Source organism: Phocoena sinus, chromosome 5, assembly GCF_008692025.1.
Source record: "Phocoena sinus isolate mPhoSin1 chromosome 5, mPhoSin1.pri, whole genome shotgun sequence".
NCBI lineage: Eukaryota > Metazoa > Chordata > Mammalia > Artiodactyla > Phocoenidae > Phocoena > Phocoena sinus.
Window position 1 is genome coordinate 62,007,280 of NC_045767.1, and position 144,179 is coordinate 62,151,458.

At 36.7% G+C, this 144,179-nt stretch overlaps 1 pseudogene; it reads left to right on the top strand.

Annotated features, from left to right (window-relative positions):
• The first annotated feature begins 41,458 nt into the window (after window positions 1–41,458).
• LOC116753943 lies at window positions 41,459–99,491 on the top strand (annotated as a pseudogene).
• Window positions 99,492–144,179: the final 44,688 nt, after the last annotated feature.

The following is a 144,179-nucleotide window of genomic DNA, read 5'->3' on the forward strand; positions in this document are numbered from 1 at the left end:
CATCCACCTCACTACAAATAACTCAATTTCATTTATTTCTTGGCTGTGTTTGGTCTTTGTTGCTGCACCTGGGCTTTCTCTAGTTGTGGCAAGCAGGCTTCTCATTGCAGTGGCTTCTCTTGTTGCGGAGCATGGCCCCAGGCACACAGGTTTCACTAGTTGTGGCTCACGGGCTCAGTAGTTGTGGTGCATGGGCTTAGTTGCTCCTCAGCATGTGGGATCTTCCCAGACCAGGGATCGAACCCATGTACCCTGAACTGGCAGGCGGATTCTTTTTTTTTTTTTTCCTTTTTTTAAAAATAAATGGCACACAGGCTTCAGTAGTTGTGGCTCACGGGCTCAGTTTTTAACATAAAAACTCAAGATTTTCCTTGTGTGGAATGGCATGAAAGTAATTTTTTGTGTGTTTCTTTGGTTGAGTATCATAGCTGTTTTTTGATGTTTATGAAAATTAGCACTAGGATAGTTTAGATACATTTAGATAATTTTCTTAATGGTTTTCCCATAGGCTTCCAACTAAGTAGTGAAACACCCTTTAATAAAGGTACAGAAGGGACTTCCCTGGTGGCACAGTCGTTAAGAATCTGACTGCTGGGACTTCCCTGGTGATGCAGTGGTTGGGAATTTGCCTGCCAATGCAGGGGACACGGGTTCAATCCCTGGTCCGGGAAGATCCCACGTGCCATGGAGCAACTAAGCCCATGTATGATTGTTTTTAATGTAATAACATATACTTATTAAATATATTTATGAATTATTGCACACCTTAAAAATGAACCAAGGATAAACCTTCTTCTCTTTCACCTACTTCTTTAATCCTCTATTCTTTTTTATACTAAAACTCTTCCTATTCTATTCTTTCCATTCTTTCTTGAACCTACACTAATCAAGATTTTTAACTCCAACTTCTAGAATTGCTGTTTCCAGGCTCACTGATGACATCCCCAATGGCTAAATCCAACAGTCAATTTTTTACCCACTTCTCCCTTAATCTAGCATCAATGTTTAATCATTCCAATATTTTTTAAATGCTTTTTTTGCCATCTGAGTCTAATCTTCCATCATGTTTTATTTATCTCACTGGCTGCTGCTTCTTATTTTCCTTTCCTGTACCCTCATCACTATTCTTATTTTAAATATTAGTTTAGGAATTAGTCTTTAGACATCTTCTCTATCTACACTAGATTCTTAGGTGATCTGATTTAGTCCTGTGACTAAATCACCAATTCGATACTTAGAAATACTCAAATTTATGTCCCCAAATAAGATCTGTCTCCAGAACTTTTGCTTCCTGTTCAACATTTTCTCTTTAATATATAATATGAATATAAATTTTGTTATATTATAATGATATAAATCTCATTATAAATCTCAAGTTTATCATATATGCACAATACAATTCAATCTTTGCTACAATCTATGCCTCCTTCAGGCTTCCCCTTCCCAGTATATGGCAACTTTTTGTATCATGTTGTCAAATTCTTCTCTTTTTGTCACATCCAATCTCCATGATACCAGAAAATTTTATTAGCTTTGCCTTAAGGTAAATTCAAAACAGAATACTTCTCACCACCACCACTGCTACCACCCAAGACAGCATCATCTTTCCCCCGGTGTGTCGCCTCCTTTATACCACAAATAATACTGTCAAAACATAAATCAGATCATGTTCTTTCCTTGCTTACAACTCTCTAGGGCTTCCCAACTCATAGTAAAAGCTTAATTTCTTAAAAGCTCTGTGTGATCAAGCCCTCATTACCACTATGACTTTGTTGCCTACCTCACTCCTCCTCAACAATTTAACTCTAGTCTTTGGTGTTATTGCCATTCCTCCAACATACTTAGGCACACTGCCATGCCTGGGACTTTACAATCCCTGTGTTTTCCTCCTAGAATGCCTTTCCCAGGATATTTATGTGGCTCACTCCCCAATTTCCTACAAGTGTTGATAAAGAGCCAGCTCTCAAAGATACTTCCCGTGACCATTCTATAAAAAGAATCCTCTTCACTTGCTTTCACTTTGTCCTTCTTTGCTTTTCTTTAAATAACACTATTGCCACATAACATTCATTTCTTTCATTTTTATTCTTCCCACACTACTTTATAAGACTCATGTCAGCAAGGACTCTGAAAACTCTCTTCATTCTTGTAATTTTCAACCCTTCGAACAATGTCTTACACAGAGGAGATTCGAAATAAATATCTATCTATCGACTGAATTAACAATCCTCCAAACACTTTATGACCACATTAGAAATAGTATTAATAAACATGAGTGGAGAGTACTGAATTTATCAATGGAGCTTTGTCAAAATTCATCCAAATTGTTATCTTTCTCCAGCGACACTTGAATATTATATCAGATCCTTTGAGTGGAGGAAAATTCTGACAAAACTCTCTTGATTATTCTCATTTAAAAATCTCTCCCCCAGATTTTTGACACTCTTGGGCTTCCACTAGCTCCAAATGGCATAATTGTCTTCATGGAGCTTCACAGCCACCCAAGAACTATTTTTGACGATTAGTAAGACAGGATGAGTTATGAGATCACAGTTAGTGTGACAGTTCAGAGTAAATGCTTGACGCGTTGTAACTCATCTGGGAGCATGTAGCTAAATGATGGATGGACTCCAAATGCCTAAGAAACTACTTCACAGTGAACTACTGAAAACAGAAAGGTCACAACCAGCCCTCAGCATCCCTGAAGCTCCAATGTAAACCAAGAAGTAAGGTTTGCGAAGGTGGATCTATGTAAGCATACTTACAACAGCAGTTATAATTCTACATTAAGATACTCAGGTGAACAATAAGTATAATTTCATTTTTATCTTTGAATTTAACTTCAATGTGAAGCCCCCTTTTACCACTTGGCAGAAATTAATCTCATTCTTTTTTTTTTTGATGTTCTGTATTCTCTTCCTTGAAACTGATTCTGAAATCTGGAGTCTTTATATAATGGCAAGGTATGGGATGGAGATGGAATTCAAGTTATCAATTGAATTTATTACATTTATTCAATGTAATTTGCTACTGAGGGCATTGACTAAGAGTTAGATCTTCCTGTATGGCCACCTCTCAGTTTTCTATCAATTGCAGCTTTTTAGGTCTTGCAGTTCTTTAATAAATCTGGTAACCAGGTAACATTTTTCTGCTTTAGTAAAAATTTTAGAGGGTTGTTTACAGTTCGTTTCCACACCCACTTCCCTGCTGTCCTTAAACAAATGGAGTTTATTTGCCAAGTACAGAACATTTTACACTGTGGTTTACTCAGATGCACTGTGTTTCACAACATTCTTGGCACTCTTGTGTGCAGACTTATTTTGCTGTTTCTATACTTTTCTGAGAATTCCTTGAAGCTGTCTAAAATCCTGTCTCCTTAAGTATATTACAAAATCATATATTCTTTGGGACCATACTCTCTGCTCTTACATCCAAAAATCCTTTAGGATTTACAAAATTCTCCTTGTTTCACCTACAACTCTTTCCCAACTCCTAAACCAGAAACTTTTACAAATCTCAGGAACTCCAAGTCTTGCTTGAAAGTCATCATTTTTATAAGGTTTCCCCCAATATATGTTGTATTTGCCTGGAATCCTTTCTATTTCTCCCCATTCTTTCCACTTTCACCCTTTTCTAAAAAGTTCCATGCTTTTCTTCCTTGAAACAGTAAGTACTATCATAAAATGGTCAAAGAGAGCAGATTGGAGAAGGTGGCAAATGGCAAAAGAAAATACAAGGAACAAAAGCAAGGAATAGAAATAATGATTTTAAAACTTACAGTAGTCAAAACCATAGAGACAGAAAGTAGAATGGTGGTGGCCGGGGCTGAGGGGAAAGGGAAATGAGAAGTTAATGTTTAATGGGTACAGAATTTTAGTTTTACAAGATGAAAAATTTTGTGGAGATGGATGGTGGTGATGGTTGCACATTATGGATGTATTTAATACCACTGAACTGTACACTTAAAATGGTTAAGATGTGTGTGTTTGGGTATTTAAATTTGAATAAAAATGTTAGCAAGAGGTGGATCTGAAAAAAGCAAGGATGTCAAAAATACATTAGCAGGAACAATTGGAACTTAAAACTGTATAATGCAAAATATTTCACTGTGATCCCCAGGTTAACACTCACTGTCCCTTCTACGTAGTCTTGGAGCTTTGTCACTTTACTCCCAGGATCCCTCCCTTCCATAAAACCATGCCTCTGATTTTTAGTCACACTTAGTCTGCCAATGGCATTGAAACCTAAGGAGTTATCCTTCCTTAGAGGTTGGCACAACTTGGGACAAGGTCCAAAAGTAAAGGTAAGAAGTTGGTAACCATGGACATGCCAGAAGTTGGGAAGGTGAGGGAAGCTTGAGGATCTGAGGCTGCCCTTTTTCTCTTTCCCCATGGATTACATTATAGTCCTTAAGCCTGCTTGTTAAGTTAGGTATGGGGACACACTAAGACAGAAGTGCAATAAGAACAATGTCAAGATGGTAAATTTTACATGTATTTTATCATAATAAAAAAAATGGGAAAAATGCATTATTTTGTCACATAGAGGAGTATGCAACATTTGCCAGTGATACATGGTTTCTTGATACCCCAGACTCTCCCTAAATATTAGCTGCTCATATAATCAGTGCCCTCCTTGCCACCCCACCCCATCCACACACCTAGTTAGGAATCTCCATGGTACTGAATTCTTTTTAAAACAATGTCATACTAATGTGAAAATGGATATCAATAGCCTACTTTTCCTCAGGAAAGAAATAAACAATTTATATAATAAGAGGATCATATAGGAAGGATAAAATATTATGCAAGAGTGGTAGACAGGTCTTACGTGGCTGCAGATTGTAGTATGCAGGCCTGAACATGAGACTGAATCAGCTATGTGAACACAAAGTGAATGAGCTTATATTAGCCAGTATGAGTAACACCAGCTACTATGACCCAAAATTCTCAAATCTTAATGACGACACAATGAAAGTCATTTCTTATGTAATCAAAATAAAATGTGGGTGTTTCTGATTGGGCAGTTTTCCTGGTGGCTTGTTTCCCAACAGTCACTCAACTTCAGGGATCTGGGATGCTCTCATCTTGGAAGCCACCTACCATCCTCAATACTCAGGCTACAATGTCACTGCATAGCACAAGGATATTTATTGTCCTTAATCTGCAAGTGGCAATCTTTCTTGCACCCTAACGCCATTGGATCCAATTCCTTATGTGGCTCACCTAGATTAAGGGGCTGAAACATGTAGTCTTCTTGTGTTGAAATTCTTTGGTGAAAGCATAGATTTATCACTACTCCATGACTTTTATGAGCAACTGTTTGTAGGACAGAAAGGGGAGGATAGAGACTTTAATAAAAATAAGCTTTCCTAATAGCAGCTGTAACATCAAACTAAAAGCTAGTTTGCCAATGAATGAAACATTAAAATGTCTGGTGGTCAGGCATTTGCCTTGCCTGCCTTTCCCACCCTTCTCTGATAACAATGTCTTGGAATTTGAGAGTATAATGGACAGCAGTATGTCTATAACTATTAAATGTCAAAAGAATAAAAATCAGATAAAAATGAAAACTTCTGAACAGTAGTCTAGGTTTAAGTTCTAAGCCCTCAACAAATTTGACAGGAAGGCCATATATTCAGTTACTCATTAAACCTATTTTCATATGAGAGGATCTCCATGTTTTATGAACTCTCCCACCATACCACCACCACACAACCACACACACACACACACACACACACACACACACACACACGCAGAAAAAAAGACACTAGAAGAAAGAATTTGAGCTTTGTGGAAAATAGAAAAAGCAGAAAAAATTTTGAAAAGGAAACAGAGAAGAAATAGGAGTTCTGGTTGATCTCTAATATTAGTGAATATCAGGAAAATGTTTAAGCAAAAAAGAAGAGGTGTGGGATTTTTCAGTTAACTCTTTGAAATGGAAAAAAATAGCAATGAATTTAAAAAAAAACACGAGGTGGATGATTGTTCTGATTTTCACGCTACAATTTATTTATTTATTTATTTATTTATTTATTTTTTTTTTTAAACATCTTTATTGGGGTATAATTGCTTTACAATGGTGTGTTAGTTTCTGCTTTACAACAAAGTGAATCAGCTATACATATACATATGTTCCCATATGTCTTCACTCTTGCGTCTCCCTCCCTCCCACTCTCCCCATCCCACCCTTCCAGGCTGTCACAAAGCACCGAGCTAATATCCCTGTGCCTTGCGGCTGCTTCCCCCCAGCTATCTACCTTACTACGTTTGTTAGTGTGTATATGTCCATGACTCTCTCTCGCCCTGTCAAAACTCACCCTTCCCCCTCCCCATATCCTTAAGTCCGTTCTCCAGTAGGTCTGCGTCTCTATTCCTATCTTACCCCTAGGTTCTTCATGACATTTTTTTCCCTTAAATTCCATATATATGTGTTAGCATACGGTATTTGTCTTTTTCTTTCTGACTTACTTCACTCTGTATGACAGATTCTAGGTCTATCCATCTCATTACAAATAGCTCAATTTCATTTCTTTTTAAGGCTGAGTAATATTCCATTGTGTATATGTGCCACATCTTCTTTATCCATTCATCCGATGATGGGCGCTTAGGTTGTTTCCATGTCCTGGCTATTGTAAATAGAGCTGCAATGAACATTTTGGTACATGACTCTCTTTGAATTTTGGTTTTCTCAGGGTATATTCCAAGTAGTGGGATTGCTGGGTCATATGGTAATTCTATTTGTAGTTTTTTAAGGAACCTCCATACTGTTCTCCACAGTGGCTGAACCAATTCACATTCCCACCAGCAGTGCAAGAGTGTCCCCTTTTCTCCACACCCTCTCCAGCATTTATTGTTTCTAGATTTTTTGATGATGGCCATTCTGACTGGTGTGAGATGATATCTCATTGTAGTTTTGATTTGCATTTCTCTAATGATTAATGATGTTGAGCATTCTTTCATGTGTTTGTTGGCAGTCTGTATATCTTCTTTGGAGAAATGTCTATTTAGGTCTTCTGCCCATTTTTGGATGGGGTTGTTTGTTTTTTTGTTATTGAGCTGCATGAGCTGCTTGTAAATTTTGGAGATTAATCCTTTGTCAGTTGCTTCATTTGCAAATGTTTTCTCCCATTCTGAGGGTTGTCTTTTGGTCTTGGTTATGGTTTCCTTTGCTGTGCACAAGCTTTGAAGTTTCATTAGGTCCCATTTGTTTATTTTTGTTTTTATTTCCATTACTCTAGGAGGTGGGTCAGAAAGGATCTTGCTGTGATTTATGTCATAGAGTGTTCTTCCTATGTTTTCTTCTAAGAGTTTGATAGTTTCTGGCCTTACATTTAGGTCTTTAATCCATTTTGAGCTTATTTTTGTGTATGGTGTTAGGGAGTGATCTAATCTCATACTTTTACATGTACCTGTCCAGTTTTCCCAGCACCATTTATTGAAGAGGCTGTCCTTTCTCCACTGTACATTCCTGCCTCCTTTATCAAAGATAAGGTGTCCATATGTGCGTGGGTTTATCTCTGGGCTTTCTATCCTGTTCCACTGATCTATCTTTCTGTTTTTGTGCCAGTACCATACTGTCTTGATTACTGTTGCTTTGTAATATAGTCTGAAGTCAGGGAGCCTTATTCCTCCAGCTCCTTTTTTCGTTCTAAAGATTGCTTTGGCTATTCGGGGTCTTTTGTGTTTCCATACAAATTGCGAAATTTTTTGTTCTAGTTCTGTGAAAAATGCCAGTGGTAGTTTGATAGGGATTGCATTGAATCTGTAGATTGCTTTGGGTAGTAGAGTCATTTTCACAATGTTGATTCTTCCCATCCAAGAACATGGTATATCTCTCCATCTATTTGTATCATCTTTAATTTCTTTCATCAGTGTCTTATAATTTTCTGCATACAGGTCTTTCGTATCCTTAGGTAGGTTTATTCCTAGATATTTTATTCTTTTTGTTGCAATGGTAAATGGGAGTGTTTTCTTGATTTCACTTTCAGATTTTTCATCATTAGTATATAGGAATGCCAGAGATTTCTGTGCATTAATTTTGTATCCTGCTACTTTACCAAATTCATTGATTAGCTCTAGTAGTTTTCTGGTAGCATCTTTAGGATTCTCTATGTATAGTATCATATCATCTGCAAACAGTGACAGCTTTACTTCTTCTTTTCCGATTTGGATTCCTTTTATTGCCTTTTCTTCTCTGATTGCTGTGGCTAAAACTTCCAAAACTATGTTGAATAAGAGTGGTGAGAGTGGGCAACCTTGTCTTGTTCCTGATCTTAGTGGAAATGCTTTCAGTTTTTCACCATTGAGGATGATGTTTGCTGTGGGCTTGTCATATATGGCTTTTATTATGTTTAGGAAAGTTCCCTCTATACCTACTTTCTGGAGGGTTTTTATCATAAATGGGTGTTGAATTTTGTCGAAAGCTTTCTCTGCATCTATTGAGATGATCATATGGTTTTTCTCCTTCAATTTGTTAATATGGTTTATCACATTGATAGATTTGCGTATATTGAAGAATCCTTGCATTCCTGGAATAAACCCCACTTGATCATGGTGTATGATCCTTTTAATGTGCTGTTGGATTCTGTTTGCTAGTATTTTGTTGAGGATTTTTGCATCTATGTTCATCAGTGATATTGGCCTGTAGTTTTCTTTCTTTGTGACATCCTTGTCTGGTTTTGGTATCAAGGTGATGGTGGCTTCGTAGAAGGAATTTGGGAGTGTTCCTCCCTCTGCTATATTTTGGAAGAGTTTGAGAAGGATAGGTGTTAGCTCTTCTCTAAACGTTTGATAGAATTCACCTGTGAAGCCATCTGGTCCTGGGCTTTTGTTTGTTGGAAGGTTTTTAATCACAGTTTCAATTTCAGTGCTTGTGATTGGTCTGTTCATATTTTCTATTTCTTCCTGATTCAGTCTTGGCGGGTTGTGCATTTCTAAGAATTTGTCCATTTCTTCCAGATTGTCCATTTTATTGGCATAGAGTTGCTTGTAGTAATCTCTCATGATTTTTTTTATTTCTGCAGTGTCAGTTGTTACTTCTCCTTTTTCATTTCTAATTCTATTGATTTGAGTCTTCTCCCTTTTTTTCTTGATGAGTCTGGCTAGTGGTTTATCTATTTTGTTTATCTTCTCAAAGAACCAGCTTTTAGTTTTATTGATCTTTGCTATTGTTTCCTTCATTTCTTTTTCATTTATTTCTGATCTGATTTTTATGATTTCTTTCCTTCTGCTAGCTTTGGGGTTTTTTTGTTCTTCTTTCTCTAATTGCTTGAGGTGCAAGGTTAGGTTGTTTATTCGAGATGTTTCCTGCTTCTTAAGGTGGGCTTGTATTGCTATAAACTTCCCCCTTAGAACTGCTTTTGCTGCATCCCATAGGTTTTGGGTCGTTGTGTCTCCATTGTCATTTGTTTCTAGGTATTTTTTTATTTCCTCTTTGATTTCTTCAGTGATCACTTCATTATTAAGTAGTGTATTGTTTAGCCTCCATGTGTTTGTATTTTTTACAGATCTTTTCCTGTAATTGATATCTAGTCTCATGGCGTTGTGGTCGGAAAAGATACTTGATACAATTTCAGTTTTCTTAAATTTACCAAGGCTTGATTTGTGACCCAAGATATGATCTATCCTGGAGAATGTTCCATGAGCACTTGAGAAAAATGTGTATTCTGTTGTTTTTGGATGGAGTGTCCTATAAATATCAATTAAGTCCATCTTGTTTAATGTATCATTTAAAGCTTGTGTTTCCTTATTTATTTTCATTTTGGATGATCTGTCCATGGGTGAAAGTGGGGTGTTAAAGTCCCCTACTATGAATGTGTTACTGTTGATCTCCCCTTTTATAGGTTGTTAGTATTTGCCTTATGTATTGAGGTGCTCCTATGTTGGGTGCATAAATATTTACAATTGTTATATCTTCTTCTTGGATCGATCCCTTGATCATTATGTAGTGTCCTTCTTTGTCCCTTTTAATAGTCCTTATTTTAAAGTCTATTTTGTCTGATATGAGAATTGCTACTCCAGCTTTCTTTTGGTTTCCATTTGCATGGAATATCTTTTTCCATCCCCTTACTTTCAGTCTGTATGTGTCTCTAGGTCTGAAGTGGGTCTCTTGTAGACAGCATATATAAGGGTCTTGTTTTTGTATCCATTCAGCCAATCTGTGTCTTTTGGTGGGAGCATTTAGTCCATTTACATTTAAGGTAATTATTGATATGTATGTTCCTATTTCCATTTTATATATTGTTTTGGGTTCGCTACTATAGGTCATTTCCTACTCTTGTGTTTCGTGTCTAGAGAAGTTCCTTTAGCATTTGTTGTAAAGCTGGTTTGGTGGTGCTGAACTCTCTCAGCTTTTGCTTGTCTGTAAAGGTTTTAATTTCTCCATCAAATGTGAATGAGATCCTTGCTGGGTAGAGTAGTCTTGGTTTCAGGCTATTCTCCTTCATCACTTTCAGTATGTCCTGCCACTCCCTTCTGGCTTGTAGGGTTTCTGCTGAGAGATCAGCTGTTAACCTTATGGGGATTCCCTTGTGTGTTATTTGTTGTTTTTCCCTTGCTGCTTTTAATATGCTTTCTTTGTATTTAATTTTTGACAGTTTGATTAATATGTGTCTTGGCGTGTTTCTCCTTGTATTTATCCTGTATGGGACCCTCTGTGCTTCCTGGACTTGATTAACTATTTCCTTTCCCATATTAGGGAAGTTTTCAACTATAATCTCTTCAAATATTTTCTCAGTCCCTTTCTTTCTTTCTTCTTCTTCTGGAACCCCTATAATTCGAATGTTGGTGCGTTTCATGTTGTCCCAGAGGTCTCTGAGACTGTCCTCAGTTCTTTTCATTCTTTTTTCTTTATTCTGCTCTGCAGTAGTTATTTCCACTACTTTATCTTCCAGGTCACTTATCCGTTCTTCTGCCTCAGTTATTCTGCTATTGATCCTATCTAGAGTGATTTTAATTTCATTTATTGCATTGTTCATCGTTGCTTGTTTCATCTTTAGTTCTTGTAGGTCCTTGTTAACTGTTTCTTGCATTTTGTCCATTCTACTTCCAAGATTTTGGATCATCCTTACTATCATTATTCTGAATTCTTTTTCAGGTAGATTGCCTATTTCCTCTTCATTTGTTAGGTCTGGTGGGTTTTTATCTTGCTCCTTCATCTGCTGTGTGTTTTTCTGTCTTCTCATTTTGCTTATCTTACTGTGTTTGGGGTCTCCTTTTTGCAGGCTGCACTTTCGTAGTTCCCGTTGTTTTTGATGTCTGTCTCCAGTGGCTAAGGTTGTTTCAGTGGGTTGTGTAGGCTTCCTGGTGGAGGGGACTAGTGCCTGTGTTGTGCTGGATGCGGCTGGATCTTGTCTCTCTAGTGGGCAGGTTCACGTCTGGTGGTGTGTTTTGGGGTGTCTGTGGCCTTATTATGATTTTAGGCAGCCTCTCTGCTAATGGGTGGGGTTGTGTTCCTGTTTTGCTAGTTGTTTGGCATAGGTTGTCCAGCACTATGGCTTGCTGGTCGTTGAGTGAAGCTGGGTGCTGGTGTTAAGATGGAGGTCTCTGGGATATTTCCACCGTTTAATATTATGTGGAGCTGGGAGGTCTCTTGTTGACCAGTGTCCTGAAGTTGGCTCTCCTACCTCAGAGGCAGAGCCCTGACTCCTGGCTGGAGCACCAAGAGCCTTTCATCCACACAGCTCAGAATAAAAGGGAGAAAAAGTAGGGAGAATTAGTAGAAGTATGAGTAAAGAAAGAGGGAAAGGAGGAAAGGAAGGAAGGAAGAAAGAAGCAAAGAAGGAAAGAAAGGAGGGAGGGAGGGAGGGAGGGAGGAAGGAAGGAAGGAGGGAAAGAAGGAAAAAAAGACAGAAAGATGATACAGTAAAAATAAAATAAAGTATAATATAGTTATTGAATTAAAAAATATTTAGAAAAAAAAAAAAGGGACGGATAGAACCTTAGGACAAATGTTGGAAGCAAAGCTATACAGAGAAAATCTTACACAGAAGCATACACATACACCTTCACAAAAAGAGGTAAAGGGGGAAAAATCATAAATCCTGCTCCCTGAGACCACCTCCTCAATTTGGGGTGATTCGTTGTCTAAAGGAGGGAGGGAAGGAAGGAAAGAAAGAAAGAACGAAGGTAAAGTATAATAAAGTTATTACAATTAAACTTAATTATTAAGAAAAAGAATTTTTAAAAAAAAGTCATGGACGGATATAGCCCTAGGACAAATGGTGGAAGCTAGAGTATACAGACTAGATGTCACACAGAAGCATACACGTACACATTCACAAAAAGAGGAAAAGGGAAAAAAATCATAGATCTCGCTCCTAAATTCCACCTCTTCAATTTGGGATCATTCCTTGTCTATTCAGGTATTCCACAGATGCAGGGTATATCAAGTTGATTGTGGAGCTTTAATCCGCTGCTTCTGTGGCTGCTGGGAGAGATTTCCCTTTCTCTTCTTTGTTCTCACAGCTCACAGGAGCTCAGCTTTGGATTTGGCCCTGCCTCTTGCGTGTAGGTCGCTGGAGGGCGTCTGTTTTTTCGCTCAGACAGGACGGGGTTAAAGGAGCCGCTGATTCGGGGCCTCCGGCTCACTCAGGCCGGGGGTTGGGGGATGGGGGAAGGAGGGGCACTGCGTGCGGGGCCGGCCTGCGGTGGCAGAGGCAGCGTGACGTTGCGGCAGAGGCCGGCGTGACGTTGCACCAGCCTGAGGCCCGCCGTGCGCTGTCCCGGGGAAGTTGTCCCTGGATCCCGGGAACCTGGCAGTGGCGGGCTGCACAGGCTCCGCGGAAGAGGGGTGTGGAGAGTGACCTGTGCTCGCACACAGGCCCCTTGGTGGCGGCAGCAGCAGCCTTAGCGTCTCCCGCCCGTCTCTGGGGTCCGCGGTTGTAGCCGCGGCTCGCGCCCGTCTCTGGGGTTTGCGCTTTCAGCCGCGGCTCGCGCCCGTCTCGGGGGCTCGCGCCCTCAGCCGCGGCTCGCGCCCGTCTCTGGGGTTCGCGCTTTTAGCCGCGGCTCGCGCCCGTCTCTGGAGTTCCTTTAAGCAGCGCTCTTAAACCCCTCTCCTCGCGCACCAGGAAACAAAGAGGGAAGAAAAAGTCTCTTGCCTCTTCGGCCGGTGCAGGCTTTTCCCCGAACTCCCTCCCGGCTAGTCGTGGTGCACTAACCCCTTCAGGCTATGTTCAAGCCGCCAACCCCAGTCCTCTCCCTGAGCTCCGTCCAAAACCAAAACCCGAGCCTCAGCTCGCAGCCCCGCCCGCCCCGGTGGGTGAGCAGCAAGCCTCTTGGGTTGGTGAGTGCTGGTCGGCACCGATCGTCTGTGCAGGAATCTCCCTGCTTTGCCCTCCGCACCCGTCGCTGTGCACCACTCCGCGGTCCCGAAACTCCCCCCTCTGCCTCCCGCAGTCTCCGCCCGCGGAGGGGCTTCCTAGTGTGTGGAAACTTTTCCTCCTTCACAGCTCCCTCCCACTGGTGCAGGTGCCGTCCTTATTCTTTTGTCTCTGTTTTTTCTTTTGCCCTACCCAGTTACGTGGGGAGTTTCTTGCCTTTTGGGAGGTCTGAGGTCTTCTGCCAGCCTTCAGTAGGAGTTCTGTAGGAGTTGTTCCACGTGTGGATGTATTTCTGGTGTATCCGTGGGGAGGAAGGCGATCTCCGCGTCTTACTCTTCCGCCATCTTCAAGGTCCCCCCCTGATTCCCTCACGCTACAATTTAAATTTAGCTTTTAAAATTGTCTGCTCTAACAGTTTTGAGATTTAAAAAAATAAAGAACTTTTACAAAGTAAAAGATATTTCCTGTTGCATTTAAGGCACTCTATGTTCAGAAAATGTCATAATGTCATTAAGTCGCCTTCACAGACATACAATTTTATCCTCTTACTGCAAGTTCTTAATGCAGTGAGTGCTTCAGGGAGTACAAGGTAGAGCCTGGGGACCTGACAAAAAGTTTTCAAATCCTTACAGTTGGGCTTGAATTTTAATATTGTGTCATTAAGAAAATGACTCTCAATTAGTGTGGTATTTACTCTCTCTTATTTTGTTTTTACAAGGCCCATCTTTCAAAAATTCCCATCTGTAAAATGTATTCTTTCAGTTATAAAAGTGTTTGAAAATTAATACCTGAAAAATAGCAGGTTATCATATTGCTTTCAATGTATGGCATAACCAAATGTGTTGCTAGGCAACTAGCTATGGCTTTTGGAAAACTGCATACTTTATAATAGATTACTTTAGAGGCACTTTTTCAAAACAAATAGAATAGAGTTATCTAAAAGCATCTTCTGAAATTCTATGTAGAAAATGTTTTTTTTTTTTTTAATCAACATCTCCAAAAGTGAGGAGGAGATGCTCTTGTCATATAGGTATCAAGTTTTCATTTTGCAGAGAGATAGATAAAGACAGAGGGAGAAAGGCGGGGTGGGGGGGCTTAAATCTGTTTATAAGCATTTAAACTGCTAATGGAAATGTTAATTATGAATTATTCATTATATTCGATTTTTATTCAAATATTTCTTTGGTTAAAAAACAATCATTTGGAAAAACTGAACTAAAAAAAGAATAATTTTAAATAAATAAATATAAAATAAATTTCTAGAGCCCTGGTTCTTTCTACTGATTTCTCAACTGCTCTCATATACAGAAATGCTTATCAGACTTTAAAGAAACTATTTTTGGTGACTGGCACCAGTCAGTAATGATTTTAGTATGGAAAGGATTACTGCATTGAGTAGAAGTTCAGAATACTTAATATCTAAAATCTATTCCAAATTTAAGTTTTTATGACTCTATAAAGTGTTATATTTTATTCTTTAACAGAATATCTTAAATGATAAAGTGATATATGTTAGCAATAGAAATTCTAGAAATATAGAAGCACATAAAAGAATAAAGATTTATCATTCCTAATATTAAAACCTAAAAAAGAAAACCATTAATATTTTAGCATAAATCTTATTATTTTTCTTCTATACGTATTGTTTTCATTTCAAATATTCATTTTTGTTTTTACTTTCTATTATAAAATTGATATTCTATATATCATATATATTGTATACATATACTACATACATGTATACAACATAGCTCATATATACATGTTTACAGTTTACCTTTTCCAGTTAATGTTATATAGTGAACATTTTTTCATGCATAGCTGCTTTGAAATACATTATTGCATGAGTGAGTGACACCCACAATATGGCTGTAACACAATTTATTTAGTTATTTTACTATAACTGAGATTTTTCACCAATTTTTCACTATTATAAATAATACTACATTGAATACCCTCATCCATAAATCATGATTCATATCTCTGTTGATTTCCCTAGGGTAGGTTGCTGGAAGTGAATTTACTGAGTCAAAGGGTAAACATTACTTTAAGACTGTAGATACATATTTCTTGTTATTTTTCAGTACGCAAAAAAAGACAGTCTACCTTGTTAAAAAAAACACAGCAATAGATAAGAATGGATAATACAACCAAATTGACACTGGATATTAGTAGCTTAAACATTATGTTAGTTTGAAGGAGGAGTCATTGCCTGTTGTGGTTTTAGTGAAATTGAATGTAATTTTTCTTATGTTCCATTTTTATTTCTTTTCTTGTAAATTTGGGTCCTTTGCTCATTTTTCAGTTAAAGTATTCATGCTCTTCTTTTTTAAGTTTTCAAGATTTTAGTCTACGTTTATTGGGGTGACACCTTTCAGAGAGCTAGGATTAATTTAGACTCTTTTAAGTGTAATCAGATGGAGTTTCAGGATGTTGAAAAAGACAAGAGTCCAGACTAAGAGTTTTATATCTTATAGCAGGGACATCTAGCTATTGGAGATAATCTAGCCAAGAATTATGTTTTAGGAATTATGTTTTAAGGCAGCGATCCCCAACTTATTTGGCATCAGACAATTTTTCCACGGGAGGGGGGTTACGGAATTATGGTTCAGGCGGTAAGGCAAGCAATGGGGAGCGATGCTGTGTGGCGTGGTTCTTAACAGGCCACGGACAATCATGGGTCAGCAGGGGTTGGGGACCCCTGTTTTAAGGAATTATGCATCTTTACTTCTAATTGATGTTTTTAGTGCGTCTAGTGTACATAGATGTGTATACATATATGTGGTTACATGCCAGATACATGAAAAAAAATACTGGGGTGAGGGTTTTTTTTGGTAACTTATTTATTTTTAACATCTTTATTAGAGTATAATTGTTTTACAATGGTGTGTTCGTTTCCGCTCCATAACAAAGTGAATCAGCCACACATACATATGTCCCCATATCTCTTCCCACTTGCATCTCCATCCCTCCCACCCTCCCTATCCTACCCCTCCAGGTGGTCACAAAGCACCGAGCTGATCTCGCTGTGCCATGCGGCTATCTCCCACCAGCTATCTACTTTACGTTTGGTAGTGTATATATGTACATGCCACTCTCTCACTTTGTCCCAACTTACCCTTCCCCCTCCCCATATCCTCAAGTCCACTCTCTACTAGGTCTGCAACTTTATTCCCATCTTGCCCCTAGGTTCTTCTGACCATTTTTTTTTCTCTTTTTTAGATTCCATATATATGTGTTAGCATACGGTATTTGTTTTTCTCTTTCTGACTTACTTCACTCTGTATGACAGTCTCTAAGTCCATCCACTTCACTACAAATAACTCAGTTTCATAACTTTTTATGGCTGAGTAATATTCCATTGCATATATGTGACACATCTTCTTTATACATTCATCTGTTGATGGACACTTAGGTTGCTTCCATGTCCTGCCTATCGTAAATAGAGCTGCAATGAACATTTTGGTACATGACTCTTTATGAATTATGGTTTTCTCAGGGTATATGCCCACTAGTGGGATTGCTGGGTCATATGGTAGTCCTATTTTCAGTTTTTTAAGGAACCTCCATACTGTTCTCCATAGTGGCTGTATCAATTTACATTCCTACGAACAGTACAAGAGTGTTCCCTTTTCTCCACACCCTCTCCAGCATTTATTGTTTCTAGATTTTTTGATGATGGCCATTCTGCCTGGTGTGAGATGATATCTCATTGTAGTTTTGATTTGCATTTCTCTAATGATTAATGAAGTTGAGCATTCTTTCATGTATTTGTTGGCAATCTGGATATCTTCTTTGGAGAAATGTCTATTTAGGTCTTTTGCCCATTTTTGGATTGGGTTGTTTTTTTTTTGATATTGAGCTGCATGAGTTGCTTGTATGTTTTGGAGATTAATCCTTTGTCCGTTGCTTCACTTGCAAATATTTTCTCCCATTCTGTGGGTTGGCTTTTCATCTTGTTTATGGTTTCCTTTGCTGTGCAAAAGCTTTTAAGTTTCATTAGGTCCCATTTGTTTATTTTTGTTTTTATTTCCATTTCTCTAGGAGGTGGGTCAAAAAGGATCTGGCTGCGATTTATGTCACAAAGTGTTCTGCCTATGTTTTCCTCTAAGAGCTTGATAGTGTCTGGCCTTAAATTTAGGTCTTTAATCCATTTGGAGTTTATTTTTGTGTATGGTGTTAGGGAGTGTTCTAATTTCATACTTTTACATGTAGCTGTCCAGTTTTCCCAGCACCACTTATTGAAGAGGCTGTCTTTTCTCCACTGTATATTCTTGCCTCCTTTATCAAAGATAATGTGACCATATGTGCATGGGTTTATCTCTGGGCTTTCTAACCTGTTCCATTGATCTATATTTCTGTTTTTGTGCCAGTACCATGTTGTCTTGATTACTGTACCTTTGTAGTGTAGTGTGAAGTCAGGGAGCCTGATTCCTCCAGCTCCGTTTTTCATTCTCAAGATTGATTTGGCTATTCGAGGTCTTTTGTGATTCCATACAAATTGTGAAATTTTTTGTTCTAGTTCTCTGAAAAATGCCAGTGGTAGTTTGATAGGGTTTTCATTGAATCTGTAGATTGCTTTGGGTAGTACAGTCATTCTCATAATGTTGATTCTTCCAATCCAAGAACATGGTGTATCTCTCCATCTATTTGTATGGTCTTTAATTTCTTTCATCAGTGTCTTATAATTTTCTGCATACAGGTCTTTGGTCTCCTTAGGTAGGTTTATTTCTAGATATTTTATTCTTTTTGTTGCAATGGTAAATGGGAGTGTTTCCTCTAACTTCACTTTCACATTTTTCATCATTAGTGTATAGGAATGCAAGAGATTTCTGTGCATTAATTTTGCATCCTGCTACTTTACCAAATTCATTGATTAGCTCTAGTAGTTTTCTGGTAGCATCTTTAGGATTCTCTATGTATAGTATCATGTCATCTGCAAACAGTGACAGCTTTACTTCTTTTCTGATTTGGATTCCTTTTATTGCTTTTTCTTCTCTGATTGCTGTGGCTAAAACTTCCAAAACTGTGTTGAATAACAGTGGTGAGAGTGGGCAACCTTGTCTTGTTCCTTATCTTAGTGGAAATGATTTCAGTTTTTCACCATTGAGGATGATGTTGGCTGTGGGTTTGTCATATATGGCCTTTGTTATGTTAAGGAAAGTTCCCTCTATGCCTACTTTCTGGAGGGTTTTTATCATAAATTGGTGTTGAATTTTGTTGAAAGCTTTCTCTGCATCTATTGAGAGGATCATATGGTTTTTCTCCTTCAATTTGTAAATATGGTGTATCATGTTGCTTGATTTGCATATATTGAAGAATCCTTGCATTCCTGGGGTAAACCCCACTTGATCATAATGTATGATCCTTTAATGTGCTGTTGGATTCTGTTTGCTAGTATTTTGTTGAGGATTCTTTCATCTATGTTCATCAATGATATTGGCCTGTAGTTTTCTTTGTGACATCTTTGTCTGGTTTTGGTATCAGAGTGATGGTGGCCTCGTAGAATGAGTTTGGGAATGTTCCTCCCTCTGCTATATTTTGGAAGACTTTGAGATGGATAGGTGTTAGCTATTCTCTAAATGTTTGATAGAATTCGCATGTGAAGCCATCTGGTCCTGGGCTTTTGTTTGTTGGAAGATTTTAAATCACAGTTTCAATTTCAGTGCTTGTGATTGGTCTGTTCATATTTTCTATTTCTTCCTGGTTCAGTCTTTGAAGGCTGTGCACTTCTAAGAATTTGTCCATTTCTTCCAGATTGCCCATATTATTGGCATAGAGTTGCTTGTAGTAAGCTCTCATGATCCTTTGTATTTCTGCGGTGTCAGTTGTTATTCTCCTTTATCATTTCTAATTTCATTGATTTGAGTCTTCTCCCTTTTTTTTCTTGATAACTCTGGCTAATGGTTTATCAATTTTGTTTACCTTATCAAAGAGCCAGCTTTTAGTCTATTGATCTTTGCTATCATTTCCTTCATTTATTTTTCATTTATTTCTGATCTGATCTTTATGATTTCTTTCCGGCTGCTAACTTTGGGGTCATTTTGTTCTTTCTCTAATTCCTTTAGGTATAAGGTTAGGTTGTTTATTTGAGATGTTTCTTGTTTCTTAAGGTAGGCTTGTATAGCTACAAATTTCCCTCTTAAAACTGCTTTTGCTGCATCCCATAGGTTTTGGGTAGTTGTGTTTTCATTGGCATTTGTTTCGAGGTATTTTTTGATTTCCTCTTTGATTTCTTCAGTTATCTCTTGGTTACTAAGTAGTGTGTTGTTTAGACTCCATGTGTTTGTATTACTTACAGAATTTTTCCTGTAATTGATATGTAGTCTCATAGCGTTGTGGTCGGAAAAGATACTTGATATGATTTTAATTGTCTTAAATTTACCAAGGCTTAATTTGTGACCCAGGATATGATCTATTCTGGAGAATGTTCCATGAGCACTTGAGAAGAATGTGTATTCTGTTGTTTTTGGATGGAATGTCCTATAAATACCAATTAAGTCCATCTTGTTTAATGTATCATTTAAAGCTTGTGTCTCCTTATTTATTTTCATTTTGGATGATCTGTCCATAGGTGAAAGTGGGGTGTTTAAGTCCCCTACTATGACTGTGTTACTGTCCATTTCCCCTTTTATCGCTGTTAGTATTTGCCTTATGTGATGAGGTGCTCCTATGTTGGGTGCATAAATATTTACAATTGTTATATCTTCTTGGATTGATCCCTTGATCATTATGTAGTGTCCTTCTCTGTCTCTTGTAATAGTCTTTGGTTTAAAGTCTATTTTGTCTGATGTGAGAATTGCTACTCCAGCTTTCTTTTGATTTTCATTTGCATGAAATATCTTTTTCCGTCCCCTCACTTTCAGTCTGTATGTGTCCCTAGGTCTGAAGTCAGTCTCTTGTAGATAGCATATATACAGGTCTTGTTTTTGTATCCATTCAGCCAGTCTATGTCTTTTGGTTGGAACATTTAATCCATTTACACTTAAGGTAATTATCAATATGTATGTTCCTATTACCATTTTCTTAATTGTTTTGGGTTTATTATTGTGGGTCTTTTTCTTCTCTTGTGTTTCCCACTTAGAGAAGTTCCTTTAGCATTTGTTGTAAAGCTGGTTTGGTGCTGTTGAATTCTCTTAGCTTTTGCTTATCCGTAAAACTTTTAATTTCTCCATCAAATCTGAATGTGATTCTTGCTGGGTAGAGTAATCTTGGTTGTAGGTTTTTCTCCTTAATCACTTTAAATATGTGCTGCCACTCCCTTCTGGCTTGCAGAGTTTCTGCTGAAACTTCAGCTGTTAACCTTATGGGGATTCCCTTATGTGTTATTTGTTGTTTTTCCCTTGCTGCTTTTAATATTTGTTCTTTGTATTTAATTTTTGGTACTTTGATTAATATGTGTCTTTGTGTGTTTCTCCTTGGATTTATGTTTTATGCGACTCTCTGTGCTTGTTGGACTTGATTAACTATTTCCGTTCCCGTAACAGGGAAGTTTTCAACTATAATCTCTTCAAATATTTTCTCAGTCCCTTTCTTTTTCTCTTCTTCTTCTGGGACCCCTATAATTCGAATGTTGGTGCATTTAAAATTGTCCCAGAGGTCTCTGAGACTGTCCTCAATTCTTTTCATTCTTTTTTCTTCATTCTTCTCTGCAGTAGTTATTTCCACTATTTTATCTTCCAGGTCACTTATCCATTCTTCTGCCTCAGTTATTCTGCTACTGATCCCTTCTAGAGAATTTTTAATTTCATTTATTATGTGGTTCATCACTGTTTGTTTGCTCTTTAGTTCTTCTAGGTCGTTGTTAAACGTTTCTTGTATTTTCTCCATTCTATTTCCAAGATATTGGATCAACTGTACTATCATTATTCTGAATTCTTTTTCAGGTAGACTGCCTATTTCCTCTTCATTTGTTAGGTCTGGTGGGTTTTTGCCTTGCTCCTTCATCTGCTGTGTGTTTCTCTGTCTTCTCATTTTGTTTAACTTACTGTGTTTGGGATCTCCTTTTTGCAGGCTGCAGGTTCGTAGTTTTCGTTGTTTTTGGTGTCTGTTCCCAGTGGCTAACGTTAGTTCAGTGGGTTGTGTACCCCTCCTGGTGGAGGGGACTGGTGCCTGTGTTCTGGTGTGTGAGACTGGATCTTGTCTTTCTGGTGGGCAGGTCCACGTCTGGTGGTGTGTTTTGGGGGGTCTGTGGTCTTATGATTTTAGGCAGCCTCTGTGCTAATGGATGGGGCTGTGCTCCTGTCTTGCTAGTTGTTTGGCATGGGGCATCCTGCACTGTAGCTTGCTGGTTGTTGAGTGGAGCTGGAGATGGAGATCTCTGGGAGATTTTCGCTGTTTGATATTACGTGGAGCTGGGAAGTCTCTTGTGGACCAGTGTCCTGAACTTGGCTCTGCCACCTCAGTGGCACAGCCCTGATGCCTGGCTGGAGCACCAAGAGCCTCTCATCCACATGGCTCAGAATAAAAGGGAGAAAAGAAAGAAAGAAAGAAAGGGAGGGAGGGAGGAAGGAAGGAGAAAGAAAGAAGATAAAATAAAATAAAGGAAAATAAAATAATTAAAATAAAAAATAATTATTAAAAAAAATTTAAGTAAAAAAAAAAAAAAATACTGACAGAGAGCACCCTAGGTCAAATGGTAAAAACAAAGCTATACAGACAAAATCACACACAGAAGCATACATTTACACACTCACAAAAAGAGAAAAAGGGAAACGATATATATATATATCGTTGCTCCCAAAGTCCACCTCCTCAATTTGGGATGATTCGTTGTCTATTGAGGTATTCCACAGATGCAGGGTACATCAAATTGACTGAGGAGATTTAATCCGCTGCTCCTGAGGCTGCTGGGAGAGATTTTCCTTTCTCTTCTTTGTTCGCACAGCTCCCCGGGTTCAGCTTTGGATTTGGCCCCGCCTCTGCATGTAGGTCGCCTGAGGGCATCTGTTCTTCGCTCAGACAGGACAGGGTTAAAGGAGCAGCTGCTTCGGGGACTCTGGCTCACTCAGGCCGGGGGGAGGGAGGGGTACGGATGCCAGGCGAGCCAGCGGCGGCAGCAGCCGTTGTGACATTGCACCAACCTGAGGCGCACTATGCGTTCTCCCGGGGAAGTTGTCTCTGAATCATGGGACCCTGGCAGTGGCAGGCTGCACAGGCTCCCGGGAGGGGAGGTGTGGCGAGTGACCTGTGCTTGCACACAAGCTTCTTGGTGGCAGCAGCAGCAGCCTTAGCCTCTCATGCCCATCTCTGTGGTCCGCGCTGATAGTGCGGTTCGTGCCCGTTTCTGGAGCTCCTTTAAGCGGCGCTCTTAATCCCCTCTCCTCGCGCACCAGGAAACAGAAGCAAGAAAAAGTCTCTTGCCTCTTCCGCAGCTCCAGACCTTTACCTGGACTCCCTCCCGGCTAGCCTTGGCGCACTAGCCCCCTTCAGGCTGTGTTCACGCCGCCAACCCCAGTCCTCTCCCTGGGATGCGACCGAAGCCCGAGCCTCAGCTCCCAGCCCCCATCCGCCCCGGCGGGTGAGCAGACAAGCCTCTCAGGCTGGTGAGTGCTGGTCGGCACCGATCCTCTGTGCAGGAATCTCCCCGCTTTTCCCTCTGCACCCCTGTTGCTGCACTCTCCTCCGTGGCTCCAAAGCTTCCCCCCTCCGCCACCCTCCGTCTCCGCCCGCGAAGGGGCTTCCTAGTGTGTAGAAACATTTCCTCCTTCACAGCTCCCTCCCACTGGTGCAGGTCCCGTCCCTATCCTTTTGTCTCTGTTTTTTCTTTGTTCTTTTGCCCTACCCAGGTACGTGGGGAGTTTCTTGCCTTTTGGAAAGCCTGAGGTCTTCTGCCAGCGTTCAGTAGGTGTTCTATAGGAGTTGTTCCACATGTAGTTGTATTTCTGATGTATCTGTGGGGAGGAAGGTGATCTCTGCGTCTTACCCTTCCACCGTCTTGAAGCTCCTCCCCTGGGGTGAGCTTTTTAATGGCTTTGATTCCCAAGTCTCACATTCTGTTTCTGAAGATCGGGGATGACTCTTGGCAATACGTATGCTTAATAACTTGTCCAGATGATTCAGGTTGCATTTAGCCTTGGAAAAATGTGCTTCATTGTATTGAAAAGTTGGTATCAAGTGATTACTTATAAATTACTGACTTCTACTATCAACTGAAAATTGCCCACTTTTTACTGCTTCTTTCTTCTTGGCTTTATTGAAATCATTTAATTTTGTTACAAATTAATAAACATGTTCTTGCTTCAAAATTCTCATTGTTTTATCATATTAACAGGAGTTGTTTCTATGTTACTTTTTCCTGGTTTCATGGCTTGTCACACTTTCTAGAAAAATTTATTTTGATGCATGTTACCATTAGCTGGATATATCCTCAAGTAATTTTTTCAGGATGACTGCTTAGATGGTATAATTTTCATGTCCTTGCATGTCAGAGAATCTCTTTCTCCTCTCCTTCCAAATAAATGATGGCTTCTTAGGGTATAGAATTCTTAGGCCTTAATATTCTTTTCTTTCAAAGCTGCTGATGTTTTAGTATTTTATTTCTGCCCCTCAGTGATCAGGAGAAAAAAAATCTAATACCAACCTCATTATATCTTTTGAAAGCAACCCATCTTTTCTGTTGGATATGCAGGGTGTCTATTGTCACTACATTTTCTTGGTACTCTCTGACCTGTTTTGATCTGATGTCTCAAGTCTTTCCTCAGATCAGGAAACTTTTTAAAATGTTTATTTGATGATCATATGTCCACCACCTTTTTCTGTTCTCTTTTATTCTAATTTCAAACAGCAGTATAGTGGTTCTTCTAATCCTTACTCAATATATTTCAAGTCTTAGTATCCAAATGGATACTTTGTCCTGCAAAATCCAATCAAATAATTACCTCTTTTTAAAAATTTTATCATAATTATTTTTACATGAATACATTCTTTTCTGATCTTAGATTTCCTCTTTTTAAATTCTAATACTCTAGATTTTATTGTAATTAAAAATTAGATCTTTTATTTGGTTCCTCCTATTCTGTTTTGTGAATCTACTCCATAGCTCCCAAGTTTCAATAGACTTACACCCAGCTTTTGTGCTACTCAGTCTTTCTAAGGTCACATTATGCATATATATTGTATTCAAGTTAACTTCTATCCCGTTTTTGGATAGTGAATTTAACAGATGTGCTGCCCCTTTTATAATTTACAAATTTGTCCTCAATAAAAGTCCAGTGCATACATGCGTGGCTTTTGTCCATGCCAAATCTAAGTGAAGAACTACTGGAAACTGCCACTCCATTTTCATAAAGGAAGCAGGTAAACTACTCTGTTATATGCTCATATTGATCATTTTGATAAACTTTCCAATAAATATATAATAACATTGTGTAAGAATCTTTGAGAAACTTCTTTGAATTTTTTATAGTAAAAGACCAAGGCACTATGGGTAAAATTTGATAGACCGAGATAAACAACTAGCTACTACAGAATTTGCTATGCTCAGTTACCTGGCACCTAATTCAAATACTTAAATAAAAAAAAAATCAATACACTATAAGTCCCAGCTCTCCTAAATAGTGATCTTTAGACTTTGTATAAAGGATGTTGCTTACATATAATTTGTTTGTTTGCCTTTGTAATTGAATAATGATTACTCTTCAAGCAATATTTTCCTCTAAATATTTACTGCTATTAAAGTCCTTTTTAAACCAAAGGTCACATTTAGAAGAGCCAAGTAGAGCCCTGAATGGAAATCTCCAGGAGTGGTCAACTGTGAGTTGTATGTGACTTGCTACCTATAACCAAGTTTTCTAACATTAATTATGCATGCCAGAAACCCAGTGTGTGTATTAGTCAGGGTTTCCAGAGAAACACAACAAATAGGACATGTCCTTATATTAAATTGTTTTATAAAAATTGGCTCACATGAGTTTAGAGTCTGACAAGACCCAAATCTATAATGTGGGCTGGCAACCTGGATACCCAGAAGGACTGATGCTGCAAATAAAGATTGAAGGCAGGCTGCTGGAGAATTGCCCATTGTTCCAGTAGGTCAGTCTTTTTTTTATTTAGGCTTTCCTTTAGCTGACTGGATTTGGCCTACTCTCATCATGGAGGGCAATCTGCTTTACTCAAAGTTCACCCATTTAAATGTTAATCACATCTAAAACATAATCCAAGTTCGAACATAAAATGAACCATCATAGTGTCATAAAGAAAAAAATCATTAAATGGAGTCCAGAGATCTTAATTTATTTAACCAATTTGAGTTGCCATATACTTCATATACTGCCATATACTTATTTCATCCTCATAACCATTAAGTGGTTATGAGGATGAAATAACACGACACAGTGAAGCACAGAATGCAAGCCAGAATGGGTAAATAACCAGAGTTAGAAATTTTTCCTGTGATACAAAAACGAAGAAAAGATACAAGTTGATCTCTGGAGGATATGGCAGAAGAATCAGGAAGGGAAACATAATATTCATTGATTCTCTAGAGTTTCCAATTTACTCTCTCACCTAATTAGTTTTAAATTACTGAGCTGGACAATTTCTAAATGAGGCAGTTAGTATACCGGTTAAGAACAGTGGTGTTTATGCAAGCAGACCTGGATTGGTGTTCAAGCCCCAGCACTTACTTGTGCCTGGGCTTGTGCAGCCACCTAACTAACCCTCCTGAGCCTCAATTTCCTCATCTGTAAAAGTAATGAGTGCTTGTCCTTCATAGAGTGTCATAAAGATTTATGAGATAATGCATGCAAGCACTTGACAAAACACCTAGTATATAGGAAGAGTTGAACAAGAGATATCTTTTATTATAACATATTAGTAGTTAGGCCCTCCTTGTTATACTAGCTTAAGAAATAACATAAACAATTAATTATTAGCAAAAATATATTGAGAATACATATACATTAAAATACTAGATAAATATGGAAAAATTATCAGACAGTTACTCTGATATTTTACTCTATAAAGACTTACTTTCCAAAGGAGTTATTTCATATCAATTCTAAAATGTGATAAAAAACATATATGGGATCACCACTGCTATTATGTCTCAGTACCTCATGGGAAATTTTACTTAAATCTGTGCAACCTCTCGATGATTAAGCTCTACTGAATTTAAAGAAAGTTTTTCATCAACTTTGTTTCTGAGGTTTACTAATAAATAGAGAAATAGAACCTAAATCCCAAAATAGGACAGTCTCAAGGATAAGATTCCAAAAGGTCATAGAATCAAATTAACATTGTGCTTAGTTTCATTTCCCATCAACAATGAAATTTTGCATATAACATTTTAAATTCTCAATATGTGGTATTAATATACATGTGTGTTTGGAGGAAGGCAAGATTAATTCTACATTAGGTTAATACATTACTGGAAGTCAAATCTGATCACATTAAACTACCAAAGTAACAAAAGAGAGACAGAAATTTCAGCATGCAAAACTGAGTCTAAATCCACAATTAAAGGGGGAAATGATTAACATATGTGTCATAAGTAACGTTCATAAACCTTTTCAAAAAGTTTGACTGTGCAGAGAACAAGCATAGTGAAAATAGACCTCTTATCTCTAGAAAACACATTTGTTAGCTTAGAAACAAAATATAAATTATGTATACCATTGCTGCAATGAAAAAATACAATTGTTGCTTGAAAAATTCATTAAATTGTAAATAAACTGTAGTTAACCTGTATGTTGATTATTTATCTCAGGAATTTGAGAGGGATTTGAATGTCTACGTGGTTCATAGAATTAAGGTAGGCAGTGTTTTGACATTTTATCCAAAGTGAAGGTGGAAATCACAGAGAGAGAGAGAGAGAGAGAGAGAGAGAGAATAGAACTACTTAAAAGCAGACCCCAAAGCCAGGACTACACAAAAAAGAATCAAGTAGAAATTGGAGTAATGATTTCCATGTATTTTAATCAAATAAATCAGGCCACAAAGTGCCAAATAATCTGATGTGTGGGCTTTAGAGAGTAAACCTTAAAAACCTGTCAGTTTGAAAGCTGATTTTAAGAGACTTGAAATTGCATCAAAAATGGAAAGAAGAGGGACTTCCCTGGTGGTGCAGTGGTTAAGAATCTGCCTGCCAAGGCAGGGAACAAGGGTTTGAGCCCTGGTCCGGGAAGATCCTACATGCCGCAGAGCAACTAAGCCCATGCACCCATAACTACTGAGCCTATACTCTAGAACCCGTGAGCCACAACTAGTGAGCCTGTGTGCCACAACTACTGAAGCCCGTATGCCTAGAGTCCATGCTCCACAACAAGAGAAGCCACTGCAATGAGAAGCCTGCACACAGCAACGAAGACACAATGCAGCCAAAAATAAATAAATTTTAAAAATAAGTAAATAAATAAAAATGTTTTAAAAAAAGAAAAGAAGAGGTGACAATCATCTGAAATCTTGGGTGTTGATTCCAGTTCATGGCAGCCTCCTAGCTGTGTGAAGTAATTGAAAGGGACTGTATGTTTTTTCTTTCTTCACTTTCTCTTTAACATATAACAACCTGGTTGCCTTTTTTTTTTTTCCACTAACTAAAATCGGTATACTATACTGATGAACTCCTAATGCTCTGAAAAAATAACCTTATCACACTCTGTTAATATCCTTTTTCTCTAAAATGGAAGGAGATTCAATGGCTTTAAAGTGCCAGACTCCTTTGTGATGCAAGCACTATAGAGAAAGTAGATATCTGTATCAGAGAGTCTAGAGGCTGTAAGGACACAGAAAAATTAAAAATAAGAGGCTTAATTCTCCTCTTGAAAATAAGGAAAGAGATCCCTCTTCTTTGTTTTTCTTAAGAGTATTTACCTTAGAAAACTTGTATGTACTTTCTCCTCCCTTTGAAATGTATACAAATCTTTCTGAAGACTATAGGCCTTTTGTCAGCTTTTGACCTAGGTCTCTCTGGAGGCCCTGGGACCTATCTCTTTGAATGTAACAATTAGATATAGCACCTCTACATTCCAGTTTCTATGTGAGTGTAGGAGCCTAACTTCTGTGTGTTCCTTGCTCCAAGTTGAAAACTTGTTCATCTGTTCATATTTTCTATTTCTTCCTGGTTCAGTCTTGGGAGGTTATATCTTTCTAAGAATTTGCCCATTTCTTCCAGGTTGTCCATCTTATTGGCATAGAGTTGCTTGTAGTAGTCTCTTATGATGCTTTGTATTTCTGCGGTGTCCGTTGTAACTTCTCCTTTTTCATTTCTAATTTTATTGATTTGAGTCCTCTCCCTCTTTTTCTTGATGAGTCTGGTTAAAGGTTTATCAGGTTTGTTTGTTGTTTTATAGAAGTGAGATTTAATCTTTGAGTCAATGACTGAGAAAGAAGGAAGAAGATTATACAGAGGCATGAGGAATACTTGGGAACATTGTGTTCATATCTTAAGGAGAAATTTTCTCCCTTTTTAGACTGTGTGAGCACTTTATATAGAAATATCTGAGAGAGTCCTATAGCCCAGTAAGAGGGAAGGCAAGGGAAGGAGGTGTTCCATTTACCTACTGCCGCACAGCGACCTATTCCAAAATGTGGTGTCTGAAACAAGACCATTTATTATCTCGCATTGCTTTGTAAATCAGGAGTTGGGTAGGGCTTGGCTGGGTGATTCTACAGTTTTGTTTGGCATCCACTAGGACACTCAGTTTCCTGGGTGAGGCTGGCAAGTTAATATTGCTGGGATTGCTGGAACGTTGGGCTCACCAGGCCTCTCTCTCTCTATGTTATCTTAAGAGTTTCCGCACATGGTCTTTCCAAATAGGTGGTTGGACAAATTCCATTGATAGCTTTCAGTGTCTTAAGGCCTATGCCCCAAAAATAGGCTGGTGTTATTTCCACTTAATCCTAAAGGTCAAACCCTCACACAGCCTAACCAAATTCGAAAGGAAGAAATTATAGATTCCATCCCTTGCTAGGAGAAATCTCAAAGAATTTGTGGTTATCTTTAACTGTCTTTAACTGTACGGAGGAGTTTTAATAGTATCTTATCTCATCATTGGGAAATCACAGGCTTCAGAAAAATTACTGTTTTATTGTTGCTTTTGTTCTTTTTAAGAAGTCAGTAGGAAGAATTCCTAATTTAATAATCAGCTTTAAATGGGCAGTTTAACTGTTCTTTTTTTCCTTGTTTCAGTCAATCTCTTTCCCACTCACCTGTATTATCCCATAACTTCCCAAACCATGGTCATCTGTTTTAAAAGTACCAGTGACCCAGTACTTTGCTGACTTTTTGGAAAAGATCCATTTTACATAAGAAAGGATTGGCAAAAGAGTTCTCTAGACTAGGAGCAATAAGATATGGTTTCTACTTTTAGGTTTATTATAAGTGAGAATCAATCTTTTAACCTCTCTGATTCTTGTTTGGATAATAAGCTCTCCCTTTTCTAAAACTCAGAATTGTAGCTAATTAACAAGGTAATGTATATTAAGGTCTTTTGACTTTAATATATGAAAGTCAATGTATGAAGGAGTATTATGACTGGATTCATTAAAATTCCAGTTTAAAACATTGTAAATTAACACATGCAACTTCAAAAGATATGTTAAAATGTCCAAGTGGAAAAGTATATGAGAAAATGTTAACTATGATGTACTCTTGATGCTTTTGTCTTATTGTTTCCAGTTCAAAAAAAAATTCTTTTGATTCATGATGTCCCTTAGATTGTCTTATCCTTCTGGTTTCCCAGAATCATCTCACCTTTTCCAAGGTTATGCCAAGAGATTTGATTTTATTTTACTTATTCTCTTTTACAAAAACAAAATATGTGTGTGTGTATAGCAACTTCATTTTTGGTTTAATAATTAAGTCTTAATTATTTTCTTGCATTAGAGACCATAATTAGTGACCTTTCCTAGTCCTCCTTATGCACATGAAAGAGTTTTATGTAACAAGAACATTTTCTTTAATTAAATATGACTGAGAAGAAAATGTCAGAAACTGATGGTCCAAGGCATGGTATCACTTTCAGTGCATTGTAAATACATTTAGTAAAAATTATTATTTGGAAATGTTTTCTAAAATCCTCCTTAAATGTTAGAGAACTTCTTTTATATAATGTAATTATTTTCCTTCTTAGACAGATTAGGGTCTCTTTCTGTTCTAAGCAGAAAATACCAAATTCTATAGCCAAAATTTCTCAATTTCTTAGTACTTCAGAGCTCCAAAAGATTACATATATCTTTAGTATTATTCCTCACTGTTACCTAAATCCAAATGTGGAGAAATATTATCATCATCGTTTAACAGGACGTGTAGTAATTCGTTGGCTATGGGACAGTAGAATATGTCTAGAACACTCTTCCCTAGATATCAGCATAGCAAACCCCCTAACCCGTTTTAAGTTTAACCCAATTTCACTCAATAAGACCACCCAGATCACTCTTTTTAAAACTGCAACATACCATACATATGCACACATTCTTGGTCCTTCTTTTTCTGCTCTATTTTTTCTTCTTTTCCATGGTACCTAGCAATTTATAGCAACCTATATACTTTGCTTCCTTATTAGAGTTTACTGTGTTTTGCCTGTTCTTTCTATAATGAAGTGCAATGAACGCAAAAGTTTTGTTTTGTTCACTGTTACACCTTCAGGCACCTAGAACAGTGCCTGGCACTGAGCAGGTGCTCAATAAACATTATTGAATTATTGAAGAAATACTAACTAAGCTTAATAATCATCAGTAGATTATGCACTACAAAAATATAAATATCAAATAGGCAAATTATCACAAAGATCATTACGAATCTGTCAAATAAACATTTGTTAAGTGGAGCACAGGTGCTGGGTGCAAGCCATGGTTCCACAACGGACCACAAAAGAAATTAAAAGACAGAAGTGTATTATTCACTAGTCCTGGAAAAAGTAAATGGCACACCTCGAGGAGCCACATAGGGAAGTCAAGGCAGAGTGCAGACAGAAAGAGAGGTAGAACCTGGGGCATATGCTTTATTAGGGCCCATGGGTGCAGTGTTTTGGGGATCCTGGGCTAGTGCCAGATTGGTCAATTCAAACTAAAAGATCAGGGTTTTGGTAAGCCTCATGGGAGTCTTGTCTAAGGGGCATATAAGGTATACAGGTACTGGGAGACAAGGGAGGCTGTTGATCACAAGGGCTGTTGGGAAACTCATATCAGGGACTTATATTTGCTTGTGTCTCTGTGGATTGTTAACCAGGGTATTTACTCGCATGAAGAGCTAGTATCAGTTTCAGGTTCACTCAGGCCGCTTGGCAAAACCAAATGGATCCAAAGGGAGCAATACCACAGAATAGCTTAGCCAAAGTTCATCAAGGATATTTTCTTTTTTTGTTTTGCTCTTTAATGATTATTTTCAAGGCTTCTTGAAGAAACTGTTCATTGCAGGTTTGGCAAAGACAATGTACAAGATGACTTAGGATATCTTTTATCTGAAAGCAAGGAATCAATAAAATACAAACTGGATTATATCGAAATGATATGCAATCCATTTTCCTGTGGCTTCCATGATTCTAGGATGGAATAATTTGAGAATTCAAGAAAAATACTGTCTTTGACTTCTAGTCTTCACTCTGACTTGGAAAGAACGTGGAAGTCATCCCTTCAATTCTTACAAGAAAAAGCTACACAAACTGAAAATCAATGACTTTTCTTGAACCTCTCAGAGAACTCAGGTTTCAGAACAAACTACAACCCTGAAATCTGTAGAGACAGATGAATTGGACAGTCACAGCTAAGATCTTCTTACCTGTACAAAAGCTTCTGGAATATGAACTGGTAGGAAGACTTAAATGGTAATTTTGACAAATTGTTGGAAGCTGAGTGTGGACTAGTGTGAGAGTTAAAAGTTCTTGGGAGCCACAGTCTTAGGAAGGACTCCACACTTTTATGGACATTAACTTTGGGAAACCCAACATGTTCTTAGGGTGAAGAACTAAGAAATGTCCCCTTCCTGGTTCTGGAAGGGGAGGGGGAGAGGAATCATTGTGAAATATGTGTAGATCCTTCTCCATAACAAGGACTGACTTTTTAGGGAGAAAGACTTTACCAGAATTTCATCCTAGTAGAGGAAGGGCATTCCCCCCACTCCAGTCTCTTTTAGCCTTCCTTTCTCATATCAGCAGGGAAAATCTCAATAAATAGAGATAAAGTCTCTAAGGAAATTGAGAATAAGAGTTGATCCAGGGGAAAGAGTAAAGAAGAGGAGAGAAAATAAGCTACTGGAGAAACACTTATAAAGATCACAACCCAGAGACACATATCTACAAAAAGACATGTGTCTATAATCATAAGACTACAGAATTCTTCCCCTTAACATCTCACTCATGCACCAACAGAGTTCCAGTATAATTGCAGTGGATTATATCTAGAAGAGCTGCAAGACACAAACCGTCTCTCAGGAGGAGTATGTAGGGAAGCCCAACATTAAGAGGAACAGCATATACTATGACACTAGAGGATTTGAAACCTCTGGCAAGTATAGTGACAGAAAACTTTAAACCTAGCCTAATTCTTAACTAAGTTAACATAAGTCCTCACACTAAAGGCTGATGTATCAATATCTCAGTTCCTATTACATGATATAACATGTCCAACTTTCAACAAAAATTATAAGGCACAACAAAAGGCAAGTAAAAATATAGTTTGAATAGACAAAGCAAGCATTAGAACCAGACTCAGATATGCCACAGATGTTGGAACTATGAGACAGGGAATTTAATATAACTATGATTGATATGTTATGGGTTAATGGAAAAAGTAGACAACATGCAAGAACAGAAAGGTAATCTAATTATAGAGATAGCAAATCTAAAAAGAATCATAAGGAAATGCTAGAAATTTAAAAAATTGTGACAAAAATGAAGAGTGTTTTGATAGGCTCATCAGTAGACTGGACACGTCCAAGGAAAGATTCAGTGAGCTTAAAGATACATCAATATAAACTTCCCAAACAGAAATGCAAAAAGGAAAAAAAGAGAAAAATAAACAAAAAGCCCTGGAACATCAGGAACTTTGGGGCAATTTCATAAGGTGTAACATACTCATAACAGGAATCTCAGAGGAGAATAAAAACAGAGAGAATATAGAAGAAATGTTTTAAGTGGTAATGGTTAAGAACTTTTCAAAATTAATGACAGGCACCAAATCATGGATCCAAGAAGCTCAGGAAACACCAAGCAAGGTAAATACCAACAAAACACACCTAAGTATATCCTATTCAATCTGTAGACAAAGACAAAGAGAAAATATTGAAAAAGAGGAAAATATTCCTCTTATCTATAGAGGAAATTATGCAAGCAAGAAGAGAGTTGAATGAAATACTTAAAGTGCTGAAGGAAAACACACACACACACACACACACCAACCTAGAATTCTGTATCTAGCAAAATTATCTTCAAAGGTGAAGGAGAAATAAAAATTTGTTCTGACAAAAACTGAGGGAATTTATTACCATCAAACTTACCCTGCAAGAAGTGTTAAAATACTGAATTGAAAAAAATAAAACACGTTAAACATGTAAAATCCATGAATTCAACACGCTACCTTCCTCTAAACACACACACACACACACACACACACACACCACATGGGTCTCCATTGAAAGTTACCAAGATATAAACTTATTTTGAAAGTTCAGTAATAAAGTGAATGAATCAATCATTTTTACTGCCTCCCCTGAATAAATTGTATTTCAAGATAAGAAAATAGTTGATGTGTGAAAATTCTTCTTTAAAGAAGTATTCCAATTAATACATGCAAAGGGCTGATAGAATTGTAAAATTATTATCTCATACCACCTAATGAAATAATGGAACTTGACAATCATGATCTACTAAAAACACCAAATGAAATTTGACAAAGAATTTATGAAAGAGGATCACTTTGGCATTATCTCAACCCACTAATGAGCTTAAGCATCACTAAAAATGAGACAACCATAAATCATGTAATTCCTGATATGATGTTCTATAAAACATTCTTATCCTTCCCACAAATTGAATCTAAATCTAATTAAACCTTTAGATCTAACCACCAGAATGCAGGATACATGGGTTATAGTAGGATAAGAAAAATGACATCACTGGAAGCAATAAGCCAAATTTAAGACAAGCTACAAGGAAAAACAACCTGATTTCTCCAACAAATCAATGACAGGGAAAAACAGGAATTAAAAAAAGCAATATGTGGACCTTTTTTGGATCCTGATTTTAGCAAATAAACTCTAAAGGATATCTTTAAGAAAATTAGATTCAAGTGGATTGTTATTAACGAAATTTAAAAATTAGTTTTAACTTTGGGTAATACTGCAATGTGGTCTTTTTTTCAAAGGTTCTTATCAGTTAGATGCACATGCTGATGAACTTATGGGAGAAATGATACGTGAAGTTTTCTTTAAAATGCTTTAGCTTAAAAAAAGAAAATGCAGGGAGGGGGCTGGTCAATGAAACTTATATGTCAAACTCACACAAAGAAAAGTTTTCATGTTCCATTAGTGCCTTTCTTGAAGAAAAGTTCTCCCTTTTTTTGTTTTGGCCACTCGGCATGTGGGATCTTAACTCCCTGACCAGGGATGGAACCCCCTCAGCCTGCACTGGAAGCGTGGAGTGTAAACCACTGGACCACCAGGGAAGTGCCAAAAAATTCTCACTTAATGATAGATCACTGACTGAAGGATGTGATACCTCCTCTGAGTGTCACACAAAGTGCTAAGAACCATCTGAAATATAACTGAGGAAAACGTCTCAGGGGCCTCTGACACTCAGGGGAAGACAAGAGAAGGTATATGACAATTGATTCAAAGAGATAACTGTAATCAGAAATTGTAAAGGAATGTTCTTTTTGATTTAAAATTTTATTTTAAAAATAACATCACTTTCTTTAACATTCACCAGGAGAAACAAATTTTAATGAATCAGAGTAAATAAATAAATAAACAAATAAAATTCTGAAGGTGACTATGAGTTTCTCTGTTCAGGAAATGAAGAAACTCAAGACACATCCAGTTCCTTGGATTCTGGATCTTCCCAAAGTGTTCAGAGAATGAAGCTGGAAAGTCCTGTGATAACTTTAAGCACAAGTCTTGAAGATGTGGCCCCGAGGAAAGAGAAATGAAGAAAGTTAAAAAACAACTGCCCTGATAAAAGTCCTGGAACTCATATTGTACAAGGCCAGGTGAAAATTTTTTTTAAAAACTGTCTTTTTGTATGTTTTCTAATTTATAGTGAGTAAAGCAGACACCCTAATACAACTAGAATGTGAGGTTATAAAGTAAAAAACTAGATATAGATATATGTGTAGATGTAGATATAGATATAGATATTGCCAATCCCTTATGTAAAAAAAATATGGCTTTCTAAAATAAATGACATAATTACTGGGTAATTTAATTTTTTACATTGCTTTTTCCTTTGGTGTTAACTGCTAGATAAAACTGTGCCCAAAACAGACATTCCTCTTAGATTATTTTTAATTGAGAAAAGTCTCGACATGTTTATAGGTTTAAGAGTGGGTAGAATAATCAGTCTATTTCTCAGTGCCTACTTGTGTAGCTTAAAATGCTCTCTCAACAAAAGTATAAACAACTGCTGCAATAAAATTTAAGTAACATTTTAATTGGGCCTCTAAAGGAAAGGCATAAAAAAGAAATGAATTGTTAATGTTTTCCTGTGGTGTTCCTCACACACTCACCCTGATCCTCCCTTATTAAGAGCAGATAATCGTAAAGTTTCATCCTGATGAAATCTCCTTGCAATTCTTAGGGTTAGGAGGAGAATGGAATCACAGAAGAGGAAATTTCATCTCAGGGATTCGAAACGGAACAGAAAGACTTTTCTTCTTACACCCATAATATTTTTATTCCAGACTAAAAACATTAGATGTTATTTATTTAATAATTCATATTCTGCTTCATTCCAAACTTGTTTGAGGCAGTACATTAGATGTATACTCTTTGAAAAAGTTCTGGAAAAAAAAGTCCATTTTTGAAGAGCAGAGAGTTTAAAGATAGAGGGAACTTTCACAAGGTCAAAAACAAAATCAGAGATGAGCCGAGTAATATTCGGCGATTTTCAGTGTTTTTATTCTTTGTTTCTATTTCTGAATTTTTTATTGGAATGGCCAAAAGTGATTCATTGTTTCTTTCACCCTCTTTGAAAATATTTTGTGATCTAGAATTTGAGCCCTAAGTGATTTCTTACAAAGGTTGAGTGTTTCATATTTTAAAGTGCCTGAAGCAATATATATTAATTGAAAAAGTTATGTCATGTTCTTCAAATGTCATTTTTAGATGGAAGAAAATTGAATGATAGTTTGAGGATCTTATTAAATGAAAACTAAGATTACATCCTCAGTTTTAAAAAAAGAGAACAATCTACAGTATAAGTGAGTACTCAAAAAGTACTTTAAATACTATTTGTTTCATATAAATAGGTACGTACACAAATGTATCTTCATTTATACCTCCTTTCTTTCATTTTTTTCCTTTCCTTCTATTAGGCATTTATCTTTGTCAACACATTTTAATTGGGTTGAACAGCACTGCACAGAAATGAACATAATGGAAACAGCAGTATAGGCAATATCCATACAGTACATTCCAAATCATCTACTCACTGGAGCCCTGTTTGCTGTTCCCACCCAGACATTCAAACCCAAGTCCCTTGTTACCAACCTCCGCAAATGCTCACAGGCAGACAAATCTTCAGTTCATGCTTTCTGTTCTGGTTTTCCATTTTCCCCATTTTTGGCCTCTTTAAATCTCCTTTATTTTTTAGTTCCTCAGCTCTGCATTTTACTAAATGGTTTTGTTACATTTTAACCAGGACATCATGTTTGTTATATCTAATACAGTACGTCAACAAATTCTGTATTTTGAAGTGTTTCTGGTTTCCTAGGTGAGCACTGTTTTCATAACTCCTTAATGACACCCGGTGAAGAAAAGCTTAGATGTAATTCTTCCCACCTGAATGATTGACTACTATCCATCTACAGACGATAAATCTATAGTCTCTCTATTATAGCTTATATAGTTATGTATCTATAAAAATAAAGATTGACCTGAAATCTGGGTTCATTTCAAATAATACCTCAAGAAATGGTTGCCATTCATAGTAGAAAAATTAAAAGGGGACAACAAACATTAGATAATAGGTTAATCTCTCTTTTCTACACTCTTAAAGTATAGGTAAGATGGTGTTCCTATACCCTAGAAATTAAATATGGCAATTGCCAAGAGCAAAAAAGTAAGAGACACCGGCATGACCTGGCTCTTTCTAGAGGTTCCATGTGTAAAAAGGTGTAGACAATAAGTTTGGGAGTGTAAACTTCTTGCTTGTAAATTTAACTGTTTATTTTCTTATTATTTCAGTATTTAATATCTTCATATTATTATGTGCTATTTAGTTAAACTTGTTTGGAACGACCAACATCTTTTGGCTTTGTTGAAAACCATGAGGAAAAAAAAAAAGAACCTGTTGTTTAAGGTGAAGCAATTCTGGAAAACTCCAAAAAGGGACTGATGCCCTCTGGTCGGTTGTCCTGATCCAGACAGTCCCTTCTAGTAGTTATCTGTGAAACTCTGGATATAATGTCACTTAAAGGAAGTGGTATTTCCTTACACCCCTCCCCCATCACATTTCTCACAGGAATTTTCCCAAAGTTTTCCCTCTTTCCTTAAGGGTTCTCATCCCCCAGCTAATCATCAACACCTGACTGAAAACATTTTGGGAATATTATTTGAACACACTTTTTTTTTTTTACCATGTAATTTAAATTTTCTTCTGCATCCTCATCATCATTTCCCTTTGACCCAGCTACTGAGGAAGAAGTTGCCATGCCCAGTTCTTCCAGCTATACTCTCAACCACAACTGTTCTATTAATTATGTCATGCTACTATCAAGGTTAAAATGCAGTTTGCACCTCATTGTAACAGGCAGTCTGTGTGTATAAGTGTTGGGCGACATAAGATATTAAGTGGCAAGACCTTATTTTCTTTAGCCCGTAAGGTTTCACTACTCATAGACCAGGTATAAAAAACTGTATGTGACAGTCACATGAGACTGAATAGACACAAAGAGGGCTACCATTAAGTGTCACTAGAACTTGGAAACTTGGAAATAAGGTAAGGTTATTAAAGTGGAAACAGTTAGCCACTGAGAAACACTATCTACAGACAATATCTTAAAAATTAGAATGTCTCTAACACCCAATACAGGAAGATAGGATCTGGAAATCTAGTCTACATCTACCTCATGATATATAAAAGTCATACTCTAACATATCCTTTGGTATCCAAGAAATAAATTATTAACATTAGAAGGATGTTCTGTCTGAAGTCAAAAGCAAAGAAAATTTCAAAACAGAACGAAAAAAAGACAATTGTCAATGTATTTCCAACTCTGCCTATGTGGAAAGTACTCTCCTGATCCCGCTTCTAGGGTCAGCAAGAACATCCCACATGGAGCCTGAAGAGTCATTCACCTATGATCTGCTCCTTTGCTCTAATTCAGATTCACCTACCAACTTTCAGAGTATAACTTGATTTCTGGCATAGATTTTCCATTAGGTGGATTTGGATTCTGCACTGAAGAGCTAGTGTATGTACTGGGACTTCTTGCCAGTTATTTTTCACAAGAAATGACTCCATCAGCATTTGGTTTATGCATCAATCTTTCATAAGTTCATTTTAATGGGTCATCTCTAGTTTCTGACTCACCCTGGGTGTAAATGGCTCTGGATCTCTGTGCCAGAAGTTGAGAGGTGGTAACTGCCAAGATATGGCTACGTCAAAAGGGCCTGCCTGGGAGGCTCACAAATCTCCATCTGTGACACCTTATTTCTCTCTAACTTTCCCAGGCAGAGTCACACTTATATACATGAATATTCACATTGCAACTATGATTCTTCATAGTTAAGTATAGAGAATACACTAAATGATATAAATTAACATCTAGTATGAAAAAAGCCACAGCTGTAACTTATAACTTGAGGAATTGAATACATAACAAAAATAGGAGGGAGAAAGCAGAGAAGGAAATCTTCAATGGAATGACATTTCTGAGGAAATAAGTGGAGGCATAACCTGAACATATGTCAACAATTTCAAACATAAAAAATATATAAAAGTCAAATGTGTTAGTGCTACTTGACAATTCTATGCTTAAATGAAGTTTCCTGCTACACAGAAATAGTATCACTTCTATTATGCTCACTCTTTCATAGAATTCATCAGCAGTGTTTTGACAGCAGGAGATTACAGATATTAGGTGACTATTTCTCTGAAATGAAATATAAGAATGTGTCTAGACATTATTTTTTCAGAGTAGCTCCTAATTTCTCGTGCGATCGAGTTGCCCTTGGCAACTCCAGGAGAATTAGCTTATCTCCCAGAGTTCAGCATAAAGAATCTAGTCAAGTCTTCGAATGAAATGTGTATTGTCTTGCTGAAAGAGCAGATATCCACATGCTGTTCTAATGCATCAGATCCAGTTGCCAAAGCTAATACACAAAGGTAACAGAAAAGGTAGCTGAATATTCTTTTCTAAGTTTAAGTATGTTAAGGATGTGAATTATTACATGAGACTAATTTCTTCTTTTCACATAACCATTTCACATTCCTTTCAGAGTAAGTGTGACAACTGATGGTGACAAGAGGACAGGGTACCCCAGGAGTGGAGGAGTGTTGAAATCAACAAAATAAATTTCATTCACAGTAAATTCACTGTCACTGTGATTTTCACTGGCTATAAAGCTGAGACTTCTGATGTCAATTGTCCCACTAAGCCGTGAGTAAAACCACTGTGCTCAGTGTTCTTCAGCAAGAAGAAAATTTGTGAAACTCAGAAATCAAATGGGGAATTTCCAAAGAAAGGTACACTGTAAACTACTGAAACTCTAAAAAGGATATTCAACATTAATTTTAAAAAGACTTCATTAGAAAGGATGTGGAAGGAATGAATGGAAGGCTTCATGAACTCAACTGAAAAACAGCCAGAACACGCAGAAGAAAGTAATGGTTTGAGAGAGTGTGACTCACAGTATTTGGTCCTTATTGTAGTTTTCTTCTAATAATATTTAATTCTGTTTAAGCTCATAATAGACAGAAGAAAAGTTTTCCTTGAGATTCTAAAACTGGAATCAGAAAGGTAAAATTTGACTCCCAAATACACCAGCTTAATATCTTTGCATTTGCCTTAACATTTTTTGTTTAATTTTAGCATCATCATTTGTAAATACATGTGTGCTATAAGAAGTATATATTTTTACACTTTATGCGGATTTTCTATAAGTGAGGTATCCTTGAGTTCCAGTTCTATAGATAAGGTAATAAATTCTTAGTCAAGAGAATGTTGTTCCAAAGCCTGAATGCACATCAGAATCACCTGGGTAACTTTTGAAAAATACAGCTTCTTAGGCCTCACCCCAGACTTACTTATTGAATAACAATTATCTACAGTGAATGGCCTAGAATTTGTATTTTTCAAATGTTCCTATGGTGAATCTGAAGTAGTTAGCCCTGGTCTTCAGACTAGTGTTTGAGACCCAGTGTTTAAGCCATACTTACAAAAAGAACAAAAACTATTGTCTACTGAGCATCCACTATAAGGTACCAACTAGATGCTTCCAAAAGTTATCATAATGCATCTTCTTAATACAAGCACACTGTAGTGGGTTGAATAATGTCCCCTCAATATTCATGTCCTCCCAGAACCTCTGAATGTAAACATTTTAGGAAATAGAGTCTTTGCAGTTGTAATTAAATTAAAATGAGACCATACTCACTTAGGGTGGGCCCTAAATCCAATCACTGGGTTTGTAAAAGAAAGGAAGAAAACACACAGAGAAACAGACAAATACCTTGTGAAGATGGAGGCAGAGATTGGAGTAATGCAGCTACAAACCAGGGACAGTTAAGAATTGCCCAGAGCCTCCAGGAGCTAGAAGAGGCAAGCAAAGGTTTTTACAGAGCGTATTCAGAGGGAACATGGCCCTGACAAAACTTTGATTTCAGACTTCTAGCCTTGAGATCTATGAGAGAATAAATTTCTCTTGTTTTCAACCAACCCAATTTGTAGTAATTTGTTATGACAGTGCTAGGAAACTAATACAGACACAGAGGCTCAAAGAGAGAGTTTCAGCAGTCTACTGTGTCATTCAGGTAGAAAATGACCAAGCAGAGTTCCAAACCCAGTCCACTATTTCCAAAGCTCACGGACATCTGGGACAACACTGGCAGAAAGTTCCATACACCAAGACTGCGGCAGCATTTGGTCAAAGCAGGGTTCCAGATGACCTCAGCAGAATTACCTGTAAGGCCTTGCTGAAAATGCATTTTCCTTGACTCCATCTGGAGTTACTGAGTTAAAAATCTTTGCAGGTTGGGTTGAAGAACATACTTTTAACAAAGAATTCAGAAAATTGTCATTCATCGTAAAGTTCCACACCATTGACATAGAGAGTTAAAGATCTCTTAACACGACATCCATGTGCATTTTCATTCAAACATATTCTGAATGCATGAAACAAATGAATGGTGTGACTGTGACGTCGTTGTAGAAATTAACTTGGTGAAGTCAACATGTATTTTATTTCAATCCATTTTTATGTAAATCTGAGATACTAAAGATGACTCACATAACTCACATTCATGTTATTCTCCCATGTGTGAAACACTTTCACATTCACTCTACCAGTTGATTCTCACCCAAACCTTGAGGAAGAATGAGTAGGAATTACTATTTTTCCTATTTTATAGGAGAGGAGGCTGAGACTAGACACTTAGAGAAAATCACAGTCACTCTCCTGTGGTTCATTGTTTAGAGCATGACATTGTTTTCTGTGCTGACATTGCCAAAAAATTTTGGGGGAATTATGATGAAAAGAACATGGGTGGGAGAAGCGTGATCTCACTCCTTTTGCAGGAGAGCAAAGAGAAGCCTAACAGTAAAAGGATCTATTATTTTTAAAAGCACTGAAAAGACAAGAGAAAATAAGTGTGTGAGAAGCCAGAGAAAAGAATTCTGTGTTGAAAAGAACCTCAGAGAGCCCTGGGCAACATAGATACTCAGGCTATCAGATGTGAACATTTTTCAACAGAGCATATTCTGGGTAATTCATTCATTTCTAAACCCTCATATTATTTTAAGACATCGATTACTTTGGAGATTCCAAACCACTATTAACAACATTAACAGGATTGAAAATGATCACTGAACTAGATATTCCCCACCTAGATAATGAAAAAAGTGACTATTTTCTCTGAAGTATTTGCCTATGCTCTAAACATGTTTCTTCTCTTACTAAAGTACCACTTCTGGTTACTGACCTAGCAGATGCAGTTCAAAACATTTCCATTTTGTTCAAGATGCTTCTTTAGTGGCATGTCTGTTTATGGGTATGTGTGTGACTTGTCTTTTTCTTAAGTGCTTCTTAGCTTATTAAACATTGTGTGTGTTTGTATGTTTGTGTGTGCATGTGTGTATTCAGTTTTCCCATTGCTTGCAGAAAGTGAAAACTAGAAGGAAATATTCAAAGAAAAAAACACTGCCAGAAACACCTTAACTGAAAAGAAAAATGGGGGGAGTGGAGGAGAAAAAATAACAGTAGATGATGAAATGCAGGAAAGCACAAATAGCTTGCCAAGAATCTGTTTTAATTTGAATTGAAAATATATTGGGGTTATTTATTCTTTACGATCCAATGGCAACAGTTTTTAAATCAAAGGTAATTTAGAAGTGAGGAATGATAAATATTGGATCTTGTTCATCATAAAATTAATAATGGTAAAGATTTTTGGAAAAGGTGATTACAAATTACTTAGGAATCAATACTGAAGGCAAGTTATGATCCAAAACAGTTATAGATTATGGAATTTTTCCCCTTGAGAGACTACAATCAACTTAAAACTGGTCTAACAGCACTGTAACTGCCACCGACCACTTTCCAAGCTCCATCCTTCATCTAGAAGTCAGAATGAACCAAGTCACATTACACCCAATTTTAAAAAAAATTTTTACTTTAAAAAGGTGAACTATACTTGCTCTACAAGTTCTTAACAATCTCGCTATATCTGCAACCTCATCTGCCTCTGCTCCACCCTTGTTTATAATCACTCAATTCATGTTTAAAATTTGTGTTTCCTTAAACTCTGCATGCTTATTTTTATTCCCTAGTGTTTTCATTTTCTGTTCCTTCTTTTTTAGACCACTCATGTCACTGAACTCCAGTCTTTCCCCTTTTTATCACTGATGTCTCAATTCAAGTATCTTTCCTTAGAAAATCATTCCTTAGAAAGATCTTCACCAGCTCTAGATAAAGCAAGTCCCTTTATATTGCTCTCTTCCATAATAGACTATTCTATCTTCTACATAGTTATCAATATCTGATATTACCTAATTTATTGTTTACGTGTTAGCTTTTCTGTCTTCCTCTGCTAAACCTAAGTTCCTTGAGAACAAGGGCCCTGCCTTCTTCATAGCTACTTCCCAGTATGTAGTACAGTGCTTGGCACATACTAAGTTCTCAACACCTGTTGACTGAGTGATTCTAGAAAACAAATCACCATATTTAACAGCGTGGAACTAACACAGATATATGAACACAAGTACTGTTCATCTTCTTATTGGTATTGCAGTAAATATATAAATCTGTCTAGGGAAAACAATGCCATTTCTAGTGTTTACTTCTATTCTTCCCATCTAGGAATTAGAATTGTTTCCAAATTTATTCAAGTGTTCTTAGTTTTTTCCATCAATCTTTGTTGGGCTTTTAAGTGCAGAAGTCTGGTACATTCTATGTTGTCTAGTGACGTTACTGTTGAAAATGGAGATTGGTTTTTAACTGCACTATCAATGCAGCTAATAGGAAGGTTATTGTTTATCTAGCAATCACCTTGAATTCTATTTCTTCTCATAAAGGAGAAAAAGAATAGAGCTTACCTTATACATAGTACTGATTAGTTCTTTTGGTTTTGTTTGTTTGTTTTGAAAATCAAATGAAATGATGTAGGAAAGCTGTTTTATAAGCCAAAGTATTATACGAATGACAGTTTTCCATCTGTGAGTGGTGATATTTTTGTCTTCTTAACATTATTTTGACAGTATACATTTCCTATATTGTGGTAATTAATAATAGTGGTAGAGAAAAAAAAAGTTTCCCGATTACAGACCTGTGCTTATTCAGGTCTCTCAGCCTGGAAATCTTTTTCCTTCTATCAAACCTCAGTGGCTCCTCTGTGAAGCTTTCCCTGGTTGGGTCTACTTTTCATTGGACATGTACGTGCTACTCTTCACATTGCCTCTACTACACTTAGATGTATATGAGATATTGTTTGCTTCCATGCCAGCTTATAATTATATAGCCAACACTTGCATAGTACCTACTCTTTGTCATACACATCTACACATTTTACATGATTTATACTAATTCATTTAACCTTCACAAAAACCCGATGAGGTAGATGCTCTCTATTTGTCGTTTTGCAAGTGAGGAGACTGAAGCTGAGTGAATGATAATTTGCTCAAGGTCACATGTCTAGAAACTAGAAGAGGCAGAATATGTTTGTTTTTTTACCTTCCCATCTCCTTGATATAACTCAATAGAGTAATGAAACTCCATGAATACAAATCTCAGGCCATATTACCAGAAACCTAATACCCGGAATGGTGGCAGTAATGGTAATCCAGTCTATACAGGTCATTCATTCATTAATTCTTTAAAGAAATGTTTATGAGAACACACCAAGTGTTAGAGATTGCACTTCGTACCCATGATTCGAAGATGAGTTAGAATGAATCATCAACTTCATTAATTTGGTCAGGAGGGAAAAGGATAGGGAGAGATACATGGGGTGAAGAAGAATCAGGTCACATCTAAAAAATATATTTTTGCCATATTCGAGGACCATATTTACTTTTTTTAAGAAATCAACACATAACAAATGGAGAACAACCGCAATAGAAGAGAATTAAGAACCAACACATCAAAGAAATGGTCAAAACAACAGGAACCAGTTAGCCTGGAGAAGAGGGAAGTCTGAAGTGTTCTCACATGAAAAGTGGCCACAAATATCTGGATAGCTTTCAAAGGTGGAACTAGTTCCATTGGGAGAAAGACATAAGGTGAAAAATCAGTCTCAGCACAAAGCAAACTTTTTAATAGAGCTACCCCAAAATGTACTAAGCTACTTCGCTCATAGTAATTCCCTGTCACTGAAGGCTTAAACCTGAGAATGGGCCATTTACTACTCAGAGAAGTAGTAGAAAGTCTTCCTACATTAGATTAGAAAGCTGGACTCCACTAGACAGCTTGTTACTCATCTGAATCAGATTTGATTCTAATCAAAATCTTCTATGCTGTAAGGAGGATGGAAAACAGGAGATACTGTCAGAAACTGTGGAGGATCTGGGATTTACTATTTCATGGATGCTGGCAGAAAAAAAAAAAAAAAATGAGACTTCTGGATCAGAGAAAAAGCCTTTATTACTCATAGCAAAAGCAGTAGTCAGAGCTTCACGTTTGTTTGAATCAACTCCTCCATTTTCCCCAAGTCCCATGGGGGCAATGTCAAGGACCCATGATGGATGCTTGATTACAGAGGAGGAACATGGAGCTTGGGGGAAATCATCACTTTTATAGAAAATAAAAGCAAGCCTACTCACTCAAGGTTGCTCCCTGCAAACACAACACAGAGAGACGGCCCAGGTAGCCAAGGTCTTGCATTCTTGGAATACCCAGAGAGAACGTGTAGGGTCACTCAGGCCCATGGTAAATTGCCTCTCTCAACATGGGCTGCAAAACCATTGAAAATCTGGATTTCTTGGGCATGCCAAGGTCTCTGATTACCAAAGAAAGCAGGTAACGAGGAAGATATTTCAGTGACATAATTCCTATTTAAAATATTCCCCAAATAGTGAGATATAGATAAAATAACAACAGTTTCTACACCTATTGAATCCAGATGGAAGTTACATATGTCATCAACCTACTTGTCTGTATGCCAAAAGAACTAACCTATTTGGTAGAGGCTTATTTATAAGGTTTCTAATGGCAAGAAGCACCCATTTTTCAAGCTCAGAATTGCTCAAATCAGCTTTTTCCTATGCAGGAATTTTCATTAGATTGGAAAAAAAAGAAAAAACAGACTCTTACTGCTTTCGAGAAGATAAAAATGTGAGGGTAAACCGTGAGTAGATAAATCAACAGTGCCACCTAGTGGAATCATACATTTATCTGACAAATTTATATTTTCAACAACCCGACCCACTTTTTCCTTGTGTTTTTGCCAGCAAAGATGAGCTCTTTAAAAGCCTAGTTTGAAAAATATACTTTAAAAAATTAACCTATCCTTTTTTAACTTCTTGAAATTTACTTTTATGCATAAATTGTGTGCAGTGTACAATGGGAACAGTTTCTAAAACAGATCAATTATAACAGTTGCTGGTGGTAAGGATAAAATTAAGAAGTTCACAGTTCCTGAAAAATTCTGTGAAGGAAACGAAAGTTAGTGAAAGTAGAGTTTAGAGTCAAAATTATTTAAGTAGTATTTTTTAATCTAGGTCACCCTAACACTGACAAATCATAGTGCCACTGTAAATTACTATAATTATGAGTCACAAATTTTCAGGGTCTTTCTGACTTTTTAAAGTTATACAAGTTGCTTTAGAATAGAAGCTGCAAATAAGAAAAAGCATTGGAAAATTAACACTTTTACAAGCTGAAAGAATTGCACATAATTTCATCCTTTTCCCATTAAAGAAAAGGGGAAATATGTAACATTCCAGTCAATAGGCATCTTGTGGAAGACTACTGCAGGCATCACAGGACTAAAGACCACTTTTAGAATTAGATTTTCCAGTAGTTTCCAAAGTCTTGGCATCTAGGTCAAATTCCTTAAGAGAAATGGGAAGAGAGAAACAAGAATCAGGAAAATTAAAATGAATGTAAAACTCCAGTGATTCTGAATTCCTTTCTTTTTTCCTTCAAGTGAGGAAATATAACATAGTGGTTAAAATCATGAACTTTGAATTTGTAGGTGGAATCATATGAAATGGTGGGGTTTTTTTTTCATAAATCAAAAGAGGTGAAATATCCAGTTTCACAAGGCTCAACCCCATACATTAATATTCTAACCCGAAGTATACCTATACAACTTTCACTGGGCAAGTTGCTTCACCTCAGTAAACCTCAGTCACCTTATCTTTTCAGTGGGGATAGTAATACCTATCACAATGGATGGTTATGAGAAATAAATGGAGGAATTATCAGATAGTGCTTAGCTATCATCCAACTGATAGCATGAAAAGAATGATTTCCATAATTAGAAGCTATTTTATAAGATGTGTTTTTGGGTAATATGGAAGAGGAGAACTTACTTATTAGTTAATTGTCAACTATTAAAGTATCTGAATGACAAAGCCACTCTCTCTACTTGCCTCATCATCAGCCACTTTCTGTTTCTTAGTTTCTTTCTAGCACTTCTTTGTATACACATCTTCATCATTTAAATAACAGCCCTTTTAACATTTATTTTTCCAGCTAATTAGATGAGACACCATCAATATCTTTCACAAGAGCCCCCAAAGGATGAGCTGTCATTGGTAGTTGCTCCTGTTGATCTAAGTCTTCTTGGACTCAGACCTGGACGGGATAACAGATTATGCTTCTTCCAGGTTTCTACACCACTATGTGCTTTTCCCCTGTCGTCATAGCTTAGAATCTACTCTGTTTGGGAGCCCCAGATAAAGTAATGGGAATATAACTGGGAGGTAACTCGGCTCACTCACTTCTAAAAAGATGTGATAATATTTACCTTACCAAGCCCCGGGAAAATCATGTGCGGTAGCATGTGTGAAATGCCCAGCCAAAAAGCTGATATAGAACAGATGTTGATACATGACAGTTCAGAGTATCTCAGACTGCAAGTAATGAAGTCAATATTATTGCTCACGATCAGGTCATCAGAATGGAATGAAATGGATCAGAGTATGTAATACAAAATAAGGACATTTTTTTTTCATGAAACTTCTTTCAGATATACATATACACATGCAAATGTGTTCTTGGATCATGATATAAAATGCATTTGCTACCATGAGTCACAATTTAAAATTTTGAAAGCTCCCTTCTCCTTATTGTATTTCTAACTAATATAACCCATATTAAGAGATTGACTAAGCCCAGACTCATTCTATTTGAGAACTTTACAGAATGGTTCTTATCGTTTTCCATTATTATTTCAGATGTTACTTTCATTTCTCCCAAAATTCTTTACAATTGCCTTTATCACACAGAATTTTTCTCCCACATATCTATAGTATAGATACCTATAGTCCCTATAGTCTTGTTTACATATCTATAGTCCCTCTAATTTTTCAAGGGCAATCCTAAGAAATCTTAGGATTTCTTTCCCCTTTTTCAAGGTTAACAAACGGACTGATGAATTTTTTGTGTGTTAATAAGAAAAATATAAGTTGAAGGTCTATAAGTCGCCTGAAGTGATGTGATATTGTTTAGATGATTTTAGTAGAATTTTCAAACATTCCTTCATATTTAAAAATTCCATAAACATAGGGAGAAGAAATTGAGCCTGGACTTGAGAAATATGGATTCCAGACATGACTTTGCCATTCCTAAGAATATAACTTTGTGAAAGTCATTTAACCTTTCTTGGCCTAAGCTGCCCCCTCTTCAATGAGGTGGGAAGACTGCATGATTTCTTAAGTCTCTTTCAGATTTAATGTTTCTGATTTTGTTGATAATCCTACATGGCAGAAGATTAAATATGAGTGACAGTAAGGAAGAGACAGATTTAGGATCGAGACTCAGAGATTATATAGTCATTGTTTTAACTCCCACAAGATATATTATGGTATAAGGTAGATGATAAATTTGGAGAAAAGAATTAAAAGCATTTCAAACTGCTCTGCTTTGGTGAATCAAGGAGTAATTCCAAATGCCAGTTTTAATCAAGTAGGAAACCAGGGAGAAGAAATGACAACTAAGTCTTGCTTGATTTCGAGGTTTTGGTTGCACTAAATGGCTGAAGTGAATCATTTGTGTAATTATTAGTGGTTACAATTTATACAGTACAACACTAGAGTCATTGTCCTTTACTTATTTTCACAGTGTTTTTTTTCTCCAAGTTGGTAGGCAGCACATAAAGAAATAGTTTTTCAGAAAATAAAATAATTAATATATTTTTATGTTCAGACTGACCAGAAAATGATAGGTACTTAATATATGTTTGGTGAATCTAACTATTAGTTTATAGACATTGGGCACTTTTTGTATATTTTTCTGTTTTATCCTCAAACAACCCCATAGAGTATGAAACACCATGATTCCCATTTGTAAAGATGAGGAATTGAGGTTCACACATAAATAACTTGAAATTGTGTGTCTCCTACAGAATTGAAAATATTATGAGGTATATGTGGGACAAATGAAAACATACTGATGATGAACAAATGTCAGACAAATTGAGTATGAGTTCCAAAATCAGAAATGAATTGGGGCTTAGGACACATCCTAAGATTACAAACTTCTGTTGAAATTTGACAAATGGTTAAGTTCAGTTTTTTGTGTTTCTTGTTTTCTTTTAGATTTGTTTGTTTACATAGGTATAGGATCTCTGTAGTATTAATGAGGTAAGAGTTATATCATCAATCTTTTAAACATAGAAGATCCTTATTAAGTGGTTAGCATATAAACGAAATATAAAATAACTATCAGGAATTAGAGAAAATACCTGAGTTTCATATATCCTCTCTCTGAGAGTATGAACAGCAATACTCACATTTTTAGTACATTCATTGAAATCATTATCCTTTCCAGGTTTCTTAAATAAAAGCTGCTTCAGAGATAATAGTACTGGCTAGTGTTGGTCTCCTGAGTGATGTGACAGACCAAGCACACACCTGCCCTCTGTGTCTAATGCCGAGATATTCATGGGCTCATTAGTTTGCTGACAAGAGAAGGTAACTCTAAACCGCCATAGACTAGCCGCAGGTGGTACATCCATTTGGAAGACAAAGCACCTCATTTCATTTAAAAGTATCTCCGACACCGCCCTGACCATTTGAAATTACATAATTGAAAACATACTACTACTGACCACATTATCGAGTTTATTTTTTGGGTGAATTGTCTTTATATTGCTTTGGCCACCTCAGTAAATAAACAGCGACTTCAGTTCATTGTCATCGTCAATGGATTTTACATTTAACCGTCCAGTTTAGGATCTCCACAAACCATGACTTTGAAAAGCATCAATAGTATATTGATTTCAAATTGAGATGTCATATAAAATACTAGTACTCACAACCAGATGAGGGTTGCAATTATTGCTATGCTATTTCACACCAAGTGAGCGATTGACAAGAAGAATCCATGAAGAACTAATATTCTACAAAATTTCTTTCTCTAAATCACAAGGTTAAATGAAAACTCTATTTCAAACTTAAAATACTTTAATATAAAGTCTATTTGATATGATCAATGGGGTCATGGAATTATTCATATCAGAAGGAATATTTAGTCTTGATTTATAAATGTTTAGGGAAATGGGAATTAATTATGTCATTTCACATGCTTTTAAGAAGTTACCCTGACTTTTGAATATTTAGATGCTGGTTCTGGCAATAATATAGGCTTTACATTTACCGAAATGGAAATAAGTCTCCTGGAAGAGAGGCAAAGGATTACCAGACCAGGAGCCAGGCAGGATGGTCTTTGAAACAGAGGGGAAAATAGAGGAAATAGAAAGATATATTTCAGTAGTATGAACTAGTTCAGTTCAATTTCACAGGCATACTATGTGTCAGCAACTGTGCTAGATACTAGAGATTAATAACAACAATAAAAGAAAAACAGAAAAACTAGGACAGCAAAAGCGAACAGCACAATCAGCAACGTGAGGTGTCACTTCATCTTGGAGACAAGACACAGCAAAGGTGTTGGCCAATTTTGTGATTACTTTCTAATATATAATTGTTGGAGTTGAATTCCGTCCCCCACAAAATTTCAAGTCCTATATGCCAGTACCTCAGAATGAGACCTTATTTGGAAATAGGGTCATTGCGCAGATATAATTAGTTAAATTAGGATGAGGTCATACTGGAGCAGGGTTGGTCACTAATCTTACATGACCATAGAATTTATAAGAAGGGGAAATTTGGACACAGACAGGTGCACAGGGAGAAGGCCGTGTGAATATGAAGGCAGAGATCAGGGAGATGCAGCAGAAGCCAAGGAAAGCCAAAGAGCATCAGTTAAAAACCAGGAGCTAAAGAGGTAAGAAACAGATTCTCCCTCACAGCCCTCAGAAGGAACCAACCCTGCGGACAGCTTAATCTTGAACTCCTAGCCTCCAGAACCGTAAGAAAGTAAGCATCTGTTTTTGAAACCATGCCATTTGTGGTACTTTGTTACAGGCAACCTAGGGAGATAATACAATCATCAAAATATATATTAATTTTTAAGTATTAGACATTTTTTTCATGAATCTTTATGTCAGGTTGCCTTTGTTAATTTCAAAGAATTCAAGTAAGAGAGAGATGGAGAAACTGTGGTAGGAATGGGCTGCAATACCAAAAACCAAGGAACACAGATTGAAGCTCGAATGTCAGTGATTCTGATTCAAAGTCACTCAGGCTCATTTATTAATCATTCACACTCTTTTCATTTTCTCTTTTTATGTGTCCTCCCTGCCCTTTCCACTGAATCACAATTTTCACCTCAGTAGGACTTGAGGTTTCCATTACAGGACCAACCTACAGAAGATAAAGCAAGTCTACACTATGATAAATTCTTTTCCTGATTTAACAGTCCAAAATGAAAAATGCGGCTTCATAAGAAACCAAAATGAGCATTTGATGCCGCATTTTGAAATGTGCCCAAGTTTTGTCACTATCATCACTAACTTGATGGTCATAATTACCTCCCCCAGATGGCAGGAAGGTGCACAGAGCTGATATAAACATCACTTAATATTCTCAGGCAGTGAAACTTTTTAAGCATATTAGGCTTGCAGAATATAATAGATCAAAAGAAGAAAATTGCCTCAGAATTGTAGGATTAGATAGAAAGTGTCTTTCAGGAAGAATTGCTCTATTTTCAGTTTGTAAGGTGATAGATATGCATTTCTTTTTTGCAGTGCACGTGTATGGCAGAATTTCTGACAAATGACTGAATTCAAGACATCGGGTGACCATAATGATGACCCTTCAATAAAAAAATATCACTCGTGACTTCCCTGCTGGCGCAGTGGTTGAGAGTCCGCCTGCCGATGCAGGGGACACGGGTTCGTGCTCCGGTCCGGGAAGATCCCATATGCCGCGGAGCAGCTGGGTCCGTGAGCCATGGCCGCTGGGCCTGCGCATCCGGAGACTGTGCTCCGCAATGCGAGGGGCCACAGCAGTGAGAGGCCCGCCTACCGAAAAAAAAAAAAAATCACTCCACTTTCACTCCACCATGATCCGCTTCAACATGAGAATCTGAGGAATGGGACAGATGCAGTTGCTTTTACAAAGTGTTTCCCTGGATCATATTACAGCAGAGCCTGTGTTCCCAGCCCAACTTCCCTGTGCTACAGGTGAGGAAATTCAAGGACAGATTTTTGGTGTTTTTAAGTGCCTTTATCAAGTCCACCCATGTTGTTGCAACAAAGTAAGAGCATCAATTTCTTATTTCAAGTCCAATTCCTGATCAAACCACCTTCCTATCCTGTTCCCTCTAAAGTCATTGACATAAGATGCTGAAGCCATTAAAAGCAAGGATGAGTGCAGAAAGACTTCCTCATTACATATTAAAAGGATGCATTTTGCTTCCTAAATTCTGGCATTATACAGGAGATCTGCATGTGGGCTACAGATTCACCATTATCCAAGTCACCTTTACCTACAGCCTGTGCCCTAAAATCAATATATTGCAATACTCAGTTCAAGAATAAATAACCCAACTGTCATAAATATTGCCAACTTTCAAGTTATCATAATCTTCCATTTCCTGTAAAGTCTCTGACATTTTTAACTACTCTCTCTCTTTGTCTTATTCCAAAGGTTCTTTGACAATGTGAGATTAAGGAGGATAAATAGTAATAGTAACAGTAAAATGTGATGGGTCGGCCCCAATAAGACTTGACAGCCTTATGGTATAGATATATAGTGTCACTTCACTATTTTGGTCTCGTGTATGTTTGATAACCCTTGTTTCTGTCCAATTTAAGCACCTGAACCATAAAGGTGACTTGTTTTCATGTCACCCATATTTAACTGTGACATGTCACAACTCAACAAAAATTAGGATATTGTTGAAAGAGGTCTGTTTATCCTATTGTGCAAATGTTAAGCACCAGAGAATCCATCTCCTTTCAGATACCTAATTCTAGCATATTCTTTACCTAGAGATGCTCCGAAGATAACATAAAGGATTGGCACACTGCAGAACTATTGACCACGAACTATAGATGGTAAGCAATATGTTTTCTGATAATGTATTTTCATTTATCATCTCATTAAAGAATTAGTGAAGGCCATTTTCCATGCATGGCAGAAAAAAGTAGGCTGTGGTGTGTTCAGTGGGAATTAATGACAGTGGTGAAATCTAGCAAAGGAGGCAGGGAGGCACAAAGGAGTTAAGCTGAAAAAAATTTAGGAAAAAAGTCTACAGGCATCCAGAACTTGTGGAGAAATAGAGAGAGGTAGAGTTCAAGAACTGTGGATTGACTTGCCATCTTTTAATCAGAAAAGTAAGAGGAGTCAAAAATAAGAAGAATTTTGAGTTAGATTGAATTAGAGTCTGAATGGAAACGGAGCTAAAAAGAGTATGGTTAGAGAGAGTTCACAGAAAGTTAATTAAAGTTCTAGGTCAACTCTGCCCTGCTGCAGTTCACTTTCAGATGCCCAGAGACTGGGAAAAACCACAAGTCAGAAGCACCGAGTCTCTAATTAAGACAGTGTAGATTAAATTAAAACTATATCAACATCTCTCTTTTTAGTACATTACTAGTCACCATTCAGATTTTAAACACCAGTATATTTATTTCTGACAACCAGACCTCCTGTGCATTACTTGCCGCTGTAGGAAAGGTGCATCTCTCTGAGACCCAGCCCTGGACATTGCATGAACCTATCCTCATGGTCTCTCTCTGCTCTGATCATACTGGTCAGCCATCTCAGTGTTCAGGCTTTCTGCATCATTTGATCAATGTTGTATCACTGCTAGGAAAAAGGTATACAACTGGGTGGAGATGTACTTTCAATATTCTCTGCAGGAAAAGTGATTCACCAATCAGCAAACAAGACAAAAATACCTTTTCCATTGGGAATACTTCTGATGAGGCACCATTAACAATCCAGTTTCAGCTGCCTCACCCCCTTGTGTTTATTTTTTTTAATTCCATTGGATTTGGGCGGGGGCGGGGGGGAATGTATGTACCATGATAGAAAACAGTAAAAATAAAATCGAGTGTTTGATAGTGTTCCCAGCAGTTCTGCTATCCTGAAAAGGACTCATCACTTTTGTTATCTTTCAATCAGGAATAACCAGAATCTAATCATGAGGAAACATCAGACAAACCCAAACTGAGAAAAATTCTATTAAGTAACTGGCCTGGATTCTTGAAAAATGTCAGTGTCATGAAAGGCAATGAAAGACTAAGGGACTTTTCCAGGTTGAAGGAGAATAAGGAGACTTGACAAGTAAATGTAAATAATATGTGATCCAACACCCTACCCTCTCTGGGAAAAAAAAGTGCCATGAAGGACATTCCTGGGGCAAAATCAGAATATGATTCATAGAATGAAGTATCGATGTTAAATTATTTACATTGGACAACTTTACAGTGGTCACATACGAGAATATCCTTGTTCCTAGGAAAGACGTATGAAAATATTAAGGGACAAAAGTCCATTTTGTATGTAAACTATTCTCAGATGTGTCTTCTTTAAATAGTTAAGTCGTTTTGAAACTCTTGAATTTAGGATAATTTAATTAAAATTATGAGATGCACCTCTTTTTTGTTATACATTTGAAGTACATTGTTTTATTTTTAACCTTTTATTTTAAAGAATATTAAACTTCCCGAAGAGTTACAAGAATAATACAAGGATCTCCTGTACCTCCTCTGCACAGAGATATTCATGGTTAACATTTTGCCACATCTTTTGTCATCCTCTCTGTCAGTTATATATATGTATATGTGTACGCATATATATATATAATGAATACATACCTGGGAGAACACCTACTTTAAAGACAATGCTCAACTCCCTTCTTTTGAACCTGTTGAAAACATTTTAAAAAAACATAAAATAAATTGCATACAGTTATTGGCCCACTGAGAATATGGAAGACATATGATCCCAATAAATATCTATCTGTTTGCTATGTAATCTGCATCAACATTTAAATTAGAAGAGAAAATTGTATTGATAACTGCATTTGCATGGTCAATTATACTTGCTTCACTAAAGTGAATATCACTGAAGTTGTTAAGAGAAAACAAAACAAAACAAAACCAGAGCTATAATGATAAAGCTGTTCATAACTCCTTCCAGATGGGTAAAATATTCACTGTTAGGTGCCTCAGGTGCCCTTTCTTTGGGAAATAAAGAGAAAAACTGATAAAAGGATTGTCCATACTCAGCAGTGTCCAAATGTTGATGATCATGTCGTTTCTAACTAAATCTTTTTTTTTTTTTTCTGTTTTTCATATCCTGCTTTGAATCATCCCATTGGAACCCAGCTGAGCTCAGTCAGGCTTGCAAGGTTTAATGTGCCTGCTAGGCAGGCTTAACTATTTCTTATATGCTTAGAGGATACTGAAAAGGTTACTGTATTAAAATTGTTGATGTATATGAATTAAGACCATCCTTTCTCAGGTGTTAGCCAGCATGTGATATTTCTGAAGATGAGGCGGCGCTCTGGCAATAATTATAAATACTGAAGCTGTCGTTCATCTAAGCTCTCTGTCAAGTACATTGCCTGAATGAATTACCTAATGAATTTTACTGATGAGTACCTCAAATAGTGATATGTTTTCTAGTTAAGAAAAACTTATAAGACAAAAACAGATCCATGTTTTAACTACTAAAATCTAAGATATTATTTTTTACTAACAGTTAAATCATCAAAGTAGAAGTTAAATCAAATCTACCATCTCTGACTACTTGTTAAAATCTAATTCTGTGGGCTTCCCTGGTGGTGCAGTGGTTAAGAATACCCTGCCAATGCAGGGGACCTGAGTTCGAGCCCTGGTCCAGGAAGATCCCACATGCCGCAGAGCAACTAAGCCCGCGTGCCACAACTACTGAGCTTGCACTCTACAGCCTGTGAGCCACAACTACTGAAGCCCACGTGCCACAACTACTGAAACCCACACACCTAGAGCCCGTGCTCCGCAACAAGAGAAGCCACCACAATGAGAAGCCTGTACACTGCAATGAAGAGTAGCCCCCACTCGCCACAACTAGCGAAAGCCCATGTGCAGCAACGAAGACCCAACACAGCCAAAAATAAATAAAATAAAATAAATAAATGTATAAAAAAAATTCTAACTCTGTACTGCCTTTTCCTTTCCTCTTACCAAAGAGGTCATGACTGTTTATCAAACGGTGATATTCTTACTCCTAAAAGTAACAATGCTGGGCCATGGGGCAGTCAAACATTTAGAAGAATGTGTCATTTTTCTCAATTTACAATGTAAAGAAATCCAAAACAAAATTTTAAAAAGAAAAAAATCAATAAAGAGTGAGATGCAAAATATGTATACATTTTTACACTTTTTTTTACACATGATAACTCTTCTACTCTAGAGTTCATTGGTCACAAACAATAAAGTTCAATTCTAGCTAATTTCAGCAAAAAAAAGGAACCTACAGAATAAGATGTAGTAACTCACAGAATTGAGAGAAGAAAGGAGATGAGGGAGAGAGGGGCCTAAAGAGACAAGTGAGAACCAGAACTCTGAATAATAGAAATTAATTTTCCCTCCGGTACCCTTTTATCTGAATGACAAAGCTGAGCTGATTTAGGGTAGAAAGAAAAGATAATGGGGACAGGTTGGCTACCCTCAATAAAAAGACAGTAGGTCAGTGAGGAGTGAGACTTATTCTACTAAGTTCAAAAGGAAGAACAGGGTTTCCCTGGTGGCGCAGTGGTTTAGAGTCCACCTGCCACTGCAGGGGACGTGGGTTCGTGCCCCATTCCGTGCCCCGGTCCAGGAAGATCTCACATGCCGCGGAGCGGCTAGGCCCGTGAGCCATGGCTGCTGAGCCTGTGTGTCCGGAGCCTGTGCTCTGCAACGGGAGAGGCCACAACAGTGAGAGGCCCGCGTACCGCAAAAAAAAAAAAAAAAAAGGAAGAACTAAGGAATAGAATTTTTATAAATTAATAAATTAAATGTATTAATTTAATAAAATTTTATTATAATTTAATTTTATCATGAATTACCATAATTTATAATAGTATAAATAACTATATTATTATTTAATTTACTGTAAATTAAATTTTTATAGATTTATAGTAATTTTATAAATAAAATTACAATAAGGCAGGTTTCAGCTCAGTAACAATTAGAACCACTCTGAAGAGGGGTCAAAACACCCTTCATAGATGTGTCCAAAGAGCAACTGGTTGGCCACCATGTGGTCAGGCATTTGATTAAGTTAATTTCCAACTTGAGTGAAAGTTTACCAGGTAACTTCCAAGATCCTTTTCAATTTAAGATTCTGCGATTTCCTCTTGATGGTAATATAATCTTCTGTCTCAAAAAATGTTTTGCACAGGAAATTACATCTAAAGCCCAGTGTAGCCTCTTTAGAAACAGTTGTAGAGTGTCTGTTATTTCAAAAGATATTATGTTGACGTTCAAAAACCTACTAATAATGTTCAAAATGCCCAAATTAATCTAGAATTTATCCTTTTAAAACCAGAAGCAGGGCATATCTCATTAGCATGTCTTTTTCATCTAACTCTTCTGCTTGTTAATATGAATCTCCAACTTGCAGAAAATCTGGGTACAGAGCCCTGAAACTATGGACTTGGATTATGTTAAAACTATATAGTGATCATATATCATCACAATAAAGCTCTGATAATATGGATATTTTCTAATCAAACGATTTTTGCATATAACCTGATGGATTCTCAGAAGTAGTTTTAATATAGGTCTGCCCCCTTTCTGAAAAACTGTTTATAATTCCACCCTTTTACAGGTATTTGATATGCAATTCTACTGAGAAATTACAGAACCATCAAAAAGCACCTGAACTTGTGTCAGGCAAAATAAATATAAGCATTTCTTATTTGTAGCTCAATGGTTTACATTATTTACAACAAAAACCTTCAACTGTTTGTGCCTTACACACACACACACACACACACAATACACACCACAATGTAATATACTGTGATTAAACTTGAGTTTTTACTGAATATCAAATAGAAATCTAGTTAAATGATAGCATAAAGTTAATGAAGATTTGCCCCAAGAACTCAAAGTGTCTAGAGAATTGGTAGAAATAAAACTAACAAATTAATTGAAAATGAAAAGCAATGTTGACCTTAATGTTTTTATTTTAAAAGAAAAACATAGCCAGGTTGGTAGAAATAATGCAAGGAGGAAAGGGTATAAAATCCGTTAGAAAATTTCCCAAAGGAGGTGGCAAGATTTCTTTGAAAAACTAAACTTCCAGCAGAGTATGGGATATTATCTTTATTTTTAGTTCAAAATCTGTTATGAAGAAAGAGTTCCAGGGAAGAGAAGTATAAATGGCAGCACCAGACCTCCAAAATGCTGCAGACTTCTAACACCTCCAGGGACTGCAGTTGTCTCCTTCGCCTACAGTTTTCAATCATTCTTGCAGCCCCAGCCATCAGCCATCTGAGGACACCCCATCAATATAACCGATAACAAACCCAATCTGTGTACTGAAGGGAAGTTAATAGGGAACATATTCAAAATACCATTTATCCCAGAAGACACACTGACATCCTAGAATTAAGAAATATGGTTTCTTCCCACATTCCATCCATTGTGAATAATTGTTGACTCCTTTGGAGTTTAGCTTTTTGATTGCAATTTGAATGATGAATTAACAGAAACTATAAGAAAGCATCTCGAGGTTGTGCAGGTGAATGAAGCACGGTAACATGTTACTCAAATCAATCCAACCTGTTATTAATACTTTTATCCCTGTATGTTCTCTCTGAATAGATAATAATAGTTATAATGTTCACTATATATTATAACAACATATTACATTTAATATAATGTATATTAATATAAAATATATTCATAAAACTGAATATTAGTATTATATTGATGCCCTATTCTTTTTTTAAAGATTTTTTTTGATGTGGACCATTTTTTTAAAGTCTTTATTGAAGTTATTACAATATTGCTTCTATTTTTGGTTTTGGCTTTTGGCCGCAAGGCATGTGGGATCTTAGTTCCCTGACCAGGGTTCAAACTCGCACCCTCTGCATTGGAAGGCGAAGTCTTAACCACTGGACCTCCAGGGAAGTCCCACTGATGCCTTATTCTGATATCTTTATTATTCCATAGCTTTGAGAAACTGAAATTAAAACAGGGTACAGAAAAGTATTTTGAAAAGAAAGCAAAACAACCTTGTGTCTTTCTATCTTAGATCACTACTTCACTATGAAAAACACTGATGGATTGGAACATAAAATATTATATTCATTTTGTGCTATTACTCATATAGTTGATAATAAAATAATGCAGTGAGCCAAGCATGGTGAGCCACAGAGAGAAGTTAAGAACATGGACTCTGGAGCCAGATTAACTAGATTTAAATCCTGGATTTAATTAGCATTGAGTTGTTTACTTCTAAGTAAGTTTTGGCAAGTTACTTACTTCAAGTGTCCATTCTGTAAAAATGGAATGCTAATGGTAGTTACAATGCGAGGATTATTATAAAATTACAATAAGTAAATACATGCAATGCACTTAAAAACACACCAAATATGTTACAATGGTAAAAAAAAAAAGTTTGCTTTTAAATTGTATGTCTGCACACATACTCAGACACAAACATGCTCTTTCCCAAACTTATGTACACAATTTTCAAATAAAAGTGCCATGGGGATTATTTGGAAACAAAGAGTTATTGTGAAAAGACCTTCTGGAAGCAGAGGCTTGGGGTTCATTTCCCAGCATCAGCAGCAACCATTGTGCTGCAATTTGTGGTGGTTTGTTTGTTTGTTTGTGGTTTTTTTTGCAGTACGCGGGCCTCTCACTGTTGTGGCCTCTCCAGTTGCGGAGCACAGGCTCTGGACGCGCAGGCTCAGAGGCCATAGCTCACCGGCCCAGCCGCTCCGCAGCATGTGGGATCTTCCCAGACCAGGGCACGAACCCGTGTCCCCTACATCGGCAGGAGGACTCTCAACCACTGCGCCACCAGGGAAGCCCTGCAATTTGTGTTTTTTTGATACTCTGTTTTCCCAACATTTTTCCAGCTAATCTCTCTCTGTTCCAGAAATAAAGTATTTATAAGCTTCATAGATTACAAGTAAATCTCTTAGATATACTCTAGATTCTGTATTGTACTCTTAATCAGAGCAGTTTTTAAAATATGTCTATTTTAAATACTATAGGAGTAGGGTAATGCTTTAAGAATTTATTATTTAATGCAATTGTAGAAGTTTCATTTTAAAAATCCATACAGGAAATAATGAAGGAGGAACATTGAAATTTTGGCATATTAATCTGTAGATCAAACTGAATTAGAGTTTGAACTCTTAGAATATATCAAGGCTGCAGTCATTAGAAGTCTCTGTGCTGAAATATAAAAATAAGAGAACATTTGGAGATTTTTCCCTCCTACTTTTTGAATCTAGATTAAAGATGTTAATGTAATGGGGGAGAAAAATCCACCTGTGACTACTGTTAAATGTCAATATTTCCCAGTATTCTTCCCATTTCCATTGCTTCTCCTCCTACATACATGTATTTTCACGTATGTCTTCACACACAAGCACACAAAGCTACTGGTGTTAGGGCACATATTATATTGAGAAAATATCAGATCTGTTGAATTTAAAGATACAGCCCAGGGGAAATTTAGGTTTTCTTCAGGAACACACTTCTCTTTCTGGCTTTCATTTTCTCAAAGATATTTAATATATTGAAGAGATATTTAAACATTTAATATGTTGAAACTATAATGAAGAGCATTTCCTATGAGAAAAGGGAGAGGAAAGGTGAGAAAAAAGAATGGCTGGAAAAAGCAGCAGGGCTGAAATGCGTAGAGATGAGGAAAAGATGGAGGTTTGTGTGTCCTATGACCAACAATGATCTGTGCCCTACACTCTGTATCCCCCCTCTAATAAGGAGCGACAGCAATGCATCTGATCCTGGGGTATATGGACTACTCACCTTCCCAAGACTTCTGTTCCCCTTGGGGTACAGAAGCAGCAGAATGATGGTCCTGCCAATGCCCTCCGCAGAACAGCAAAGTATGATGCAAAAAATCTTGGCTCTCTGTGCACTGATGCCAAACAGAAATACGGAGACAGAGTTTTGGAGAAAAAGAAAGAATAACTTTATTTTTTGCCAGGCTAAGAGAGAACACAGTAGACTAGCGCCCTTGTGCCTCCCTTTGAGAGGGTAGTGAGAAGTTTTATTGTAATGGTTCAAAGTGGGCGTGATCAGCTCGTGGACATTTTTCTGATTAGTTGGCGTGAGGTAAGTGGGAGTTAACATCATCAACCTTCTGGTTCCAGCTGGTCTGGGGTCTCCATGCTTGTGGGTAGCATAGAATCATTAATTGTTAACTTCTCCTGCCTGGAGGGGGGTTTTAGCTTCTGCAAAATAGCTCAAAGATATTGTTGTATGTAGGCATTAATGGGGCACCGGACCTTGCCCTAAGGCTGAACTATTGTTTTTCTTCATTTTGTTTCTCCCTTGTTTGTATCCCCTCCCTTCCCTAATTAAGAACTGTTTAAACCTGCCCGTTGGAACGTAGGGAAGGTCGTGGAGGCTGGATGAAGGCTATTTTCTGTAATCAAAGAAATGAGGGACACAGAGAGGCTTTGTGCCCAGGAGCCCCACAGGGCCCTGCTCAGTATCAAGTAGGCTCCTCAAAGTGGGCCCTGTAAGAATAAGAAACCACCCATAAGAGATCTCCTCTGTGCTTTGGCACTGTTTGAGTCATGAGATTATTTTATCTCACTCTATGGGACAGAAGCCACAAGAAAGATTTCCTTTTAGTGTCATCTGGAAGGGCCTAAAAGCAAACATGCCCCAGTAGCAATGAGCACATCTGGTACTCAGATCTTGGTTTTAATAGCATTCTCCAATAAAAGGAATCAGCTGATCCCAGGATGGGGGCCGAAAGTAGACAAGATGAACCTGGAGAATCTGTAGTTCCATAAAGAAAGTGGTCAAAAATACACCCACAACTCTGGGGGTTTTTCAAAAGGACATAGGAGATGATTGAAGGAGCTCCTAATAGACAAAACTGGGATAATTCCAACAATGGAATAAATAAGGTAGAACGGGATTATAACCCAAAGGATAAAGCAAATTTACAAATAATCAGAGTTATTAGGATAAATGCTTGGGTAAATAAATGGGGTTGAATCAACAAATATTCCACACAGAAGAATTCCAAATAACTTATGTAGATACTCGTCTCTCAAGGAGCTGGAAGACAACTCTGACTCCTTACTTGTGAGCTGTGTATAGTGACCTCCTTTCAAACAGCATAGTAAGAAAAGAGACAACAAGAAAAGGTAAACTTACAGTGGAGAAAACAGACACTACATCAAGTCAGGTGATCAAGGTTAACATCAACGGTGATAAATTATATTGGTACCAATGTGACCAGAAAGGCAATTTGGTATTCTTCCCCAAAATGCATTGTCCCAGCCTAATCATGAGAAAAACATTATACAAATTGCAGCTGAGGGACATTCTACAAAATACCTCACCAGTACTACCCAAAATTGTCAAAGTCATCAAAAACAAGTCTGAGAAAGTCACAGTCAAGGGGAGCTTAAGGAGACATGAGGACTAAGTGTGATATATCCTGAATGGGACCCTGGGACAGAAAAGAGTATTAGGCAGAAACCAAGGAAATCTGAATAGGGTATGGACTTTAGTTAATAATGACGTATCAAATTGGTTCATTAATTGTAACAAATGCACCATGCTAACACATAAGATGTTAATAATAGGGGAAAACAAATGTGAGGTATGGAGTACTCTCTGTACTCTCTTCACAATAATTCTGTAAGTGTACAACTGTTCTAAAATAAAAAGTTACTTTAAAAATTATATATAGGTATATAGGCCCAATGTGTATATACGTATGTATGTGTATGAAGGCCCCATGTACCTTTCCAGCCTCATATCATTCCAGCTCCTCTCTGTAAACAACATACCCCCAAAACACCAAACAAACTTCTAACAGTTCCTCCAGTAAAAGTATACACACATACACACACCTTTCCACCTTGTTAACTTGTTCAACCCTCAGCCCAGGGGTCCATATACTCCAAGAAGATTTCCTTGAATTTATGGGAATTTAAAGTGATTCCTTAGCATCCTATGCCCTTGAACAAGAAATTATGTTTTTGTTTATCTCTCCCACTATTCTGAAAGTGCTATTCATTTTTGTACCCCTGAAATTAAAAATAAGGTCTGACACATAATAGACTGTCAAGAGATACTTAATAAACTGACCTGAATGGAATTGGCCAGCAGTTTTTTTCTGGAAGAAGCAGACTTAGACAGAGGTTCTATTTTTCCGAAAAGAGAATGAATCCATTTGGAGACTGAGAGTCAAAGTAATTCAAAGCAGTAGCAGCAAATGTCCCTGACAAATCTGACTTTATTATTAAAAGGCCTTACCATCTACAACTAAATGCTCTTATTATTGCTTTTTAAAAGACAAGTATTACTATTCTAAAACTAAAAATGAGAAACAGTTTCAATAAGGAATCATTTCAAGGTAACTCAGAAACGATTCTGATATTCTCCTCTCTTTTAAAATGTTAACATTTCTAAAACATAAATTATAATTATGTACAAAAATAATATAAATGCCGATTCCTAAGATATTTAGTCTATTTTGACTATAGAATGTATGGATTTATACTTTTAAACGTTATTATTTTACTTTTTTTTTTTTTTTGCAGTACGCGGGCCTCTCACTGTTGTGGCCTCTCCCGTTGCGGAGCACAGGCTCCAGACGCGCAGGCCCAGCGGCCATGGCTCACGGGTCCAGCCGCTCCGTGGCACGTGGGATCCTCCCAGACCAGGGCACGAACCCGTGTCCCCTGCATTGGCAGGTGGACTCTCAACCACTGCGCCACCAGGGAAGCCCTATTATTTTACTTTTGAATCCAAATATTGTAGAATGTCCTGATCTATTTGTCCTTAGCACAATTTTTTCCCATACTTTTTATTTGTTTCCAGAAAAGGGAGAAAAATGTGCCCTGTTCCAACATGCTAAATAAAAGTTTAAGACCCTATTAACTTCAGGCTTATGTAATGTTAGCGCATTTCTATTTTATTTTCCAATATACTTTGGATTAAATATTAATTGTGAGGAAAAGTTACCAATGTAATATAAAATATAGCTTTTTAAAATAAAAGCATTAACAATGACTAAAGAAAGCTGGATATTGTGCCAAAAAGAGATTTTAATACCAGTGTCATGGTCACAGAAGCCTACTGTTTAAAAATTAATTTTTAGTTTGAAAGCATTACTGGCAGCACCAAGAGTGCACAGAACATATTCTCTCATTACCAGAGCCACTCCTTGGAGCATAAATGCCAAATGCTCCAAGATAAGGGCAAAGAATACTTTGAATCCTACAAGAAATGTGACAAATAAAGAAGTATGTCCAGTTGTCTCCAAATAATATTTTCTTAAGCAAAAATGTTTATGAAAACAAAAAATGAACTGAACACTTACTTGTCCTGTAAAGAAGCACGATGTCTTGAGCTTCTTTTTCTGGTACTTGCATTTGAATAAATCTTTAATGGGAGGGATAAAGAAATAACCTTAGAATAATCATCTCTCAAACCATTCATGCCTTCATTCAACACTAACTAAGTAGTTGAGTCAACCAGGGATCACTGGGCGATGCACACAAAGCACAGTCATTAGCCTCTAAGAGCCCTTACTTTAATGAGACACCAGTCAAGAAGACATCAGAACTCAGCTATACATTAATCCTCCCCTTATCCATGATTTTGATTTCTGAAACTGGTCAACTGTGGTCCAAAAATATTAAATGGAGAATTCCAGAAATAATTCATAAGTTTTTGGGGGTTTTTTTTCTGGTACGCGGGCCTCTCACAGCTGTGGCCTCTCCCGTTGCAGAGCACAGGCTCCAAACGCGCAGGCCCAGCGGCCATGGCTCACAGACCCAGCGCTCTACAGCATGTGGGATCCTCCCGGGCTGGGGCACGAACCCGTGTCCCCTCCATTGGCAGGCGGACTCTCAACCACTGCGCCACCAGGGAAGCCCCATAAGTTTTAAATTTTATGCTATTCCGAGTAGTGTGATGAAAGCTCACACTCTCCCAAATCCTTCCCAACCAGGATATGAACCATTCCTTTGTCCAGCATATCCCACCTTTAGTTACTTAGTAGCCGTCTCCATTATCAGATCAACTGTCACCCTATGACAGCACTTGTGTTCAAGTCACCGTTACTTTACTTCATAACAGTGTCAAAGTGCAAGAGTAGTGATACTGGCAATTTGAATATGCCAAAGACAAGGCATAAAAAGCTTCCTTTAAGTGAAAAGGTAAGAGTTCTCAATAAGGAAAAAAAAATTGTATACTGAGGTTGCTAAGATCTACAGTAAGAACAAATCTTTTATCCATGAAATTGTGAAAGAGAAAGAAATTTGTGCTAGTTTTGCTGTCACACCTCAAACTGCAAAAGTTATGGCCACAGTCATGATAAGTGCTTAGTCAATATAGAAAAGGCATTAAATTTATACAATAAGATATTTTTGGAGAGAGGGAGAGACCACATTCACATAACTTTTGTCACAGTATATTGTTATAATTGTTCTACTGTATTATTGTTAATCTCTTACTGTGCCTAACTTATAAATTAAACTTTATCATATATATATATATACATAAATCATATATATGTGAAAAAAACATATATAGAGAGTTTGGTACTATCCCCAGTTTCAGGCATCCACTGGGGGTCTTGCAAGTATCACCTGCAGATAAAGGGGAACTATTGTTGACAAAGCAAGCTGCAGAGCCAGTTCAGATGACCCTCTACAGAGGTTGTGGTTTATCACAGAGATTTGACTCATAGTGTATACGTAAATATAAAGCATTTAGCATTCCCACCAAATATATGAAGTAGTGCCTAAAAAGTATCTGAGATATACTTTCCTAAGAAAAAATTGTAAAAAGCTTTGAAATTTAGTGGTTGTTCTAGATAGCTTATTCATCCAAGTTGTCATCATCTTTGTTTGTTTCTGAATAGGCTATTTTACTACTCTGAACAGATAGAAGTTAAGTTATTGTAAACTGATACTGATGTAAATAATTCCTATCCATATAAATGCAAATTATGTCCAGTGAAATGCAATTGATTATGGCCCTATAGATATTCAAGAACTCTGCCAGTTTGCATCCATTTGTAAATTTGTTTCAGCTTTCCTTATCTGACTATTAATGTGGGGCTGTCTGAGTTATCTTTTGAACCACTGGTTTCCTCATTAACTAATAAGTCAAATAAATTATTTGACATGTGTTCATTTTATATCTGTAGGAGAGTCATGATTTTATCCCTTTTAAAAGAAAATTATCCTTCAACAAGTGAATAAAGGAACTTAAATCAGGGTATTTCTGTCTACTGATGTTACTTATATTTTAAGAGTGTGATTCAGAACCTGCATGGGCTTCATATGCTGTTATTGATGGTGCTTTTCAGCATTTGCTCCTTCAGAAACTGAGAATGATGAGCTGAAGTCATGGATTCCAGGAGAAGCATGCCCCAGCAAGAAGAAAAATGTGAAAAAAACACCACATGGTAAATATTTAGAAAGACAGTCCATGATTACTGGCAACATTTATCCTGACTAAAGTGACCAAGAAGTGCGTACACCCTGAAGGATGTGACGCATTCTTTTCCAATCACTCTGCGAGGCTGTGTCCCATGTTCATAACTCACAGAGTCATTTAAGGTATCTCTGTTTGTTTTCAGAGCAATAACACTTTCTCAAATAAATTAAAAGTCTGGCTGATTAAACTAAATCCTTCTGTATCTTAAAAATAAACGCAATCTGAAAATGGAAAGAAATATGGGCTTTGTATGTTTCTTGGGTTAACTGAAATGCACTAATTTGCCAGCTTGTTCTGCAATATGGTTCAAAATAGTTATAGATATGTGTCAATACAGAGATCTATGCAACAGGAATTTTAAAATGGAAGTTTCAGAATATACATTAACAAGCAATTTCCAAAGTGGTCTAGATGTTACAAAGTACATGGATAAGAATAGATTAGAGGATTTTAAAACCCCATGTCACATCAAGAATATAATAAATAGAGTCAGGAGATCACAGAGCAAAAGAAAGCAATCTTGGGGAAGATTCATTGGAGAGAACTGTGCTGGGAGGCATACACTCTCAAGGAGAATGTACCAGTCGTACTATCTCCTAACTCCAAGTAAGCAAAGACAGGCACTAGGGATCCCACTTAGAATGCTTAATATGCATCACCACTGGGAAATATAATGGACTTGTGTCTGCCACCTAGCTGGGAGATTTATAGGCCAGATATGGGATTGCTGGCCACTTTGATGGCAAAGGAAAACAAGCAGATTTCTCAATTTGTGACTATTCACACTCTGAAAATTTCTCCCCAAGTTTTGTGGAAAAAAGAATGCCATCACTCTTCCTGTGGGTGAGATGTGGGAGATTAGAGAATCAACATGAACTTATCTTGGGTTCTGTCCACAAGTGTTACCTGGAAGGTAGAACAGGTCTCATAAGAGAGAAGTTAGAGCATAGGAATCTTCAAATAAAGATATATGTGATCCTGATAAACCTGCAAAAATTACCTGAGCTTAAGGGATAATAATGTTAGGGGCAGAACACATGAAACCTAGGCAACTTTATAATCTTATTTTTTTAAATCTATCCACACACACACACACACACACACACACACACACACACACACTTCCAAGAGCTGGGTAATTCTAACATACCAAAAGACATGTTAAATTCTGGACAAATAAATAGCATAGTAAATGAAGGGTTTTATCTTAAAAATTAAGGTACCTCAATGTAAGGGTGCATAAGGAAGGGTTGAGCCTGCTAAGCTATGGAGAAAGGGGCAAAATGAACACAGAAGAGAGAGAATAATGCAATAAGCGCTTTGTAGGCAGAGCATATGGCCAACGTAGGCCAAGAGGGAAAATGTGAGGTGATTGGTCATCATGTCCAGGAACGCACATTTCTGTAGCTTGCTGTGATTAATTTTTTAGTATATTTTGCATTCAACTGCAGGTACTGGTGGTCCAAACTAATGACATGCTAGAAAACAAAATTGCATATGACCCCTTGAGACTTCTGTGTTATATTGATATCATTCTGCTGTTTACCAGTCATGTATAACCTAATATATGTTACAGAACCATTCCTTTTAGCAAAACAGACCCTATCTACAGATGACTGTGGGAGGCATAAGCAACCAGCAGTAACAGAGAGTATTGGCCATTATCAATGCAACTACAGAGGAGGAATGTTCAGTGACAGTGGTGGGGTTGGTGTTTGGAGGGGAGTCCAAAGAACCCATAACAGCTCCCAAGAGCGTGTTTAAGCTTTCAGGCGTGGTGAGCTCAACACCAGCTCAAAAAAGGAGCAACAACATAAGAACTTCTCTGCTCTTTTTTATTTTTTCTTCCTACTCTTGCTTCATCCTGGGGGAGGGGGAGAGTGCTATTTAGAATCTTTAGTTTATATGATGGAGAAAAAAAGAGTTAAATATTAAGGTGGAGAAAGAGAAGCCATTCATGTATCCTGCACTGACTTTGAAGCCTCCTTGTCTATATCAAGCAAACTGGAGTGGAGGAGGATGTTTTGACTATTACAGGAGTCTGGACATTTTAATTACTGACTGAATGGTTTTGTATGATGACAGAGTAAGCATAAAAATCATAGGATTGCCCGACCCAGAGACAAGGGACGATTTAACCCTCTTAACTGATTTGAAGAGATAATGGATGACAAAAACAGAGGTTTTTTTGTCACAGCCCATTAGCCCTGATGTATATATCTCAAAGATGATTTTTGATGCCAATCAACTTGTCACATTTTCTGGACAGTATTTTCATAATATACATAGTCTTAACAGACTTCTCATTCCTTAAATTTCTCTTTCAGAAAACTATCCTAGACTGTCCTATTTCCTCCTTCAGAGATATGGGCAAAAATTATTTTGCAATATGCATTATTATGTTGTTTATTTTAGGAAAATGCTAAATGATTCCAATATTACAAATAGAAAAAGGTTGTTAAATTCCATATGATACATGTCTAAATGTATGAGTTAAAGCATTTTTTTTTAAGACATGAAAACCTAATTCAAGAAAGGAAGTGACAGGGGATTCCACTGACTCACATAAGTCAGAAGTTCAAACACACTGGCTTTAGGCATTGATTGAATCAGAGAATCAGATGATATCATAAAAACTCTCACTGACTTTATACTATCTTTCAGCTATGTTATTTCCTGTGTGCACTTTATTCTCCGGCAAAAATGGCACCGGCAAACAGGCTTACATCAGTCTTACAGCCACTAATTCAATAAAATTATGGTACCTTTCTTTCAGTGTTTCCATCAAAAGCCCCAGAGAAATACTCATCCATCCCAGATGTCTTGGTTCTTTTTCTTTCCCCTAAACTACTGTGGAATGCAGTGTTCTGATTGGCCATGGCTTGGTCATGTGCCCAGACTTATGATAATGGCTATGGACTACCTGGAAACGGATTCTTCATAAGACAGTCTCTACTACCCAAAGAAGGAGAGAGAGGAAGTTAAAGGATGCTGACAGATAAATATTCTAGCCACCCCAATGCACTACAGTGGCTATTAAAATAATGTCTTCAAAGACATTTAACTGATATTGGGAAATTGGGATATATTTAAATTAATAAATAAGATACTGTACCATACATGTCTATATATAACATACTTATTTGTATTGATAGGAAAATAGATGTATAAATAGATATATATAGATAAATGTATAGAGTATGAGCCTGACTTTATAAAGAACTATATAGAGTCATACTATAAAGGTAGAATTCTCTAAAATTTTAATAGCTGTTATATCTGGTGATCGAATTGTGAATAATTTATTTTTTGTTCCTTTTTTCTTCATATTTAAGATAATGAGCATACATATTATATTTCTGTTACAATCAAAGAAGTCCTTAAAATAAGAAAGCAATAAATAACTCAGTGAAAATAATTTCTATGTCATGATGATTATCATCTCAGCAAAAATGGCATTTGCTCCAGTGAAATCTAGTAAGAGGGAAGGCTTGTTTATCAGGATCCTAGAATTCTTACAATAATCAAAGCTCCCCTCCCCTGCACTTTCACTGTTCTGGTTCTCCCTATCTCATAAATTGAAGGAAGTCAAGGCTGAAAGGGGCCTTGGAGGGGACCTAGTCCCAGACCTTTATTTTACAAATGAGGAAAGTCTAGCCCAGAGAAATGCTGGGACTTGCTATCAGTCAACAGGAACTAAGTGGCCGAGTAATGACTAGGATCCACTCTACTTTGAAACAGGTAACCCAGTCATCATATCTTTTGCTTATTAATTATTTCAACACATATTGTCTAGTATTTCAAGAAACTATGCTAATGTATTGTGGAATATATGAGGACAAATCGTGTCTAGTAGAGAAACTGATACAAGTTCACAAATAAATCTAATACCAGGTAAAAGAAAATGCTAAGGGTATTAAGAAGAGGTTACTGTGGAGAAGAAGAGGAGAAATTAGAGAACAATAAAGGCACAGAGGAAAAAACCTGTTGGAAAACTGTTCGAAAAACTAAACAAACTGAAAACATAGTAGACTCCATAAAGCATACATCTGAATGAAAAACAGACTGTATTCCTCTGGACATGAAGTATACACTATGTTCTTTAATGTGCATATATAATATATATTATAAACATGTATTATCCCTTTCCTAGCAAAACCTCAACTAGGGAATCTCAGAGTCAATCTCCCAACCAGGATATGTAGGACACCAACCATGCTTGATTACGTGGTGGGAGGTTCTTTCCCTCTCTTGTAATTACAGGCTATCTTTTAAGCCACTCTACCCCATCTCCATAGAAATTAAATCAATTAGGCTGAAAACACCACAAGGATGAATCTGGATCCCTTACAAACCACAGAATGTGACATATCCATGTCTATATTGTGAAACTCGAAAGGAAGATCTTGGTAACAAGAATATACAGTTGAGCTACAAAAAGCAATACAGAAAGATAACTAGAAACGTACTTCCAAAATACACATGCAGCTAAAAATTAACCTTGAGTTGCCAGAAACATTTAGCTCCATAATTTTGCTGCTTCTTGCTAAAGAATTCTTTGTAAAATGCTACCTCATAAAAAATATCTCACAGTTCATTAACGTAAGAATGGTTATTGAATGGAGAAGCAGTAAAGAAATACTTTTAGTAATCCTCATACTTAGAGAAAGTTTAATAGGCCAGATTTAGACCAGGATTCTATGTTCCTGAAATTCTATGATGGGTTCTCTTATATACTTTAATTCTGAGGTAGACTTATTTTAAGTCTAGAAATAAATTTATAACCTCTTTGTCTAAAAATTATTTATAATATTTAAATAGCTACTATTTCCAAGTAATAATTTTCATTTAATAGTATACTCGCTCAAATTTTAAAACATTTGTTTCTAGGAATAGATATTCACTGTTTTAAAAGGGCTTCCACATTCTCCCTCCTCCCCTCAAACTACATTTTTTACACTTGTTTGACCTATATTCACATTTGACACTCTGGCATTTACAGAAACATCTCTGTCACTGGTTCTGAAAATGTAATATTTTAAATGTACAATGTTTGTCCACAGTTGGCTAGTTTATCATTTTGTGCTTATATGATTTTCTTTTAGCTAATGATTTTCTTTCCACTTACTTTGGCAAATAAAAGAAAACCAATTCAGCACATCATTCAATAAAACCTAATACGTACAGCGGTCTTTTTTGCAATTTGAATCAGTGATGATTAATAGCTGTCTTTTATTGGTTTTCTTTCCTTGGTTTTATAATTAATTGTTGGATTTTAACTATTAAAATCTTAATACTTCAAATTAAAGAAAAGAATGCTAAGTTCTTTGGGGCCATTAATAAACGACAGCAAAAAAAAAGAGAGAGAGAGAGAGAGAGAAAGAAAGGGGAGAAATAAGAAGAGGAGAGAGAGAAGAAAATTAGGGAAGAATGAGGAGCAGGATAAAAAGAGGGGGAAGAGAAAGAATAAAAGAGAAGAAAACTAGTAATTATAGAACTGAAAAGACTATAGGGAATCAACTATAATAATTCACATCCATTGTGCTTTTTGGGGAAGCTGAAACTACACAAACTAGTTCAAAGACTAGGTTTACCAGATACTTCGCAGCACTCCTACACACAAATTGCTTTTATAATAAATGTTACAATCACCTATATTGAAAAACAAATATACTTATTTGCATCAATTAAGCAAAAGAGTATAATCAAATCTCCCAAGTATTATCTTCAGCAAGTATTCTGATAGTAAATCAATTATGCTTGGTCATAATCAAGCCAAGAGATTTTCTAAAACTGAAAAGCTGATTGGGATATTAGGTTGCTATCTTAACGTTGATGATGAATGGCTGTGATTTTGAGCATGTTCCTTGATCTCATGGTGCCTCAGTATCCTCATCTGTAAAATGGCAATGTTTAGTAGTCTGTACCTGATAGGACTGTAAGACATGAGATTTAGGCCTTTCATACAGCAAATGCTCATCTACTGCATACAGCATTTTGTATGGCTTATTTTAAAACTTGGAGAAAGATGTCTTAGTTCGAGTTCCCCTGGAAGCAAACCCCCAAACTAGGATTATAGTGCAAGGAGTTTCATGGGCAATTAATTCCAAGAAGCACAGGTAGGCTGTGGAGAATTGAGACAGGGAAGAAATGGAAGCCAGACTAAATCTGTTAATCAGTGGGTTACCAATGTTGGCACCTGGGACTCAATCCAGCTGGGGACTAAATAACACTAGAGGTCCTCAGAGCTGTCTCACCTAGGCCATGAGACAGTGGGTATTTTTCCAACAACTGGTATCTGTTATCGCTCTGGAAGATCTTAACTCTCCAGTATACTCAGCTTGCTTTGCACAGGGCCAGGCAGGTGGCAGGAGAAAGCCCTAAGGCAGAGAGCTGCAGGACTTTGTAACAGGAAGACAAAGGTGTACACAAGGTGGATGAGAGCCAAGAGGACATGGGCAGATCCCTGAAGGGGTCAATTACACATATGCAACTTGTTCAGAATTCTGCTTTGGAGAGTATTCTTTCCAAAAATAGTTAAGAAGCATTTACTCTTCTCAAATCATTAAACTATTAGGAATTAAAAGATGAATCAGGCATGGCTTTTTCATTCAATGAACTAACAGCCTAGTTAAAGAGGTGTTAGGTAGACAGTACGGCTTTAACTCTCAGACTTCTTTCTCTTCCTTCTTCCTCCCCATGATTCCCATTCTCCAAATATCAGAAGAAATAAATACTAAAAATTGGCCTCACTCTTAAAGAGTATTGTGAGGTCTTAGTCTTACTTTCCAGAGAGGCTGGAAAATTTCCAGTATTCCCTTGAGCGCAGCCATGTAGCCTCATTTACTTCATTTCTTCAAGCCTCAATTTTCTTTATCTGTAAAATGGGTATAAGAACATTTAAGTTATAGGGTGTTTGTGAGCATTAATTATGCCTTTAATGTGCTTAGCATTCTGCCTAGCATATAAAAAGGACTCAACAAATGGCCATTTCTTAGCAAGCTGAATTTTCAAACACTTGCACCACATTGCCATGCAGCATTAGGAGTTAGAACAGGATAGCAAGAGTTCACGAGTAGAGTAGAGTAGAGGAGAGATTACTTACTGGAGAGACAGACCCGGTGTTTGCCTCTTACCTTCTCCACTCTTATAGAATCACTTATTCAAAGTGTTTCAACTTCTCTGATACCCACTTACCTTATTTGTAAAACCAGGATAACAATACCTGTTTAACCAACCACAGGAGGAAAGTATGAGACTAGCTTAAGATAGAAATCATTCTTGGGGCTTCCCTGGTGGCGCAGTGGTTGAGAATCTGCCTGCTCATGCAGGAGACACGGGTTTGAGCCCTGGTCTGGGAAGATTCCACATGCCACGGAGCAACTAGGCCCGTGAGCCACAACTACTGAGCCTGTGCATCTGGAGCCTGTGCTCTGCAACAAGAGAGGCTGTGACAGTGAGAGACCCGCACACCGCAATGAAGAGTGGCCCCTGCTTGCCACAACTAGAGAAAGCCCTAGCACAGAAATGAAGACCCAACACAGCCAAAAATAAATAAACAAACAAATGTGGGGTTTAAAAAAAAAAAAAAAGAAACGTGGGTGAAATCCATAAAAAAAAAGAAATCGATGAGAACTATTTGAAAGGATACAATCTATACAAATAGGAAGAAAAAATGTTAGTATTAAATGATTTACAGGAAAAAAAAGTCTTCTTTATATTAGCTGCCATGTTTCAATAGAGACAAATCTAGACAAAGGCAACTTAATTTTACCAATATCTTGTAAATGACATCAGACCAAAGGTACATGCTGAGCTAGATAAGCCACTAAATATATCAATGAGTTTATACCAGCATAAAAAATATAATATCGGTATTGAACTTCTTCAGTTTCTCCAAAGTTCTCTTATCTTAGAAGTGACCTTAGATTCTGAACTGAATTCTCAAATAATTTGATAGGGTGGAAAAATTTTTTCAGAGTTTAAAACCAGTGGATCTCTTCCCTGGAGGCCCTCACCTAATGCTCACAATAACGTTGGTCCTTGTGTTTGACCCTTAATGACAGTAAACATCCCAACATGGAATTCCCAGCTGCTGTTAATTGCGGTTTCATTCTTAATATTTCATCAAGATTACAACAGTTGCTCCAACAGGAGGGCTAGTCAAGGGGTCGTATTTGGTGGGCAGCTATGGAGTACGGTAAGACTTTTTCTGCAGAGAAACTCAAGCTCCCCACTTGTTTCTTCTTAGGACTCTCCTCAACTGAACATATACTATCAAAATAAACTATCATTGATAGTGACTCAGTTTCATTGGTCTGGAGGTTAAACACATGGCTGACTGTGTGCATACAAGTGATTCTGCTCATCTACAGTCCCCTGCGAGGCAGTTTATCGTAAAGAAGACCCTGTACTAAGAGTCAGGAGGGCTGGACTCTAAATGTGCTCACAGGCTATTAATTTGTTAGTTTTTTATCTTGTTAAATAGCAATAAAAATACCTGCTTTGACCACTGTGCTGCAAAGTCAGCAGAACTGAAAAAACTCTGCGTTCCAAGGAGGTACCATCTCTTCTCCTTTCTTCACCATTTCTGTTATACCTAACACTTAGCTTGATATAGAGTCGGCACTTCATAAGTGTATGTTGACAACACTTTTAACACTGCACTACAATAGACAAAGGTAAGACGTAGAAACTACATCACCTTCCATCTGATCCTTTAATTGCCCTTTTTTTAAAAAAAATATTTGTATTGGAATATAGTTGCTTTACCATGTTGTGTTAGTTTCTACTGCACAGCAAAGTGAATCAGCTATACGTATATATATATTCCCTCTTTCTTGGATTTCCTTCCCATTTAGGTCACCATAGAGCACTGGGTAGAGTTCCCTGTGCTACACAGTAGGTTCTCATTAGTTATGTATTTTATATATAGTATCAATAGTGTATATATTTCAATCCCAATTTCCCAATTCAGCCTACCTCTCCCTTACCCCTTGGCTTTAATTGCCCTTGCATCTTCTTTTCTTTACCTTTCTCTATTCTCAATTATCCTCTAAATTCATCTCAATTGCTATTTCATGAAAAGATGTCAGATCAGCTGCTAAAAATTACCTAGGAAATTTCAAAGCACATAAATTACAATGAAATATCCACTTGTAGGGGAACGAATAAACAAATAAATTTTCTCAATTCCATACACTGGACAGTGGAGATTTTTGTGTGTGTACAAGCATGTGTGTGTGTGTGTGTGTGTGACTGTGTGTGTGTTAAAACAGCTCAGCCTATACTTTAAACAATACAAACACAATAATATATTTTCTTATAGGTATGTGTGTGTATATACATATATAGTCTCTCAGTGTCCCTTCTATCTTTCACCCCTTTAATAACAGCACCCCTAGAGATGGGCACATTTCCCAGTGCTCTGTGCAGTGGATGTTGCCACATGACTAATTTTGGGCTAAAAGAATGCAAAGAGAAGTGATGTATGTGACTTCCAGGTCATCTCCTTAAAAAGAAAGCACCCTGCACTGGAATTTCCTTTTCTCTTTCTCTCTAGCTCAGAGGTCATGTCGATGTGCACAGACACCTTCTAACCAGATGTAGAGGCAATATGATGAGATGTGCAGAATCACCCAGCAGAGAGCATCTCTGGATGTTCTCCTTCTACTGAGCCACCTGCCTTCCTGGAAATAAACATAAATCTTGTTTAAGCCACTGAAATTTTAGGTTTCTATTGGAACATTTTAGCCTACTCCCTAACAATACAGCATGATATCTATAATTTCTTATAAAATAAAAGAGAACATCATTAATTAGCACCTGCAAGAAATACCGCACCTTCAATAATAAACAACAATAAGCAATATTTGATGCACCTACTCTATGCCTGGCCCCAATGTAGATGGTGGAGCTGCTGTAGTGATGAAAAGATAAGCGTGGGGCTTCCCTGGTGGCGCAGTGGTTGAGAGTCCGCCTGCCGATGCAGGGGACATGGGTTTGTGCCCCGGTCCGGGAAGATCCCACATGCCGCGGAGCGGCTGGGCCCGTGAGCCATGGCTGCTGAGCCAGCGCGTCCAGAGCCTGTGCTCCGCAACGGGAGAGGCCACAACAGTGAGAGGCCCGTGTACCGGAAAAAAGAAAAAAAAAAAAAAAAAAAAAAGATAAGCGTGATTCTTGCTCTCATGTAGCTTTAACTCTGCACTAAAATAGACATTTTTTAAATTCAAATAATTAAATAACTCTAAGGCCCATTGCTAGAAAAGGAAAGCACAAATTATCATGGAAGTAAACAATTAGGGAATAAATCTTAATCCTCTTTCACATTCTTCAAGTTTCTGCTAAATTGCCACTTTATCAGAGGTTTGTATGTATCAGATCCCAGTTCCATTACTTCATTGGGCTTCATTATACTTCTTTACTCATCATTTGATAAAATAGCCTTGTTTTCTTCCAATAAAATTCTCTTTTACATAAACTAATTTAAGTGAGTTTATTTTGGGAACCAAATGCTCCCTAAGTAAATGAGGAAGATTAACTTTGCAAACGCATATAAACATTGTATTTGATTCAAATAATAACCTTCATTTTTATATAGCATCTATTGCTTTACACAGCATATGAATTTACTTTTATTTTAAAATGAGATTCTGGAATGCCATTTCAAGCTTGAACAATTCCACTGGAAAGAATCCAAAATGGCATTCCAGCACATTTCTTTACAAAAATACAATTGTTCAGCACATTGTGATTTCTTAAGCTTTCTCATATACCCTGGAGCAAAATGGAAAATTATATCATACTGTAGAAAATAGAACTCTTTCCCAAGTATTTATGTTCAAGAGTATAAACACAGTCACAGCTCATACATTTTCCAATTAATTGCTCAGGTGCTCACCTGGCCAATCACAGAAATCCAAAACTTTCCAGCTGTATTACAAAGCCCAAGATTTCATGTCCTGACCTGACATCTTTGGCCGTCACAGGGACCCAAAAGCCTAACTGTGAGTTCCACTGCTCTGACCAGACATGTCACCCACCCAGAAGGAAAGGCCAGTTCCTTTATCAAATGGACCAGCTGTACCCGACTTGATCCTCAACACAACAGCTTTGACTTTCCTGCCAGCCCCAGAATTTATTCAAATAAGTCAATTGCATCTTTCTGCATGGACCAAGGGACACCTACTTCATCCTTTTGTTACTACAAAATCTGCCTCCCACTGCTGTTCTTTGTTCATTGTTCCTAAATGCAATCACTATTTGGCCCTGCAGGGCATGCAGTATCCTCCTCACCTGGGTTGAGAGTATATGTGTCTATTAAACTGCTCTCTATCCCATCTATCCAGTGTCAGGTACTACGTGTTCAGTCTTTTTGTACGATTTAAGGTGTGGGATCCCTCCCTTATCAACAGGGTGAACAGGAGGTGATCGGACCACCAGCTGAGACCTCCCCTCAAAAATAACTGGAAGCCTCAGGGACTGAGTCAAAAACTGGAGCAGAGAACACACTAAATGTGTTCATTCACTACCGCTCTCGTTTCTTCTTGCCACCCAGTCCTACCGCCATTGAGGAACAGATGCAAATGCTTGGTATCTCGAATGAAGACTTTCTCCTCCATCTCCCTGCTGATATTGCAGTGGTCCCCACACTGGGGAGCAAAAACACAGCTGTTTACTCTTGTTCACTTCCTCATCCATTGTCTCCCAGGGCCTCTCAAAATTAGCCACATTTTAAGGCATCTTTAGCCTCAGCAATAGCCTGTGCCAAACAGTCTTACACAAGATCTTAGTTCTCTTCATGTGTTTAGTCTTCCCCATTCTTCAAGGTCATTTAATTTCAGGGCTTTATTCTCCCTACTATAGGCCATAATATTTACCATTTTGTTTTAACCCAAATAACTCTCTAATTTAGACTCCAATAGTTTTGAAGTTGGGATATTGTATCCTTTTTTCCCAAAATGCTCTGAGCTCTTTGTGCAAATTTATTAACTCTCTATCTAGTGGCTAACTTTGTGTCTCAATCAAGAAGGTTTTGCTAAACTATTACATTTTTAGACAAGCTCTGGCTCCAAGAGGGCCCAGTTACCTTCTATTTGCAGAGCTAAAAGTTTGCACCATCTCACTTCTACCAAGACACGGAAGCAACTTAAGTGTTCTCCAACAGACGAATGGTATATATATATATATATATATATACACACACACACAATGGAATATTACTCAGCCATAAAAAGAATGAATTAATGCTATTTGCAGCAACATGGATGGATCTAGAGATTATCGTAGTAAGTGAAGTAAGTCAGAGAAAGACAAATGTTATATGATATCACTGATATATGTAATCTAAAAAATAGTACAAAAGAACATATTTACAAAAGAGAAACAGACTCAGACATAGAAAACAGACTTATGGTTACCAAAGGGGAAGGGGAGAAGATAAATAGGGAGTATGGGATTAACATATACACACTACCATATATAAAATAAACAGCAGGATTTACAGTATAGTACAGGGAACTATATTCAATATCTTGTAATAAACTATAATGGAAAAAAATTTTAAAAAGAACATAGATATATACGAATATACATGAATATATATTTTGTTATATATAACGAAATCACTTTGCTATACACCTGAAACTAGCACAATATTGTAAACAAACTATACTTCATTAAAAAAAAAAGAGTATCTGGAAGTTCATTTACTGGACTAAAGCAACAACAGAAACAGATCTATCTTATTACACACTGATAGAAGGAGGGAGTCTTGCATGGTGATAGACATCAGTCTCTAGAGAATTTGTGGATGTTATTAATAAGTACAGAACCAAGGTCAGGACACCAGTATCATTTTTTTTTCCATTAGTATATGCCTGCCAGAACCCCCTGATTTGCAGTTAGAAATGGAAAAGTTATAGACCACAGGGGTACTTTCCTATTGATGAATTAAACTTTTTCAACTAATTAGATTTTAATTAAAAACCTGATTACGTCACTCTGATTTGTTTCCTTCTATTTCGCCGTCACCTCTTTGACTTTCTTGTGATGCCTCTCTTATCTATCATCCTGTATTCCCCTCCTCACTTGTTCTCTATCACTTAATTATGTGACTTTGGTCAAGTTACTTGATCTCTCCGAAACTCAATTCCCTCATGCAGATGGGGATTAGGAAACTTTCCTCTTAGGTTTTCTGTGACATCCAGTGATGCAGCACAATAAAGTATCCATAATGTGCTGGCACTTAGGGAGGGGATTTAAATTTACATCTCTATCTCCAGCAGTATATTATTTCTTTCTTTTCCCTTCAAGCCCCTTAGCATATGATTATAATAAATGCTTACACAGAAACAAGAACAATTTTCAGTAGTTATTTTGCACTGTAATCATTGATTTTATTGTGTCTACTTATGCATGCAAATGTAGACACAACAAAGTCAGACACACATGCAAACCCACAACTGAGTAGTGTGTCGATATACCTTTTATGTGAGAAGTGAAGAGGCTACTGGAGATTATCAAATCAAGACCTCTACCTTCTTTTTCAGATGGGGATAGGATAATTCTAAGGATGTTGCCCATTTCCAAGGTCACACTGTTATTACTGATATGGTTTAAAGCAGAAAACTGAACTTCTGATAGCCAGTCCATTTTTTATTTCATTTACTACCTGTTACATGGCCTTGGGGAAGAAAGCTGTAAGAATCTTCCTCTTGGTTTTTGTACCAATTATTTGATATTAATTAGAGAGTTAGTAAACATTTATTTTGAGGGGAGTTAAAATTTCAGATATCATAGTAGACTAGAAAGGAAAGAAGTATAGAAAAAAAATATGAAAAGTTGAAAATTTTCCAGCTTAAAGAAGACATTTATTTCATGTTTATTAAGTATGCTTTTATAAATATTAATTGTAGATCTCAGGAATGGTTACTTCTCTTTTCTCCTGCTGGAAGCAAAAGGGGATTTTTTTTTTCTAATACTCAGTGTGGGGACATGGTTGAGCTCCTGGAGGTAAATCTCACAATTAATTGTAGACATGTATATTTTCAATATCTGAGAATGTCAGTAAAACAATTAAATACATGGTTATTTTGACATTGTATTCTAAATTATCCAATTGGCTATTAACATTTCCCTAGACATATCAGTTAAATATTTTATGAATTTCAGGAGAAACTATGAATAATTCAGAAGAGATTACCATTAGAAATCAGAGTACAAACTACAATATTGTTTCATTATTCCAAATATTTTTGTTTAACTGAAAAAATTTTCTATATATATGGTCATGTAAATTAAAATGCCATTGCTTATCAAATATGAATAATTTCCTGAATGGAAATAAGTATATATAATGTCAAGTTTTCAGTTGATCAACTTCCATTTATGTAGAAATTCTAGAGTGAAAAAGTGCAATAATTAAAATAAAAAATCTATTACAGGGGCTCAACAGTAGATTTGAGGTATCAAAAGAAAGAATCAGCAACATTTTAAAAATTAGAAAAACAGAAATAGACTCACAGACATAGAAAATAAACTTATGGTTACCAAAGGGGAAGGGGAGGGAGGGATAAATTAGGAGTTTGGGATTGATTGATACACACTATTGTATATAAAATATATAAACAATAAGGACTTACTGTATAGCACAGGGAACTATATTCCATAGCTTGTAACAACCTATAATGGAAAAGAATCTGAAAAAGAATATATATCTATAGATCTATCTATAGATATATTTAGATATAGATATAAAACTGAATCACTTTGCTGTACACATGAAACTAACAAAATATTTAAATCAAACTATATTTCAATTAAAAAATCCACCCAGTTGCCCAAAACATTAAAAAAAAAATAGAAAGAATCAGCAAACTTGAAGATAGACAGAGATGATATAATCTGAAGAACACTGAGTAAAAATAAAGATGAAAAATGAACAGAGCCTCAAAGAAATGTAGCACACTATTAAATGCATCACCATAAATATAATGGGATTGTCAGAAGGAGAGGAGAGAAAGGGGGAGAAAAATTATGTAAAGAAATAATGACTGAAAACTCCCCCAAACTGAAAAAAAACACTAATCTACATATCCAAGAGGCCCAATGAACTATAAGTAGAATAAATTCAAAGATACCCACATGCAGACATATCATAGCCAAAATGTTGAAAGCAAAAGATAAAGAGAAAATCTTAGAATCAGTTTTTTTTTTTTAAAAAAAAGCTGCTTCATTAATTATGAAACTCCCCCCTCAATAAGATATACAGCTGATTTTTCTTTAGATACAGCAGAGGACAGAAGCCAGTGTGATGACTTGTTCCAAGTACTGAAAGCAAAATCTTGTTAACCAAAAAATATACATAGAGCCAAACTGTCTCTTAAGAATGAAAGTGAGGAAATTCCCTGGTGGTCCAGTGATTAGGACCCAGTGCTTTCACTGCCAGGGCTCAGGTTCGATCCCTGGTCAGGGAACTAAAAGCCCACATGCCACATAGCATGGACAAAAAGAAAAGAAAAGAAAAGAAAGTGAAATAAAATAATTCCCAGATAAACCAAAGCTGAAAAGCTGAAAGACTATGTTGCTAGCAGACTTGCCTTCTGAGAAATACTAAAGGAAATTATCCCAACTGAAAGCAAATAACATTGAGCAGTAATTAGAATCCACATTAAAAAAAAGAAAGTGTCAGTAAAGATAATTGTATAGGTAATTATAAGAGACAGTACAATTACATATTTTTCTCTATTGTTCTCTTGATTGTTTTTAAAAGTAATTGAATAAAACAATATAAATATAATTGTATTTTTAGACTTACAAAATATAAAAATGAAATATATTTAATTAAATGCAGAAAGAGTTGGGTGGGAACAAAGCTGCAAAGAGTAAGAAAATAAAACAAGACAGTAACTATAATCCACAGAAAGAAATAAAGAGAACCAGAAACAGTAGATAAAAATGTTAATATAACAAATTCTATAAATACATACTTGTTCTCCTTTCTTGTCTCAGCTTCTTTATAAGACATAGGATTATATAAAGCAATAATAACAATTTATTGTTGGGTTTTTAAGGTAGCACACAATGTATAACAACAATAGTACCAAACAAAAGAGGGAAAAGGAATGGAGATATACAAGAGAAAGTTTCTTTCATTAGAATAAAGGTATTTTAAATATGAAGTAGATTTTGAGAAATTGATGTGTATATTTTAAGCCCTAGAATAGCCACAAAAAAGTTCAAAAACATAATAAAAATTATTAAAGAAATTAATATATTATGCTAGAAAATATCTACTTAAGAATAAAGAAGACAACTACAGGAATATTAAAACAAAAAAGATATGAGACATATAGAATACAAAAAAAAATAGCATATGTAAATCCAACCATGTCAATAATAATATTAAATGTGAATGAGTTAAACAATCCAATCAAACATCAGAGGTCATCAGATTTGATAAACAAACAAGATCCACCCATATGCTGTTAACAGGAGACTATTTTAGAGTCAAATAAATAAAAAGTTTGAAAGTAAAAGGATAGGAGATATACCATGCAAATAACAACAGTAATGGAATAGGAAAGTAAACTTTCCTATACAGAAAAGTAAACTTTAAAACAAAAAAAAAGTGGCAAAAAGAAAAAGAATGGCATTTCATAATGAATAGAGGGTCAATTCACTAGGGATATATAAAAATTATAAACATATATGCATTTAACAAAGAGTATCTAAATATAAGAAGCAAAAACTGACAGAAGTAAAGGAAGAATAATTCAACAATAATAGTTAAAGACTTCAACACCCCACTTTAAATAATAGATAAATTATGTAGAAGATTAATAAGTAAATAGAAGACATGTACAACACTGTAAACTAAACTAACTATACTTAGCCAATATCTATATGATACTTCACCTCAAAAAAGCAAAATAAAGATTCTTCTCCAGTGCCCATGGAACAGTCTCAGGATACACAATACACTAGGACATAAAACAAGCCTCAATAAATTTAACTGGATTGAAATATCATGCAGTGTATATTTTCCAACAAAACTGAATAAAATTATAAATCAATACCAAAAGGAAGTTTGGAAATTCATAAATGTATGGAAAATAAGCAACACATTATTCCTAAATAACAACTGGGTCAAAGAAAAAATCATAAGTGAAATTCAAAAATACCTTTAGAAGAAGGAAAATGAAAACACAACATGTAAAACGTTATGGGATGTAGCTACACAGAGGGATATTTGTAGCTGTAAATGCCTATATTAAAAAAGAAGAAAGAACTCAATTCAATAACCTAAACTCATACTTTAAGAAACTTGGAGAAGAAGACCAAGTTAAATCTAAAGTATTTAGAGGAAAGGAAATAAATAAAATAGAGAAGTGAAAATGAATAGAAAAAAAATCAAAGCAAAGTTTGTTCTTTGAAAAGATCAACAGAATGACAAACATTTAACTAGGCTGGCCATAAAAAGAAAGAACACTCAAATCATTAAAATCAAGAATAAGATAGGAAACATCACTAACAGCCTTACAGAAATAAGAAGGGAATACTATGAAAAAAATGTATTCCAATAAATTAGATAACCTAGATAAAATGGAAAAATTCTTGTAAATACACACACTACCAAAACTGAGTCAATAAGAAACAGAAAAACCAGAATAGGCTATAACAAAGTAAAGACTGAGTTAGTAATTAACAACTTGTCACATGTTGTTAAGATGGCAATACCCTACAAATTAATTTATAGGCTCAACACAATCCCTATCAAATTACCAACTGCCTTTTTTCCAAAAAGTGACAAGGTGGTACTAAAATTCATATTAAAATGTAAAAAAACTAGAATACCAAGAAAAAAAAATCTTGAAAAAGAACAATAAAGTTGAAGGACTTACACTTTATAATTTTAAAACTTGCTACATAACTACAGTAATTAATACAGCATGGTACTTATATAAGAATAAAACTATAGATCAATAGAATAGAGCTGAGAGTCTAGATATAAACCCATACATTAATGGTACCAAGACAATTCAACAGGAAAAGAAGTGCTTTCAAAAAATGTTGCTGAATATCCACATGCAATAAAGTTGAATTCCTGTCTCACACCATAAAAAATACTAAAATATTAACTCAAAATGAATCACAAACCTAATTGTAAGAGCTAAAACAATACAACTCTTATATAAAAACATGAGTGAATATTCATGAGGCTAGATTAGTCAATGGTGTCTTATATATGACATCAAAGCACAAGAAATAAAAAATAAATAAATTTGACTAAATCAAAACTAAAAATATTGTGCTTCAAATGATACTATCAATAAAGTGAAAAGACAACCCACAGAATGAAATAAACTTATACAAATCGTATATGTGATAAGGGACTTGTATGTATACTATATGAAGAACTATTATGAATTAAAAATACAACCCAATTAGAAAATGAGCAAAGTATCTAAGTGAAATTTCTCCAAAGAAGATATACAAATGACCTGTAAGCATGTTAGAGAGATGCAAATCAAAACCACAATGAGTTACCACTTCACATCCACTAGGGTGGCCATAATCAAAAAGAGACACAATAACAATTGTTGGTGAGTGTGTGAATAAAATGGAATCTTTATACATTGTTTATCAGAATGTAAAATTGCGCAGACACTTTGGAAAACAGTTTGGCAGTTCCTACAAAGCCTAAACACAGAGTTAGTATATGATCCAACAATTCTACTTTTACGTACATATGCAAGAGAAATAAAAACATTTTAATGCAAGAACACTTGTACACAAATGTTCAAAGCAGCATTATTCATAATGTCAAAAAGTAAAAGCAACTCAAATGTCCATCAACTGATGTATGGGTAAATTAAACATTATCTTCAATAGAAGGAATAATATATTGATATATGCTACAACATTGATGAAATTTGGAAACGCTCTGCTAAATGAAGCAAGCCAGTCACGCATTGTATGTTTGTAGTTATATCCTCAATAGGCAAATCCATGGGGACAGAATGTAGATTAATGTTTGTTTATGGCTGGAGAGGAAGGAAAGGGGAGAGGGTGACAACAGAGAGTGACAGCTAATGAGTATGGGGTTTCTTTCTTGAGTGATGAAAATGTTTTAAACTTAGATTGTGTTGATGATAGCACAACTCTGAATATACTAAAATCCATTAAACTGTACACTTTGGTGAATTTTATGGCATGCAAATTGTATCTCAATAAAGATGTTTTAAAAGTGAAATAAAATGTAATATGAGGAGAAATAAAGCCTTAGGGTAAACAAGATTTTTATTTTCATAATTGAATTCTTTTTACACAAATGATTTAAGAAATAATCAGAAACAAAAACATATGCAATTTTTGGACTTCCCTGGTGGTGCAGTGGTTAAGAATCTGCCTGCCAATCCAGGGGACACAGGTTCAAGTCCTGGTCTGGAAGATCCCCCATGCCGCAGAGCAACTAAACCCGTGCGCCACAACTACTGAGCCTGCACTCTAGAGCCATGAGCCACAACTACTGAGCCCACATGCCACAACTACTGAAGCCCACGCACCTAAAGCCCATGCTTCAAGACAAGAGAAGCCACTGCAATGAGAAGCCCGCACACCACAACGAAGAGTAACCCCCACTCACTGCAGCTAGAGAAAGCCCCTGTGCAGCAAAGAAGACCCAACACAGCCAAAAATAAATAAATAAATTTATAAAAACAAAAAACATACGTATTTTTGGCAAAGGAAATAATGTATTGGTCTGACACCTTAGAAGAAATATTATGTGCTAGCCAAAGTGAAGTCCATTTTAAAAAAAATCTCTATAGATTCTTCCAGGCTAACAGCAACTTTGAGGGATCAGTCTCATGAATGGGGAAATATTCTGAAGAGATTGGATTTTAGAGTATAAAATTGAATCCAGAGAATCCTAAACCTTTTTGAAGCAGTTGAATCTCTGGAGACTTAACCCCAAAGCATAGCAGTCTTCTCATTACATTATGTGCAGGTATTAGAAATGGTCTATTTTTATAACCAAAAAATGCCTTGCAAAATTCAAGGTGATCTTTTTCTTTCATCATGTGATGAACCACCTTAGCTGCAGGTTATAATTATTTCTATGATGTTCCAGTGCCTAATTATTTATATAGTGCATTATTAGTACACATAGTCAGAAATAAGCCCTGTTAAAGCAGCCTTTTTTGAGGAGCTTTCAAATCTATATGTCTATCTACATATTTGGATTACTTTGAGAAAAACCATAGTTCAGCAGAAGAAAACACCCCAACAGTTAAGAACTGCTGCTTTATAATACCATTTTATTCTTATATTTTTCCTGCAATTTTCAACTTTAATCCATCACAAGTCACAAAAATTCTGACCCATATTTTCCTCAGCCAAAACGAAACAAAACAACAACAAAACTCAGAGATGTGAATTAGATAAAATTAAGAACTAACCTCTAACAGCTTATGTTCTTAATTTTTCTTTAATCTAGAGAGCAAACCACAACTTTTTCATTGACCCTAGTTATACTTTGTTGTCAATTCCTGTGTGTCTTCACATACTTGTTGCAGTACTGGATAGGTTGGTGTCACTACAGATCTCTGATATCTTGAGTACAATCTTCTTTTCAGTGCTATAATTAACCTCTGTGAACTCAAAATATTTAGTATAAGTCGGTTATACACAACAGCCTTGGATGTGTGGCGCTTTGGGGGAGGATGGTATAAAGGTGTCTGTGCATTAAGCAATGCAGGGTGAAGAAAACTGCAGTCAAGGATGGTGAACTAAGAGTGAGGAATAAGAATGGAATCCATATCAGGAATTTAGAGCTTGAGGTGATAGTAAAGCATTCCCTATATATTTGAGGATCCTAGAAAATATGTGGAAATATTTGCTGTATTGCATATGAATATTTAATGAATCATCCCAGAAGGCTGGATAACTTGGAGACATTTTGGCAGATTCATATCAAATTATTAACATTGCTATATCTATGAAGTGGGAATTAGGTGGGGTTGGAGTGGGGATGGAGGACAGGAGGTAATATTTTTCTAAATGTATTTCTTTATGTTTTAACTTTTTACAACAAGTTTTATGGGTTTTGAATTCATCTTCTCTATCAAGTGTCCCTAGATTTTTCTACCACAGGCAGGATCAGTCACTTTCTTCTCCATGTTCTCCCCAAAGGCAGGGACCATGATTAGCAAACATTTGACACATTTAAGTCATGTAATACATGTTTGTTGAATGGCCATTTAGTTTAACACCATTATTTCATAGATGAAATAGATGAGGAAAAGAAATTAAGTGATTGATGTATGATGACTTTCTCAAACCGTGGTCTCTGGACCAGCAGCAGCAATGTCTCCTGAGTAGCTGTTGGAAATGCAGCTCTTGAGCCCTACCCTAGACCCAGAGATTCAGAAACTCTGGAGGCGGACCCCAGAGATCCATGTTTTAATAAGCCTTCTTGGTGATTCTGATGTGCACTCAATTTGAGAACCACTGCTCAAAGATAACATGGCTGGTATGAAACAGGCAAAAACAAATCCTCAAATGATCTAAGTAAGCTTATATTGGATTATAATATATGTAAAAAGACATCCAATGCTAGAATAAATCTTTCTAACTTATTTTTCTCTGTGGAACAAAACAAATCTGTTTTCATATTTGTCTTATTTAATTTTATCTCTCTGGATACATAAACTCTTTCTTTGTCACAATGCTAAAATATAAAAAGAAATTACCAACTTGGAAATACAGAGTTTACTCATTGACAAATAAGACATCTCACTTCCATAAGCAAATCACTTTAAACTACACATTTATAATGAATCCAGTTATATTTTAATTATATTAGCATGAAAATAGATGTAATAATTCCATGGAAACCAATATTTTATTTTCTATGCTTTAAGTATTTTGGGCTACAAATGAAAATTTTGAATACTGGGGAGAGAGAGATTTTCTATAATTATTATGCCCACTGTAGAGAGAATATTAAGCCATAGTTTTTGTGGAGTCTTGTCAAACATAGTTCCTTCAGTATTTACAAACTGAAATGCTTGTTATATGGTTTCAAAAGTTTTTCTTAGCTCAAGGGAGAAGTCACTCTATTAAGAAAAACAATCTAAAACAGCATCAGTAGGGAAGAAGTCATGGGTGACAGTGCTATGTGGGGAAAGTATATGAGAAATCATATCCCAGTGGTTGCTATGGCTGTAAACAGTTTTAAGAAAAACATCTGGGTCTCTATCAGCTACCTCCCGGAAACAAAGGAAAACTCATGCTCATAAATTCAGCTTTAGAACATAAACAGTATATGATTAGGTTTCACCCATATTACCCCACTCTTTCCTCCTTGACTCACATTTTTAAGGACTTATTTACTTCTTGTATTGTTTAATATAAAGAATTTAATTCGACATAAGTACTTATGAAACACCAGGAGAAAGGAAGAAATAGATTGGCATTAAAATATTCCTAATTCTAAGGCTTTCCATATCTAAAATAAAATTGAGATTTGATTAAAAATCCACCTGCAGTAGAGGAATAGAAAGAAGCCCAGGATGACCTGAACAAAGCTGAGTGAGTGTAAGGGGGAGGGCTCCACAATGAGGACTGAATGGAAGGTTAGTGGAAGGCATGCAGCAGGGTAGAAAACCTTGTAAACAACACGGGTTCTGTTGGAATTTTTATTGGAAGTGCTGTGGGATGCCATTCCAGGGCTTTAGGCAAAAATGAGACGACCTAATTGTAATCAGGTTTATCTGTTTTGACAATAAAAGGTGCTTGAATCTTGCATTTCCTCTTTTTTTCTCCTGAAGCACCACTATTGTATCAGCTATTACAAGCATCCAAAGGTCTTCCAGATTTTCTCAAGCAGTTTCATTTCAGAACACTGAAGGAGCACATTAAATTGCTCTGGTAAGGACTGAAAAATTCCCTAGCTGTTCGTAATGGGTGCTTGCTTTCTCACGCTTGTGCATTCTAGAATACTTAAGTCTAGGCAACTTAAATATTTTTCTTGGGATGAGTTTTCACAGTAAGTTGATTTTTATTGCAACTGTTGTGCTTGGCAAAATATTAGTGAAATCCCCATATAGCTTTAGAATTAGACAGAATTACAGTTTTGTGATTTTGTGGTAATATATGCTGAATATAAAGGCTACTGAAGAAAGAGAAATTAAGATTTTGGTTGACAGAAGAGTACGTACTTAAAAGGTTGTAAGCAGACAAAATAACAAAATACATATTCCTTGAATTTAGATTAGTTATATTTTACTCACTAGTATATATTTTAATCAGAAAAACATAGAGTAAAGCAAATAACTTCAGTAAATTGAATTTTATCATTGTTATAAAAGATTTAATAACCAATTTTAAATAGTGAAAACTTTCTAGAAGAATCTGTGTGGACAGGCAAGATCAGACAATATTTTTTTTAGAATCACGGCTAAACTAGTAAATAAATAAAGTGAAGGTATAGAAATCTTGTTACATTGCTTTAGTGCACAACCAACTGGCTTCTGGGAGAAGGAGAAAGCAATATCATACATCTTGCATAATATTCCCTCTCGGGTAACATTAGTTCATAACACAAGAGAATTTTCCCTGGCTTTACCTGACAGAAACTTGATTCATCTTCCAGCCAAGAGCAATTTTTCTACCATATTCAGCAATAGTTGCTTCTGAAGGGCTTTCTTATCTCATTTCTTATTCATTAATCTCCAAAAGACATGTTAGAAACCACAAAATGTAAATCTCTTTATAACTAAATTAATCCAATTCTTTTCATGAGAGACAGCCTCATTGTCAGCTGAGCATATGTAACAAATGCTTGTCGCTTCTGAGTGCGCAAAGAGCAAGATCTAAAAGATCATTTCTTTTGAGAAATGTACGTTAACACGAGAAACTACCTTTTTCTCTAATGATTAACTTGTCATGTATTTTTTTAGAAGTAATATCCACCCATAATTTATGGAGGAAGACTATCATAGCCACTTTATATAATTACAGTTCTGATAAGGCACATCTTCTTGAGTTTTTTAATTTAGCATTTTGTCAAAATAGAAAAGAAGAAAACATAACTCTATACTCACTGGCTTTTCATAAAATATTCTTGTTATCACGTAAATTTTAACCTATCTCCTCTACTAACCTAAATCCTAAATCATGCACCACAAAATTTAATTGAAGAGACATACTTCATAAAAGAAAAGTAATTTTTCTAACAAATTGTTTGTTTTACCCTATATATTTTTACCATATGGCATGTAGAATTTTTTTCCTAAGTAGTCATCTATAGAAGAATTTTCAGTGTATGGAAACGATTTCTGTGCTTTGAAGAAATAAAGTTTTATGAAAGGAAAACCCAAACATCACTAATATGTAGGTTTTGTTCTTTCATTTTATTTCAAAGCAGTTTAAGATGTTTCGTATGAATAACTTTTTAACATCTATAAATATTTAACATTTGATAAACCAAAAAGTCAGCATCTTTCACTGTTTTTATAATAGCCTATAGAGTTGCATCTTTCCCCAACATACCTTAAACTTTCTCAGTTTGTCATTTAAATATTTCTGTTAATTATCAGTTTATGATTCACATACCATGATGTTTGAAGGATCTATGAAGATATAAAGAGGAATTACAATTTCCCCTATAAATGATACAGTTATTAATTACTAACCCACTTTGCTCCAAAAACAATTTCAGGTGACTTTAAAAGAAATACACAGTACAGTTAAAGAGAATAAATTTAATAAAGTGAGAATAATTGGGCAAACACAAGACAAAGCAAAAGATAAAAATCAACCTACAGGGGCTTCCCTGGTGGCGCAGTGGTTGACAGTCCGCCTGCCGAGGCAGCGGATACGGGTTCGTGACCCTGTCCGGGAGGATCCCACATGCCACGGAGCGGCTGGGCCCGTGAGCCATGGCTGCTGGGCCTGCGTGTCCGGAGCCTGTGCTCCACAGCAGGAGAGGCCACAGCAGTGAGAGGCCCGCATACTGAAAAAAAACAAAAAAAAAAACAAAAGAAAAAAATCAACCTACAGTAAAGAATGGACATATGGATACCGGGGTGGAGTGGGGGAGGGGAAAGGGAGGTGGGATGGCTTGGGAGATTGGGATGGACGTATATACACTACTATGTATAAAATAGATAACTAATGAGAACCTGCTGTATAGCACAGGGAACTCTACTCATTGCTCTGTGATGACCTAAATGTGAAGGAAATCCAAAAAAGAGGAAATCCAAAAAAGAGGGGCTATACATATATGTATAGCTGATTCACTTTGCTATACAGCAGAAACTAACACAACATTGTAAAGCAACTATACTCTAATAAAAATTAATTAAAAAAATCAACCCACAAATAAGACTAATCAAAATTATATACTGTGAAGTTCTATACATTTGCCATGAGCTAACCACAATTTTGCCTCTAAACTCTTAATAGTCAACATAGGGAGCAAAATCTAGTAAATTATATGTTTCAATCTCTCTTTAAGATAAACAAACCAAGCCAGCTGCACAGAAAAGTCACAACTATTCCTGATATTAATCTCAGAAAACAATGTCTCTTAAGTTTCTCAAAATGAAGAGCCTGTGTAACGGAGTGAACAACATCTTCAGAACTTCAGGATCCTTTTTTCTCTCAGAGATTCTCTCAAAGTAGCACCGTGGCATTAAATGTAAGTGTAATTCCTACTAACATTCTTAATAAGGAACCATTTGATGCAGCAAGCTTCCAGGAAACACTTCCTTCCAATTGTTTCTCTTTTGTAATCTTTTGAGAGATAGGATGTGGCAGGGAGTTTGATTCTGTATTCACTCATGAGTTTCTACAATGTAGCTCTTCTATGTTATTGGTTAAGTGCAAAGCCTTAACTGACAATGGAGACAACTGGATGACAATGGAGAACGGTAGGGACCTGAGCAGCCCACCGTGAATCTGTCCTGAGTAGAAGACTATTCTAAGTAGAAGACTATTCTAAGTAGAAGACTATTCTATTCTATTCCTCCGAGAGTGAAACCAGGTTAATACCTCCTGTAGAGCTAGTGGTTTCTTACAAAATAATTTTGAACCTGCTCTAACAGAAAACTGAACTATTTAGAAGGAAGTTTGCAATCTCTTGATTTTAGGAACTAGTGTCCTTAATAATAATGATAATAAAATATATTAAATAATAATCATTTTCATTATAATATTTATAATGAGTATTTAGTGAGGGCTTAGTGAATGTTACCACTGTCTTAAAACACTTAAAGAGCACTGATTCATGGATTGATAGAATCATTATGTAATTTTACAGGTAAGAAGTGAGGTTAAGAAACTAGCCTAAGGTCACATGGTTAGCATAGAATGGAACCAACAATTGAAGCCAGGATTTCTGGCTCCAATGTCTAGACTCTTCACAGCACTGCTAACACATATATATGGAACCTGAAAAGAAAATGGTTCTGATGAACCTAGGGTCAGGACAGGAATAAAGACGCAGACATAGAGAATGGACTTGAGGACACAGGGAGGGGGAAGGGTAAGCTGGGACTAAGTGAGAGAGTAGCATTGACATATATACACTACCAAACATAAAACAGATAGCTAGTGGGAAGCAGCTGCATAGCACAGGGAGATCAGCTCGGTGCTTTGTGAACACCTAGAGGGGTGGGATATGGAAGGTGGGAGGGAGACACAAGAAGGAGGGGATATGGGGATATACGTATGCATATAGCTGATTCACTTTGTTATACAGCAGAAACTAACACAGCATTGTAAAGCAATTATACTCCAGTAAAGATGTTAAAAAATAGGGAGTTGGAGTGGAATGCTCTTTGTAACAATTTGTATATTTTATAGCTTTTGTATAACTTTTTTAAAAGACTTCAAAAATATTTGACTTTGGAAGAGGAAATAAAATAATATGGAATTATTTTTAAATGTCTGAGAAAAGCTACTCAACAGAGTAGACTATTTTGGAAAATATATCAAACATCATCGGTAATCATGCTAAGCAAACAGAACCTATCTGCAAGCTCAGAAGAAAGTGACTTGTCTATTATGCATTTATGAAATAGACAAGAAAATATATTAACTAATTGTTTACATATGTATATAAAAATTTATCATTGAATTCAAATACTAACAGCTAGAATTTTTCAGAGAGGATGATGTAAAACTAAAATTGGCACTGTATCCATACAAATGTGAATGGAATATCTAAATGTAATAGAACAAAGTCAAAGTCCAGTGTATTTAGGTTGGTACCTGTAGTGGGTTGAATAGCAGCCCCGCCAAAAGATATGCCCACCTGGAACCTATGATTGTGACCCTTATTTAAGAATAGGGTCTTTGCAGATGCAATTAAGTATCTTGAAATGAGAGCAGCTTGGATTATCCAGGTGTTTTTAATCCAATGACAAGTGCCCTTATAAGAAGAAAAGACAGACTGAGGGAGACAGAAGTGTACATTAGGTGGAGACAAAGAGTGGAGTTGTGTGGCCTCAAACCAAGGAATGGCTGGAGCCACCAAAAACTAGAAGAGACAAGGAAAGATTATCTCCAAGATTCTTCAAAGGGAGCAGTCTTGCTGACATTGATTTAGGGCTTCTGCCCTCTCAAACTATCAGAGAATAACTTTCTGTTGTTTTAAGCTACCAAGTTTGTGGCCTTTTGTTACAGCAGCCCTGTAACAATGTAAATATTAGTTTACCTGTCTGCATAGACATTTTAATATGCTGAGAAAAGGGTATTTTCAAAGGGCAGTTGAATCTCAATGGAATTAAATGACATCAATCATAAATATACTATGCTTTTTAAATGAGCAAAAACAGCAGTATTAAAATAATAAAAATTTGTGTTCACTTAAACACAGACTGATAGAAAATATCCATCACTTCACTTAATAGAAACTTTAACATTGAAAATAATAAATAAAGATACCATAGAGTCCACTTGTAAGTTCACTTATAAGGAATCAAAAGTTTGAAAAGCACTATCTTAAAAGCTGTTAGATTCTTATCTGTCTGAGAACTCTAAATGCTGTTCTGATGGATGCAAACAGATACGTAAAGGAAATCCTTAGAGATGGAGAAGGTAATTCTGTACAGGAAATTTCCTCACCTTTGTTGAAATAAAATACAGAAGCTTCTTTGAGATTTTTTTTTTCTTTTCTGTTAATTTTGCTGCCACCATCACATTTATACTCAAGTGTATACTATTTTCAAGATTTCGTTTTTCACCCTTTTGTCCCAAGTCAGACAGTAGCTTTGTCATTTGCAGGAGAAGCAGTTTTAGACTTAAAAAATTATATATATATATATATATATATATATATATATATATATACAAAGCTAAATATTCTATATTATACAGTATGTTAAATATTGTTACATATTTTATATTATGTATTATATGTAACAACTGAGATGGGTGAGCACTTTCAGAAAAATTATACATATTTAATATATACATGTAATACATATATATAGAATCATAAAAAGGGAATAAAGAAAAGGGTAGACACAGAAAAAACAGCCTGCTTATTCTGTACAGTGGCCTAATCCTAACATTAATTGGCATGCTCTCCTGAGTCACCCTACCAATTCCACACGATAATTCAGGAGACATCAACTGCCCAGTTATACAGCATTTTATGGATTTGTTCAAGTGCTTTACTGCTCTGTCCCAGTCTTACCTGCATATGTGAAATGACACTCTGATTCATACTCAAACCCCAATCTCTGAGGCACTGGACACATTCGTCAGTATCAGAGACAAGAATTCTGAAGCCTGGATGCCATCCTAATGTCCCCTCATCTGATTCATGTGAGGTCTGAGGCTTTTTCCAAACTGAATGATATAATGAATGTTCTTACCTTTCAAACAGCCTCAGCCCTTTGCATAGACTAGTGGCCTTGCCCCTCAGCCTCTGAGAATGATCTAATTCTGGTCCCCAAATATTTCCCACATAGCATTTCCTGCCCTTCTTGTTCTGGGTGGAGACATTTGACAAGCTCTGCCAGGTAAATTGTGAGAAGTGTCTTGATCAGCACTGTCCAAGTGAGAGTGGCCCAAAGTGAAGACCACCCAGAATAGAGCCCCTAGCAAACCTCTGATGAGTATTGTGAATGAGAAATAAATCTTTGCATACACTACTGTATATAAAATAGATAAGTAATAAGAAACTGCTCTATAGCACTGGGAACTCTACTCAATACTATGTTATGGTCTATATGGGAAAAGAATCTTAAAAAAAAAATAGAGTGGATACTGCAACTAACACAACATTGTAAATCAACTATACTCCAATAAATTTTTTTTTTTTTTTGCGGTACGTGGGCCTCTCACTGCTGTGGCCTCTCCCACTGCAGAGCACAGGCTCCAGACGCACAGGCCCAGCGGCCATGGCTCACGGGCCCAGCCGCTCCACGACGTGTGGGATCCTCCCGGACCAGGGCACGAACCCCTGTCCCCTGCATCGGCAGGCGGACTCCCAACCACTGCGCTACCAGGGAAGCCCTAAGAATTAAAAAAAAATAAATAAATCTTTGCTCTTTTATGCCCCTGAGAGTTTGCATTTAGTTCCTGCTTTGGTGGATGCATTACTCATCCACCTTACAGACTCAGTTTCCATCAAATATCCTTCAAATCTTATAGAGAAATATCTGTACTTGTCTGTTCATTATGAATTGCACAAAAGTTTGGTAAAATACTTAGATCAATAATTTGTAAAATGTGTTCCATGAAAATAAAATTCTATATAGATCCAAATGTTCGTTAACACATTAGGGCTGGCTATGTGAATTCCCAAACTCTTGCCATAAAATCTGGCCTACCCATTGAGTTTCCCAACCCTCTTTTACCATGGAACCCTTTTCCCACAGAGACTTAGAAACACTACAGAGCACAATGATTAGCAGTATATCAGTCAGCTCTGGCAGTGAAGGAATGGAATGGGATTGGAGAGAACACATACAGAATCTTCAAATGCACCAGCATTTTCTTTCTTACATTGGGAATTGTGCATAAAGGTGTTTCTATCATTATTCTCTAAACCATAAATATAATTATATACATCCTTTTGAATGTGTGTGTATTTCATAATTTTAAAATGTTAAGTAAACACATTAATGGAATTAGGGAAATCTCAAACACAAGAAAGAAATTTGAGAGCTACATTTCTCTCTTCACAGGAAAAGACATTATAGCAGGTTTAGAGTATTTTCTAAATAAACTAATAGGAGTGAAAGACTTTTTAAAGTTATAAATGATAGTAATTGATTATTACTTCACAATTTAAAGAAAAATGTGTCAATGATTCCAAAATATCTAAAGTATGGGGGAATGATAATCAAGTAGCCTCTGAGTAAAATTTTCAAGTTATTTATTTATTAAATTATTTACAAAGGAAGCTTAATTTATAATTTTTAGAATGTGTGAATTAAAATTTCTATGATTCTCCAGAAAATGTCAACTGTGATATGTAGCTTGTTTAGAAAAGGCTGTGGTTTTCACCTGAAAGCTATTTTTGTAGATGTAAAATTTTGCAGAGGCAAAAAGTGTTAGTCTCATGACCTCAGGACATTTCACTTTTGTCAGGTACAACTTAGGCCTTAGGTCACTAAAATACACTGACTTTAATAGAAAACATGCTATTTCTTCATTGCTAAACATGTTTTCTTAAGTATTCCATACAGCCAGTTGTCTTCATTGACATCTTTCATCTTTATTTGGTGTTGAGTGTGCCCATATTTTATCAATATCTGTATGTGTGTCTGTTTTTTTAATATAAATGTTACAGACATATTTTCTGATTTGTCCTGCACATCATAATTCCAGCCTATATAATTTCATAAAATCTACAGCTGAAGCACATTGAATCCACATCATTTCTCATCCACCCATATTTTTCAAAATTCACAGCTCTTAAGAAATAAGAAGAACCATCTCAAAGGGTTGTGTAGTCCTTAACTGTATATACTAACATTTCCAAAGGGCATCCTTCTTCATGCTGTACATCTACTTCCTCGCTCAGTAAAAAGGAGATTCCAAGGCTGCAGGACAGGGTCCACACCAGGTAACTCAAGTGCATACAGGTAGTCAGAACTCCCTTGAGAGTATGTTTCTTATTCCAACCTTAGCTCTTTCCTTTGGAGGACATGGAGAGTTTTCTCTAAAACTCATGACTACCTACCAGAGTAAAATTATCATGAAACTTTGGCATTCACCAAACTTTATGCAAGTAGTATGCATTAAAATGAATAAAAATAAAATAGAATTACAGTCCAAAGTTGTGAATGTAATGTCTTTCAAAGCAACGAAATTTAAGTTTGTACTTATAAAGACTTGAAACTAGTTAATACACATATAGTATACTAGATATTAATGTATTTGTAGTTTAATGAAGCTTTATCCTTCACAAACATCTTTGTTCAATTGTCAGCATTAGGTTTTATGGGAGAGAAAAGCATTTTTCAGTAAACTGTCTCCCTGTAGGGTTCTTTTACTAATATTAAACTATTTTGAACACTGGACTTTTTGTAATATAAAATTTGTTCAGGATATTATCACTATAGGAAATAGGAATGCTAGCTTTTTGGCCGGAACTGCCATATTCCAGTAATTCACCAAAATGACCAACAAAAAAGGGAAAGAGGAGGGGCACCCACTACATGTTCTCTAGGCCTTTTAGAAAACATGGAGTTGTTCCTTTGGCCACATACATGTGAATCTACAAGAAAGGTGATATTCAAAGGAATGGGCACTGTTCAAAAAGGAATGCCCCACAAATGTTACATGACAAATCAGGGAGAGTCTACAATGTTACCCAGCATGCTGTTGGCATCATTGTAACCAAACAAGTTAAGGGCAAGATTCTTGCCAAGAGAATTAATGTGCATATCGAGCATATTAAGCACTCTAAGAGTCGAGATATCTTCTTGAAACGGGTGAAGGAAAATGATCAGAAAAAGAAGGAAGCCAAAGAGAAAAGCACTTGGGTTCAACTGAAGCGTCAGCCTGCTCCACCCAGAGAAGCACACTTCACGAGAACCAATGGAAAGGAGCTGGAACTGTTGGAACTCATTCCCTATTAATTCATGGCATGATGTGTGTAAAGAAAATAAAAGACCTGGACTGTATAAATGTTTCTCTTAATTGAGAAGAGTGTGTGACCCCCTCCCCCAAAACAAATATTTAAAACACACTTTAATTGTGTCTGAATTCAGTGGGTGACATCGTTTTACTTTTCAAATTCAGTGGTTTTTCTTCCTGAAAGATGTGAGGTAGTTTGTTGTGCAATATACTCCATTGGTTAATATACTGCTAGATATTATTTATAAAAAAAAAAAAAGAAAATAGGAATACTAGAGAATGCTGTTCTCATTTATAGATCTCTTGCTTCAACAAGTGTGTTGTAAAATTTATGTTTATCACAATTAAAGAGGAAACAGAAATATACATAAAATTCTCAAACAAATCATATTCGGATAAGTTACCTACTCAAAGCCAATTAGTAAACACCTAACCTTCTGTGTGCAAAGAATTTTGGTAAGGTAAAGTTTAAGATCTCTCCACTACAGTCAGGAGTAAGACAAGCATGCCCACTTTTTTCACTACCATTTAGCATTGTGTTGGAGTTATTAATCAAATGGAATTAGACAAGGAATCAAGGCATGAGAATTAAGTAAAATTGGGGGCAAGTCAAGATGGCGGTGTGGGAAGATACGGAGTTAGCACCCCCTCACAGCTAGGGCCGCTGGTGGGGAACTCTGATGCCCAAGAAGACAAGAGGAACCCCAGAGTGAACCGGTAGGATGTAGAGGGACTGAGAGGGGAGGAGAAGTGGAGGCCAGACAGGACTGGTGGCCCTGAAGCCAGGGAGATCAGGAGAGGCAGGTAGAAGGGGCCCTCCAGGAGGAGCAGGAGAGAAGCAGAGGGCAATTGCCCTGCCCACTCGAGCCCAGAAAGCCTGCTGAGTCCCAGGTGAGGTCCCCTGTCCTCTGAGACCAGGGGTTGGGGGCACCCCTGGGCTCTATCTGTTCCTTCAGCCTAATCTTCACCCACCAAAGCCCCCAGAGCCTTTTCCAGCCCTTTGGGTCCTGAGCATTGGCCCCACCCACTGCCCAAACCTCACCCTTGCTTAGGCCCTGCCCTCCACAGACAAGGCCTTTCCCCCATACTCCTTTTCTTTTTTTCTTTTCCCTCCTCCTCTTTTTTACTATTGTGGTACTGATGTACCTTCTGGTTGGTGATTCATCTATATTTTTATTTTTACATTCTTTCTAACATACCTGTTAGTTTCCTAGTCTAATTTTATTTTTTAATTTGTTTTCATTTTTTTTTGCCACCCCATGCAGCTTGTGGGATCTCGGTTCGCAAGCCCAGGGTCGGGTGGAAGCTCCTGCGGTGGGAGCACTGAGTCTGAACCACTGGACTAACAGAGAACCTCAGACCCCAGGGAATATTCATTGGAATGAGGTCTCACAGAGGTCATCATCTCAGTACCAAGACCCAGCTCTACCCAATAGCCTATAAACTCCAGTCTTGGAAGCCTCAGGGCAAACAACCAGTAATGTAGGAACACAATCCCAATCAAAAAAAAAAAAAAAAGAGAGACAACAAAAAAATATGTTACAGATGAAGGAGCAAGGTAAAAACCTACAAGACCAAATAAATGAAGAGGAAATAGGCAATCTACCTGAAAAAGAATTCAGAGTAATGATAGTAAAGATGATCCAGAATCTCAGAAATAAAATGGAAGCACAGATTGAGAAAATACAAGAAATGTTTAACAAAGATCTGGAAGAACTAAAGAACAAACAGAGATGAACAATGCAATAACTGAAATGAAAAATACACTAGAAGGAATGAATAGCAGAATAACTGAGGCAGAAGAATGAATAAGTGAGCTAGAAGACAAAATGGTGGAAATAACTGCCAAGGAGCAGAATAAAGAAAAAAGAATGAAGAGAATTGAAGATAATCTCAGAGACCTCTGGGACAACACTAAATGAACCAATATTCAAATTAAAGAGGCCCCAGAAGAAGAAGAGAAAAAAAAAAGGGTCTGAGAAAGTATCTGAAGAGATTACAGTGGAAAACTTCCCTAACATGGGAAAGGAAATAGTCACCCAAGTCCAGGAAGCACAGAGAGTCCCATACAGGGTAAACCCTAGGAGAAACACACCAAGACACATATTAATCAAACTAACAAAAACTAAATTCAAAGAAAAATATTAAAAGCAGCAAGGGAAAAAAAAAAATAACATACAAAGGAATCCCCATAAGGTTATCCACTGATTTTTCAGCACAAACTCTGCAGGGCAGAAGGGAGTGGCAGGATATATTTAAAGTGATGAAAGAGAAAAACATACAACCAAGATTACTATACCCAGCAAGGATCTCATTCAGATTTGATGGAGAAATCAAAAGCTTTTCAGAAAACCAAAAGCTAAGAGAATTCAGCACCACCAAACCAGCTTTACAACAAATGCTAAAGGAACTTCTCTAAGCAGGAAACACAACAGAAGAGAAAGACCCGTAAAACGAACACAAAACAATTAAGAAAAAGGTAATAGGAACATACATATTGATAATAACTTTGAATGTAAGTGGATTAAATGCCCCAACCAAATGATACAGACTGGCTGAATGGATACAAAAACAAGACCCATATATATGCTGTTTACAAGAAACTCGCTTCAGACCTACAGACACATACAGACTGAAAGTGAAGGGATTGAAAAAGATATTCCATGCAAGTGGAAATCAAAAGAAAGCTGGAGTAGCAATACTTGTATCAGATAAAATAGACTTTAAAATAAAGATTGTTACCAGAGATAAGGAAGGACACTACATAATGATCAAAGGATCAACCCAAGAAGAAGATATAACAAATATAAATGTTTATGCACCCAACATAGGAGCACCTCAATATATAAGGCAAATGCTAACAATGATGAAAGGAGAAAATGACAGTAACAGAATAATAGTAGGGGACTTTAACACCCCACTTACACCAATGAACAGCTCATCCAAACAGAAAATAAATAAGGAAACATAAGCTTTAAATGACACAATAGGCCAGATAGATCTAATTGATATTTATAGAACATTCCATCCAAAAGTGTCAGAATACACTTTCCACTCAAGTGCACATGGAACTTTCTCCAGAATAGATCACACCTTGGGTCACATATCAAGCCTCAGAAAATTTAAGAAATAAAATTGTATCGAGCATCTTTTCTGACCACAATGCTGTTAGATTGGAAATCAATTTATAGGAAAAAAACTGTAAATACACGGAGGCTAAAGTGCACTACTAATTAACCAAGAGATCACAGAAGAAATCAAAGAAGAAATAAAAAAGTACATAGAAACAAATGACAACAAAAACATGACAACCCAAAACCTACGGGATGCAGCAAAAGCAGTTCTAAGAGGGAAGTCTATGACAATTCAATCTCACCTCAAGAAACAAGAAAAATCTCAAATAAACAATGTAATGCTACACTTAAAACAACTACAGAAAGAAGAACAAAGAAAATCCAAAGTCAGTAGAAGGAAATAAATCATAAAGATCAGAGCAGATATAAATGAAATAGAAACAAAGAAAACAATAGCAAAGATCAACAAAACTAAAAGTTGGTTCTTTGAGAAGATAAACAAAATTGATAAACCGTAGCCAGACTGATCAAGAAAAAAAGGGAGAGGATGTAAATCAATAAAATTGATAATGAAAAAGGAGAAATCACAACTGACACTGCAGAAGAACAAAGGATTATAAGAGGATACTACAAACAACTATATGCCAAAAAAATAGACAACCACAGAGAAACAGACAAATTCTTGGAAAGGTACAATTTTCCAAGACTGAACCAGGAAAAATGAGAAAATATAAACGACCTATTACAAGTAATGAAATTGAAACTGTAATGAAAAATCTTCCAACAAACAAAAGTCCAGCACCAGACAGCTTCACAGGTGAAATCTATCAAACATTTAGAGAAGAGCTAACACCAATCCTTCTCAAACTCTTCCAAAAAATCGCAGAGGGAGAAACACTCCCAAATTCATTCTATGAAGCCACCATCACCCTGATACCAAAACCAGAAAAAGATATCACAAAAAAAGAAAATTATAGACCAATATCACTGATGAACATAGATGCAAAAATCCTCAACAAAATGCTATCAAACAGAATCCAACAGCACATTAAAAGGATCATACACCATGATCAAGTGGGATTTAGTCCAGGGATGAAAGGATTCATCAATATATGCAAATCAATCAATGTGATACACCACATTAACAAATCAAGGAATAAAAACCATATGATCATCTCAATAGATGCAGAAAAAGCTTTTGACAAATTCAACACCCATTTATGATAAAAAAACTCTCCAGAAAATGGGCATAGAGGGAACCTACCTCAACATAATAAAGGCCATATATGACAAACCCACAGCAAACATCATACTCAGTGGGGAAAAACTGAAAGCATTTCCTCTAAGATCAGGAACAAGACAAGGATGTCCACTCTTGCCACTCTTATTGAACATAGTTTTGGAAGTCCTAACCACAGCAATCAGAGAAGAAAAAGAAATAAAAGGAATACAAATTGGAAAAGAAGAAGTAAAACTGTCACTGTTTGCCAATGACATGAAACTATACATAGAAAATCCTAAAGAATGCCAAAAGAAAACTACTAGAACTAATAAATGGATTTGGTAAGGTTGCAGGATACCAAAGTAACGCACACAAATCTCTGGCATTCCTATACACCAACAATGAAAAATCAGAAAGAGAAATCAATTTACCAATGGTACTCCCATTTACCTTTGCAACAAAAAGAATAAAATACCTAGGTATAAACCTGCCTAAGGAGGCAAAAGACTTGTACTCAGAAAACTATAAAATACTGATGAAAGAAATCAAAGATGACATAAACAGATGGAGAAATATACCATGTTCTTGGATTGGAAGAATCAATATTGTGAAAATGACTGTACTACCCAAAGCAATCTAGAGATTCAATGCAAACCCTATCAAACTACCACTGGCATTTTTCAGAGAACTAGAACAAAAAATCTTACAAGTTGTATGGAAACACAAAAGACTCTGAATAGCCAAAGCAATCTTGAGAAAGAAAAACAGAGTTGGAAGAATCAGGCTCCCTGACTTCAAAGTATACCACAAAGCTACAATAATCAAAACAGTATGGTACTGGCACAAAAAAATATATATAGACCAATGGAACAGTATAGAATGCCCAGAGATAAACCCACGTACATATTGGCACTGAATTTACAACAGAGGCAAGAACATACAATGGAGAAAAGACAGTCTCTTCAATAAGTGGTGCTGGGAAAACTGGACAGCTACACATAAAAGAATGAAATTAGAACACTACCTAACACCATACACAAAAATAAACTCCAAATGGATTAAAGACTTCAATGTAAGACCAGACACTATAAAACTTTAGAGGAAAACATAGGAAAACCACTCTTTGACATAAACCACAGCAAGATCTTTTTTGACCCACCTCCTAAAGTAACAGAAATAGAAACAAAAATAAGAAAATGGGATTTAATTAAACTTAAAAGCTTTTGCAGAGTAAAGGAAACAATAAGCAAGACAAAAAGACAACCCTCAGAATGGGAGAAAATATTTACAAATGAAACAACAGACAAAGGATTAATCTCCAAAGTGTACAACTAGCTCATGGAGCTCAATATGAAAAAAACAAACAACCCAGTTAAAAAATGGCTAGAAGATCTAAATAAACATTTCACCAAGAGAGACATACAGATGTCCAGGAGGCACATGAAAAGATGCTCAACATCACTAATAATTAGAGAAATGTAAATCAAAACTACAATAAGTTATCGTCTCACGCTGGTCAGAATGGCCATTATCAAAAAATCTAGAAACAATAAATGCTGGAATGGGTGTGGTGAAAAGGGAACCCTCCTGCACTGTTGGTGGGAATGTAAATTGATACAACCACTATGGAGAACAGTATGGAGCTTCCTTAAAAAACTAAAAATAGAGCTACCATATGACCCAATATTCCCACTACTGGGCCTATCCCCTGAGGAAACCATAATTCAAAAAGAGACATGTGCCACAATGTTCATTGCAACACTATTTACAATAGCCAGGACGTGGAACCAACCTAAATGTCCATCGACAGATAAATGGATAAAGAAGATGTGGTACATATATATAATGGAATATTACTCAGCCATAAAAACTAATGAAATTGAGTTATTTGTAGTGAGGTGGATGGACCTAGATTCTGTCATACAGAATGAAGTAAGTCAGAAAGAGAAAAATACTGTATGCTAACACATATATGTGGAATCTAAAAAAAAAAAAGTACTGATGAACCTAGTTGCAGGTCATGAATAAAGAGGTAGACACAGAGAATGGACTTGATGACATGCTGTGGGAGGGCTAAGCTGGGGTGAAGTGAGAGTAGAATCGACATATATACACTACCAAATGTAAAATAGTTGTCTGGTGGGAAGCAGCAGCATAGCACAGGGAGATCGGCTCGGTGCATTGTGATGTCCTAGAGGGGTGGGAAAGGGAGGATGGGAGGGAGGCGCAAGAGGGAGGTGATATGGAGATATATATATACACATAGCTGATTCACTTTTTTCTGCAACAGAAATTAACACAGTATTATACTCCAATAAAAATCTATTAAAAAATAAAGTCAAATTATCTCTATTAGCTGATGATTTGACATTAATTCTTACAAAAATCAATGCTAACAAAAAAAATGAAGTAGCAGATATAAAATTAATACTCAAAAATCAATAGCCTTTATTTTTTGAAGTAATACTTTGAAAGATATGAGAAAATTATATATACAATATCATAATAAAGAGAAAATACATATAAAATTTAATAAGAACTACTTAATACACATGTGAGGCAATTTTTTAAAACTCCTGAAAGACACTAACGTGGACTCAAACAAATGAAAACTATCTCTTTTTCTTGCACATAATAACACAGGTTTATAACGATGTTATAAACCTAGATAATACATAGATTTAGTGTGAACCTAAAAAAAATACTAAATACCAACAAGTATTTGTCGGTATTTTTGAGCTAGAAACATTTATTGTAAAGTTAATATGGAAAAAATAAATATGCAAAGTGTATAGGAAAACACTGGGGAAAAAAATCAATGAGGAGAACTGTCAGATACAAAACATACTACAAAGTCTCTCTTTCATAAGTGTGATACTAGTCCATGACCAGTGTTACAGAATAGAAAGACCAGACAAATACTCCAAAATTCATTAGAACTTAGAATTTTATAAAGGGAGATTCTAGATCATTTAAGAAATAATTACTTTTAACTAAATACTGTGGGACCATTTCTGGAGTGGGCTCAAGAAAGAAGTATAAGAAATTGTTCCAGCTAGGACAGAAATCTCTTCCCAGTAATTATTTACTAAAAAGGGTGGTTGAGTGTGAGAAATTAGTCGAATGTTGATTTGGTTTCAAGATTTTTTAGCATGCTTCAATGCTGATTGGAATAATAGAGAGGAAGAAAACTACAAGTAAGGAAAGAGAAGGGAGAATTACAGTAATGGGATGTTTGAGTAGGTGAGAAGCATGTAAGTCTAGATTTTGAAAGTTATAAGAGGGAAGGTAGCATATAAGGATTTAGATGAAGGTAGGTTAGTATCTTTTGGCAGTGGAATTTTCTTTTAAAGAAACTATTGCAGATCATATCAGGAAATATTCCAACATGGCGGAGTGTTAGCAGACACCAAAAATAAAAGGAGAATTATCCTAGCCCAAGATTTAATATAATTATCTTAAGACAATAACTGGTAAACACCACCAATTCTCATGACAAAAAGTTGTAGGAAAAAGTAGACATGAAAGAAGAACCCACACCTTTTGAAACTGTAAACTATTCCACTTGTGCAGTCATAGATAGGGAAAAAAATGAGAATGAGAGCAGTTATATTAAAACTTTAAATAAGGTAAAGCAGATTTCTTATCAGAAAGAAAATCAATCTGTTGAGTAAAAAAAAGTACCGAGTATCAACCACTGACACCACTGACAACCACTGACACCACTTCAGCATTTTACTAGTAGTCCTAACTGGTACAAAAAAACAAGGGAGAGAAATCAGGGATGATAAAAAGAAGAATCACAGATGTCCTTTCTCATCGTTTATGTGATTATTTATACACACACCCAAAAAAACCCCCCATGAAATTCTATAAACTATTAGAGCAAATAAACAAATTGAATAGGATTGTTATTGCAATATCAGAATCAGAAATTCAATAGTATTTCTATACAACTGCAAGAACCAAGAAATGTTTTTTTAAATAAAATATCCCACTACTATAATAGCAAAATTTATTTTCCCTTATGTAGGAAAAGATGTCTAAATAAATATGTCTGAGAACTTTATGAAGAAAATTATGTAAATGTTTTACAAAGTACGGCTGACAGTATTCCTTGTTTAACTAAAAAGTGATTCTGTACCTATTCCTATTTAACAAAACAATAATCTTTTTTTTTTTTTTTTAATAATCTTTTTCATACTTTTCTTGTTCTGAAGGAAAGTGGACTCTTACCTGGTCTAGAGTGATTATTTTGATCCATAGATGTAAAGGGAAATCTGCTGGGGAGTTTCTTTGAAAAGCATTCCTATTATAATTAGGAAGGCCATGATGCCTAAGGAAAAGTGTTCTATCCCATGCCACTCCTGGCATCTTGCCTTCCAGTGCATGCAGATGTGCTATGTGAAACTGTTAGACTACACTTTTGACTATGAAGAGAAGGTTAAGAGAATCACAGAGATGCTAAACTAGAGACATGCCATTGAGTTACAAAACAAGTGTCAGCAATGGCCTGCCTCCAGATTTCTTGTTATGTAAGAGAAATTATTTACTCTTGTGTAAGTCATGACTACTTGGATACTCTATTGATTGTATTCTATTGATTGATATCTGAAATCATTCTTCTGATTTGAAGGGTACTAAAGGATGCTTAAATAAATGATGAATACCATGTTCATAGAAAGATTCCAATCAGGTTAGCAAAATTAAATGTCTAATAACGTCAAGGGTATTGAGTAATCTGTAGCTGTATAACAAACCATCCCCAAACTCAGTGGCTTAAAACAACAATCATTAGTTACCCATAATACTGGATGAGCAATTTGGGCTAGGATCAGCTGGGCAGTCCTTCTACTGGTCTTCCTTCCATCTGTTGGCTTCAAGGGGCTGGATTCAAGGTGGCCTCACTCAGATGGCTGTTGGCTATGGTATCTCTTTTCTTCTTCACATGTTCTATCTTTCTCCAGTAAGGTAGACGAGGATTCCTCACATAATATTATATATTCTCCAAAGAAGGGAAGGCAGAATCTGCAAGGTCTCTTGAGGTCTAGGCTTTGGATTCCACCTAATGTAATTTCCTATTTTCTTGGTCATAACATATTACAGGGCAAGCCAAAATTCAGTGGGTAGAAAACAGACTCTACTTCTGGAAGGGAGAAGCTATAAATTGTTGTGGTCATGTTTTCAATCTCTATCCAAATCATGGCAAGAATATGTGTAAATATGTAGAGTACTGGTGGTGGTGTAAAAAGTTTGATAGATTGCAACAAGAGTTTGTCAATATTGATCAGAATTAAATCTGCATATATCTTCCAAACTAGCAATTTCACTTCTATAGATATACTCTAAAGAAAATCTTGCATATGTGTATAGGAAAGCAAGTATAAGGATGCAAATGACAGAATTGTCTGTAAATCGAAAAATTGGAAACCAATTTAGTGTCCATCAACTGAATACATAAATTAGAGTACATTCATAAATGGGGAACTGTAGTTACTTAAAGTGAATGAACTAGAGTTACATGTATTAATATGTATTAATTTTGAAATTATAATGTTAAATTAGAAAGCAAGTTACAAAAGGATACTACAGTATGGTAGGACTTACATAAATTTAAGAAGTAATATGATAGTATATATTGTTATGGAGGTATATGTAAGTAAGAGTATGAGAAAAATTATTAGGAAAGTTGCAGATCAACCTCAGGGTAGTGCTTATCTCTGGGACTGGGAGGGTAAGAATGGTTTCAATTGTATCTGTAATATGTTGTTTTTCAACATCTATCTAAAGCTATTTGGATAAATATTAATAGTCATAAAATCTGTTTTGTGTGTACATGGGTGACTGTTCTATTATCTTTTACAGTTCTTGCCTACTTGAAATCTTTCAGAGTTAAGAGAATTTTAAATAAAATAGAATCCATGTTGTGTTTTCATAGAATATTTTTAGAAATTTATAAACATAATTAGTACCAGTGGGTGTCTTTGAGGAAGGGAATCAGAGAGCTAAGGGGTACACAGGGTAAAGAAGACCTGGAGCTTTATACCTTTGATACTCTATAAATTTTTATAACATGATCATGTGCTACGTTTAAAAATATATTATTTCTCCATAATGATCATGTGATGCTTGGAAATGTGACATAAATCATACAACCTCTTGGCCATTCTTCAGTTTGAGTAAATTGGATGATCCTCATTACATATTCTTTAAGAGACCTCTGTCTGTCACCCTCATTTGATGAAAAAGTTTCAGCTGGTTCCCCATTCCATTTAAGGAACACTTTTTGACCTTCCCTGAAGCTGCTGGAAATTTTCTATTCTCATAAGAGTCTGACAAGGCCACATTTATTCTGCCCTTTCGCTCTCATTGTCATTTAAAGGTCAGGTTGTGTCAAATCTATGCTCATTTGTTCTACCATATGTTATTTGAAATCACACAAGCCTGAAAAGCCTGAAGCCCAGAACATAAAGTAACAGCTAAAAACTTGAATAAAAAAATTATAATTTTTATGAAACTCATTTTTGAATATATATTCAATTCAGCATCAAATTAAAAATTGATATGCTTCTTATCAAATCATTAATTTTGGTGCATTTCAAATGAGATAGACTCATTCATTTGTGCATTTAGCAAATACTGTAGAGAGTCTCCTGTATGCCAAGCATTGTTCTAGGTGCTAGGGATAGATATAGTAGTGGATGAAACTAATTTCTTTCCCACATGCATCTTACACTGTTGGGGAGAGACAGACAACAGCCAAACCACTATACATGTCAGACTGTGATAGAAATATGGAGGAAAACAAACCAGGATGAGGAGGATAAGAGGAGCAGGGAGGTGGGAGGCGCTACTCTTTAATGGAAATTGGTTGTCACAGAATGTCTACTTTATATACCAATATTTAAACAGAGACCTAGGAAAGTGATAAGAGCTTTCTATGGAGTGTTCCAAGGCAGAAGGAACAGCATGTGCAAAGGGCTTGGGAAGAAATATGCTTGGTGTACCCAAGGAATCACATGACTGCTATGTAGAGAGTGAAGGAAAAACGTAGGGGAAAGGTCAAAAAGTAGTGAGAGTTCACACTGGGAACTTATAAGACATTTTAAAAAGGCCCTTGTCAGTACTTTAGCTATTATGTTGAATGAGAATTTCTGGGCAGAGGAATAGAGTGTAGAGAAGAAAGGGTGGAAGCAGGAACACCAGTGAAGAGGCAACTGATGATTGATTGATGATGTGAGGAAAGAGAGAATTCAGATGTTTGAGAAACTGGATGAATGCTAGTGTCATCCAGTTAGATAAGGAAAACAGGAATAGTTTGTGAAGAAAGATGATGTGTTCCCTTGGACACTGAGTTACGGGTGCCTGTGAACCATGATGTGGTGCTACTCAGAAAGGAGCTCAATGTTCACTTTTTTAAAATGTTTTTTATCACTTTTTTCAGCAACATTCAGCACCTAGGCGCACATGACGAGCAGCCAATCAGATAAATGCAACCATGTTTTGTGTTTTCAAGTGAAACAGTTTAATAGGGCAAGAGTGTTGAAGGCCCTGAAAAACAAAGGGTCCAAATGAAAAAACAAGATATATGATCTATTGAAAAGGAAACCAAGACTGGTGATTGCAAGTAGATAAGGAGAAACAAGAGACCTTTGTGTAAACACATCAATGAGCCTGATGAGTTGATGTTGGAAAAAGTTCAGAGGGAGAGTATGAAGGAGACTAAACTATTATCTGAAACTAGGTTTATAATTCCATCTAAATGCATGTTTAAGGATTATAGTCCTACGTGTAGGTGGCCATTGTAAGGTGGAAGATAAAATCATTTGACATGAGATTAAAAATAAGAGACTAGGATGTTGGATAAATCTTATCCAGGATGACGTTGGAACTTGCCAGGAAAAGGAGGACTGTAAGCCAGATACGTATACTTTTTTTCTTTAAAACGAATGTATTTTTAAAAAATAAACAAATTTATTTATTTATTTATTTTTGACTGCATTAGGTCTTTGTTGCTGCACGTGGGCTTTCTCTAGTTGCGGCGAGCCAGGATTACTCTTCGTTGCGGTGTGCAGGCTTCTCGTTGCAGTGGCTTCTCTTGTCACCGAGCACGGGCTCTAGGCACGCAGGTCTCAGTAGTTGTGGCATGCAGACTCAGTAGTTGTGGCACACGGACTTAGCTGCTCCACGGCATGTGGGAATCTTCCCAGACCAGGGTTCGAACCTGTGTCCCCTGCATTGGCAGGGGGATTCTTAACCACTGCACCACCAGCGAGGCCCCCAGATACACAGACTTTCAATGAGTGGGGAGTGAGCAGCCAATCAATTGATGGCAGCTTAGAGAGGGGTTAAGGCTGATGCCAAGGAAAGCAGATATACTTACTTGAAAGTGAGGAATTAATGATTTCGATTAACAATGGAGAGCTACAAGGACACCAACTGCATCTCAAGATGGTTTCCAGAAGAATAATCTTGTCTCAAGAAAGTCGCAGGAAGCATTATCTTAAGAGGAGAGTCAAGTTCCAGAGGGCGCAACAGAAAGGTGGTACTAAAGAGGAACAATGAAAGGTTAAGAAAAAATATTACTTTCAGATAAAAGGGGACAGGAGAAAGAGTAGACAGCCCAAGACAATCTATTTTGATTGTTGAGCAAGGTTAACAGAGATTTGGCATGTTGTATTAAACTTACTTCAAGGTTGTAAGAGAAAAAAACTCAGAACTTCTTGTAGGATTGATGTCTTTAGGCAAAATCAGAGAATATATTTAGGAGAAAAAACAAGAAACTACACAAAATTCCCTGAGGCAAGCATCCTTTCTCTATGATTTTCTTAGGTTTGTGTTTTTCCTAGAGACCTGTGCAGACTAGCATCAGTCTCTTCCCCTCTCCAGTCCATCCAGGACACAGGGAATCCTCCATTATTGTTTATATCTTGTCCCTAACTAGCTCAAAAACAGTCACTGTCTCCCCATAGACCAGAATAGTGGAACTTTAAATATTCTAGTTAGGCTGTTCACTATTAAGCCAAAGAGCTTTCCAGCTGCCATGAATTGGGGAAAACCAAGGACATGGAGAAGTAAAATGTCACTTGGGTATCCTCTGAGCAGAATGCAATAGATGAGCTGAATCATTTAGTTGTATAGCAGCAGTAATTACAGACATTTGTAACTGTGTATAACAATGAGGTTTTCCATCATGTCGTATCAACAATCAGCTCTTGAAAAGAGAGCAAATTATTGCATGATCGTTGGCATCTTGTTGATATGCAGCAGGGGGTTAATGCTCAGACTCCCCTTCCTATGTTGAGAACATCTGTAGAAAAGGCAGCTGGCAGTATGGCAGACCACAGAGGAGTGCAATCAAGTTTTAGTTTCAATCCAAGTGGAATTAGAGATGTCAACCAAATGTTTGCTATTAATCTATTTTGCCTGTTTTGCATCTTACTATACCACATATCAGTGTTTCTCCCGATTGGCATTGCCTGATCATGACAATGTGATATCTACGGTACATCAGCAGTGAACTCAGCAACATGCAGAAGATAACGATGGAGACATTTCATGGACAGAGACTTTAGAGAGGGCTGAAAGGTAAGAAGAAAAGTGGGGACAAATGTTGATACAAAACATTTAATTAGAAAGGATTTCATTTTATTGTTCTGCAATAAATTTTGAAGAACTAATATTAAAATACAGAAAAGAAATGGTTTAAAGAAGAATTTAAACACTAAAAAAAAAGAAAAAAAGATGAGGTTCTCATTCTGTCCAGAGGGAAGACATGTTGTCCTGGAGCGACCACAAAGGACCACAGTGTTGGGCATGACTGTGATTCTGCTTATTAAGCACGTGCAAGTTAAAATATAGATACATTTAAAGAATTGACTTGGATAACTATATGAGAACTCTTCCTCTTCATGCAAGTTGGAAACTTCAGAAGGATGAGGAATAAATATTACATCAAAATGTCCATTCAAATCAGCCTCATTATCTTCAGTAACCATGGGGGGGTGGCATAAAAATCAGATGACCTTCATGTTCCAAAAAGTAACCGAGTCTCAAAGATTGGTGAATAAATGATATATTTATCCAAAATGACATTGGAACCTACGTAAATCACTCCTCACTGGTATCATGTCATAAAATCATGAAATGGACCCCAAAATTGATTTTCCCAGATTACTGAAATGCATTACATGTATTTAGAAATAAGTATAAGAAACGTATTTATGGAGTGGGTAATACATTCTAGAAACAATGCTGTGTACTTTGTAGAGTTCACTATAATCTAGCAGGTTGAATTTTATGATTCTTACATCATAGAAGAAAAAAGACAGCCAAAGTTAAGGTACATTAGGTTCGTAAAAGGGAGAGAAAAAAAATTTGAATTCAGTCTGCTAGCACCAAAATGCATACACTTTCTATTATACCACCACCCCCTACTGAAAATATTAAAGGTAAAAAGCAAAATGCTTTTTTGAAATATTTGGTCTACTCAGCACAGCTTTGTCAATACTGGAGTTGAGAGCATTGTCAAATGTGTATAATTAACTATAGAGTTTCATGGCATGTGCAGTGTGTAGGTAGACTGGTTTATTACCACATAACATTTTTTAAACTTTATCTCTAAGTAAAGTAGAAATATAATTACAAAACCATGGCAAATTTGGGTTTCCTCTAATGACAGGCAATATTAACTTCCTGCTAATCATTAATTGGAATCTGTGTGCAAAGGCAATTTTTCTGTCCTCTGTAAAGTACTGATATTTTCACCAGTGTCACTGTATTTAAAACAAATCGAGTCAGGGAATTTACTAATCCCTTCAATAATGAGACCAATTGTAAGATTCACTTATCAGTTATATATTCCACCCATGAGGTGTGGGTGTTGGAGACAATTTCATGCTCAAAAATAATTATTAAACGACAAGCAGCTTTTTTTTTGTTATTCCATTCTGGGAGTCTTTGGGGGTTTTACATTTATGTGAGGTACACTTTAAAAAGTAAGTGACAAAAAAAAAAGTAAGTGACATGGGAATATTTTTAAACATATTAGTGATAAAGAAGGAAAAGAGTTGTTGACTAGAGAGGCTAAGCACCCACCATATGGATTCTAACATTTTAATTATTCTGTTCTTTTTCTTTTTAAAGCAACTCTTTGTGGTAATAATTTTTCAACTAATTAAAGACCAGATGCTACTTAACAAGCTAGACACCCAACCCAATTAGGAATCTGAAACCAGCTAAACAACCTTTACTGCCAGCCAGCTAGCTGAATCACCTCCTGTCACTGGCATGAAATTGATTATTTTTTGTTTTGTTAAATGCATGTTGTTGTCACTGGATCTCCAGCATATTTTTCTTTCAGAAGGGTTGAACAATCTGACAGCCCATTCAATCTCATTTTTTGGACAAGGTTGAGACCTGTAACAAGGTCCTTCATCTGTCTTTGCAAATATAATTATGGTATGGCTGTGGGGAATTATATTTTTCAGAAAAAAGAAAACTTGAAATACAGAATGTAACCACAAACAACAGCTCAATATTACTTAGTGATTGACAATGAGATAATGGTACTATGTAAAATGGTTTTTATATACCCAGGAATAATATCATTCCCCTAAAATAGTTATATTTCTACATATAACAAAGAAGCTTAATTTTAATGTTAATGACTTTTGTGCTTAAGAATATCTTAAATAATGAAATGGGTGGTGCCAAGATATGTCATAGAGAAATAAACTTTCAAAATGCAGTTTTCTTGTATTCACCATGTTTTTCCCTCTATGAGAGTTCAAAATGGTTTATCTTACAAAACAATAAAATCTCCCAAACTGCTGGAGGAAATAACATATTTAGTATTGATGCTATCAAAAGTTTGTAAATGAAATATAATACTCAAAATGTGTTTTTTAATATTTTAAACAGTTGTTGCTGCTCAAAACTGAGTAAATAAATCAAATTGAAATCGAGAGATGATTAATCATGCATGACAAACTGACATTTTTTCTTTGATTCATAAAGAGAATTCAGAATATTCTCTCAGAATTTCCCAATGCCTGGCAAATCCCTACCTGTCAGACACCTTAGAAATTGGTGGAGGGGAAGACTACATATCACCATTTCAGCTGAACTGAATAATTCTTAATAGCGTGGAAGAGCTTATGCTACTGACAGAGGTGTCAGACACTACTGCATCAGGGGTACAACCATCTCCCACTACTTTCTTTGCTGTGGCGGTTTTCTGTAGCCATATTCCTGTGTTCTAAGCACAGTGGGTGCTCAATAAACATTGTTTATTGGCTGCCATTACATCTGCTGTGAACGATGGTGAGTGTATCCAAGGATCCTGTGGCAGCTCTAGCAAATGGTGAGGATAATGTACTGGGTAACATGGGACTGAAGTGTTCAAGCCCTCAGCAGGGGACTGGCTCTGACTCCACAAGCATGGAATTGGGTTGGAAAAGATATCATGAGGGGTGGCAATCTAGAACATATTCTGACTCTTTCTTGGGTGCAGGATGTAAGCAGTGTTTAGGATGTGAATTATGGCTGAGTCTTCACCAGGGTGCCTCCCAGGACAGATGTTGTAGCCGGAAGGCACTTTCTTGAGCTGAAAATTTATCTGCTCAATGCTGACTATTGCTTACACTAGAAAGTGAAATTGTCTTTGTCAGGTGTGCCAGTAGGGAAAGAAACAGTAACTGGAAGTCAACTTTTATTCCACAATTCTTCATTTCTCTATAATGCTGTCACAGCAATTTTCTAGAAGGCAGGTCACATCCTGTCACAATTCTGCTTAAACACTTTAATGACTTTCCACTGCCTGAGAAATCACATTCAGGGTCCTTAGCATGACAGACAAATCCTCTGTGAACTGTCTCTGGCCTCCTCCTTTTAAATTTCTTGTCTGACTCAGATTTCCTTGGATAACAATAAATCACCTATTCGGCATTTACAGTTTGCTAAGTGCTCTTTTATGTACTTCACATACATAAACTCTCAATTCTCAAATAACCCTATGAGATAGGTACTATTTCAACTTTTTACAGATGGAGAAACTAAGGCACAGAGAGGGGAGGTGATTTACCCAACGTTAGAAGTGAGATTCTAACACAAATCCACCCAGATCCATGCTCTTGTCCACCATGCTACCACTGTAGATGCCCAAGAAAACCTCTTTACCTGTGTATTTCCTCCATCTTGAATGCCTTTCTCCTTTATAGCTGACTGAGCTCCACCTTTCAAGACTCAGCTAAGGAATTTCTTTCCCTATGAAGCTATCGCTGCTATTTCAAATGGAGTTACCTACTCTCTCTCTCTCTTTTTTATATTGATAGTAGACCTTGGTAAAAACTATCAACAACCACAGCTACAATCACCAGCTCCACAACAACAGCAATGATAATTACCATGCATCTATCACTTACTATGGCACTTACTATGTGCTTGGCATTGTCATATACCAACTTCAGTCTCCACCATAGCACTGAACAATAGCATGACACAGAGAAGTTAAGTGACTTGCCCAAGGTCGGGCAGATAATGAGTTACAGAGCTTGGATCCAAATCCAGATCGGCCTGTACCAAATGTGGGACCACTTGTGAAAAAATTAAGAATTTAAGATGGCTACAGCAGAGTGTTAACCCAAGTGTGGGCTCTTTTAAACATGAGTACCTGTGTGACTGCACTGAATGCATAGCCATTAAGCCATCCCTGGCAGGAACCAGTGGGAATGCCACTAAATATTTACTCATTAAATTACTGGGTATGTTACCGACTTTAGGATTGAGGTACCCAAATGGATATGCTAATGTTGAACTATTCTTGCATTTCCAGAATAAATCTCACTGGTCCGTGATGTATTTATTTTTATGGTGGTACGGGATTTTACTTGCTAATGTTTTATTTATAATTTTACATTTATATTTCTTCATGCTATTATTACCAATGTAAATATTAAAGTTATATATGCTTCGTTAAAAGCATTCAAAAATTATTTTTCCCTTCTGGAAATATTTGTGTATCATTATGATTATGATTATCTAGCCTCTGCAATGCATTAAGAATTTCTCCATGAAAGCACCTACATATGGGGCTATTTTGAGTAGTGTGTCTTTATAAACATTATTTCCTTCATGAAAATAACTTGGTTTTAACCATTCTATCTCTACACTAATAAAATTTGGTAAATTTTATTTCCACTGTATACTTTCTCTTCACCTAGGTTTCCAAATATAATTTGTATGGATTTATATCAGGTAATCTTGTTATTTTTCTAATATTTTTCTGTTTCAATGGTTCTTTTCCTTTATCATTTTTAACTTATAAATTTGCACTTTTTCCTTTTCTGTTTTTATTAGGTTGCTTAGTGCTTGTCTATTTTTTTTCGGAGAATCAGTCTTTTATTTACTAATTCTAATTTTGTCCTGTTTTCTCTCTCTAATCCTGTATGAACATTTTTTTTCTTAAATCTATGATTTTACTTTTATTTTATTTTTCTCTTACTATCTTTTAAATTTGGGCTTACTTAGTGTTTTATCTCCTTAATTCTTTTCATTTTTATTTTTTAGACGTTTAAAAATTTTTATGTCTATTTTACCTTTTCTCCTGCAATTGTGTGAGAGATTTCCCACCAGATGAAAGTGTGGTTTGTTTTGTTTTGTTTTGCTTTTCTCTTTGCCGTACGCGGGCCTCTCACTGCCGTGGCCTCTCCCGCTGTGGAGCACAGCCTCTGGACGCGCAGGCTCAGCGGCCATGGCTCACTGGTCCAGCCGCTTCGCGGCACGTGGGATCCTCCCGGACCGGGGCACGAACCCGTGTCCCCTGCATCGGCAGGTGGACTCTCAACCACTGCGCCACCAGGGAAGCCCGAAAGTGTTATTTTTTTTGCTTAGCATTAATTCTACTTTTATTGTGTAGTGATCAAAGAATATTGTTTATGTTATTTCTACTTTAAGGATTTTAATGAAGCATTCACTGATAATAAAAAATCAATTTTTGTGAAAACTAAATGAATGCCTGAGAATAAGATATATTCTGTGCTATAAGCATATAAAGTTTCATGGATAAATACATAACAAAACATATCAATAAAACTTACCTTATTAATTACATTATTTAGATCTCCTATAACCTTATTTATTTGTTTGTGTAGCCTTTCTTGGACTAAGCATAGTGTATTAAAGGTGTTAAAGGTTAAAGTATTTTATTATTTATGTGTTTCTGTTTATTTCTCCTTGTATTACCTGCAGCTTCTGTTTTAAGTAATTGTTGTGTAATTTGCTGCATATTCATAATTATTTCTATCAACATTGTACATTTTGTTCTGTAATATTTTGAGTTGTTCATCATTGTCATGCTTAATGGTTTTTGGCCTGAATTCCACCTCATCTGTATTCAGATTAGAACTCTTGGTTTCTAGTTAGTTTCATTTTGTGATGTAAGGATTTCCCATATATATTTGCCTACCCTTCTATTTTTAGTCTTATTGAATAATTTTATTTTAGTGTGTCTCTTATCTAAAACAGAGTTGATTCTTGGTCAGCAAGGCAATTTGAAACGTTCTTTATTTTAATAGATAAGTTAAGCACACTTGTGCTTATCGATATGATTGATATATTTCTTCTTAACTGAGTATAATATTTTATATATACTTTTCCTTTCTGAATGTGTTCTATTTTCTCCTTTTCTGTTTCTTTTGTTATTTATAAAGGTTTGGGGTTTTCTTCCAGAGATTACCGTTTTAATAACACCTTTAATAATGTGCTTGGTCCACTTTACCTTACTTAGATTTCTACTACAGTTATTCCCTGCTTTTTAAAATTTGCTTTATGCTACCTCCCTTTTACGAAAGACCTGCATTAGTGCCTATTTTCACTAACCAAATGAAATCTGAAGAGGACTTGCATTTTGAGGAAAAAAGGTGAAAAGTGAAAATAGCATTCAGCATTTGCTTTGCAGCTACAGTTATAGAGGCAGCACACACCCAGAGCAGTGAGAAAGGTACAGCAAGCACCTTCCCTGAGAACTGCACTCAGCATCTCAGCATCAAGCCACCATAGCTTTGAACTGTGTCCATGAGTATCTGTGCTTGATCTCAGTTTATTTTGTGCATCTGTTAGCAAGATGTGTCCTGAGGTAATTGTTTCTTGCTTTATGCCATTTCAGCCTATGAAAGGTTTCATAGGAATGTTCTACTTCCAGATACTGGCGAAACCTGTATTTGATTTGTCAGTTTACAGTGATACACACTGACTCCACCTATTTTTTAAGTGACCATTGCTGAGCTTATTCTAATTCCTTCTTCACCTTCTCTTTCTCCTTTTTATAGTGTTATTACTTTTTAATGTCAAGGCAGATAACAATTCTATTCTTCTACCCTTGACTCTCTTAAGTATACAATTAAATATATTCAGTGGTCACTCTAAATTATTTTGCCAAAAATATCATAGTCAATTCTTGGTTGTATGATGATCAATATTTTTGTATATTACTCAGAAAGAGCTTTTGGATACAGTATTCCCTGAGTTTTGGCGTGTTTAAGTCTGTTTCAATTACCATGATAATTGAAGGACAGTTTGGTTGGATATAAAATCCTTGGCCCACATATGCCTATCTTTTAGCGTTTTTGTTTTTAATGCTACTATAAGGTTGTCTTTATTTGTCTGTTCTTGTCAGAAAATCTGATGGCAAATGATTTTTCTATGTAAGTGACTTGGTTTTTGTTTTGTTTTATATTTTATTGATTTTCCAGGGGAATTTGTTATCTTTAAAATCAAATACTTTTACTATGTGTTTTGAGATGACAAACGTTAATCAATCTTTCCAGATACACCAGGTATCCTTTTAATATGTAAGTTTTTTACTTCCATAGAGTTGTCTTGGAAAATCACTTTAAGTATTAATTCTGTTGCATTGTTTGGTTTTTCTGCATAGAATTCAAGTAGGCATATGTTTGATGTATTTTTTACTTCTTTAAAAATTACTACTCTCTGTAATCCTTTCTAGCTATTTTTAAGGTTTTGTTCTCTTTTGTTCTCATACATATATTTGTAACTTGCCTAAAATCCATTTATTATGTTTTCAGTTGATCAACTTCTAATTTAGTATTAATTGCTAAGATTATTCTGTCTTATCCTTCAATACTTTTTTATGTCCAGTAACTCTTGTTTGACATCTCCCTGTTTTTTTAACTATTTCTTTTTTTCTTTGCCCTCCCCCAGATGGGAACTTGGAATCCTGAGCCCTCCATGCAATTCCATGCCCGGTTCCTACCTTTCTCCCAGCAAACCCCACCCCAGAAGCAGGCATCAAATTCCCCTGTCTCTGATACAAATCCCGAACTTAAAATTCGAACCTGGACCCAAATTCCACTTGAGCAATAGGGGAATTGATGAGTCCTTCTCTTCCTCAATCCCAATGGAATGAAAAGTAAATGTGAGATTGGACTGGAGGAGCCTCTAGTTCTGCCATGTATCCAGGGCTTGGATGGAACTCAAAAATGCAAATAGGCCAAAGGGCAGGGAGGGAGCCCAGCTTCCTGGTGACATGAGATTTGTCATCCCTCTCACTCTCTTCTCTCCAATTTTCTTGCTGCATGGAGGGTCATTAACCATCAGAGACCACTTGTGGCTAAGGGAATCAATGGGTTGGAATGCTACTGTCAGCATTCTCTGGCTGTGTGAGTGAACAGAGTCCTAATATTTAATGTTCCTGGACCTCCGTTCACTCTCTGTGAAGCTGCAGCTGATGCTTCTTACTTCAGCACTCACTTGTGGATAATGTGCATACGTGGCATATAAATGTAAACTGTTTTAAGTATATAATTATATTGTGTCTTAAACTTGTTTCTCCACATTTCATGGATCAAGTTTATAAACATTATTTTACCTCTCTTTTGTGGAGATTCCAATTTCATAAATCTCTTCTCTTGAACAACTTTTACCATCATTTACACACACACACACACACACACACACCCTTATTTTTTCACTTTTCTAACAATGACTAAAATAAGGCAAAATAGCTACTATTGTGGTCCCTTGCATAATATTGCTTACCCATAGAGAACACAAGTTTTGTGAGAACTCAGTTGGCTGATGGGTCACTAGAGGACCCCCATTATCTCGCCCATGGGATGGAAATGAACATTTGCAGCTGGGGGCAGGGTTGGTTTAGAACCACTACCTGTGTTTTAAATCTCAGGCAGAGGGTTACAGCTAGGACCCACAGGTGTGGGAAATCCAGCCCAACCTTCACCAACAGGCATGGGTCAGGCACTGGACTGGAGCACCACCACCATAGGCTCAGAGGCCCTTCCCCTACCCACCCCCACCCCCCTACGGCAATGTCCTCTTCCAGGAGGAGATTTGGTCCGAACACCAAGGACAATACAAGCAGGGTTGCCCCTGAGGATGCTATTGCTATTGTCCATGGGAAAGACCTTTAGTGCCCAAACTGATTTGATCCCAGAGTGAAGAAAACCCAGCTAATTCCACAGTTTTATACAGGCTGGGGTTTCAGCACTTCCTGTTTGACTGGAAGCTCTCTGTGAAGTTTAAAAAAAATAATTCAGAAATCAGGAGAGTGCATTTGTAGAGATGAGACAGTCTCTTATTTTGTAGTTGTGGGTGTAGGGCCCAGAATCCTTTAGAATCACTGCCCTATAGCTGAAGTCAGGCAGACCCTCTCCCAGTTATCCAATCAAATGCAGTTTAGGTACAGCTGAAGGGATTTGGCAGATGCAATCAAAGTCCTAGTCCTTAAGTTAATAAAAAGGGATGAGGCCCAGGATTAGCCTGACTCAACTACATGTAAGATTTAAGTCACCCACCCCACCCCCTGCCCACCTTTTCAGTGGAAGATACCAGGAATCAAACAGAACAAAGGATGTGTCTATGAGATCTCAGAACAAATGGAACTCAGTACTTCCCTTGAAAATCAGGGCCTTGATGCCCAGTGTCCACTGTGGGTGGTAGTCAGTTCCTGGGTACTGGAGCCAGTTACTGCCCCGAGGGCCTCCAGGACCCCCTGCACCATGATATTCACTGCCAGGAAGTGACCCCTCTGTTCTCTGTCTTATCCTCTCCATCAGCTCTCCTTTCACAGTTTGGGTAAGAGTGTCAAACTCCCTTTCCAAATGACATTCTCTCTCTCGGGTCCAAATTCATGTTTCCTGACAACATGATGTCCACCTTAAAATGTTTCTTTTGGTAGTAAAGAGCCTGCAAGGGCTCCCTATTATCTATAGATACAAGTCTTCTAATGCCAGGGCTCAGCAGAAACTTCCCTTGTATCCCGCTCACACCCATGATTTCTGACTTCTCCTCAAACCTCTTTTCATGTTTGACAACTATTTCCACCCAGAAACACTGATATCACTCCATACCCACTGAAACCTCAATCACTGTTACCCACGTCCCTCTCTGTTCCTCCACATTCACTTTACTCCCAAAATTCACTGTGTGAACTTTTTCCTAAGCTGTATTTCATGTTGGCATTCGAAATTTTTTAAATTGGTGATTTTTCTATCAGCTTGCGAGTTTCCTCTCATAGCCTTGAGGATACAAGTAGCTCTAAATCATGGCGAAGTGCACTTCCCTTTACAAGACTCATATTGACCCTTAAGGAGAAAATTCACGGGCCAGGGTGGGAAGCTTTGCTCCTTGTTTACAGAGAGGCCTCTCTGGCAATATCTGGTGTGCTCCCCACCCCCCTTTCTCTTGCTCACTGATTGCCTTCAGCCTGGGAGGGCTTGGCTTCTCTGCACCACAACAATCAGTGTATGTTTTTGTCTCTATGACCATTTGTCTTTTCTGGCGGCTTTCTCACTACTTCAGCTTCTCACAACATGAATTAGAGAGAAATTGCTATCGACTGTAACATTTCTCATTTGCTCAATCTCCCTTATTTCATGACACTTGATCCCTTTTAAAATTTCCTTTTGTCACTCAGAAATCTGAAAAGACCCTGTTTTATCTTGGAAAATAAAATATTTCCTAGTCACTTCATTGGCACATGAGAAACTACTGGTGCCTGGAGCAGTCAGCCCTGTTTTTTGACCTCTGAAGACCTTCCTTCACACAGGAACACCCAGGATCATCTTCTACTTTCATCAACTTCAACAACTTTTCCTTCCAAAATTCTATTGTTGCCCTTCTCACTTCAAAAATTCATCCAAGAAATTTCATAAATTAATGTTTTACAGTAACATATTTAAATGGTTTCCCCTAAATTAGAAAAATTTCCCTATGGTTTAAAACTCAATACCCATATTTTCTCATCCTGAGAAAGACAAGCAGCCCTAAAATTGAATGAAATCACTTCTTTAAATCCACATGCCCCTGTTAAAATCTCACATCTCACAGGAAGTCTTTCCTAGATCAGGCCCTCGACTTCTACCCCAGGCCCCAGAGATTCTCTGAAAGACACCATCTTTTTGTCAGGAGGTAAAACAAAGCTCTCCACCCATCAGACCCTTTTAAGAGAAGCTTCGCCACATTCATCATGCATTAGAACCACCTGAGATATTCAAGAACTCCCGAGCTCCGGCTTCAGATTTTATCATTATGTGAGAATCTCTGGAAAGGGACCCTCACTGGGATAGTTAAACCCTCTCCAGGTAGTTCTTATCTGCAGCCTGGGTGCAACTCACAGTTTCTAAAGTCTCTGCCACCCTGGAGTACAATGAAGTGGGAATGGACCCAGGAGGCCCCTAGAATCAGGTGCAGCTCATGGCAAAGTGCATGATGTTTCTCGAAAATAGCAGATTTCATCCCACCGCTGCATATGAGAATCGCCAAGGGGGCTTTTCACAAACACAAATGCCTGGGACCCAGCCCAAAATAATTAAGTCTGAATCACGGGGGTTGGCCTTCGAAGTGCCTTCCAGCTGATTTCATTGTAGAATGAGGGCTGGGAAGATGTTTTACAGCTGAATTCACTTGCAGACAGGCTCTACAATTTCCCTGAGTTTACAGACTGCTGGGAGAGCTACACTTGACCTGGAAGTTATGTTGAATTGTACAAAGCGTTAGTCAAGGTCGAGGGCAGAATAACAGGGAAATAACCTCTGAGGCATATCGTTGTCTGGAAAGACCTCTATGCACTGAGTGACAACCTTAGAAGTGCCTGAGGACTATGAGCCGGCTTGACCTATAGCGTTACTGGGTGATGGGAGAGGACCACCCAGGACCTTTAATAGTGGGCGGACCTCCCACGGGCTTCAGAGAATGTGGGAAGCGGTGAGGAGCGGACACCTTTCTACACTCCGGAGCTCCTGACTCTCTTGAACTGCAGCAGGTCAGAGGAAATACCAGCTCTCTGCAGGCCCTGGAGTAGGCCCACTCTCTGCAGAAAATACTCAAGAATAAAAGCGAAGGTAAGCTGAGAGGGAACCAGTTTCCTGTGTGTTTGTGGGAGGATAGACGGGTTGTCTTTCATTTTATTTCATAAATATTTTTGGAGCCTTTAAAATTTGTGCCCTGCACACTTCTCTTTTCTTTACAAATAGTAAATATTGGGTTTCCCTGGTGGCGCAGTGGTTGAGAGTCTGCCTGCCGATGCAGGGGATGTGGGTTTGTGCCCCGGTCCGGGAAGATCCCACATGCCGCGGAGCAGCTAGGGCCGTGAGCCATGGCCGCTGAGCCTGCGCGTCCGGAGCCTGTGCCCCGCAACGGGAGAGGCCGCGGCGGTGAGAGCCCCACGTACTGCAAAAAACAAACAAACAAACAGAAAAATAGTAAATATTTTAATACACAAAGCAAGCCTGTTGGAAGGTGTTACTACTATGCTCATTTTACAGAGAAGGAAACTTAGGCACAGCATGGTAATTACCTTAAACAGGGATCCACAGTTGTAACTTCAGAGCTGGGAATGAGAACCTGGTACTGTGGCTCCTGAGTCCATGACCTTAAAGCTGTTCTCTGCTGCCTCTCAACTGCTTGATGGCGTATCCCTTCTCAGATTCCTGATTTTAACGGGATTGTGTGTCTGCTTTGATATTTTATGCTAGTTACTGCATTTTTAGTCTCTAGTAGTTCCATTTAGGTTGTTTGTGTCTTCCTAGCACTTATGTTTCTGCTTCCCCTCCATGCTTGAGCATAGGGAGTCCAATTCTCATGCCTGTTTTTAAGTCTTTCTGTACCAGTTCTACCATCTGTGTCATTTCTGGGTCTACTGGTTGATTTATCTACTAGTGATGAATTGTATTTCTCTGTATCATTGCACACGTGGTAACTCTAGGTAGGAGACCAGGAATTTGCATTTTACATTGTGGGGTACTGGATATTTTTGTTTCTATAAATAATGTTGAGCTTTGTTCTGGGTTGCCATTAAGTTATTTGGAATCATGGTGATGCTCTGAAGGATTGTTTTAAATCTTTGGTAGCTGGGACCTTCAGTTGATGGATATTTTGGCCCCTCTACTGAGGCAATACCCTTCTGAGCACTGTATTTGAATCCCTTTGGGTAGGGTTTCTTTACACTCTGGCTTCTAGGGACACAGATTCTTCCTGGCCATGAGTGACCCCAGAGGACTATTTATATTCTGTGTGTTTGAATATCTGGTTCAAGGTGTTTTCATCTGCATGATGGTTGATTTTGAAGATGAATTTTCACCCAAAATAAATTAATCTCAATTTATAAATTTTTCTTATGTTTCCCCTTGTATGGATCTTGTCTGCCATTTTCTGTTTATTTTAAAATATTCTATTTTTCTTATATACAACCCTTCCCCCAATAAATATGTTACCACAGATAAATAAAACTTCACTTCATTTATAGCAATAGAAGGGCTTCTTGTACTAAAGAGCCTAGTAATCAACCCAAACCCCTCACTCCTCTTATAACTGGACTGGGGAAATAGGATATTTTCTTGTTTTATTTCAAATGAAAGTCATTAAAGGTTTGAAAACTTGTCCAAGGTCATATAGTTAACATAGCTAGTACCTGTATCAGGTTTCTTCACTGATGTGCTGAATCAGCTCTCACACTTGGTAAATGGAAAGGAATCTGACATACATTAAAAAAAAAAACCTTTCTCTAGCCTGTTCTCATAATTAGATATAAAATCAAATTTTTATACTGATAATTAGTATTTTTCCTAAAATTAAAAAAAAATTATTCTGTCATTTGTTAAAACAGTACAGAAGATTTGATCCAAGACTAGTTCAAAAGGGTAAAGAGATTGAACTTAACTCCAAATACAACAAGGAAAAGTGAATGATAAGGACATTAAGGGGGGAGGACGAGGAACTTGATCATATATCAGGGGTGGGTAATTCTCACTAAACTGGACTCAACAGGATTCTTGCTAAAGGCAGGCCAATTTCAAGGCATAGTCAAGAGAGCTCAGACGAACCTAACTAAAGTTTGGTCATGCAGACAAACAAATGGAAAGATATCCCACGTTTATGAATTGGAAGAGTTAATATTTTTAAAATGTCCATTACACCCAAAGCCATCTGTAGACTCAGCACAATCCCTATCAAAATTCCAATGGCATATTTTACAGAAATAGAAAAAGCAATCCTAAAACTTGTAAGGAACCACAAAATACCCATTGCCAAAGCAATCTTGAAAGTGAAGAACAAAGCTGGAGACATCACACTTCCTGATCTCAAACTATGCTATAAAGCTATCATAATCAAAACAGTGAGGTAGAGGTATAAAAATGGACACATAAAGCAAGGGAGCAGAATAAAGAACCTAAAAATAAACCCTCACATATTTGGCAACTAATGTTTTACAAGGGAGCCAAGAATACTTAATGAGACAAGGGTAGTCTCTTCAATAAATGATGTTGGGAAAACTGGATAATCACATACAGAACAATGAAAAGAACTCCTGTCTTAACTACTCACAAAAATTAATTCAATGAATTAAAGACCTAAAAATGAGAACTAGAACTATAAAACAACTAGAAGAAAGCATAGGGAAAAAATCTCCTTGACATTGGTCTTGGTAATGATTTTTTGGATCTGACACCAAAGGCAAAAATTAATAAATGGAATTGTCAAACTAAAAAGCTTCTGCACAGACCTTGAAGATGGCGGAAGAGTAAGACGCGGAGATCGCCTTCCTCCCCACGGATACACCAGAAATACATTCACACGTGGAACAACTCCTACAGAACTCCTACTGAAGGCTGGCAGAAGACCTCAGACCTCCCAAAAGGCAAGAAACTCCCCACGTAACTGGGTAGGGCAAAAGAAAAAACAGAGACAAAAGAATAAGGACGGCACCTGCACCAGTGGGAGGGAGCTGTGAAGGAGGAAAAGTTTCCACACACTAGGAAGCCCCTCCGCGGGCGGAGACTGCGGGAGGCAGAGGGGGGAGTTTCGGGACCGCGGAGTAGTGCACAGCGACGGGTGCGGAGGGCAAAGCAGGGAGATTCCTGCACAGACGATCGGTGCCGACCAGCACTCACCAACCCGAGAGGCTTGCTGCTCACCCACCGGGGCGGGCGGGGCTGCGAGCTGAGGCTCGGGTTTTGGTTTTGGACGGAGCTCAGGGAGAGGACTGGGGTTGGCGGCTTGAACATAGCCTGAAGGGGTTAGTGCACCACGACTAGCCGGGAGGGAGTTCGGGGAAAAGCCTGCACCGGCCGAAGAGGCAAGAGACTTTTTCTTCCCTCTTTGTTTCCTGGTGCGCGAGGAGAGGGGTTTAAGAGCGCTGCTTAAAGGAACTCCAGAGACGGGCGCGAGCCGCGGCTAAAAGCGCGAACCCCAGAGACGGGCGCGAGCCGCGGCTACAACCGCGGACCCCAGAGACGGGCGGGAGACGCTAAGGCTGCTGCTGCCGCCACCAAGGGGCCTGTGTGCGAGCACAGGTCACTCTCCACACCCCTCTTCCGCGGAGCCTGTGCAGCCCGCCACTGCCAGGTTCCCGGGATCCAGGGACAACTTCCCCGGGACAGCGCACGGCGGGCCTCAGGCTGGTGCAACGTCACGCCGGCCTCTGCCGCAACGTCACGCTGCCTCTGCCACCGCAGGCCGGCCCCGCACGCAGTGCCCCTCCTTCCCCCATCCCCCAACCCCCGGCCTGAGTGAGCCGGAGCTCCCGAATCAGCGGCTCCTTTAACCCCGTCCTGTCTGAGCGAAAAAACAGACGCCCTCCAGCGACCTACACGCAAGAGGCAGGGCCAAATCCAAAGCTGAGCTCCTGTGAGCTGTGAGAACAAAGAAGAGAAAGGAAAATCTCTCCCAGCAGCCACAGAAGCAGCGGATTAAAGCTCCACAATCAACTTGATATACCCTGCATCTGTGGAATACCTGAATAGACAAGGAATGATCCCAAATTGAAGAGGTGGAATTTAGGGGCGAGATCTATGATTTTTTTCCCTTTTCCTCTTTTTGTGAATGTGTACGTGTATGCTTCTGTGTGACATCTAGTCTGTATACTCTAGCTTCCACCATTTGTCCTAGGGCTATATCCGTCCATGACTTTTTTTTAAAAATTCTTTTTCTTAATAATTAAGTTTAATTGTAATAACTTTATTATACTTTACCTTCGTTCTTTCTTTCTTTCCTTCCTTCCCTCCCTCCTTTAGACAACGAATCACCCCAAATTGAGGAGGTGGTCTCAGGGAGCAGGATTTATGATTTTTCCCCCTTTACCTCTTTTTGTGAAGGTGTATGTGTATGCTTCTGTGTAAGATTTTCTCTGTATAGCTTTGCTTCCAACATTTGTCCTAAGGTTCTATCCGTCCCTTTTTTTTTTTTTTCTAAATATTTTTTAATTCAATAACTATATTATACTTTATTTTATTTTTACTGTATCATCTTTCTTTCTGTCTTTTTTTCCTTCTTTCCCTCCTTCCTTCCTTCCTTCCTCCCTCCCTCCCTCCCTCCCTCCTTTCTTTCCTTCTTTGCTTCTTTCTTCCTTCCTTCCTTTCCTCCTTTCCCTCTTTCTTTACTCATACTTCTACTAATTCTCCCTACTTTTTCTCCCTTTTATTCTGAGCTGTGTGGATGAAAGGCTCTTGGTGCTCCAGCCAGGAGTCAGGGCTCTGCCTCTGAGGTAGGAGAGCCAACTTCAGGACACTGATCAACAAGAGACCTCCCAGCTCCACATAATATTAAATGGTGGAAATATCCCAGAGACCTCCATCTTAACACCAGCACCCAGCTTCACTCAACGACCAGCAAGCCATAGTGCTGGACAACCTATGCCAAACAACTAGCAAAACAGGAACACAACCCCACCCATTAGCAGAGAGGCTGCCTAAAATCATAATAAGGCCACAGACACCCCAAAGCACACCACCAGACGTGAACCTGCCCACTAGAGAGACAAGATCCAGCCTCATCCAGCACAACACAGGCACTAGTCCCCTCCACCAGGAAGCCTACACAACCCACTGAAACAACCTTAGCCACTGGAGACAGACATCAAAAACAACGGGAACTACGAACCTGCAGCCTGCAAAAAGGAGACCCCAAACACAGTAAGATAAGCAAAATGAGAAGACAGAAAAACACACAGCAGATGAAGGAGCAAGATAAAAACCCACCAGACCTAACAAATGAAGAGGAAATAGGCAATCTACCTGAAAAAGAATTCAGAATAATGATAGTAAGGATGATCCGAAATCTTGGAAGTAGAATGGACAAAATGCAAGAAACAGTTAACAAGGACCTACAAGAACTAAAGATGAAACAAGCAACGATGAACAATGCAATAAATGAAATTAAAATCACTCTAGATAGGATCAATAGCAGAATAACTGAGGCAGAAGAACGGATAAGTGACCTGGAAGATAAAGTAGTGGAAATAACTACTGCAGAGCAGAATAAAGAAAAAAGAATGAAAAGAACTGAGGACAGTCTCAGAGACCTCTGGGACAACATGAAACGCACCAACATTCGAATTATAGGGGTTCCAGAAGAAGAAGAAAGAAAGAAAGGGACTGAGAAAATATTTGAAGAGATTATAGTTGAAAACTTCCCTAATATGGGAAAGGAAATAGTTAATCAAGTCCAGGAAGCACAGAGGGTCCCATACAGGATAAATTCAAGGAGAAACACGCCAAGACACATATTAATCAAACTGTCAAAAATTAAATACAAAGAAAGCATATTAAAAGCAGCAAGGGAAAAACAACAAATAACACACAAGGGAATCCCCATAAGGTTAACAGCTGATCTCTCAGCAGAAACCCTACAAGCCAGAAGGGAGTGGCAGGACATACTGAAAGTGATGAAGGAGAATAGCCTGAAACCAAGACTACTCTACCCAGCAAGGATCTCATTCACATTTGATGGAGAAATTAAAACCTTTACAGACAAGCAAAAGCTGAGAGAGTTCAGCACCACCAAACCAGCTTTACAACAAATGCTAAAGGAACTTCTCTAGACACGAAACACAAGAGTAGGAAATGACCTATAGTAGCGAACCCAAAACAATATATAAAATGGAAATAGGAACATACATATCAATAATTACCTTAAATGTAAATGGACTAAATGCTCCCACCAAAAGACACAGATTGGCTGAATGGATACAAAAACAAGACCCTTATATATGCTGTCTACAAGAGACCCACTTCAGACCTAGAGACACATACAGACTGAAAGTAAGGGGATGGAAAAAGATATTCCATGCAAATGGAAACCAAAAGAAAGCTGGAGTAGCAATTCTCATATCAGACAAAATAGACTTTAAAATAAGGACTATTAAAAGGGACAAAGAAGGACACTACATAATGATCAAGGGATCGATCCAAGAAGAAGATATAACAATTGTAAATATTTATGCACCCAACATAGGAGCACCTCAATACATAAGGCAAATACTAACAACCATAAAAGAGGAGATCAACAGTAACACATTCATAGTAGGGGACTTTAACACCCCACTTTCACCCATGGACAGATCATCCAAAATGAAAATAAATAAGGAAACACAAGCTTTAAATGATACATTAAACAAGATGGACTTAATTGATATTTATAGGACACTCCATCCAAAAACAACAGAATACACATTTTTCTCAAGTGCTCATGGAACATTCTCCAGGATAGATCATATCTTGGGTCACAAATCAAGCCTTGGTAAATTTAAGAAAACTGAAATTGTATCAAGTATCTTTTCCGACCACAACGCCATGAGACTAGATATCAATTACAGGAAAAGATCTGTAAAAAATACAAACACATGGAGGCTAAACAATACACTACTTAATAATGAAGTGATCACTGAAGAAATCAAAGAGGAAATAAAAAAATACCTAGAAACAAATGACAATGGAGACACAACGACCCAAAACCTATGGGATGCAGCAAAAGCAGTTCTAAGGGGGAAGTTTATAGCAATACAAGCCCACCTTAAGAAGCAGGAAACATCTCGAATAAACAACCTAACCTTGCACCTCAAGCAATTAGAGAAAGAAGAACAAAAAAACCCCAAAGCTAGCAGAAGGAAAGAAATCATAAAAATCAGATCAGAAATAAATGAAAAAGAAATGAAGGAAACAATAGCAAAGATCAATAAAACTAAAAGCTGGTTCTTTGAGAAGATAAACAAAATAGATAAACCACTAGCCAGACTCATCAAGAAAAAAAGGGAGAAGACTCAAATCAATAGAATTAGAAATGAAAAAGGAGAAGTAACAACTGACACTGCAGAAATAAAAAAAATCATGAGAGATTACTACAAGCAACTCTATGCCAATAAAATGGACAATCTGGAAGAAATGGACAAATTCTTAGAAATGCACAACCTGCCAAGACTGAATCAGGAAGAAATAGAAAATATGAACAGACCAATCACAAGCACTGAAATTGAAACTGTGATTAAAAACCTTCCAACAAACAAAAGCCCAGGACCAGATGGCTTCACAGGTGAATTCTATCAAACGTTTAGAGAAGAGCTAACACCTATCCTTCTCAAACTCTTCCAAAATATAGCAGAGGGAGGAACACTCCCAAATTCCTTCTACGAAGCCACCATCACCTTGATACCAAAACCAGACAAGGATGTCACAAAGAAAGAAAACTACAGGCCAATATCACTGATGAACATAGATGCAAAAATCCTCAACAAAATACTAGCAAACAGAATCCAACAGCACATTAAAAGGATCATACACCATGATCAAGTGGGGTTTATTCCAGGAATGCAAGGATTCTTCAATATACGCAAATCTATCAATGTGATAAACCATATTAACAAATTGAAGGAGAAAAACCATATGATCATCTCAATAGATGCAGAGAAAGCTTTCGACAAAATTCAACACCCATTTATGATAAAAACCCTCCAGAAAGTAGGTATAGAGGGAACTTTCCTAAACATAATAAAAGCCATATATGACAAGCCCACAGCAAACATCATCCTCAATGGTGAAAAACTGAAAGCATTTCCACTAAGATCAGGAACAAGACAAGGTTGCCCACTCTCACCACTCTTATTCAACATAGTTTTGGAAGTTTTAGCCACAGCAATCAGAGAAGAAAAGGAAATAAAAGGAATCCAAATCGGAAAAGAAGAAGTAAAGCTGTCACTGTTTGCAGATGACATGATACTATACATAGAGAATCCTAAAGATGCTACCAGAAAACTACTAGAGCTAATCAATGAATTTGGTAAAGTAGCAGGATACAAAATTAATGCACAGAAATCTCTGGCATTCCTATATACTAATGATGAAAAATCTGAAAGTGAAATCAAGAAAACACTCCCATTTACCATTGCAACAAAAAGAATAAAATATCTAGGAATAAACCTACCTAAGGATACGAAAGACCTGTATGCAGAAAATTATAAGACACTGATGAAAGCAATTAAAGATGATACAAATAGATGGAGAGATATACCATGTTCTTGGATGGGAAGAATCAACATTGTGAAAATGACTCTACTACCCAAAGCAATCTACAGATTCAATGCAATCCCTATCAAACTACCACTGGCATTTTTCACAGAACTAGAACAAAAAATTTCGCAATTTGTATGGAAACACAAAAGACCCCGAATAGCCAAAGCAATCTTTAGAACGAAAAAAGGAGCTGGAGGAATCAGGCTTCCTGACTTCAGACTATATTACAAAGCAACAGTAATCAAGACAGTATGGTACTGGCACAAAAACAGAAAGATAGATCAGTGGAACAGGATAGAAAGCCCAGAGATAAACCCACGCACATATGGACACCTTATCTTTGATAAAGGAGGCAGGAATGTACAGTGGAGAAAGGACAGCCTCTTCAATAAATGGTGCTGGGAAAACTGGACAGGTACATGTAAAAGTATGAGATTAGATCACTCCCTAACACCATACACAAAAATAAGCTCAAAATGGATTAAAGACCTAAATGTAAGGCCAGAAACTATCAAACTCTTAGAAGAAAACATAGGAAGAACACTCTATGACATAAATCACAGCAAGATCCTTTCTGACCCACCTCCTAGAGTAATGGAAATAAAAACAAAAATAAACAAATGGGACCTAATGAAACTTCAAAGCTTTTGCACAGCAAAGGAAACCATAACCAAGACCAAAAGACAACCCTCAGAATGGGAGAAAACATTTGCAAATGAAGCAACTGACAAAGGATTAATCTCCAAAATTTACAAGCAGCTCATGCAGCTCAATAACAAAAAAACAAACAACCCCATCCAAAAATGGGCAGAAGACCTAAATAGACATTTCTCCAAAGAAGATATACAGACTGCCAACAAACACATGAAAGAATGCTCAACATCATTAATCATTAGAGAAATGCAAATCAAAACTACAATGAGATATCATCTCACACCAGTCAGAATGGCCATCATCAAAAAATCTAGAAACAATAAATGCTGGAGAGGGTGTGGAGAAAAGGGGACACTCTTGCACTGCTGGTGGGAATGTGAATTGGTTCAGCCACTGTGGAGAACAGTATGGAGGTTCCTTAAAAAACTACAAATAGAATTACCATATGACCCAGCAATCCCACTACTTGGAATATACCCTGAGAAAACCAAAATTCAAAGAGAGTCATGTACCAAAATGTTCATTGCAGCTCTATTTACAATAGCCAGGACATGGAAACAACCTAAGCGCCCATCATCGGATGAATGGATAAAGAAGATGTGGCACATATACACAATGGAATATTACTCAGCCTTAAAAAGAAATGAAATTGAGCTATTTGTAATGAGATGGATAGACCTAGAATCTGTCATACAGAGTGAAGTAAGTCAGAAAGAAAAAGACAAATACCGTATGCTAACACATATATATGGAATTTAAGGGAAAAAAATGTCATGAAGAACCTAGGGGTAAGATAGGAATAGAGACGCAGACCTACTGGAGAACGGACTTAAGGATATGGGGAGGGGGAAGGGTGAGTTTTGACAGGGCGAGAGAGAGTCATGGACATATACACACTAACAAACGTAGTAAGGTAGATAGCTGGGGGGAAGCAGCCGCAAGGCACAGGGATATTAGCTCGGTGCTTTGTGACAGCCTGGAAGGGTGGGATGGGGAGAGTGGGAGGGAGGGAGACGCAAGAGTGAAGACATATGGGAACATATGTATATGTATAGCTGATTCACTTTGTTGTAAAGCAGAAACTAACACACCATTGTAAAGCAATTATACCCCAATAAAGATGTTTAAAAAAAAAAAAAAAAAAAAAGCTTCTGCACAGCAAATGAAATCATCAGCAAAATGAAAAGGCAACCTACATAATGGGAGAAAATATTTATAAGTCATATATCTGATAAAGGTTAATAACCAAAATATGTCAATATAAAGAACTCATATAACTCAATAAGAAAAACAAAACAACCATACACATACAATCTAATTTTAAAAATGGACAGAGAAACTCAATTTTTCCAAAGAATACATACAGATGACCAACAGTTACACAAAAAAGATACACCATCACTAATCATGGAAGTGTAAATCAAAACCACAATGTTACCTCACATTTGTTAGAGTTGTTCCATCAAAAAGACAAGAGATAACAAATGGTGAGGATGTGGAGAAAAAGGAACTTTTGTGCACTGTTGGTGGGAATGTAAGTTGGTACAGCCACTATGGAAAATGATATGGAGATTCCTTAAAAAATCAGAAATAGAACTACCATATGATCCAGCAATCCTAATTCTGGGTATATAGCTGAAGGAAATAAAAACAGGATCTCCAAGAGATGTCTGCCCTCCCGTGTTCATTGAAGCATTCTTGACAATAATCAAAATATGGAAACAACCTAAATGTCCATCAACAAATGAATTGATAAAGAAGATGTTGTGTACATATATATACACACAATGGAATTATTCAGCCACGAGAAAAAAGGAAACCCTGCCATTTGCAAAAACACGAGTGAAATTTGAGGGTATTGTGTCAAGTGAAATAAGTCAGAGAAAGACAAATACTGATGATATCACTTATATGTGGAATATAGGAAAGCCAAACTCAGAAACAGACTTGCATGGTGGTTACCAGAGGCTGGGGAGTCGGGGAAATTGGGAGATGTTAATCAAATTGTACAAACTTCCAGTTATAAATGGAGTAAGTTCTGGAGATCTAATGTATGACATGGTGATTATAGTTAATAATATCATATTATATATTTGAAAGTTGCTAAGAGAGTAGATCTTAAATATTCTCACCCCCAAAAAAGAAATGATAATTATTTGACGTGATGGAGGTGTTAGCTAGTGCTTTGATGGTAGTCATTTTGCAATATATGGGTATAAAATAAACATGTTGTACACCTTAAACTTACTCAATTTTATATGTCAATTATATCTCAAAGCTGAAAAAAATAAAGCTTGGTCAAAGAGGGAGTCTAGTCAAAACCATCAGAAAACTTTAATTTCTACTCCTTGAGACAATGTCACGTTTTCATTATTCCTAGAAGATGACCGAAGAAATTGTGTGCAGAAACAAGATGCCATAGGCAAATAAGATCTTAATGGATACATATTACAAGCAAAAATAGAACAGAGTTATAATCATCAAGATGAAAAATCGAAGTCATCTAAAGGGTTTAAATAGTACAAGAATCAATTTGTTATTAAATGAGTTTAATTTCTCTTAAAATTATCGTGAAATTATAACATTAACATTGTTATTTGTTGACATTCTCTTAGGTCAGATTTTCATTTTTCTATGAAAAGTTAATTTTGTTAGAAGAGCCAGTGCACACAACTACATTTACTATTTAAAATCTAGCTCTTTAAATAGGAATTTTTTTAAAGCTGTAGCAAAAACTCCATTTTACCAAGAAACATTGTCCATATACATGGTTAACTAAGGGTATAAGACTGTTTCAACTATTAAAAGCTATAGTTTTGTATTTACTCAGTAAGAAGGAGAATACAGGTGTAAAGTATGTCATGTAACTTAAAAAAGTTTTAATATGCTACGTTTTTTCATGAGTTTGTACATTTCATTGAAGTTCACTAAAATGTTGCCAAATAGTTGTGCACTTATTTTTTAAATTCCTTTTTCTCTCTTATGTTCACTTTAAAAATTGTTATTATATATCTTTTACTTTTCCAGATATATCATCAAAGGTATGACTTTTGATATATTTTTATAAAACATTTTTTAGACTTAATCTTCCTTATTATATATTTTCTGTCATTAGTTAACACTCCTACTTTTGTTATATCTTTTAATGTCTTTGGATATATTTTGTTATTTTTCAAGCTTCAGATAGACACAACACATTAGTTTTCATGCTTTTCTCTGTTTCCAAAAAAAGTTTTATTAAATAATTTTCTCTAGTTGATCAATATCATTAAATGTCTGAAAAATGCAAATTAAAATGAATAAAATACTACCTCTAACCCATTAGGATTGCTGTAATTAAAAGTCAGACAGTGACAATTGTTGGCAAGGATGTGGAGAAACTGGAAACCTCATTCATTGATGAATGGATAATGAAAATTTTTTATACAAATGAATACTATTCAGCAACAAAAAGAAGGAACTACTACATGAAACATTTATAAATCTCCTTATGCTAAGTGAAAGACACCAAACCGAAAAAAGGACTACATATTGTACAATTCCGTTTATATTAAGTGTCTAGAAGAGGCAAATCTATAGTGACAGAAAGCAGATTATTTTTTGTCTGCCTTTGTGGGTGGTACAGGGATTGAGTAACTACAAACAGTCAGTAGGGATCATTTTGGGTGATGAAAATGTTCTAAAAGTGGGTTGTGAGGGTCACTGTATTTAAAATTGGTGAATGCTATATTGTATAAATTATACCTTAATAAAACTGCCTTCTAAAAACAACAACAAAAATAAATAAAAATTTTCTTTATAACTTTTTAAAATACCTAAGGATATAAATTTCCACTGAAGCCCTATTTTGGCTGAAATCCATATGTCCTGATATTTAGGTTTTTCATTACTCATTAGTTTTAAATGTTTTTAAATTTTTATTACGATTTTTTCTTCTTGAATTATTTAACAAAGTGTTTGATTTTCTAAACATTTATAGGGTTTTTAGCTATTTTAAAAAACGAACTTATTTTTTAATTGCACTGTCAGAAAACATAGTATGCAATTATCTTCACTTTCTAATATGTTGAGCATTTGATTAATTTTTAACTGAACCATGTGTACATGAGAAAAATATGTATTTGCTAACTTTGATGTGCAGAATTCGATATGCTTATACTAAGTAAAACGTGCTAATTGTTCAGCTCATATATTCTTTCTGGCTTTTTATTATACTTGTGCTATCACTAATTTAAAGAGGTTTATTTAATTCTCCCCTTATAATGGAAAATGTATCAATTTCTCCATATAATTCTATAAATTTGGCTTCTTAAAAGCTGAGGCTAGTTTACTAGAGGCATGCATATTTAGAATTGCTATAGCTTTTTATAAATAGAATATATAAATAGAATGTCCTTTTACTATCTACTTATGCTCCCCCAATAATGCTTCTTTTTTAAAAGTCGTATTTGGTTTGATATCAACATAGATATGCAGTCTTCATCCTTGGTTATTATTTGCTTGATATATCCTTTAACACTAGTTAACTTTCAACCTCTGCATATGTGTTTACTTTATCTAATTTTATTATAAACAATATATATCTGAAATTTAAATATTTTTACAAGTGATAATTCCTATATTGACAATTTTAGTCCACTTACATTTTTTAAATAATCAAGAAAAAGTTCTTTAAAAATCTAAATAAATCTATAACTACTAAAGAAAATGGATAGTTTAAAATCATCACCCACCCCCCCACCCACCCCCGAAAAACAGAACTTACCTAAATGATTGTACAAGGGAGTTTGTTACTTAACCAAATTTGGGTCCGCTAGCCTGTGCACAGTAAAGCCAATCTACTGGCAACAGGTTGTGATGAAGGAAAATGCAGAGTTTATTGCAGGTGCCAAGCAAGGAATGTGGGCAGCTGATGCTCAAAAAACAAAACAAAACAAAACAAAAACCAACAACAAGAAAAAAACTTGAACTAGATTCTCTACTTCAATCAATGCACTGAAATTGTGGCATCATCAGAGAAACTGGCAGGGAGGAAGAGACTTTCCAAACTGACATTCACCTTATTGATTTCGCCTTTATCATTCCTTAGCTTTGCCTGCCTGGTGACTTTGGCAGCAGTAGGGACCTATACTTCAGGGATGTAATCACACTACAAGAGAAGATTGGACATACATGTAGTCTAGCTGGCCTTCTCTCCCTGAAGGAAAACTATCTCCTGCAAAATAAAATTATAGTCCTAATGTTGATTGGTGAACATAAAATCAGGGCAAAGGGAATTAGTTCAGCATTTCAATATTTAATTGCATCCGGATTTTAATTATTACATCTCTCATCAGAATCAAGAGGTACCTGCTACCAAAACCAAGCATAGTGAATCTTTTATCAATGTGCTGTCTCCCCAGGACAAGCTAGGAGGAGGAAATGCTGACATTGATTGCCTAATGGTCTTGCTTTTCTATATTTTATGCTAATTAATCCCCGTTTCTAATAAATAATTCTTTTTTAGATTCATTAATATCTTCTTTCATCTTGTTCTGTTCAGGAGGCCAACTTGTCTCTTCAAGATGACTTTGAATCTCTCATCATTTTGGGTGGATTTTATAATTGTTAGAGAACAATTTTCTTTCCCTGTTTTCCCAATTCTGAGAGAGCTCCTCACTATTACCCATATGAATACATATGCCCAAATAACTAATAAAAATTTAGTCACACACATATATAAGAACTTTTCTGTTCTTTTTTGCCTTCTCCCTTTGTGCCATTTGGTGGGAGTTCTAGCAGATTCTGGACAGTTTGACTAAGAGAGTTAAGCAATTAAAATTCTCCCTTTGTGGGCTTCCCTGGTGGCGCAGTGGTTGAGTCCACCTGCCGATGCAGGGGACACGGGTTCGTGCCCCGGTCCGGGAAGATCCCACATGCCACGGAGTGGCTGGACCCATGAGCCATGGCCACTGAGCCTGTGTGTCCGGAGCCTGTGCTCCACAACAGGAGAGGCCACAACAGTGAGAGGTCTATGTACCGCGAAAAAAAAAAAAAAATCCCTTTGTATATCAATCTTCCTGGCATGTCTTAGAGGGCCACTAAGATCTCTGATTGGACCCTCCCTGCCTGCACAGCTTTATAGTGAAGGCAAGAAGTCTCATCTTTCCAACTTTCCATTTGCTTCCTATCTTTTCTAAAGCATATCCAATTATAGTTAAAAGCATTTGACTCCCTCAAAAGACTATGAATGATCAGGGAGGTCAGAGTAGCAATTTAAAAGCCTTGTGTTTTCCATAAATATCCAGAGACACAATTTTGAATATTTTGTCCTCAGTGAAGTAACATCCATATCTCTGAAATTGCTTCAGAATCTCAAAAGACCCTGACAATATGCCTTGACCTTACATATTGGCTAATATATAACTTTGGTGACTCTGGTAACAGTTATGTATATTTTAATGTCTCTACAGAGTTTCTCAACAGATCTATATAAGTAGATTCAAAAGAAGTAATCTTTATTCAGCCGCTTTGGAGATATGAATACAAATTGGGGAGGAAGGTGAAGATGAGAAGCAATGCTATAAGGAAAATGTGCATCTTTGTAAAAGCTAATTGTGATGACAATTACTTTCTGCTTTGGAAGCAAATGGGTGATGTTGGCTCTTACCGTAAAATCTGTTCAAAGAAATAAAATAGATTTGTTCAAAGAAATTTGTTCAAAGAAATAAAATAAAAGAAATTCAGTCAACAGTGACTGAATTGTTCATTATGTTAAGAATGGAAAGCAATCTTGTAAAATGTCATATTTTGCATTTATTTTAATTTTCCAAGAACATTTATGCCAACTAAATGTAAAATTTCTTCAGTATCACTCCCACCTAATTAAAGGGGAAAAGTAAAATGGCTAGATGCCTTTGACAAAATAGTCATAGTATTTAAATAATTATTGTCTTTTTCAGTAGAATTACAGACAAGGAAAACTCAGGTGAAGGAGTAAAAGGGGTATTCAAGATATTTGTCAAGGATAGAAAGACAAAGAGGAAAACAATGGCTCAGTGAGGAATTCAGCCTTTGCTCTGAACAGCAGTGTTTGCAGAGCTCTGCCTCTCTCTGGAAGCATCTTGCACCTTCCATCCCTTAATCATTCACCCACCTGCTCCAACACACACTCAGAAAGGTGACTAAAATAATGGCAAAGAATAAACCACTTCTTGTTCTGGAGTTATTGTACTAGCCCCACACTATATAAATCTTCACATCTCTTCCAGATTTTGAACAGCTATTTCTAGTCATCTAGTTAAAAAATACACTTCCTATAGTTTCCTCAGACCTAGTTTGAATGCTGGGTTGGTGCCTGTGTTACTGGGCTGTTTCTGCTTAAACCTTCTTTCTCAACTTAGACTTCTGGAGGTTAACCTCTTTAGATCTGTAAAGAACTGGCTTGTACAATTTTCATTTACTTCTGCTTATGTGTCCTGGCTGGCTTGAATGTTTGGAAGTAATGCCTGGCCTGAAGGCTGAGCCTGAAAATCCTGCTCGTATTTTCAGGCTCTCCTCATGCCCATAATCATCTTTTTTTTTAATTGAGGTATAATTGACATAACATTGTATTACTTTCAGGTGAACAGTGTAATGATTTGATATTTGTTTATATTTCAAAATAATAACCGCAATAAGTCCAGTTAACATCCTTCACCATATGAAGTTATAAAAATTTTCTGTGTGATGAGAGCTTTCAGGATCCATTCTCCTAGATACTTTCAAGTATTTGATACAGTATTGTTAAATATATTTACCATGCTGTACATTACATCCCCATGACTTATTCATTTTATAACTGGAAACTTGTACTTTTTAACCACATTTACCCATTTCACCCACCGCTCACCCCCTGCCTCAGACAACAACTAATGTGTTCAATTTTCCATAAGCTCATGGGGCTTTTTTGTTATTGTTTTTTTTTGGTTTTGTTTTGTTTTTAGATTCCACATATAAGTGAGATCATATTGTATTTATCTTTTATCTGACGTTTCACTTAGCATAATGTCCTCAAGGTCCATCCATGTTGTTGCAAATGGAAAATTTTCCTTCTTTTTTTATGGCTGAATAGTATTCTGTTGTGTGTTTATATATATTCCACATTTTCTTTATCCATTCATCTATCAACAAACCTTTAGGTTGTTTTTATGTCTTGGTTATTGTAATAATGCTTTGATGAACATGAGGGTGCCTCTATCAGTTCGAATTTGTGTCTTTTTCAAATTAATACCCAGAAATGAGGAATTGCTGAATCACATGGTAGCTCTACTTCTAATTTTTTTGAGGAAACTCCATGGATGCACCAATTTACATTCCCACCAACAGGGCACAATGCTTCTCTTTTCTCCACATCTTTATCAACACTTATTTCTTATCTTTTTGAAAACAGTAGCCATTCTGACAGTTGTGAGGTGATATCTCATTATGGTTTTGACTTAAGTTTCCACGATAATTGGTGATGTTGAGCATCTTTTCACATACCTGTAGGACATCTGTATGTCTCCTTTGAAAAATGTCTATTCAGACCGTCTGCCCATTTTTTAATCAGATTCTTTGGGTTTTTTTGCTATTGAGTTGTATGAGTTCTTTATATAGTTTTGATATTAACCCATTATCAGATATGTAATTTGTAAATATTTTCTTCCCTTTTGTATGTTGCCTTTTCATTTTGTTGATTATTTCCTTTTTTTTGTGCAGAAGCTATTAATTAGATGTAGTCACACCTGTTTATTTTTGCTTTTGGTATCAAATCCAAAAAATCATCACCAAGACCAATGTCAAGAAGCGTACACCAGTTTTCTTGTAGGATTTTTATGGTTTCAGGTCTTATATTCTTTAATCCAGTTTAATTTAATTTTTGTGTATGATGTAAGACAATGATCCAGTTTCATTCATTTGCATGGGGCATACAGTTTTCCCAACACTGTATATTGAAGAAACTTTCCTTTCCTCATTGTATATTCTTGGCTCCTTTGTTGTAAATTAATTGACCAAATATGTGTGGGTATACTTCTGGAGTCTCTACTTTGTTCCATTGATCTATACATCTGTTTTTAATGCCAAACCATGCTGTTTTGATTCATATTGCTTTGTAATATAGTTTGAAACCAGGGAGCAGCATGCCTCCAGCTTGGTTCTTCATTCTAAAGATGGCTTTGGCAAATTGGGGTCTTTTGTGGTCCATACAAACTTCAGGATTGTTTGTTCTGTTACTGTGAAAAATGCCATTGGAATTTTAATAAGGATTACAATGAATCTGTAGATTGTTTTGGGTACTATATACAATTTAACAATATTCTTCTAATCCATGAGCATGGAATATCTTTTCATTTATTTGCCTCTTCATTGCTTTCATTAATGTCTTATAGTTTTCACTGTACAGATCATTTACCTCCTTGGTTAAATTTATTTCAAGGTATTTTATTCTTTTTGATGTAATCATAAATGGAATTATTTACTTAATTTCTCTTTTAGATAGTTAATTATCATCATATAGAAATGACAGAATTTTGAATATTTAGTATCCTTCAGCTTTACTGAATATGTTGATTAGTTCTAACAATTTTTGGTGGTGTTTTTAGGGTTTTCTATATATAATATCAGATGATCTGCAAATAGTGACAGTTTTACTTCTTTCTTTCCAATTTGAATGTCTTTTATTTTTTGACTAAATGTTCTCACTAGGACTTCCAATAGTATATTTTTAAAAAGTAGCAAAAGTGCACATACTTGTCTTGATTCTGATCTTAGAGGAAAAGCTTTCAGCATTTCACTGTTGAGTATGATGTTAGCTGTGGGCTTGTCATGTATGGCCTTTATCATATTGAAGTATGTTCCCTCTATGCCAACTTTGCTGAGAGTTTTTATCATAAATGGAGGTTGAGTTCTGTCAGGTGCTTTTTCTGCATCTATTGA